General features: G+C 37.1%; 1 protein-coding gene across 1 annotated transcript; it reads right to left on the bottom strand.

Moving 5' to 3' along the window:
* Window positions 1-25,110: 25,110 nt before the first annotated feature.
* On the bottom strand, window positions 25,111-83,808 carry FLRT2 (fibronectin leucine rich transmembrane protein 2). The gene is made up of 2 exons (XM_062577835.1): window positions 83,669-83,808; window positions 25,111-31,362 (listed from the first exon to the last, which is right to left on the bottom strand). The coding sequence occupies exon 2, from the start codon at window positions 30,940-30,942 to the stop codon at window positions 28,954-28,956; it is 1,989 nt and encodes a 662-aa protein (XP_062433819.1). The 5' UTR covers window positions 30,943-31,362; window positions 83,669-83,808; the 3' UTR covers window positions 25,111-28,953.
* Between the last annotated feature and the right edge of the window lie 60,371 nt (window positions 83,809-144,179).

The following is a 144,179-nucleotide window of genomic DNA, read 5'->3' as shown; positions in this document are numbered from 1 at the left end:
ATGTTCTCATCTGGGATTAAATGTAAGCATCTTCCTTTGTATCTATGTGAGCCGTACTTCTAAGCTCCAGTGGAGTTGCAAAGCTCTTCAGAGGCAGGGATAACAACTCAGTGTGACATTTAAGCAAACTCTGTACTATGCTTGCTTGTACCCTGAGTGGCCAGAAACTAGCCTTTATACCATTTGTACATTCTAAGTCACTTTTGTCTGCCTTTGAAACTAGTGTCCATAAAATGAAAGATTAATGAGATCATCTGCAGCCATCCCTCGCGCAAATAACATTCATCTCCTCATCACGTTGCGTCTATAGCAGTGACATTTAGCCTGCTTCACACAATGCTATCTGATATTAGAAATTGTGCAGGGTCACTTCCCCCAGCCTGCCTCTCCTAAAACTCTTGTGCTTGCACAAAAGTAAAGTGGGATTCAGAGCCAGCAGGGATTTTTGAAAATTCATTCCACTGCATAAAGTACTCAGCCCAAATGCTTACTTGGGGGAAAAAATCAGAAAAAAATAATTCTGCTAAAGATTAGCTCTTACCTCTGAAAGATTTAATTTCTTCTTGGCTGGTAATGGAGCTATTAAAACACCAAACAAAATAATTATTCTAAGCAGATTAACTTTCCAAAATTATTTCCTAATTTTTTTTACTCCTTATTATTTTTTTTTCTGAAAACTGATACTAAATATTTTCTACACCTGGAGTAGATGGAGGTTTTGTAGAAGACAGAGAGAGAAAGAGAAAGAGAAAGAAAGAGAAAAAAGTAAGGAAGAAAGGGAGGGAAGAAGGGAGGGAGGGAGGGAGGGGAAGAGAAACTGCACCATCCTACTTACCCAGCAAACTCTTTTGTTAAGTGATTTATGTTAAAATTGCATCCAGTTAAATGTTCTCATGGAGTGACTATTTTGATTATGAAGGAAATTACAACTCTTCAACTCATAACTCATATAACTCCTTTTTTTCTTAATTAACTATTTACCTAAAAAAAAAAATCTAACAACCTGCCATACACAATCATCTCACTCTGTAGTTGTTCGTTGCACATATCTTGTCACTGTGATATACAAAAGGCCCTTGTTAAAGGAGGAAGGAAATTAATCCATGCCCCACTGTTCCTCCTTGCACAAGACTCAAAGTCCTTTGCTTCATCATCTCTCATCTGGGAATTTCTATGGTGCAAGACAGAGCATGCGTTTAAGCAGAGATTTTTTGTAATGGATCATTAGCTTTGTTACTGGAGATTTCAGCAAAGGAAATATTTTGCTATGAGTACAATATATATTAAGAGATATGACGTAGATGTTTTTACATCCAGGTTATTCTGTGCTCTTGTAAAATCCAATGCTTTAACTGAGAAGCTGAAAAGAGACTAATTTTAGGGCTCACTATTTAGAGAATTTGCCTTGGTTAAAGAACAGCTGGAAGTTCAAGTTCTAGCCTTAATTCATGCCATGAAAAGGAATTAGGGTTCCCATATGCTCTCTGGTTACCAGCAGTCATTCTATGGTAACTACCCTGTATTTTGGGGGAGCGTGCTCTTTCTCTCTCTCCCTCTCTCTCCATTTGAAAACAAAGCAAATAAAAAAGTGTTTGTCCCAAAGAAGAATAGGATGTATTCCAAAACAGTTATCATTGCACCACAGTAAAACCATATCTCATCCATCACTACTCATATTACCCACATCATCAGCAGGACTGAGGTAGGAAAATACCATTGGTATGCTATAGATGAGGATAAATGGTGCAACTTGTCTTTAAGTTCTTAGGAATTCTGTTATTCTAGTAGAAATCAAAAGAACCTTGAATCCATAGCTGGAGAACTAATCATCAGGGATGTTCCTGACCAGTGATCACTCTCATCAAAACATAGAGGACAGAAAAAATATTATTTTTTATGTCGAGGTGGAACTTTTACCTATTTTTGTACACTGAATGCATGGGTTAAACACTCTGCCACTCCTGATAGTCTGAAGAGCTCTGTTTTCCTTCCTCCACATTTCTGTTCCATTGCTCCATTTGAAGGAAGCAGTTTGACACACTAAATTAAATAAAAAGTCCATAGATAGCCATGATGGGCAAAATAGAGCAAGAAGAAAAAGGGGTGTGGAAAGGAGACCAAAACAGACAAAAAAAAACGACCTAAATCCAAGAGTAACTGGATTTGAAACCCTATTTCTCTTTCTGCTTGTGCATGTGGCAGACAGTAAAACAAATGTAAAGGAGAGCAGTAGCAAGAAAAACTGCAAATCTGAAAGTCAGCAGACTGGATGGCAGGGTAGATGGCAAGTAGTGATAAAGTTTTGGGTGGGGATAGTTTCATGATTACAGACTCTCCTTTCTCTTTCGTCTCAGCTCATGTTATAAAATCCAGTGAAGTGGATATTTGTAATTGTAAAGCTGATGGCTATATTGGTTTGGGGAAAATGAATACTGTTATTGCTGTTGCGCTCGCTCTCTCGTTCTCTCTCTCTCTCTAGCATACTTTACCTTGCTCACTCACTAAGTCCACGGTTGGAATGGAGGAAAAACATTTCTCAGCTAGCATGAGATTGTATTTTTTACTAGTTTTTGACATTTCCGTGGCCTGTGGTCACAGTGGAATTTTCTCCATAAAGTGATACTATTTCCACATGAAAAAAAAAAAAAAAAAAAAAAAAGTCTGGAACTGAAAAACAGGCTTAGCAAGAAAACATGCTAAACACTGCTGACCACAACCTTATGCAGGGAAGGAGGTGAACTGAGACAGCTAACCAAGGGAAAGAGGTGGAAGGGGAAGAGACTCCAAAATGAAATATAAATGATCTAGTTCATATTCTTTTAAATAGCTTGTGTGACCTCTAGTGGCATTTGCTCCCTTCTGGGCCCCTGTGTCATCGTCACCTGAACCTATAGATGCAGCATCATATTTATACGTATGTTAGCTTTCTGCTGAAGGACCGCAATTCAGTCAGAGGTTTGGGATAGATCTGACTACACTTCTTTTCTTAAAGCAAACACAGCAAAAAAAATATTGTAATAAGTGTAACAACCTCCCCTCTAAGACAGAATCACAGAATACCTGAGGTTGGCAAAGATCCCTGGAAACTGCCTAGTCCAGCCGCCTGCTTAGAGCAGGGTCAGCTAGAGCAGATTACTCAAGGCTGTATCTGGTCAGGTTTTGAATATTTCCGATGATGAAGATACCACAGCCTCCCTGGGCACCCTATGCCAATGTTTGACCACTTCATAGCATTTTTTTTATGTTTAAAATTTATTTTATTTTACTTTGTCCCTGTTGCCTCTTTTCCTTTCAGTGGCTGCCGCAGACTCTATCTAATGCAAGTTTTCTTTAGTTGATAGAAGTAATATGAATAGTAGCAGTAGATCCAAAAAAAAGTTTAAAAATTTAACTCCCCAACATATTTTTACAAGGTAAATCTTTCCTGCATTCTTTCTCTCAATCCAGCAGCTTTCAGGACCTCTTTGAGCTGTAACGAACTCGACACAGCCCTCTTTCTGTGCTTGTTTGACTTGGCTGTGTATTTGCTTCCTACTCCTCTCAAGAGTCTTCTTGTTTCTGCTTCTCTTGGATGCTCCCAGCTCGCCCCTTCTCTCGGTCTCCACTGACCCCTCACACACTCTGTAGCCTCCCTCATTTCCACATGTACAGTTCCTCTCACAGAGGCATAATCTTACCCTCTGTCTCCAAAGGGATCCAAAATTTAGCAGCTTGAAAGGTCAAACAGGTGGTCTTCTTCCTGCTGTTCAGCTACAATTTTTTTTAATGGAACATAGTATACAGAACATACTGCAGAAAATGGACAAACGAAACAGATACCATCCATTACTACTGTGTATGGCAAATGCTATGTAAGGTCGATGAACATTACTGCTAGCTTGTTAGCATACTGGTGTGCTTAGATTAGGCTGGGAAATTTTCCAAAACTCCCTGTGAAAAAGATGTATTAATCCAAACTAGAATGGTTTGTGTTATGAAGTTAGTATTGTATTACACTGCGAGGAGATAGTGGGTCTTGTACAGGAGATAGTGGGACTTGTACAGTGAAGTATACCCTGACAGCTGATCCATATAAGGTGTAACCCCTCTATTGCTTTTTATAGAATAATTGTATGTATTCAAATGGTCTATCAAAAAAATAGATATTAACAGACTTCGCTTTATAGCTCTTTTACAGTGGATATTGCACTACTGTGTAATAATAAAGATTATTATAGAGCTATCACATACTCTAATCCTAGAGTTTATGTTACAGTGAAAGCTTGACTGACTTGGCTAAAGCAACAAAGGAAATCTGTAAGAGAAACAGGATGATATTCCAGAAATATTTTGTTTTTTTTTTTTAACCACATCATCTCTATCTGCTAAATGAAATGAAAGATTTAATTCTGCTGGGTACATCTCGATGTTACCAACTTTGATTGGCTTTGAACAATGAGGTTGAGGGTGAAAGAAGGATCTAATTGAAATGCCATCAGAAAAGCTTAGGTTTTCCTATATGTATGAGCAGGAGCATTTCCTGTACACAAGTATTCCTGAAAGTAGAAGTCTTCTGTCATCGCAGAAAAGTTACATTAAAAGAACAAAACAAATGAAAAACCCACCCAACATTCATCCCAGTCATTAAAATATATTTCAAACCACCAGCTGTTCAGCTAACATGGATGGTTTTCAACCTCAAGGGATATTAGCTTTGACCCTTTAGGCCTTTTGATTTAATAATTTTGCAGTGATTGAATTCCAATATTCAGGTGTCTGGAAAGACATGTCTGGTGCTGAGCTGGTAGAGCTCAGGCTGAGCAGATGGCATGCGTTGTGTCTGGGGAAAATAAGCTGATTTTTCCTGTTAGTTATGTTTGCACTGTGTTGCAATTAAATAAATGCAGTAAAAATATACACTTAGTCTTTTGTTTTTGTTTGTTTTTTTTAAGAAAGAGCAAAATCCTCACCTGTTTGTGAGAGATAAGCTATAATGTGTTTTTAAAGTACAATTCTTATCTCTGCTGAGCAATAAAGATGGTTTATAAACGATATCCCTGCCATAAGGTAAGCAAAGATAATAGACCTGATTTGTAGGCAACATATGGGCCTTTGGATTCAATTTATTTCTTTTTTTTATTTCTTGTATTTGCCAAAGGCCTCTGTTCTGTTTGTTTGGACCAAAACTGAATCTTAAAGATCGCTCTTCAAAATATACATTGCTTCTATTATTAAGAAACTATGATTCAGACGTCAGTTAAATTGTCCCCAACATAGTCTTAAGAGAGACAAAATTAACATAGCTATAGCCAATTATTGTACTATTTCTACAATCAACAATGGAAATATCATACAGCCGAAAAATAGCTTCTGAAATTTAATCATGTATCTAGAGGAGAAGCAAGGTTGTTTTTTTGGCTGATGTATAAACATTAAGTATGCCTTTTGGATTATGTCTCTCTTTTCACACAGCGTTATTATTTAAGATAGAAGTAAATGCTAAATTAATATAGCAAAGAAATCTACAAAACAACTTTCTGAGTCTGCTTTCTGCCTAATTGCCGTGACTGATGCCAACATCCAAACCTGTGTTTCTAAAATCTTCATTAAGTTGTTTCTAGCCCTGGAAGAACCTAAATGCGCTCTTGGTAAGGACCACTGTGGTTTTGGAAGTTTTGTCTGCTTATCAGATAGCAATACTTTAAAGAAAAAAAAATTAACCCTTTCTTAGGTTTTGTAACAAAGACATTTGCCACTTAGATCAGCATTTGCTAATAAATTCAGTGGTCTCTCAGATTTAATTTAAGTCTTAATCCCAACACAGTCAGCAAAATCTCGGTCATATCTCTTAAATGCCACTGCATCCATCATCACCAGAACAATTTAAGAGGCCATTGTCACTGCCCTTGCATAGTTGCTTGACATTATGCCTCCAACAGAAGATAAAACTGAATCGCAGTAAAAGATGATGTGTCCACTTTAATCCATTCTCAGACTAAAATAGAAGATAAATTAGCTTATACTACCTTCATTATTATTTTGATTAAAGTAGCTTTTCTCTGAAATGGACAAAAAAAATCATCATATCTGCTATGATAGCAGCTCAGTTCCAGAGAGAATAACTGCATTTTTTCTCTCCTTTGAAATTTTAGTTCCACTAAAGTCCATTAGGACTTCATTCAAAAATTCTTTTTATGAATTTCTTTTTGATTTCTAAGGCACGAGGATTTCATCCCATCTTTTTACAATATGTCATATTTTACCAGACAAACAAAAAATTATATCATTTTCCTTTTTCTTCAGTGCAAAATAAACCAACAACTAGCTTTTACACTTCCTTTCTGGAATATTTCCAGTAACTGAAGCCTGAGTGCAGACCATGATTCATAGCACTTGCCACAAATAAGGCAAAAAATCTTCCAAACTATGTTTTTTCCCCTTTCAGATTAGAAGATTTTGAATATATAAATGCTTAACATCCTCAGCTAGCAGGCTTTTAGAATAACCAGACAGGCCTTACGTAATACATAAAGGAGGTCAGAGACTTCTTTTGGTACTTTGCCTACAGGAGAGGTCTTGCTTTTCTATGTGCTAGGTGACTGAATGAATTAAGAACAATCTTCAGCTAGATGCTGAAGAAAAAAAATCTATAGTCAGAGGCTTTTAAATTTTTATTGATACTACTTCAGGAGAGCAGTGAGCAAACAACACATCATCATCTCACAAGTCCATTGCTAATGAGTGTTATGATGAAGCTAAGTTCTTCTAGCCATTAGAAGATTTAAAAAGAGACAGCTCATGGGTGATTAAGTGCCATGACCCATCTTGGTCTCTTGAAAGTTTCCTTTGTGAGGAAGGATTCCCCTCTAAATGAAAATTGGTGTTGATAACTGTAAAGCAAGACATGAGGAAACAAAAAGTGAATTATATACAAAGAAAAATTCAACTAATAGTAGTCATGGCAGAGCTTTTTATTATGTTATTACGAATTTTCCTTTGAGGACTTCAGCCCAATATTCATTTATGGTCAAATGCAATTTTTTGAATTAACAAAAAGAGGACTGAGAAATCATCAGTGCACAATTTTTTGAAGCTACAGCACAAATTTTTGAAGCCCCAGCATCAAATGCCCCAGTTTCAAAAAGTATATGCTAAAAAACTTGAATCAAGAATGATGACAAATATGATCAGAGATTAGAAACATCCAAGGAGAGCCCTAACTGGATTAGTTCCCTTCAAAGTGAAAAGAGATGGTGGGAACAGCAGACAAGAATATGATAATGGCTTGTATTATCATGAGTAGCATACTTCAGTAGGAAATGATTATTTGCTCTTTTCCTAACATAATAAGAAAGGGACATCCAATTTACTTATGAGCCAGTAGGTTAAAAACAAACAAAAGAAAATATTTCTTCCACTGAATGAATAATTAACTTACATAACTTGTTATTACAAGCAGCTGCAGATGCCAAAAGAAGAAGTGGGTTCAAAAAAAGAACTGAACCAGTTTGTAGATAATAAGTCTATCAAAGGACAACTAAATACAGTAGTTTAGATGTAACCTCCAGTGCAGGAAGTTTCTGAGCTGTGGATTTCTGAAAGCTAGGCAGCATAGAAAGGAAGGAACATAATGTAATTTCCTTGTCTCTTATACCCTAAGCGTCTGCTATTAGATGCTATTTGAGAAAGGATATATGTCTTGGCATAGTGACAGCTATAAGAAATAGTATATAAATAAGAAATAGTATATAAAAGCAAAAAATAGATGCAGTTCCAAACAGGTAAGTACAAGCTTATCACCAACAAATCTTTGCTAAAATTTAGAGGAGAGAAGAAGGTTTCATGCTGCTCACAAGCTGAACATGAATCAACAGTGTAATGCTGCTGTGAAAAGCAAAATGCCAAACTGAAACAGCACCTGTAAAAGTGATATGATTTTCTGATTTCCTTAGCACTGCTAGTATCTCAGTAAATATTTTATGTCATTTTATGGTGATGCACTTGAAGAAAAATATGAACTACTGGGACAGAGCAATGAGGAAAGAAAAAATAATTAAAGATATTAGAAACATGAACTACAAGAAATGATTGAAAGATCTGGCATTGTTTAGTTATGACAGAGACTAGACATACTAACAGTTTTTAAAATGTAAGAGGTCTTACAGACCAAATAAAAGATTTTCTTTTATTCTCCAGTACCAGGATTAGTAGGAAAAGAAATAGTTTCAGCAAGAATTTAGACTGGATGTTGGGAAAGTTTAAGTGGAAGTAGATGTTTTTCCTTGGGACATTACATGTTGCACTAAGACTCAAACAGACATCTGTCTGGAATGTTTTGAAAGCAGGAGAGAAGGAAGAATTATTAGGCTTAAAAACACACTCCCCAGCCTTATTTTCAATAATTATGTTTGAATATATTTCAAGTTCTGTTTTAAGAATTTTAATCTCAGCAACTAATCTCAGTAGTTGTACAATAGTTCCGTTATGACTTTAATTATTAAATTTCCAACAAAATAGCTTTGTTTATTTTCTCACTGGAAAATGCCAGTTCAAGAATTGTTGTGAATTATTGCAGTATCCCTCAAAGACTAGTTTGGGGAACATTTATCCCAGGCCATTATCATTCCAAAGAGCTGATTAATGTCATGTCTGGTCTCAGTTAAGCGCTGGTAATGAATGGCTGGCACCTTTTTCCATCTATAAGCTTGAATTAAGTATGCTTGTCAGTTTGCAAGTTGATATCAAATATAAGGTTTCATACCTGGTGACACTTTACACTTGAATGTATACATTTAGTCATCAAATGAGAAGAAAGCACCTTATTCCTTTAAGAGTTCAAGAGATGTTAATAGGCAAATCAAGAGCAGGTAATTTTACATTTCCAAAGAATTGAAAGACTCATCTGTAATTTAATAGGAATAATGTCAAAACTGTATCCCAGATCATTACAGATGAAGCTTTAAGGAAGAAAAAAAAATTATACTGGAAGGGAAGCCCTAGAGCATTCCAAGAAACGGCTGGCTTGAAAAGCTCCTAGGAAATGATTCACTCTGACCAAGCAAAACAAACAAGAAAACTTCAGAATTCCTTAAAAAGGACTTTTGACTGTGCAGAGGGAAGCTCTCAGAAAGTAGTTATATAGAAAGACAGAGACCCATTTGGTGAGAGAGAGAGAGCCTCCACGTGAATATAGGAAATGTACAGAAAATCTGATGTTAATGTAGCTAAATTAGGTGTATTTTTCTTTTGTCACCCGTCTTTCATAAAAATCTATAGTATTGTTGTACGTTTTAGTGGTTTAAATGCCTTTTATTTACATTTTGCCATAATCTGGTTCAGATTGTGGTCATTAAAATATGTATGGTTAGCAGCAAGCCATTCTATATCAACAGATATAGTGATCCTTAAAACTGGGGTCCTAATAAGTTCAAAACTCCCTTAAATAATGATGCAAGAAATTTATAGGTTAAAAAAAATATTCCATGTAAGATACATAGATAAGAGACTATATCACAAGAACAAGAGAGGAAAAACATTTTTTTTTTCAGTAATAACTGTGTGGCAATGTATTAAGGAGGGATCCCAAGGGAATTGTGCAAGAGCACTATAGTCAAGGTAGTTTCTGTTCCTACTGCCCAGCTGCTTGAAGCACAGTCTATTAAACAAGCAATAAAAAGTGTTTTGAAGGAATAGTCAGGGAGAGGCATTCAATTTACTGAACACACAAAAAAGAAAGTTTTAGCAGAAGATTTCTCCTGGAGAATAAAAGATTAGATATCACAGGAATTTTTCAAAATAAAAAAAAAATTCTTTGCCTAACTAAGGACTTCTTCATCCAACAACAGTTAAAGCTCTTGCTGTAACTGCAAAGAGAGAAACAACCTATTGCTCTTCAAAACAGCCAAGTTTATAGTTCTGGAAAAGGCCTTGAAGAATGAGAGTGCTGTTAATATAATATACTTGGAGGGATCTGCTCAGGCAGAGCAGGAATTTATCCTTGAGTGGGAAGGTGCAGAGGGCCTCTCGTTAGTGAGAATTCTGCACTATTTACTTGCAAGCATACTGCCTGGAAATGATGACTCTTCTGCCATGATTAACATAGAATGGCTAAAATCAGACAAGTTGCAGATGCAGCTGCCACTGTCAACAGGCCCAGGGTAGCTAAGGACTAAGATCTGCTAATTGACACATACTGGGAAGCCTGAGGAGGTAGAGGAGGTATAGAATGAGGATCAGCTCTGCTGAATAAGACCATCCTCAACATAGAAATCACACAGTGACTTTATATGCCAGGAAATGAACTTTTCTGTGTAGAAAACTTTGTGCTAACGTGCCATTGCAGGTAGAAAATCACAGAGAAAATCCTCATGGAAAATTGTGTCCATGCAGAGAGGTACCACAATGATGTAAGGGATTGTCAGGAAGAGACCTAAAGACCTTTATCACAGTACTTAAGCAGCCACTGTATTACTGTTCTCATTTAAAAGCAAGAGAGCTTCTGAAATGATCAAGAAATGATTATTCTTCATTCTAGCAGGTCAGGTGAAATAGGTACTGCTGCAGTTGCTGGGACTACACCACAAAAGCTGATAAGGAAATTTGCTTCCTGGGAACTCCTACAAATTTCCTTTCTCAGATGGTCAAAACAACGCTTTAAATGGTCCTTGTGGTCATTATGAGCCAAATCATACCAGATGGAGAAAAATACCCTGCCTCTACTCCTAGCAAGAAATTCTGTTACCTAATGTCTAAAAGCAACTGATTTTTGTAATGTGGGACCTGAATTCTTAACACAAGCCTGATCAATCTCCCAAGAGAAATCTTTGTAGACAGAGTGACAGCTTTTATGATCCTTATTTTTAAAGAATTATAAAATAATGAATTTGGCTTCCTATTACCCAGAAATAAATCACTTCATAGACATTTTCTTCAAAATGCTTAAAGTTCAATTGGATATATATACATATATATATTTATATATACATATATATATATATATACAACCAGAAAGATTGTGATAGCAGCAGAGTGTTACCTTATTTATCATCTGTCTACCACAATTTACTTCAGGAGTCTACACTGTTTATCAGTTTAAACACCTTTACAAAAAGAAATACCAGAAGTCTTCAGACCTTAGATCTTAGTGGACACTTTTTTTTTTTTTTTTTTTTTTTTTTTTTTTGGAAAAAAATCATTAAACTGAAGGAAGAACTTTACATATGCAGAGGATTATGTGTTGATTTAAAATCCACACTAGAACTGTCTAGTCTAGTCTGAAGTCTGAAGGAGTGGTACAGCTGAAATAGTTGCAAGAATTCCTTTGAAGTGGAAGATCTACTGTTAGTCTTAATCCTTGCAAACTTCTTTAAGATGCAAAATTCTTGGGAGGGGAGCCTTTAAGGAAATGAGCAGGTTAATGAATCGACCTACAATGTCAGGAAATGGCACAGTCAGGCTATACCACTAACTGTGCACATTAATAGTTTGAAAACCTGTTACAGATGGAAACAGATTATAAACATGGCATGCAGGAAAGAGAAGGGGTCTCAAACTCCTCTTCTTCCAGATTTACTCACCAATAAAGGGAAACTCATTCAATAACATAAATCTGTTCTACAGACCAAAAATTCAATAGAAGGAAATATTTTTGATAAAATATCAGGCTTTGATGAAGATATCTTATTAGACAAAGATGCAGCCAGAAATAGGAGGTCATAGAGGTTTGAAAAGCAGCTCTTTGATCATTGCAATTAAGGACAAGGGCAATATTAAACAGCCTTGGTGATCTTGTAAGAACAATTTGGAAATTTAGTTTTCATATGATTTGCCAAAGGCTCAGCACAATAACGGGTTTTGATTTATTTCTTTTCTTCAGGGTAGATAATATACTAGAAACTTAGAAGAGCTTCAGCCATCTCATCCAAACTTCCATTGGATTTGATCAGCTTAAATTAGCAGATTCTGCTCAAAGTGTTCAAATCTGCATCCATCCTAGATAATCTGGGAGAACAAGATAGTGCCTCCTGGACTGATCCATGCAGAATTTACATTTCAGAAATCAATCAAACAAAAGTTGGGAGGACTGCATTATTTTACCTGTGATTATTTTGGTGACAATTGTTTACAGAAGCAGCTGCAAAGAACACACACAAGTTGGATTTATCTTTGAAAAGCTGTATTCTAGCTATTAGAAGAGCATCTGAAGCAGTCACAGTTAATCACTTTGGCCAACAGCCTGAGGAAAGGAAAAGGGGAGGGAATTACTCCCTTGTCCCAGAAGGAAAGATACTGCAGATTGAGTTACTGAAAGCCAAAAATCAATGACAAAGAAAGTTCTTTGGATAGTAGAACCATGGTGAGAAGCGTGAATCTTGGAGGTGTCAAACAGGAACCAATTTTTATTATTCAGTTTTTACAGGAAGTTATTTCGACAATATTTTCAGCATAAATAAATAAACATGGAATTTACCTCATATAACTGTATGAATGAATAAATCTGTGAAGGCAGGACACTGCAATAAGGTCAAAAATGGAAATGTGTTGTTGCTTTTGTTTTTGTTTTCCTTTCTTGGATATTTGTGGGAAATTGCTGGAAAATGTGAAGCTTGCAGCTTCCTACTTGATTTAAGATGCAGCAAAATTTTGAAATTTAACTATACATTTTGAGACTAGAGTTTCCTTTTTCTCCACAGTTCTAGGCTTGACTTCAGTGGAATGACTTCTGGTTCAACAATATAGCAATAAAATCAGTATTATATCCTTCTTTTTGAAATTATTTATTTTGATAACTTCTCAGATTTCTTTAGCAATGGCATAACAAATAGTTTTGGGAAATTTTCCATTTTTTAAAATAAAATCAAACAAAATTATGTAATTGAGATTTTATGTTTTTGCTTCACACTTTAAAAGTATCTGTGTAAAAAGGCTTGAAAATCATTTCTGATTGCCTCTCAAATGCTCAGTAGCAAAAGCAAAACAAAGATCTGACAAAATACTTTAAAAAATCATGACTTTGATACTTAATATGAATATTTGATGGCTTTAGTCATGACTTTTGTAACCCACAGACTTGATAATATTTTCACTGAATCAGTTCATTCTATCCCAGATGGAGACATTCCCTTCCCCAATTTTCTGATCCAGTAGGGCAGAGTTAAACTGTATTTTTGTTTCTTAGAAGATATGTGGAGTTTTAATAATTATTTAACATAATGGTTTATTTATGTTTCTCTAAAAGTGTTGTTATTAGTTCAAAGTTTAAATAAATTCAGAAACAGAAATATAAACATATTCTGAAGCACTGAAAATGGCCTTGCATTCAAGGCTGTGTTATACAAAATTGAGTATTACATAGCTTTCAGCAAAGCTCTGAGAGGCCCTTCAAACCATGGGTTAATTAAAAACTACATTTAAATCTTAACATCTTGGGCACATTGCTTTTCCCTTACTTATGCCAAAATACAGACTATAAGGTTTCTTTGTAAAGGAATCACTCTAAATGCTAAAAGGCTTTCATAGATACTATCAAACCTTTAATGTTTTAGCAAGAGATCCATGTGATGAACCATGGGGTGGACTACATGCCCTGTTACTATTTTCTCCTCTTTATTTCTCTTGTTCTCTTCTGATTTTACAGTTTTCAACTTTCATGCCTAGTGTGGCTTGTGCAATCATTCTGTTTTTATAATAAGCGGCACTGCTATTAACACAACTCTGAATGGAATTTGGTTTTCTTTCTGCTTTATCATTGCAATGCACTGTTGCTCCTTATTCAGCATGGTCTACAATTATTTCACAGATGTTTTTCTTGCAGCACAACTTATCGTTTTTGGATAGATTTTTTTAGAAAATGAATATTTTGTGTCCTGTGTCTGTCTGGCTGATGGTCACTTGCAATTTCTAAAAAATTCATTGGTCATTTTTAAACAGCTGTGAGAATATAAGTCTCAGAGACAACAAGATGTTCACAAGTTTGTGAAAATTGGTGACTAGGTAGAGAATAAAGACACTCTAAATGCTGCTTCATAAGGAAAGCTAGATGGAGCTCAGCCAGCTGGTCACTGTGCAGTCATGCACTGGCTGGCTAATCACATGTGTATCTTTGAATCACCTAAACTAGTTTTTTGCTTTCTGGCTGACAAACTCCTCATTTAAATGGTGATTGGTAACATAGGAGGAACTCAGAGTCCTCTGCAAACACAATAGAGGTATTGCAGAGGTGGGCTTTAAAGCAATAGAAAGGACATCTTGGAAACAGGAGGGAAAAAGAAAGGAAGAGAAGAACAGAAAACGTTATGTGTGTATGAAATAAATTTGTAGAATTTCCTGTTCATTAATTGTCCATAAAACACTTCTTTGTGGAGGGAGAATCCTGGGAGGGAACTTGTGTTTTACAAGAGCTTGGACTATCTTTGGGGGAAGAATTCTGTGATATCATAACTTAAAGATTCTACAAAATTTGAGTTAGATAAAAGAAGCAACAGGGAACTAGGAGGAAGGAGAAAGAATAGGAAGCATGGAGAGAAGCAGATACAGACTTGCAATACTTCTTTATGCTTGGAATATCACATCTTCAACGTACCAACTGTGTAAACACCAGGAAGAAGGGAAATTACTGAAGTACCAAAACTAAAAAGTTGCTAATAAACAGACTTTTTCTTTAACAAAAGCAAAACATTTAAAGTAGCTAACATATAGATCCAGTAGCATAAGTCAAACTGAGCATAGCTTTGGAAAATAAACTTTAAAGAATCCTTACCAGGTAAATTGACAAAATAATCTAATGCTGTTTATAGACATATGTACATGGATTCTAAGGTCATAGAAGCGTGTATAGAATATACTCTTCCACTAGTTAAAAACTTAATTATCCGAACTTAAAAAAAAAAAAAAAAAACAGTTTTGTATTATTTCTGAGATGGGAAAAAAAAGTTACATTCAAGAATAAAAGGAAGAGGAATATGGGGAACATCCAGTTGAGCGGTGATCAGAAGTAGAGCAACATGTTCTGGAATTTGTTTTTGCTGTATTAAAAGTCTTTTTTGAAAACAACTTCAAATCACTCATTTGATTATTGAACGAATGAAAGCAACACAGGTAGGCTTTCCTCTCAAATTCTATTGACATTTTCTTCAACTTTTTTAAACTCCAATTTCTGTAATTTTAGAGATTTCGGACAAATATGTATTCAGTTATGTTAGCTATTTGAAAATTCAACAGAATTCCAATGATTTAAAATATATTTTTTGAAGGCTTACTCATTTCAGGCTATCTGTTCAAGAATATGTTTTCTTTTAAAGTGGAAAGCCTGTAAACTGTTAAGTAGAAGTAATAATAATATAAAAAATGCTTTCTTTTTATCTACAGGTTTTTCTCCTTTAAAAGAAGAGGCATTTTCTTTGCTGTGAAGGCTGGTTGCTTTTAATCACCTAATGACAATTAATTAGACGAAAACAAAGCCCATTAACCCACTATAAATCTACAAATACATTAAGTGGGTATTCCTGATACTGTGAGACAAGATATATTTAGACATCCATGCACACATACACAAAAATATAAAAAGACAGAGACTGCCCTTCCAAAAAAAAAAAAAAAAAAGGAGAGAGAGAGAGAGAAGAGAGAGAGAGAGAGAGAGAGAAAAGGAGCAAACTTTTTGTCTTTGAGGATGTCCTTAATTTAAGTATTGAGCACAAGGCTGTAGCATTTAAGGAAACCCAATAAGGATTCTATTTAAGTAATAAAAATATGGAAGGTGCCCTATGGGACAGAGATGCATTAAAGCATCATATTTAAATATGATGTAACTTCCTTTAATATGTACTTTCTATTACATTTGTCCTTCAGCTGGATTTAAGATCCCTGAGCCTTTATGTGAGTGATGAATTGGCATATAAAATACACCTACATGAGACAACATGCTTCTTAGAGAAGTATTGAGTGATCTAGGGTATCTACTGTCTTAAAAATGAACAATGATTCACCAAATTTTTCACTTAGGGGGCAGTATCTCAATATAAGACTTAACTAATCAATTACTTTAAATGTTGGTAAAGGTAATGATTCAGAATCTGTTCAGAAAAAAAAAATAAGCCAGAGCATGAGAATAAGAATTAGCAAAGACTTATGAGAAATGCAATCTTGTTAGGGAAGCCAGCCATCACACCAACAAGGATAGTGTCTTCTAAAGTGGAACTGACAGGTTGTAAATATTTCTCAGAAACAGATTTTCCCTATCATCTGAGTTAAAGTTGCTGAATCACTGTAGACACTATTACCTACTTCGGCCTTGTTTTCCACCACAACCTTCTCTTCAGGAGGCTTTATTTAGACTGAATCATATATCTTCAATTGGAGAGGGATAATAGTAGGAAATTAAAATAATTAATCTTTAAATACACTTTTAATTCCATTTAGGGAGCATGTATCAGAAGCCTTTTAAAGCATTCTGAATACACCTATGCTATCTGTTCCATGCAATATTTTTTTTCTGGTTATCTTCCTATGGTATAACCATAGTTTAATATGTATCGTTACAACAAACAATTATTCAGAATAGAATGAGATATTTGTGACTCTAATGTAAAGAAACAATATAGAGAAATACACGCCTGGTATGACAGCAGAGGTCTTGAGAATCAGGCCACAGTATGCAGTGTAGAGGAGTCCAGGCATGGAGTGAGAAGAGATGAGGCACAGGCTGGCACTGGAGCCTCCATGGCTATAAACATCTCACTAGCAGTTGGTTAAAGAAACACAGACATGGTCAAAACTAGCTTTAGGGGTGACAGAGACACAAAAGAACAAGTAGACAAAGACAATAAAGAACATCTAACATACATATGTAGGCAATTTGGATGTAATGTAGGCATGCAAAACAATGAAGAAAAAAGAAGGTGTAAAACACATTGGCAAAGATATAAATGTGACCCTAGGAGATCCTAAAGTGAGGAAGAAGATGCCATCAATATCAACAGCATACTCTTGTCAGCAACGGATTCCAGATGCTGCTGATTTGCTGTAACTAATTCTGCCAAAGAGAAGGATCTTGGGAGACTGTGGAAGGAAGAGCTTACCAGAAAAAGGGGTAGAAACTAGAAAGTGTATGCACAACAGTTTTAACTGTATTACTATTGTTGAGGGGTTTTTTTTCTGTATGTTTAGCCTCCTCTTTATTTTCTTTATTTTCATCTTTTTCTGTAATAGATCTCAACTCTTTGATTAGACGGTTAAGATTTTGCTTATCCTAATAATGAATTATTGAATTTACATACAAACTTTATTTTCTTTTCATCTATAATGATTTTAAGTATAAATGTGGATATTGTGACAATATTCCACTGAAGTTTGCATATGATTATTGAAATCCTATGGAGTCCACATATGAGATCATAGAAATCTCTGTGCTAAAATGGTAAACTAGATTCATATCTTCTTCCAACATGCATATAGATGAATTTAATGTTTTTCAGTAGAATGATATAGTAAAGCTATTTCTTTTTTGGTGCTTATCCTACATAGGTCAGTAAAATACGTATCTTTTGTCCTATTATAAGTGAAAATCAGCAGGTTTGCGGACTCATTAGCATTCTCATTTCAGAATGTCTTTTTTTTTTTTTTTTTTTTTTTTCCTATCTACTAGATCACACTGAAGGCTAGAATCCAGCTAGAAGATTGTATATACATTTACAGAAGAAATCCTAACTGACCTAGATGGCCTTCCACAGAATCTGACAATGGGTTTAGCATGCTTTTGGCTAACAATGTGCTTCTGCACTCAGGATTCAGCCCAGACCTTGCTGAAGCTGTTAGAATAATTCTCTCTGAAGAAGGTTGTAACAGTATCTACAGACCATTCCAGCCCTTTTAAACTCCCATGCAAACTCCATGCAGTTTGATAATATCTTTATTAAAAAGAGATGCATTCACATGCTCTTAAAGGATAATAATTCAAAAATATAAATATAAATTATATAATACGTAAAAGCTAGAGCCTTTAACATTGACTCCAGATTTCCCCCAAAGCTCCAAAAACTTTTGTTTTTCTCAGTTTAACTCACCACCCTAATTATTTTTGAAGAACAGAAAGGATGTAGTAATTCACAACTTGAGTTTAAGTCTGCTCTGTGCCATTCATGTTCTTCAAAGGCATAAACACCCTGCAGCTCATCCAGCAGGGACCCATTTGCTGATTCATGTGTGCCAAACTGAGTCACAGAGGCATATGCGGCAAGTAGGATCCCTGAGGCCTGGAAACAGTCCATTGCACTGGTCTGATCCTGCCCCTTCACGGCACCCACTGAGACCCGGCTGGGGTTGCCATCAGAGAGGACTGAAAGGGTCCATCAGATTTTTTCTCTCCCCACCTCTCCAGCTCACCTGAGAAACACTGACACATGAAATAATATGCCATATATTCTGCGTGATCTGCTCCAGCCAGGGCATCCAAGCAAATCAAAGAGAGCAATACCAAAGACCTATCAGGACCGAAGCAGCTTATACACAAAAGGGCTGGAAATCAGCATGATGGATAGACTTTTCTAAAGTGGATGTTTCTGAAACACAATTTTTAAATAATTAGGAGAAATAACTATAAATAAAATTGTGAAGGCCATCATGTTCATTAGAAAAATACAACTGTATTTTACAGCAAGCAATAAATTCTAATATAAGGAAATTCTTATTTGAAACATTTAGTACTCTGTATTAACAGTAATGCTGTTAACATTCTTATTTGTAACTTCTCTATTTGCTACTGTTATTTCAATCTCGTTCTTCAGCAGCTATCAAAAGCTAAAAGGATGAGAGCATGTCATCCTTTACAATCAATGCAGTTAAGGCCATCATCTGACAGTGCTTTCTGCACAATTTCAAATTAAGATCAGCCTTGGAAACTCACAGGTCTACCTTATCTTCTGATCAAACTCTGTTTACTGGATTATAGGGGCAAAAATGCATCTCTAAACAATTTCTCTTTACCTTCTACAACAAGCCAGAGGAATGTTTACTGTGAAATTTTGTTTTGTTTTTAACTGACAGACATGCAATTTTCCAAAATTGCTGTAACTTAGTAGACACTAGTATTATTACCGAAAGAAATATGGCAGGAATCCTATCAAAAAACACAGTATGTAAATAAACAGTTAAAATTGCAGTAAAATGCATCTGAGTATAGAGGAAGAATCAAGGCTCTCCCACTGCCTGGCATTGTCTACTTTTGAAATAGCTGATTTCACTACTTTTACAGAATTTTAATTCAGACTTTGTTTTCTTGTTGCCTGTAGGAAGGCATAGGAATTGAGGGGAAGAGAAAAACACTATTTAAAAAAATCCTTTATACAAAAAACATATACTTTGTTATGTAGCATCTTTGTGTGTGATACAGAGCAGAACCTTAATCTTTGGAACTACAGTGGAAGCAGAAACAGGAGACATTTTAACCACAGAGTTAACATATTTGGCAGAAGGAGACCACTGCTATCCAACAGCTGGGAAGTACTGTAGGCCTGTACTGTAGTTAGCACAAGGCCACGATGTGTACCTGGTGAAGGAACTAGTTCTTAGAGCAGTCCATAGATGACTTACCTCTTCTTTTTTTTTTTTTTTTTTTTTTTTTTTTTTGGGGGGGTGGGGTGGGGGTGGGGGGAGTGAATGGGGAGAAATGGGTAGAGAGCATGACTATTGTCCTTATCTCCTCCTTTGCCTGAGAGGAAAAATTATTTTCTTTCAATTTATGGCCGCAGGAAGGGGTGGGATGGCTTTGTGGATCTCAGGGGAAATAATCTTGTTTCTACATCAAAGTTGTCACAGGAATGAAGAAGTATAGATCACTGGAGCCATGTACTGAACTTAGAGGACTTGACTTCTAGGCCATTGCATGAATAAACACATGTTAATTGACACTACACTGGCAGCTCCTGCTCCTAGTGATTGATAAGTGATTGTTTTTGTCTATTCATTATGGGCTCAGGACACTTAAATCATATATGAATGACAAAAGCAAGAGAAACACAGTGTGGGCTTTTCATTTTTCATTTCATCAGCTAAATGCAAGTGGCACATCAGGGAACAAAAGAAAAGGTGTGATTGCAGCACAGAGGGATATTCCCCATCATATTTGTTGCAAATATAGATCTTCTAAAATAGAACACTACAGGGATGTCTCCTAGCAAATGCTTGCAAATTATTAAACCTTCCTATAATAGCACAGCAGCTACATGGCTAATCTCAGCAAGATTGAGGATTGAGGAGGACATGTGGCAATACGAGCTGGGCAAGTAAGAAGGACACTGATTATTTCAGGTGGTTGCATACAAATAAGTCCCCTCACTTGTGAGATAGGCCCTCGTTTTGGGCATCCAACAACACTCATATAACATGTTCTTCATGAAGGAGAAGAGCGGGTTGGAAGACAGTCTATGTGAGAAGAAAAAATTAGCACATACAAGAAAAGAAAAATAGGTAGCAGAGAAAAAAATGGCATAGAAGAAGTTAGCCCTAATACTGATGTTGCAGAAACATTTGAATTTTTCCCTGTTCATAATCGATGGCAGTAACACACTGCCTTTTCCTACATCCTCTTCTGTAAATAGTTTAACAGCCACACATAGTGGTGGTATCACACACACAGTTGTTATAGTCCTGCTGTAAACTGATTCCTCAGCTATGCTTTGTGCATTGGAAAGTGTATTTCAGAATGGGTGTAGCATTCGCTTTCATGGGCTATATTGATCTTCTCTGTATTATTCAACTGCATGGGGTCTTATAGCACATACGTTTTTCTCCGTCATATATTCTTGTTAAGTCATAAGTGCTTTTTAGCAGCTAGGAGTAGTGTCCAATACTGATGAGAAAGGTTTTTTTGGAAATGGCTAATGTGCATGCATTGCTTCTAGAATCCTTACAAAGACAAGATACATCCTGCTTGAACAAATGAAGTTGCTTACGTTAACCTATACTGCCGTGCTTGACTTCACGCCAACTCACAAATTTTCTTAACATATCTCTTTAATAGGGAAGAATCTTATCATCAGCACTGTAAGGCAGAGAGCAATGAATTCCATATTGTTTCCTGAACTGTGAATGTACAAACCATCTTGTAAAGACACACAGGCTTACAACACTGTCATTCGGATTTTTTGACTTTCAGGTCAAACCATAGTTTGACATTCAATTAAGTGGGTTAGAAATCTGGAAGGAGCCATTAGGTAAATGTAAATAAAAAGCTATTTTAGTGTATGAGTCTTTTCTTCTTTTTTTTTTTTTTTATTTTATTTTTGTTAACCACTGCTAAAACTGTTTGAAAAAGTACTGTGCCTTTTCTGTAATAAACTGCCATTTTATCACATTTCTATGATTGTATTATGAAAGGCATTGCAGTCATTTCTATCTGATAAGAAAGAATTTCATTGTTCTGGAATATTGTATATGTATTAGAAGGGGATATCATTTGAATACTTTGAAAATTGTGATGTAGATTTAAAAACATCTCACAAACATATATGTGTGTGTCTTTTCTTGTGTGTGTACTCATTCAGTAAAGAGGAGTATCTGTATATTCTGTCCATGGTTATTATATTTCATTTTCACAGAATAAAATTTTCCTTTCCTTCATCACAAGTACATAATTTCAAAGAAGAAAAATATGCAACATTCCGTTCTTTAGAGATAATATTGTATTGCCATCATAAATAATTTTATTTGGCTCGTGTGATCACCCATTCAATGTCTATAGCAGTGGAAATACTGATTTTGTTCATTGGTCATTTTGATGATTTTAATGGAATAATTCTGGCAGTTGTGCTTTTCAAGATGAGTTGTGTCCACCTTAGCACCTAGTTGTTTGTCACTGAGACTTCTTGCTCTTGCACAGAGCATGATAAAGCTGCAAATGCAGAAGTAGATTTCAGTTGGATCTACCACACAGTTCATACACTTTCTTCATTCTTCAAGGCATTCTACACTTAGAAAAACACTTAGTCAATAAGACTTTTGTTCTCCAAAATCCTTGTGAGAATAAAATTGCTTCCTTGTGTATATGAATCCACGCTATACAGCAAAAGGTAAATAGTCAGCCCAGTGCACAAGATTGATTCTTCTTACCCTGAATATGTCCCAGCTATACTGTAACTATACCATAAATTCTTCATATTCATATATGCATCTTTGCAATCACTTAGGTTTTAGTCAAGCTATAAAAATATAAGATACAATGTGTGTGTTCTTGCTATGCTGAGTTGCCAGTTTGTGGCTTCAAATGCCCATGCTTTGTGTGGCTTGGAAAATGTTGCTCAGTATGTATTTTTCTTGTCCATTTTCTTTAGAGTGCTTGTGTTTCACTTCTGGCCTTTGGAAAAAAAAAAAAAAAAAAAAAAAAAAAAAGATTTCAAGCTTATAATGTGATATGTAGGCATACTACCTTACTTAATAATTTGGTTCATTTTATATAGAGATGCAGTGCTACATGTTGTACAGTGTATCATACTAGATGTTTTAATATCCTTCTGACATATATATATTATTCATATAAATATTCTGATTTATAGGTGAAATTAGTGGTATTAGGATTCATACTAAGAGTGTACTCATTTGTTTTAGGAATACAAATTATTAAAAAAGAAATCAAATGTATGCATGTCTCTACCTGTGTAATATAAGTTTTCTGGTGACTCTTAATTTGAGTTTCTCTGACAGTGGAGTGCTTTGACTAGAATTAAAATTTTTATTTCATGCTTTAATGACCAAATGTAGTGTCTCCGTATGGTGTCATAATTCTTCTTAGATAGAAGAACATTTTAAAAAGTGAAATACTGAAAAATTTTGACTGAAAAGATACTGAAAAAAATAACCTTATATATCCTTGCTTTCAGGGTTCTCTATATACAGTTCCAGGAATTTTTACACACATACACAAGTGCATGAACAGCTTATTTAACTGACAGCTGCACTAATCACCTTAGAATTATAAAAAGTAAATACATTTTGAAGTTTTCTTACTACTAAGATCAATCATTTTGGGCTATTCAAAGATTATCTGATGAAGCAGTCTGTTTGTCAACTTTATTTTGAGAGAGAGAACAAAATCATTGCTTATAAATTATGATGCAAAGATGGTTTGGCAACTATTTTTTATCAGAAATATCTAAATGCTCACCAACACTTATCATTTGTTTTACTTCTGTTCTCCACAGTCCCATTGTAACATGAGAAAGTAACTTAGTTAAAAGGGTCTGAACTGGCTCAGAGGAAATGGCAAGTTCAAAGAAGGGTAAGGGTAGTGCAGATGTGAATAAATTGTGCATTATTAGTTTTACTTCATATTCAGAGTTGGGATAGAGAAAGAGATTTTACAGAGGAACTGTGACACTCAATAATGTCACAGTTCTAATCTTTGAAACGACATAGCTTCTAAGAGTCAATATTTCAGGCCCTGCTAAGATCCAAAATTAGTTCTTGTATATTTTACTAGAAGGGGGAAATTTTCCTTCTAAGTACCTAAAGCATCTCTTTATCTGTATTGTATATATTACACCTGTATTAGGTGTAATTATACAAAAAAATTATTAAGGCTGATGTGTGGATGTTGTGTATTTTGAAGATTCAAGAATAATTTTGAAGGAAAAATTGGAAAAAAATTCTAATTCCTTTTCATGTAAATAGTGTAAATAGACAACAGTAGGCAAAAGGCAGGTTTAAGGCTGACAAAGATGAATGTAAATTGCATTTATCAAATGACTATGCAACTTCTTAATTATAATAATCACAACTTCAATATAGATATATTTAGTGTAAATGTAGGCAGAGTTCCTTATTTGTACCTATTAATTTCAAACACTTGGTTACAATCGTTTCTTCTCTTACAGTGCTTTCCTATATGCTTATCAAAATGAAATAATCTTATACATTAGATAAGATTAAATCTCAGAAACTGAAGTAACAAGTGAGTTAACTCTTTGAAAGATAGAAGATGAAAAAATTGTCTATTAGATTTTGAAGAGAGCGTGGACAGAACACATAGGACACGTAAACGTTTTTTACATAGAACATGTAAAAATATAGAAGTTTGATATTTTTATCTTTCTTTTTTCCCTTTCAGATATTCACCTCCTTATTTTAATTAATTTGTTCATATAAATACAGTAAGATTTTTGTATTTTTTAAATAACTCTTTACTGAGTATGTCAACAAGATAATATATAGTGTATAGTGAGGTTTTGAAGTTAACAATGCGTGCAACATGGCAGATTGCAGAAAACAGATAATGCAGACTTCAAACCATCTATTTTTTCCATATTAAAGATAGAAAATATACCAAACACAAAACAGAATCAAATGTGCATGTCTCAGTTAAAATCAATTTTATGAAAGATCATCTTGGTATATTTGGGACCCAGTGATCATAACAATTTGTTTAGTAACTTATCTGTTTCGGAGAGGATCAGAATTCAACTCTCATGAGGCACATTTCCACAGAGCTTGCCAAACCTCTTTTGTACTAGTTTTCCAAATGGACTACTAGCCAGTGTCCTTTTGAAAAGAAAGATATTCTATGCTGTACAAAAGTTTAATGCCAAATGGTTCAAAATTGCCTGTAATATTATGTGGGATGCAAAATGCCCTGTTCAGTAGAGTTCAGGGAAGGAGTGATCATCAGCTTCCTAGGATTATGTCTGTATTTAGAAGAGAGCATCAGGCAAGATTTGATGAGGTTCAACGCAAGTAACTTTTGGTTTTGGCACTCCTTTCTGTTTTGTTTTTCCACTGAGCTGGAAAGATAAGTCATAAGTAAAACCATTATTCTTATGTTCTAAAGAAAAACTTTAATATCTCCTTGTTAGAATTTAAGGTGAAGGAATACTATAAACGAAGAATTCAATGGGAATTAACCACTTCACTGTCAAAAGCTGAGACTGAACTTTCACTGCAATGTCATTAATAAAGTGTCTCATGCAGACCTTTGAAAATTATACCAATAATAAGATATACATAAAGTTCTTTTGTTTGCAAATTAAAATAAATACTTTTTCCAGATGGAGATTTGTTTTTCATGAAAAGAAAAAATGTTTGAGAAAAAAAAATAGTAGAGCTATTCTGGTATCAAATAGCATAAACTATTTCATTTTTCTCTGTTACATCACATTCATCTTATTTTTCTTATTGGCCAATAGGGAAAATGCCTAATATATTTTCAAAAATATATTTTCAAAAAACCCAACACCTCAATGCTCATGTGAAGAAATTCAATAACAATGTCTCCAGTGAAAACTTTTTAACATAAATCCTTGCATCCATCAGGTGTTTATTTCTGCTGATAGGCAAGGAACACCTGTTATCATCACAGAACCTGTGAAAATGGGGGCCTGCTTTTAAATAAGTCTTCAAATGGAACCAAAGTGCTGGACAATGCTGTAAAGCATTGTTGTGATACTGGTTTAACATAATTTCACTCAAACTCTCTCATCAACTCTTCCATGCGTTTATGTCAGCCATTAGTGGTATACAATGAAAGATGGGTCAAATTTTGTCTGTGAACCACTCATTTGCCCATACGTCCAACAAACCTCTGCAAATTAGGACCTGCAAGTGAACATTTTGGAATTTCTGATGGATTGTATATGCATACATTTAGGACTTCTGCTCCCATAGAGTTCCCTTTAGTTAGTATTTGTGTTTGCACTAATTAAAAATGATCCCATTTCTATAAAGCCCAAAGAAAAAGTTACTTATATAGCTTTAATTTTAAATTATCAAACTATTGTTATCCATAATTTTTCCAAACTTTGTCCAGACTTCTTATCTTTCTTAGTGCAAACAGTCCATTATCTACTTATTTAGATGTGTCATGAAATGAAGTCTCAGCTGTTTGTGCAACTCTGACACTTTGTTTGAAACTTCCCAAACTCTGCTGTAGGTTGAAGTCCATGAAATGTTTTGCAGTTAGATAGCAATTAGAATTAGAACAAATATTCTTCCAATGTAAAATATGACCTTTTGCTTGACTACAGTTATGAATTTCTTTAGACAGTGCTCCCAGTTTTCTCCATGAATTTTGGTATAAGTGGTTTAGCATGTTACTTTTTTTTTTTTAAGTATATTTATAGAAAAGGAACTTTGTCAATATCCCATACAAATCTATATATACATATATATAGATATATGTTCTTCATACTGAAAAGATGCATAAACTATGTTATCTTTAAAATCACTTTGATTTTTGATCTAGGTATGCTCCACATATATGTATATACACTTAATCATACAAGATCAAGTCAAATAGTTTGTGAATGCCTCCTGTTTTCACCTTATTAGGTCGCTAGCCACATTTGTTGTCATCAGTTTGAGCTTGTGGATCATTCATGTACTGTACTGCTGAATTTCCTGAATAAGTCATTTGCTACAGTTAGGGCACCTAGCTTATCTGTTGTATCCTGAGGCCTAGAACAGATGATGGTCATTGAGAAGGATAAGGATTCCTCCAGCATAAGTCATGGAAGTATCAAATGCTACACAATATACGTATGTGCAATCAAAGGATATATTTTGAAATCAAATGTACAGCTAGGTATTTTAATGAAATTAAATACCAGCTCCACACCCCATGGGAATCCCTGGCTCTGCTTAATCTCAAACTCTTATGTATCCAGTATGCAAAAGAAGAGAGCAGAAGCACAACTATTTGCTGTTTGTCTTACGGATTTTGGAAGTTAAAATATTATCAAACAAACAAAACCAAAGTATCAGCCTTCTCCTCATGCTCTTAAGTCAATAGGTCACAGAGAAAACACTTTGCATAGACATATCTACCTAGATTTACACCATGAAATCATATGGCAGCCTTTATTCAGCAAATTTCAGTGATGTTACCATTACAGTAGCCACACAGGTTGCCTAAAATACCTGTAATAGCTGGAGAAAAGAGCAAATATACAGAATATAGAGTGGAATTAAAAAATGTGATTATAAAAGGTGTTGGGGGAGAATGAAGTTCCTTACATAATGATTGGACTTTGCCATCTATCACCAAAAAATTGTATTCATTTTGCCATTGCAGAAAATAAGTGTTATCATGCAATTTGAGAAACTGCACACTCATAGACTGCTGGGGTTGAAGAATAGATAGAAATAAGCAAAGGAAAGGATTAAAACGCTCTCTCCCAATGTAAGCAGCCTCATAAAGTGAAAAATCTAAACATTCCATAGTGACAGTGCTTCAGCCCTTACTTCCAGTTTATTCTAATGACTTTTCCTTGTCCCTAGCTGATTACCATAAAAAGTTTCCTCTTTGGTTCCCTACTCCCGCAGGAAAGTTTTGTCTCTTTTTTCCTCCTTGTTGTGAATTTTTGCTTTGTTCCCAAACTCAGGAGAAAGTGAGACACATTAAAAAACAAACAAACTGGGGGGGGGGGGGGGGGGGAATTAATATTCACCACTGAACTGGCAAGAAATACAGGTCTTTTGCAGCCACAGATTTGTTGGAACTTTATATAATTTTGAGAGCAGCATCATGATTTTAATATAAGCATGATGTTTTGCATAGTGTATGTAAAGCTCAAGGACTCAGAAGTGATTCCAGCTGAAGAATTTGAGGGAATAAAAGAGCAAATTCTAAGCCCACCTACTGCTTTAAAAGTACAGATCACTGTGGAAAACTTCCAAAAAGCTTAAGATAAAAGAAGGGTAATTTGGAGATTTGGAGGGACAGCATGTACTTGTGTTCTCAAAATTCCTAAGCTGATCAGATGCTTAGTTAATGTCCATCTCAATACATTCCATGGGGGGAAAAAAAAGAAAAAAAAACAACAGAACTTATACATAATTTCCCCTGCTGAATATATTTCAGTTCATAATAGGTCTGGAAGCCTTTCCAGTATTTTTTTTTTTTAATCTCTTTCTTCTTTGTTTTCTGTTTATTGGTTTCTTTGTTTTCCTTATTTCTCTGTACTGAACATAACCCAGATCAAACAGGGCTTGAACCATAAAAGTAAATGGCATCCTTTCCATTGACATCATAATTTGTGTCATGTTTTCAGTAATTTGCACTTTTAGATTGCAAATTCTAAAAGGATTCTACAGAGCTGAGAATTTCCCTCATTCAGGCCTTACCTGAACATGCTGTGTTAACAAATGCTGCTCTATTAAAGAGAGGTGCAAGTTAATGACAGCTATCTGTTACATACTGATAACCTCCATCTCCCACTGGGAAGGGTCAGAGAATGCCTAAAGCTTCTTAATCGTAATGAAAAGCATAAATAGATTCTAACATAAAAGTATATACTTTGGGGGGACATTTTTAGAGTAGCTTTTGCAAATAGGAATCAAGGTCACTTTGATTTTGACACTGAGTTCTGCCTACCTTTCCTACTCCAAGTATATTACAGAAAAACTAATCAAACCAAAGACAGTCATTCTAGTACACTCAGAACTCCAGCTTTTACTTGGAGGTAGGAAACAGAGAACTGACAAAAGGGAACAGAATTATTTCAAATTCTTTGAAGCTCAACAGCAACTTATGTGTTTGAGTCAAGAGTTGTACCCATTTGATCTGAATTGCCTTTGTCTACTCCTAGTGACCCTGTTTTAATATGCACTTATTTTCCTGTACTACGGGATACCTAGGAACTTAGATCCCTCAGACAGCTTCGACAGCAAAGTGGTTAATGTTTGAAGAATGAGCCATTCTTTCCTTTACCATGACATTGGGTTCTTATTGTACAACCCTGTACAGTACTTAGCAATATTTTTTAAAGATTTAAAAAGCAAAGAGTTACAAAACCATTTGCATTTAACTTGAAATAGAAAAGATAGCACTTTTTTTAAATCCCATTATATAGTACACCGTATAAATTACAGAGTATTCAAATGCATAAATGCATCTGTGTAACATTTATCAAATGTAATTTTTTCATTGTTATTGGAGGGTTTACTTTTTCCAGAGTTTTTGCTCTTTGTCCTAGGTACCCCCATCTCCCCTCACTATCACGTATGACAGTGCTCCAGATCTGAGACATTGCTGTTGCAGTATCGCATGTTGTTGGGGATATGACAGTCTGGATAGTTAATGCCCCCGTTTGGGGTATAAATGGGCTGCAGTCTGAAATCTCCTTTAAGGAGCTGATCATTATTTAAGGAGACAATCTGGAAGCTGGTTTCCGTCATCTCCAGGATGGAGTTGTCCTTCTTGGTCCCTGCCTCACAGTAGTCATCTTTCCGACGGCCTCGGTTATATTTCCACTTCTGGGAGGTGTAACGCCCCTTTTTGTGCATATGCCAGCAAAAAATGCTGAGCAGGACCACGAGGACAAAAATGACTGCACCCCCAATCAACCCTGCCAGCAGAAATGGGGAGCCCAGGTTCTGAGAAGTCGTCTGCTCATGGCTGGAGGGGATGTTGCTGCCATTGTTTAAATAGGAAGCCTTGGTTGTGGCTTCCGAACAGACAGTGTCTTCTCCAGTTCGGTAATTGTTATAAGCATCCAGTGGAACCAAACAAATCCGATACGTGGACTTAGGCTCTAGATTTATCAAGCTTAAGTGTTGCTTCTCACCACTAACTATTCGCTCCTGAACAATTCCTCCTACCAGACTATGGCCCATTTTTACCCATGTGAGTTTATATGCCATCACGGTAAAAAGAGACATCCAGTTAACTTGGATGCAAGTGTCATTCACAAAATGGATGGAGAGTTGAATCCGTTCAGATATGGGAGGTGTCACCTTTTCTCTGTCCTCCCTGTCAGGCACAGTGGGGAGCGTGGTTATGGTGGGAGTGAGAGGATTATATTTGCTACTTGGGGGAGGAACTGATGAGGTGGGAACCAATGTTGTTGGCATGGTTGTAGCTGAGGCTGGGGTGATGACAAATGGCAGACCAGGGGTGGTGGTGGGGCATGACAACATATTCATATTGAGCTCCCTGACTGCCATACCTCGGACCTGTTCTGGTCCCTGGCACATAAAACCCCGTACATTAATGGAAGCAGGAATAAATTTGAGCCATTCAGTGACCCATTTAATACTGCAGTCACACAACCAGGGATTATTCCTCACAGTGAGTTGCCTCAGGTTGTGGAGGTTATCAAATACCCCTTTTACCAACATCCGAAGCTGATTGTTGGAAATATCAAGACGCTCCAGCTTGTGGAGATTTGAAAAGGCTGTAAGTGGTATATGGGTTATCTGGTTGTCCTGCAAGTACAGTCTTAGTAGATGTGTACCTGGAAGATCAGGAGGAGGGTAGGTCAGTGAATTTCGTACTATTGAGAATTCCTTGAGCTTGGAGAGGTGGCTGAAGGTGCCTTCAGCTATGCCTTTATTAGTAAGGAGATTGCCATCCACAATCAGACGCTCCAAACTGGTAAGATTCTGGAAAGCCAGGTCTGAAATGACAGCAATTCGGTTTTCATCTACTCGAAGTTCTTGTAAGTCCACTGGAAGGCCTACTGGTACGCTGCTTAGATGATTCTTGGACAAGAACAGAAGCTTGAGGCTGACAGCTTCCCGAAATGCGCCATCCTCAACACCAACAGTAGAGATGGAGTTGTCATCCAGGTGCAGCTCTTCCAGTTTCAAGAGCTGAGCTAGGGCAGCCCGAGAAATGGTCTGAATGTTATTTTCCTGCAGATGGAGAACCCTGACATTCTTGGGCAGGTTCATGGGGAATTCATCCAATTGGTTGCCATACAGGTAGACCGTGTGCACAGACTGGACATTGTGCAACTCTGCAGGAAATCCAGCATTATTAATTTGGTTATTATGGAGGTAGAGGACGGTTACACCCTCTGGTATCCCAAGAGGCACTGAGGTCAAGCTTCGCTCATTACAGTAGACAAAGTTTCGGTCACAACGGCACACTTTTGGGCAGGCCAAAGTTTTGGAGACCTGCATGTAGAGCCCCAGGGAAAAGATAAGCCATGATTTCATGAGAACAGCCCCATCTGTGGGCCACATTCTAGTCCACGATCCCATTTCTAATTTAAAGAAATAAAGTACCAAATTATTAAAGAATTGTTAACAGTAATAAAGCACAGGTAGCAAAATCTCAGGTCATTAGAATTGGCTTTAGTTTATGTCCAGTGTTCAGGCTAGAGATAAAGTCCTGAAGCCTAAGTATAAAATAATCTTTGCCTACCTCCTATTTCTTATAAGAAAGCCACAGTCTAATCAGCCAGGGTTACAAACTTTGTTGCCTTCCTCCATGTGTGCTGAAAGAAACAATAGTTGTGTCTTTGCAGGTGAGCAACAGGTAATTTAAAGCTACCAAAAGCCGTCTGTATGTGAATTGCGTGGTGGGACAATAATTCCTTTCACTGAAGTCTGTTGGTATTGCAATCAGCTTTCTTCGGACAGCAAAGTCCTCATACCAGCTATCTACTGGATGCAGCCAGCCTGTTAAAGAAGAGAAAAAGAAAAATCTGAATAACATCAAATGTTAAATAAGGAAGCGCTAGCCCATTAGAAGACTATTCTAAGGCTGTACTCTTTATGACATTCTGAAAAAAAAAAGGTATTAATATTAAACATTGGCTAGTATTACTATTAAGTAATCTTGAAATAGATAGATTCAAAAGCATGACTGAAGGACTTTTAGTGACATCACTGCAGGCTAGATTAATCACTCCAGTTTTTGTTTCAATCATAATCTGTTTCAAATTCTAAAACTTAAACATTTTAATGGAAATTTTTGATTAAGTATTTTTTTTCTTTTGCAGAACCACAGATTTCAATGAAAGCTATGTCACTGATGCCTAACAGAGTAGATCTATGTTGTTGCTATGTAATCACACTCTGTGTTTTTTTTCATTTCCTACCATACCCTGGAATGTTCTGCTTCTATTCTGCATGTCATTATGTATATTCTCCTCCAACTTAACATATAGTGCCAGATTATTGCACTTCACTACACTGAATTAGCAGCTTATGGGAGAAGTCTTATTAAGTATGATAACCTACAAGTACAAGATATCCTGCTGTAAGGCATATATTTGCTAAAACTATCATCTTGATATTGTTAATGGTGTGAACTGTGCTGTCAACAGACTTCAGAACTAGCATTCCACTAAATAAAAGTGGCTCACATCTGTTAAAGTATTGTTTTAGGATATCAGCACAGACTGAGGCAAAACTATAGCAGTTTTGCTGGAGAGCATTTTCTTTGCAACCATAAAGGTTAGGTACTTCTTTTAATTTTCCTATAGAGTTGTCTTTGAATGGCTTCTTAAACAAATTTGTTAGCTCTAATATGGATAAATTTTTAGTTGAGGATTTTCTGGTTTAAAAGTGTACTTTTAACTTTCATCTTCCCTGATACTATTCAGATTTATAACCAAACAATTCACTTTCTTAAGCATGCAGTGAAATACAATGAATACTGCAATGTATGATGTTGTCTTGCCTTGTTAAATGCTGTTCAAATGACTGTAAAAAGAGTTGCTGTATTTTATATACTTGAAGGTAAAATGAAGGTTGTAAACCTTGAGCAGTCCTCAGCATCTGTAGATTCTGGTGTCTTTGTCTGCAGTTACAAAAGCATGGTATTTTTCCACTTTGTTGGCCCAAATCAAAACTCCTTGGTTGGGGCTTCAGGAAAACAGAGTTTCAGTGAAGAGTAATTAGCTTTTAAAAAAATCTATTTCCCTTTATTTAAGCCACGTAAGTCCTGCCCATCCTTTCCAGAAGGGCAAGAAACATAATTAAGGAGTACATGTCATTTGAAAGCTTGTTCTTTTGCTATAGTCATGCAGTTTAAAAGTCCCAAATGCTGCTTACATGCAAGAAATGTAAGTTTGTAGTATACAGCATCTGAAAGCTCATTCTTCTGCTGCAGCTGTGCAGTTTATATGTTCCAAATGCTGCTTATAGGAACCCGAAAGATAAGGGTATAGAAACTCTCTTTAGGAGTCAAACTATTACAGTCTTTCAATAGGAATCTTTGCATTTGCAGATTACTATATTTATTTAGAAGCCTCATCAGGTATCAGCCCCAAGGCTGGAACAGTTGGTGATAAAAAGGGAAACTCAGTCCTGCAGTCTATTATTATGTATCCAAAATGGTAAATGTACCATATGCCTGCATTGTATGCTGTCCTCTTCCAAAAACAGTAAGATTAGCTGTTCTGCTGCTCAAGGCTTTCTCTCTTGCAGGCGTATTTCAGTCAAGAGTAGTTTTGTTTCAATTATGTGAGATGACGTGATACTGCAGAGAAACTCTAACAGGATTAAATCCTAACAAGAGCCTAAGTGTGACAGTTTATCTGCCTTTAATACGGCCTGTCTCCCATCTAGATCATACTGCTCTGATCTATTATGACATTGTCTTTTTAAAATAAGAGAGGACGTGCAGAGCCTCTTCTGAGATGCTTGGGACCATACAGAACATTAATGGTTCTCTCACTCCTTTTCTGCAATTGGAGAAAAGGCGTCTGTACCGCCTAATAGGCCAAATACCAGGGCACTGACTTCTATTTTGATTATAACTGCAGTTGCTGTTTGGATTTATTTTGACTTCTGAGTACAATAGAAAGCCCAGCTGAAGATGTGCAGCCACAGACCACAACTCCTGGTTCTCTCAGAATCTCCTAAGGAGGCAATGTCATATTAAAGGGGCTTGAAGAGGCACATTCACCTTACTCTAAGCCTTCGCCCAGAACACCTCTCGCCTATGTAACCCTGGCATCTGAATAAAAGATTTCATTCCTATCCAGTAAAATGTGTCAAAATACACTGTTCATTAGCTATTAGGACTCCTTTGACTGGGCAGTCATTAAGCATAGCAGCACTTTGGAAGCTGGCACTCTGGAGTTTGTCTCTTATCTTTTTATGGTTATATGAGTTTTCCCCTAGAAATCTTTTAAAACTTTCCTATGGCATATTTTCTCCCCTTTGGCTGCTGAGAAAATGAGTTCTTTTATTAATGTCAGTATCCTAAACTACAGCTAGCAGTGCTTAATAAACCAAGACTATAAAACTCATAGTACAGAAACTATTCATTGTCACTCAGGTAACTGCTTCTGATTGTTCAGAAGGAAGAGCACAAGGACAAATCCAATACGATATTTATCACTCAGTGTTGACTGTGGTGTGACAGGGGGAAGGAATAGGGAAGCAAAGATAGAAATTAATGTATTTAAATAAATTATTTAGGAAAGGATTTATCTCACTATTCTTTTACAAATGTTTAATAATAACTCATAGTAGTGGTAATAGTTGCAGCAGTAGTATTTTTCAGCAAGACTCAGAGACCCTAATGCAGAAGTTATGTCCCTGTGCTAGAAATCTTTACCCCAAAGACTTAAAAAAAGATTAGAGTCAAACAACCTGTTTGATTAAAAAAGTAACACTGTGAGGGAAAAAAAAAAGTCAGGCAAATTCCAGAAGGTTGAAAATTTGAAATAGTTTATTCTTTAACTAATTGACAAAACAGAAGGCACCTGTAGAGTGATTATGCTTTTTCACCGTCCCTGCCATGCTGGCTTCCTAAAGGGAAGCTCTCAGTTTCCTTATTCTGTATATTTAATTTATATTATTTCTCGATATATTCTCCTTGGAAAAAGCCATGCTTTCCAAGTATCTGGCACATTTCCTGCATTACTGAACTGGAATACTAAATCCTGGTAAGATTTAGGGAATGACACAATAAGGATAAGAGAAGTAATTGAAATAGATGAGAACATCTGCATATGTTTTAGGTGGCCATGGTTGAAAACTTGGCTTAGTGGTCGGAGTTTATGAAATCAGTGGAAATGCTCCCATTCATATCTTAGGAGGAGTTTCTGATCAATATTTTTTATCTCATAGTCTTTCTTCAAAACTTCCTTATTTAAATTCCCTTTTGGCATGATTAGTGCTAGCTACAGAGGAACAATTTTCATTTTGTGTTCTAGGTAAAGCTTTCAAATTTTTGTTTGACATTGGAGCTGAACAACTTCTTTCAATTTTTTTGATTAAAAGTACTTATACTGGAACATTAAGCAGCAATTTGTTACAAAAAGTCTTCTGTGCACTAGTCAGAGGTATCCATACAACTTCAAGTTTCAGTCACCCTGCTTTGCATAGACATGAAACAATTTAGCTTTAATAAACAAACATGTTCCAATCATAAATATATTACTGAAAATATTACTCATTCATAAATTTTTGGTATCTCTGTCCATGCTGCTTTAAGAAGAAGCGCTGAAGCTTTTCAGGGCCAGCTTCACCACCTTTCATACTGCAGACTTCCAAACATACAGTCCTAGGTGTATCAGTCAAGGTCCCTGAGCGTGCTTAAGAAGCCATTGATATTTAATGGAGAAAATGGAGAAATAGGAATCAAGGGAGGAAAATAGAGTATGGAGCATATCCTGCATATGTCTACCTATAACTTTGTATTACAGATGCAGGAGTTATTTTGCTGGGATCCTGAGTCAGGTGATAACCTGACTTCATTAGTCTTCTCATGTTTTACATTAGAGCTGTTAATTTTTTAGAGGCAATGAAATAACAATACTTGGCAATTCAGTCACTCAAGGAATCTTTAAAAAATGAGAATAGGACCTAGGAATTCTAGGTCCTATTCTATGATATTCTAACTGAGCACCATGCAACAAAAATGGAAAGGCAAACAAACACAAATGGTCATATCTACCATTTTCACTGCTACCAGTCAATGAATCCCATTTAGCACAAAGCTGTTCAGCATTAATTTACTTTGGTTTACTGCAAGCCAAGGTCATAATCAAGTCATAATCTTACTCCATATCATTAGCATATACGGTAAGCACAAGGCTATTATGTATGGAATTGAATGACAACCAGAAAACAAATCTAATTCCATTTCTTTGGAGCCTAGCACAGACAATGCTTAAGAAAAATGTCACTGTATTTCTATCAGCTGATAACAAAAATAATTACGGAATAACACCTGATATATCCCTCTTTTCTACACAAATAGAGTTTACATCTACACATGAATGAACATTATGGTTTTTTTGGGCACTGATTAGGTGCCCAAGGTGGTGATTTACTGTGTGTCTTTCTCTGTGAGCTATTTGGTTTTGAACTTAGCACTGAAAATTCTTAATGTGATGCTATAATCTTTACATCAAAGACAGAGAAAATGACACTATTTCTCAAGGAGCAAAGAAGCTTCATTGCATGCTTAGTGCTGTGGCTGTTTTGTGCTTATGGCTGTGTATTATGTAAGAATAAGAGGGAAGGAGGAAGAAGAGAGACTGATGCTAAGAGAAGTCCTGTCCATAGTCTACTATTCTCCTAAAGTGAATATTGTTGTTAGGATCATGATGAATAAATAGTACTAAAAGGAAACCTTAAAGTTCTTCTATACAGTGTTACAGACACTGAAGTCAATATGGATGTATTTTGGCAAGAAACGACATTATCGCCTTTGCAATATTGTTATCAAGACAACTCGGCAAATTTACACAGTAGGCTCTTCTTCTTTACATTCTTACATTTTTCTTTCTTCTCTATATTGCTCAGGACATTTCTGGGTTTTCACTTATAGTTTGCACTTATAGTTACCTTCAGAAGCTCAGATCAGGCAGCTTGCTGGAAGAAAGTAAAATGAGTTTGGCTTTGCCTTGGTACAGAAAGCAGGAAGTTCATCAAGGGGTACATCTCGCAACAATGTGAATGAAGACTGTTCTCCACCCTTCTCTCCCTTGTTGCTCCCTAATCTCCCTCTCCTCCAGTTCTTATATCTCTTTCCAACTACGTTTCTACAAATTATGAAACAGAGACATTTTCCAAAGTAGGCAAGCTTCAGGAAATCCCCTTTTTAAAAGACTATCAACCAAAGCTTTGTCTTTTGAAATCTGGATCACGTTCAGCTTCCCATCAGTCTAAAGGAATCTGACAGAGATGTATTCCTGACTGCCAGGAGGGGGAGCTAAGACAGCAGGAAACTTTCTTTTCTGTTAATAAACAAACAAATTAATAAATATGGAACCGATTTTCTTCCTACTGTGTCTTTCCCTGCATACACATGAATACAATTCTCTTTGCCAACAGCTGGGATCACCAGTGGTTGTTGTCTTGCTTGGCAGTGTTGCACACCTGACAAACCTTTAGAGCAGTATCACACTTTGTTTCCGGGAAATTAATTTTTTCTCTATTTAAGGATCATTGTTCCCCATTTGGATTTTATTTGCATCATGTTTCAAGACTGCTCTCTGCCTGTGGATTCATATACAGAGTGTAATTATCATATCGACACGAGGAGGCATGTAAGGGGTGGGGGGAGAAAAGAAAAAAATGGAAAAAGGGAGACAGAAGAAATTGGAAGGAATACAGATCAGTTGTAGCAGAGTGTTCTCCTTTTATAGATTAGCAGGAAACAGCTGCAGGTCAAAAAAGAGAACAAGCTAGATTATAGCTACCTGAGATGACTATTAGAGAGACAGCTGTATTTCAGGATGCGGCACTGAAGCAACTACAGGAAGATATAAACACTTGAGGTGAAGCCCGGAAACTGCCATTTATCCTGCTGGACAGTGTGCTGTGCCACACTTCCTACTCAGTTTTGCAGATTTGTCCACAACTGGGTGCAGAAACTCAGATGGAGAATACAGCCCCTCTGGACTAAAGTATTATTGTTTCTGTGTTCAGTTTAACAGTTATTTCTTAAAGATAGAAGGAAGTTATTCATAAAATGTGATGTTGCATAACTTCGTACAGATATATGACCTGTGGTAATTCGTAAAATAGCAGCTACAGCAACCTCAAAGCCCAAGAACACCAGTGTTCCCATTCTGTGACAAACGATTCGTTCCTGCTCATGCCCACAAATTCTCTGTATGTCAATACAATTTTTTTCGTAGTCAATGTATGTCAGGGGATACAACTATTTTAGCAATAAAAACAATTTATCTCTTGATTCCAGAAATAAAAGACTGTTAAACACTTAATGGCAAATATCAAAGAAATAGTATATTTCCTACTGCAAGCTGCATTAGCAGACATTCCTGTGTTATCTACCCAAACTTATCTGTTGTGTTTTCATATCATCCAGTTCAAGCTGAATGCCCATCTGCACAGAATAACGTGGCACAAGCCTTTGCTATGACCTTTTTAACTTCTGCTAGTACCAGGGAAGGATTTCTAGAAATGGAAGATCACCATTAAGAACTTCCTGCCTATGGAGTCCTGAATTCTAATGTAAGGATTGTCAAAAATAGCTATTTCAACTAATTGTAGTTACCAGAGTAAAAGGTAATGAGGATACAAATAGCAAATTACAAAACAAAATGTAATTTCTTTCATAAGCAGATAGGACTCCTTGGGAGAAGAAAACATGCAGAACTCCAGGTTTTTAACTAACTTGAGCTTCTGAGTTATCTAGGACTTCATGGCAGCCCCAAGTTTGTGATAGCCCAAGCATCTGCTTATGAGAAAATATTTGTGTTTTCATTATAAAATTGCTGATTGTTGCAAGTCTTAGTCCAGATGGTGACCATGATATTTTCGCTCCAGCAGGCAAAGAGGAACAGATGATCACCTCCAGGACTGATATTAAATGGAATTTTGCATCTAGCAAAGGACTATTGGTGTCTTTATTAACCTTCCCCCAAGGCCTAGTCTGATTTTTCACCAGTCTACTGCTGTACTGTTCAAAACTTAACAAATACATCAAAAAGCCAGAAAGATCAATTTAGAATGCTGTTGAATTAATTCCTTAGCCTTTCATGCCTGAAAAACTGATTTCATATCTTAGGTGAAATAGCTTTGATGGATCCCATCTAGGACTCCATAAACTCAGCAATGTAATATGTGATGATGTAAAGCTGGATTCAGAAAGCTGGAAATGGCAGATGAAAAGAATCTTGCATGAGGAGCTATCTGGAACATTTCAACAAAATGCATTTTCATTAAAATATATGGTTTTGTTGAAGCCAAAATGTTTCATGGAGATTTGTCAGTTTTGATTATATTTTCAATAAGAAATGTGCCTTAGGTCTAATGCTTTCTGATCATTTATGACCAGAGGGTGAGAGAGAAAAGGAGACAGGAAGAATAAAAACTTGAACAATTTATGCATAAAAGTAAGTTTTGACACAATTTCATTTCTTGAAAGTATTCATAAAATAATGTTTACATTCCATATTTTAAAACTTTGAAAGTTGTCATGAAATGGAATTATCTGCCTCTGGACAGTTCTACTTAACATGGCAAAAGGAAAAGAAAAAATCCTTTGTGTGCTTTCGTGACACTTTTCCAAAGGGCTTACAGCTTTCTATGGCAACAACTGGACATGTCTGTTTGAAAAAAAAAAAAAAAAAAAAAAAAAAAAAAAAAAAACCTAATCATACCAAACTAATTTAAAACAATTCGCCTTTCAGAACACAAGTGTTCTGTGCTGTGTTTAGCATAATGCATTTTGTACTACGAAGAAATGAAGGCAACCTGCTGTTTCTTAGCAAGAAATTGGACTCTACCTATAAATTATTCTGCACTGTGAAGCAAACAGTTTGCTTTTATCTAGCAATATGTGGGCAGCCTGGCAGAATGTCTGTGGATAATTTGAAAAAACCTGCTTTTAGTGACCTAAGTGACTAAACATTGCTTCTATGAAGACAATATCTTGACACATTTTCAGTGTGTTGCATGGTGCTACATCATTGCTGAGATTCTGCATGGTGTCACATTACCTTGTGGGATATCATTCATTTAGGGTCTTAGGAAAATGAGTATGGGCTGCCACTTCCTTATCTTACTTATTTGTGGCATAAGGCCCAGGGAGAAAATATGGCACTAGCTGCTCCACAGCCTTTGAGGTACCTTGATATAAATAAAGCTGTAAGTGTCCCCATATGTATATCCTTCCAATAAAGACAGATGGAGTTAACTCCTTTCCCTTTTAATATTACTTAACATGCTACTCCTTCACAGTGTTAAAAACTATTCCACAAACACTGCTAAGGTGCTTTTAAGAAAGACTAAGAAAGTTGCTTGCACCCTAATTGCCTCTCAATATTGAAAAGGACCCACCATCTATGCTATAGGCATTATGAGATCGCCCAACAGAAGATGTTTCCCAGCTAGAGACCAAATCTCACTCTTATGACACAGCATCTCTAATAGGCAAATGTAAGGTTATCAAAAGAATTTTTAAATCGTTGCCATCAGATAACCAGTTGTCAAGAAATGGGAAAGATATTAAAAGGATGCACGAAGAATGTATATCTACGCCTCAGAAATTCCTACTCAGCTGAATAGCTGAATTATTTATCAACTGTACGATATCTCAGCATCAGCAGTATCTGACAAAGGTCTGGATTTTTTATCTTTTTCCAGCAATGCAACAATTATTCTTTCTGTATGCATAGGTGGAGAAAAGCACAATATTCTCACTACTCCAAAAATGACAGTAGAACACCTTGTACAGGAAACAAGGTTGTGATCCCACATAACATCAGAATTGAAAGTAATAAAATAATAAGCTTCCCTCCTAGACTTATTTTATAGCAGTACAAAAACATCCAGCATGCTGTGGCATTCTCATAAAATCCACTGTTTATTTAGACACCAGTGAAAGCAGTGATTTCCATTAGAATCCAGCAAGAAAGAAATATCAAAGAGGCAGTTTACCAATGATACAAACCATTTACAGTTTATTCTTTTTTCAGTTAATTCTATTTAGGTTTGCCATTTATTTTTTGTTCATTTTCATTTCCCATTGCAGCCAAGTCCAAAATATATTATGAAAGTATTTCTGCAACTCTGTATGATAGTCCCTATTTTCAGTGAGAGGGTCCTACTGTCTTTTTTCAATATTGATGGCCAAGCATATGTCCTAAGTATGCACACGTGTCCTAAGCATGTACATATGAAAGGTACATTAAAGAATTTATTCAGTGATATGAGGAATATCAGTACAAGCCCTGATTCTGGCAGAGACAAAACACTCTTTGGAATATTGTTCTTCTTTGGTTTTCCTTTGGTGAAATGGAATAACCCTTCTTTTCCCCAGCAGTCATTCAGATTGTCTATTTAATTCTGAAGTTCTTTGAGAACGAGAGGCTGCATGGGACTGTACAGAATTTAACACAGGGAAGTTCCAGTTTCAGGTACAAGTGTAAATAAGCAGAAGCTAGAAATTGTAAAGAGACATTTTTAACCCAGTGATTCTCAGCCTTAGTGTTAAAACCACAAGAAGATCATGAAAGATCTTAAAAGGTCACAAAGTAATAAATAATGGCAGAGTCAGTCAACAAGAGTTCTGCTCCTGAAGAATGAAGGAGTACAGACCACATGTTTAAACATCAGCTTTAACAGTTTACACCAATCAAGGAATTAATAGCTACTTCTAATTTCTGGCAGCAGCTCAGTCACCCTGGGAAGAAAAGGCAGAGCAGAAGAAGAGCAAGTATTTACATCTGCAGCTATGGATGAAAGCCACTTCTCAGTCTTCCTCCTGCTCTATTCTTCCTCAAAGGAGTAGAGATGCTGCAGTTCAGGGGAGCACAAAGACAAAGCAGAGCTGAATGGATGTTGCATTTCCAAAAGCTGTAAATGTGCTGCTGTAGCCAGTTGTTTTGCTGCCTCACACTAGCTCACACGCTTCACAGTATGCTAAATGTTCTGACCAGGATCATAGGAAAGGATATAATAATGGCAACAAGTAAATATCTAATTTCCTTCACAAGTACTAGGTGAGAGGAAATACTCCACCATGTATGTGTGTTTATGCAGAAGCAGCTCAAAGCATACTAAATCCATGGTATTCTGACCTAAACTTTCCAAGTATCATTATATTTCCCAATAACTGCTCTAAAACTTTTTTAAAGATCTCTACTAGGTTTATTTCACTTTGAAATTTCAAAGCATTCACACTGAATGAATCCTGACAGAGACAGAAGAGAGCACAGAAGGCAATTCAGCTTTGTTTTTCCACTTCTCTCTTTTGCCTTTGAGGTCTGTGTGTGGCTTCATCAGTGAGATCAGAATTGCCAGCCCTCCCACAAACGACACCTAGCAGCAGTAGAGTGAGAAAAGGTGTCCTCTACTGCTAATGCTGCACAGTGGGTTATCTTTAGCCCTGTGCAGACAGCCAACAAGAGACTTGTGCACCACTTAAACTCTCTTAATAGATTTTAAGTGGGTCCTAAGAGGTATAGAAGCTTTGTTTTGGCCTTCAGCCCAAGAGCAAATTCCAGCCGACATGTGCCAAGGCATTTCAGGCAAACAAACTGTTTATCAGTACGTTGCCTTGTGCTACTTTTCAGCATAGTAGTTATTGCAAGGTATCACAGTCATATTCTTATCAGCATTTTGTGCTTATACAAAGCTAGACATCCAAATTAGTTCAGGAAGGCAGGGAGGCAGTGCACAATAAAACCTGAGAGAGGGCCAGAGGGACAAATATAAAAAATTGTGAGGTAGAGTTTTAAGCTATCCCATGGGCAGCAATATATGCCTGCTAAAAAAAAAATCCAATTATTGTTTTCTTCTGTCTGCAGAGCAGTATATCTATTCAGGTCACTGGATGAATCAAATACAGCACTCCTTTTCATTTGCTATGTAGACCTCTGGGTATCTTAAATGGACTTCATCCGAAAATCTGCTGAGGGATTTGGGGGTTTGCTGATGTGCTTGTTTTCTGACTGGACAAAAAAAAAATGAAGCAGGCCCCTGGTCTAAATGTCTTCCTAAGCATAAGAGAACTGGGATTCCGATCTATGTATACACCAAAATGTTATATACTGAAGGCATGAGGTCTTTATTTATACTTTATATATTATGTGCTAATAAGGCACACATTTCTTGTAACCCACTGATGTAGGGTATAAAATCAGTGTAAATTTTAAATCCAACTCATGGTATTTTCAGCTCTCTTACCTCTGTTAGTCTATTCTGACCTCTACACAATCCTTTTGTTTAAGAGACTATCAGATAAGGAGACTGAAAAGCAAATCAGCTGCAATGTCCAAGGAAATATTTCTACAGCATAGAGACATAACAGCAGGCCTAGGCACACTGGCAGAAGTGGAAGGATACCTGTGGAGCAGACGAGGAATAAACCATGCATTATGGATAGGTGAATGGCAATAGCCATATAAGCATCTGGGAAAAGATTTCTGTAAATTGGAGATGCAGATGTTGCTTAGGAAAGGAAATTTTCTTACAGTACACAAAGAAAGTTTTCATATACCACAAAGATATCTGTACTTCACTTCTCTCTTTGGGCTACTGTGCCTGTGTTGTGCTAATCAGGAGGTAGAGCCTGGAGAACAGAAGAGGTGCTGAAAATGAGAATAAATATTAAAGGGGTAAAGTCACCTGAATATTTTCAAACACAAACACACAACTTCAGTTTGTATTTGTCAGGAATTTGTCAGACGTTCTATTTCAGGTTTTTTATAGACTTCTCTGCTCCATTGTAGCAAATAGCTGTCTTGAATTCAAAGCTGGTGTGAAATAATATTGTGCAAAAAAATCAAACAATTCCAGCTACTCCAGAGGATAGCAGATTTATTCACTCCAAAGAACTTGAACCAGCTCGCTCCACAGCAGTGGAATCTGTTTACTGTATAATATTATTTTAGAAATCCTTTCCTTGCTAGCTCAATCAAAATGAACTGCATTTCCTAATACCATATCTCCTGAGAGAAACTGCCACATGCTCTATCCAAACACAGGCTTAAACTAACCCTACCCTGGCAGCAATTATCTTCAAGGCTTTTGAGTCTCTTGGGAGATATTGCCCTCCTCTCTTCCAGTGAAGCAGAAAACCATCTTGTATCCAAGAGGAATGAAAAATCTGTTTTCATATTCTATGCAAATATTTTAAGCACTATACCCCCCCCCCCCCCCCCCCCCGCCATGTATTTTACTCAAATCTTCTGCATAGGAATTACATGAAGGGAGAGACTGGCCAATGAAATAGAATTCATTAGCATTACTACTAATAACCAAATATTTTTGAAACATGGATAAGGACTGATTAAGCATCTAATGTTTAAACACATTCACTGTGGTTGTGCTGGTCACTTTTTGAATTCTCTTCCTGCGAATTACTATGAGCTATGGCAATACTGAAAGTAAATTTAAAATGACCTGTAGGAAATTAACCATAAATTCAAAGACACCAGTCTTCACTGGGGGAGTGCCTCATGTTGCCCAATAACAAGGACTGAATCAGGAAAATTCCTGTGGGTAAATCATACTCTTTCTATACCAGGAGCCACAAAGATTCATCAAAATTAGTAAGATAACAGTTTAAAACAGAAAAAAAAAAAAGTACTTCTTTACACAGAGGGTAGTGAACTGAAATATGCTGCCACAGGAATCCATGGAGGCAAACAGTACTAGCGGAATCAAGAAAGGACTCAATAATCTAACGGACAACAGGTCCTTAAACACATACCCTTAAAGAGAGGAGGCAGGGTGCATCATCTACCCTCCCTAGTTCCTCAGTTTGGCAGCACTATTGCGGACATGCAAGGGGAATGGAACCGCAAAATGCTTATTGTTGCTGTTGGAGACAATACATGAATGCTGAAGCAACTAGACCACTGGGCTATCTCAGTTGTGATTTTCTTATGTTTTTAATGAGTCACACTTTATGGTCAGAAATATAGACTGAGTACAACAGCAAAAATGTTGCACGCACTGACCTGTCCATTACACTTGCAGAGTATTCCAGTCAGAAATTAAATGCAGTGCCATCCTGTAATGTATCTGATAGCTTAAAAGTCACTGACACAGCTCAAATTCTGATTTTGAAACTTCAGATAACTGCTAATAACCATAAATAAAATATTAAACAAAAACTGATCAAATAATGTACATCTAAAGCAATTGTTATTTACTCCTGGGCATTCCAGATGAAGCAAAAAGGAAGAGGGGGAGCTCACTATGTTGTACTGCTTTTGAGGCCATGAGTTTTTAAAGTGAGAACAAAAATAAAATGGTAAAATGATGATGCAAAAATGTCACAGATGCTTCCAGTGCTACAGTAAGCTCTAGTTCCCGATATAGAAATGCCTTGCTTTAGCTTTAGAGGACTGGAAACCTTACAGAATGAAGTACTGACCACTGAAGGAACTGAAACGTATCATCATGGTTTGGACTCATGTCTTCAATGACCTTTGAACCTTTCCTGTAGAGAATAACCCAAGCCACAATGTCTGTATATAGAATTGTACTGCCTTGAAGCTCTGAATGTTTTGAATCTAGGGTTTCAGTTTGAACATATCTGTAATTTTTATTTCTCTAAGCTTTGCAGAAGCATCATTAAATTCTTTTTTAAATCCCATTTCTATTCTTGATATAGATGGCATCTTTTTTCTCAGTCTCCTGCCTAGACTTTGGAGAAAGAGGTCATTGGACCAGCAACTATCTAAAGTTTATATAAAGTCTGAACTTGCTAGGTTATGTCTTTTTCTTTTTGACTGCTGGGAAGATTGTCAAACAGAGCTCTTTGTAAAAACAGCCACTTGCTCACTTCGCCTTCTTTGAGATACAGTATCTTGAAAGAGCCTTATCTTTCACTAACCTAGGGAACTCATAACTTTTCTTGAGCTTCAATGTAAGGAAAGTTTAGCAAATATGTTATTTCTTTCTGCATTTGATACTTTTGACAAATAAAATTTCAGTGTAAATACAATGATAAGAAGAAATAAAACCAGAGGAAATTCACACCCTTGCTTCTTTTGATCCTGCACTGAATTTCATCCCATCACTATTAATATCTCAAGGACCACCCTAATAATTCCTTTCCCTTTTTGGTAGATAAACACTTCAGAAACTTCCTATCCTCCCTGCCATTGTAAACCTAAGTGATAGCAATTGCATTATTTAAAATTTATTTTCTAGTGGTCACTATTTACTGCTATTTGAAGGATCTAAGCTAACTAAAATAAATTCTAGGGATGGTCTCCTGGTACCTATAAGGGCAGCAGTCAGTAAATATTTGGAAACAGGAAATGTGGCCTGTTTATTTTCTCCTTTTCTAAAATGTACAGTTACAAATTTGTGCTCACAATTCTGTATTTCCACGCTGTATTTGCAATCTCTGCCTGTAATAGTCAGCTCAACTTTTGTTTCAACTACTTCAGGACACAGTGAGCATGATCTTATAGTCTGAGCATAGCCATGAAGGTTCAAATGCTGCTCTATTTCTAAGGGATATCCCGAGAAATCGTGGCCATGGTAATACTTGTCATTGAAAACATCATCATTTACCTCCTAATCATCCTTTATAATTCAGACTAGGTCAGCAGCATCCAGTCATTAGTCATTAAAATGGGTGATGTGTATAATGAAAAATGAAGTAGTAAATTAAGGTCATTTCTTAGGGGAAGTAGAGTCTGAAACAATACGAAGAGAAGGCAGTTGCATATAAGGCAGTCATGCTTCTCTTTCCCGCCTCTAGCGCTGAACCTATGACTGATACTGAGCCAGTAGCAGTGGGGTAGACCTCTAAAGGGGCTGCTTGGAGAGACCACTGTCTCAACGCTGATAGACAGTTCTACTCTTCAAGCTTTCTTATACTTAGAGATTGTCTTCTCCCTGCCAAGCTCTTGGGGTGAAAGTCACCTTACTGTCAGAAGTAGTAGAAGATGAGAGGAAGAACAAAAATGAGACCAGCCTTCTAACGAATGGCAAGTAGAATCCGCCTGCACGCAGAGAAATTCTAAATGGTGCTGTCTGCTAAATTCATTTGTGTTCTGAGAAATGCCATGGTTGCCTGGAAAATCTTTAACACATTTGCAAGTACTATTCATATACCTATAATCACAGAGTCTTGAATTTTGTGGGGAAAAAAAAAAAAAAAAAAAAAAACTCAAGTTCTTCTAGACTCACTAGATTCCAGGATGAGGAACCACAATAAAAATGCCAAGCATCTTTAGGTTCATAGTAAAATCAGAAGAACTGGCAAAATTGTAAGGCAGAATGTACAAACGATAAGGTGTAAAACCAGTAGATGTGTTTCTTAAGCTTAATGTAAGCATTAAGTAAATATGATTGATTAATCCAATTAATCCACTTGGCTTCCTACTTGAATATTTATGATAACTCTATCTCTCTTGAGCATAATAGAAGGTAAAATGAAGCCAAGCACGTAAAAACAGCATTCTCCATCAAGCTGCATGGATAGATTGTCCCAGATATCTCATCGCAAAGGTGATAAAAACAAACAAGGTAAAGTATCCTCTGCTGGCTTGCATTCAACAGGCAAGGAACCAGGTTTATGGCAGTACCACAAGCTTCATCAAGTCCGTGTCACAGTAGAAATGAAATTTGTTTTTAATTTCCCGTTTTTTTAATGTTCCAAGTTTTGCATTATGGTAATCAAAATAAGGACTCCAAAGTTCAGGCCTCGAATGTTCATGTGCTGGTTTTGTGAGGGTATTTTCTGGCAATACAATAGATAATTAATTATATTCATCCTGCTGCTCATTTGCATGTGTAAGTTTGGGATTTGAGAGCTCCACATTTGGAACTGCAACACTAACCGTGTTTCTGACCAGATGGCTGCCAGCAGGTGACTGGCTAATTCCCTGGTTCATTTGTGTGTTATGGGAACACAGGACTGCAAGTGACCTCCTAGGTCACTGAATCCAGACCCCTGCTATCTACAGGCAACAGTGTCACTAAAAGGTAATACATTAGCAAGGAGCTGATGTATATAGTTTGTTCTTCCTGCTGTGAATCCTTCAGTGGCCCTTCCCATTTTCTCCTGGAAGATAAGGCCTTGTGATTCAACTGCTTTTATTCTGAGGGTTAACTAACAATCCCTCACAAAATCACTGCATGACAAGCATTACGAGGCTCCTTCTGGAATTCGAAAAGTATTTTTATATCTCAATTTAGATTTAGAAACTGAGACTCTGTGGATGCGTATTCTGCGTTTGGCTGCAGACCACATACAGTATCATGGCAGCATACAGAACTACACAAAACTCTAAGTCTCCTTGGACAAAACTGCTCTGGCATAGACAATATCAGAAGCAGCTCAGACTTTTCTAAGAAATGTAGGATAAAACCTAATATATGGGATATAGGGAGTTAGACTTTAAGATCTTATGTAAGTGTGCTACACTGAGAAGTTATTCTAAGCTTCCTTCAGGAGGCCTTACTGCATCCTTGGAGCAGCCCAGAATGAGAACAACTCAAAGTGTGCCTTAGATCTCCCTTGGCCTTTGGGATTGGTGTTGTAAAAAAAAAAAAAAAAAAAAAAAAAAAAAAGCAGCACCAGATCTTCCTCGGAGAGTTAAATTAAGTTGCTTAAGGGTTGCAAAATGAGACAGGAGCAGAAGTAAAATTAAAAGTTACAAGTTCCTGTCTCCAAGTCTGCATTCAATCAATGAAACCACATGTTCTCTCTGCTTACACATCCACCTTTGAAGACGTGGCCCTTAATGGCCTGAGGTTTGACTGTTCCAGCTTTGTTATTTTGGTTTGGTTTTTTTTTCCCCCCTTCAGCCTTTACCGCCAACCTCAGACAGAGTCATTCAATGCAAGTATAGGGAAGAAGACTGTATCACAGTGGGGAATTCAATTTAATGAAAGCACTTGCAGAAATTCTTTTGTTTATTGAAAGCATGTAAATGGACAGTGTGATTTACAAGGTTACAAAGAAACAAGTACACCGCTTCCCCTGATGCTGTCGCTAAGATAGCTTGGAAAGTATTATGCTGTGTGACAGAACAGCACGAGCATACACTGCCAAAAGCCACAGTAGCTATTCAGATCCATCTTTGTTTTAAGTACTAAGTACTAAAACGACCATGCTGGTTTTACCTTGTTTTCTCTGACAGTGGATGACAAAAATCCTTTTAAACGCTTGAAAGTTGCAAGTCTGCATTTTCTGAATTCCAGAGGCATCTTTTCCTTGTGTGTTTTGAATGGCACCGTGAAGCCAAAGCCAAAAAGATACCTCTAGGTACTGCGTCACTATGCACTGTAGAAGGCAAATATTGACCTGGAATATTGAGGCCCACATGATTTCAAAGTGCCTAGGTTTACTGTAGCCAGATTTTAATGTAGCCTGAAATAAGAGGACTTTGAACTCATGGTAGTTACTTTACCTTACCAGCAAAAACTGTACTCATGTTGGTAATATTAGGATATCCCAGGTGGGCAAATACCTATATCTCCTGATCCAACAAATCATGCTGACAACTCTGTGCCAAGAATACGTAGTCTTTTTGTCTCTTAATAGTGCTTGAACTTCTATAGCCATAAATACCAAATGAGCCATCTTACTCTTCAAATTGAGATTAAAAAATGGGAATAGCTAACTGACAAATATCACCTCTTACTCTGCTTCTAGGGTGCTCTTGACTCAAATATTGTGATTTTCTAAAATATATTAATTCTTCAGAATTATACAAAAAATACTCTGGTAACTGCAGCAATGAGATGGCTTATTATTGACAATGTCCTTCACATTGCAACTGATCACATTAGTCATATGTTGGAGCTTCTGTTCTCAAGGCTCATCATTCTTATGACCACTTCAGTGGTGTACATGTTCACAAAAAAATATTTAAGATGAAACCCATACATCAGCTTACAATTCTCTTTTCAAAGCCCATTCAAGACTCAGTCACACAAATATGCCCAGTTTCAAGGAAAAATGAAATGTAAATGCATGTCCATTTTCCAGAATTTCTGCTTCCAGGGCCAAATTCTCTATTATTGAAAATAAGTCATTTAAGTCATTTTATTGTGCTTTGATTGACTCACAGAGATCATATGTAGCCTGACATTAACCTGGCAATATTTTGACATTTCCAGTCAAAGTCTGACCATGATATCAAACAGACATATAAAAAAATTAGAAAAGGGAAATGCATATTGTTTTTAGCACCTTCAGTTCAGTTCCATACTAAAATTATCTAACATTTATGGAAAAATATTTATTTTTTAAAACTTATGCCACAATCTATAGTAGTGAAATTCAAGAACGTGAATATTCTTCCTCTCTTAAAAAACAATTCTGATTTTCATTACAGTGTTGCATGCTGATATTTTAGAATATCATCTAGTCTTGTTTGCTTTTTCAACAAAATGAGAATTATAAGAACATAAAACAGACTTTGTTGTTATGCTAGTATGCTAGTTATGCTGTATGTTAGTTATATTATGGCTTAATTTTAAGTATTTCAGTTTGATATTTATTTCTAATATTTATTTTGTATTGGGAGGTGGATTTATTTGTACTAGTCTGTAAGAATAAGTGCTTCTTCACGAAAGAGCCCAGAAGTGATTGAAGTGATAAAAGAACGTGCTCTCGTACAAAATCATAGTCAAGGATTCCTTTCCCATGTATGAAGCTCCATTACACTGATTCTACTCTACTGCCTTTAAAGTCAAAGGAAAATTTCCCTTTAGTTTCAGCTGGTCCATTGTTTTATTTTCGAAAGTACTTTTTAAAGTTTTCCATTTCAAGTTCCCATTATTTAACCTTGGGTGTGATCTTGAAAGGATTTTTATGCATATGAGTAGGTAGGCTTACTGAAGCCAATAAGCCTGGAGGATTCAATACGACATCATATCTTATATTGTTATATTCTGTTAACTGCATGGAAGGCCAACCATATCACTTGATTTTTTCCATCCCACTTTTTAATTCAGAGTATACATCTTTGCAGTTTTTGCAACAGTTATGTTATTAACAAGGCAGCTCACAAAAACCACAGATAATACTTTGTGGAACAACAAGGAGATAAAACTGCAACAGAGTACTTTCAGCACATTAGGAAACAAGCAAAAAAAGCAATTTTCTCCAACTTTCTTGGGACTGTTCTGTGTGACATTAAGCGTAATAGGCTCGAGAACAATATTTTGAAGAAAGCATCTGAAACTGGTTTCCACAAAGTCGGTTGATTCTGGCAGGCAATTATTGCTACATCAAGGGATTTTTTAAAGACCTGAATAACAAACAAGATAATGGGTGCCATCAGTTTCATAGGATATTTAAGGGTTTAATTCACTTCTCAAAATGAAAATTTAGCCTGAAGTTTCATCTGATGATGAAATGCATCATTATGCACTGTGTAAAATCTAGCAGTCATGCTTTGATTTAATTTGAAGGAACAATAAAAATGCAGCTACATGTTACAGGTAGCTTTGTTAATGTTTGTCAGCCAAAACTTTAACTTATTCAAGGGATTTTTCTTTTTACTTTTATCCTCACATCTTTCCACAAATCAATGTAACTTTATTTGCTGCCAGTTAAATTTTCTAAATAAAGTGGTTTTTCCTCTTTTTTTTTTCTTTCCTAAGGAAGAGATCATTGTTATCAGTGAAATAGCCGGGGGGGGGGGGGGGGGGGGGGACGGAAAGAGGTTTTCCCCTAACAACACCTCTTTATATTTCCATTGTTCCTTTCCCTTTCTCTCTTCAGGGCATTCTACATTCCTCTTCTCTCTCTCTTCTCTCCCTCCCCCCCACCCCCGTCCCCCCCCCCCCCCCCCCGTCCCCGTCCCCGTCCCCGTCCCTAAGGTGAAGCAGAGTCTATTCCAGAAAAAGATTTTTGTGGGTTTCAGTGAGAAGTGGACTGGCTTTTGAATGTTGTTCTCTCTCTCCTGTGACTGATATGAATTAAACAGTATCCACATTTTTGAATGAACTGTATGTAGCTGGAAACAGAATACTTCTTGTATTCCTAATAGTTCAAAACAGAATTTCTAAGGTTTTTTTTTTCCTCTTGAATATCAAAGAAATTGAGTATCCAGCAGCTTAAGTTCTCCTTAGATTTGTGAACTGAACTTTTTGTTTCCTTTAGTGTGCCAATATTTTTCTAAAATGGCATCAATGAAAAACAGATAGAAAATAAATCCACTTTCCTTGCAAGAGATTCTCTGTGCTATATAGATGGATTTCAAGATGTCTGGGCGCTCCTTATAGAAGATAATAAGAACATTTAGCACTTACAGCAAATGTACTTTTCATCTCTCAAGTACAGTAGAAACATTGGGTAATGAAGCTCCAGCCCAACACAAAAACAGCAAAAGGATAATTAAGAAAACAGTGAACATTATAAAACTTGTAAAAACACAGACATGCGGCATGTGGCTAGGCTAGTTCATTAAGTTCAGTCTAACTTGATTTCTGCCGTAACTATTATAAAATCCAGCAGACACCCCCTGCTGGGAGCTGAATGTGTGAAGAATCTCTTGGCCTACTGATTTTAATAAAACACTTGTTTAAAATGCTTCTTTTTAATTAAATGTCTGGGCTTAGGGATGCTACATACCCAAGAAGTAATACTGGATAGCCAGGAAGCAGGCAGTACATACCTGAATATGTATGTGTATAATAAATTGAACAAAGAAATAATGAGATGGCATCAGTAAGTGATAATTTATTGGTAAAAAAATAGAGAAAAGGAGTTCAGGAATAAATAAAAAAATATATCAAGGACTCAAAAAGTATAGAAAGAGCACATCACAAAACAATTCTTACAATTAAGAGTAAAATGGCATCAAGTAGACTTCCCCACATGATCATGATTGAGACTACTGCAAAAATATGTAAAATAGGGAAAATGAATAAGGCCTCTAATCATAAAAGAAGTCTGGACATAAACAACCTAAGCCTATGATATGAGTCCTGGATTACCTAACATGTTGCTGTCTCCATAGATTTAATGAGATTAAATCAATGCTTGATTGCACTGTATTTGTTTCAGGGCTTTGATGGTCTCCTTTAGGAGTGGTAAAGATATTTGTCCCCCTCTTGATGAATAATTTAGTTTTTTTTTTTTTTTTTTTTTTTTTTTTTCCCCTCCATTTTCTGCTGAAGAATGCTCACAAATCGGGAGAAGAAGCACATGTACCTTACCCTATATTCCCTGGCATCGTCCCCACTGTTCTTAGCAGCATTAGAGTCTCTCAAGCACAGGCTTAGTATGTCTTAAACATAAGCTTTGAGTTAAATTGATTGTCAGGTTTGTGTTTAAATACAAATATTTTCCCACTCCCTATTGTTTTTGAAGATAGTGCATTATTTGTCCTCCTAGTGTGGGTAGTGTTTCACTTCCTAGGCTCAAATGGGAATTCTCTAAAATAAATTCACTGCATTTACAGAGGCTGCTCCTACTCTTGAATCCTATGTTCTTCCTACTGCAGAGACTGTTTTGATTCGTGATCTTAAACAGGGCTTTGGTAAGTATTTTCTGGCTTGTGACACATGATAATAGGCAAAGAAAATAATGAGAACCAAATACTTGCTATATGATTGCCAGACTCCTTCCAACATTTTCCTATCAATACTAAGGATACTGGTACAGAATCAGTATTCTCCTCACATCTCTAACGAACATATCAGGAGTATAACGCTGCCATAAAGGGTTTGCAAATCCCAGGTTCACAGCTCTGCTCTGTGTGTGATACTGCCTGCTCTGTTGCCTTAAGGTAGTTCTGGTACTTGCAAAACTTAGGGGTGCTTCAGACTGCTCTAAACACTTCTGGCTGGTAGCAGTCCCTGCACAGCCATTTACCATCTGAGAACAATTGTTAGCAGATGCCAAACGGTTGCCTTCGGTAAACGGTCGGCTCTGGCACATCTGACCCCCAGGGTAAACAATTTTCTGTGGCCAGGCTGGTGATGGAATTGTCAACTGGGATGCAGTAAGTTTCCTACTACTTTATTCCACCAAATTAAAGCTGGACAGCAAGACAACTTCTGAATATTTCTCTGTAGTATAACCAGTATATACAATAGACATTATTAAAGTATTTAGTGTTTTACATACAAAGAACCCCTTAAAGGATGCTCAGTAGGTAGCTAGAAATTAAGCTTGATGACTAGACAGGCTGCTCACCCATGGGCAAAGCACGGAGAGCTTTCTTCTTCCCCATTTCTTCCCATAACAACAAGTATGTTGGGGGCCAGGGGCGGGAGAGTGATGAGGGTACCTGGGCTCTGCTTCATGTGAGTCCCTTAGGAGAGAGGCTGTTTTACTGATAGCTTATGCTTAGCGCATGAAGCTTACCCAGTAAGGCTTACTCTAGCCTCTGGCTGCTGAGACTCGTCACCTGTTCAATTCTCAGAGCTGAGCAAGAGCTCTCGCACATCGTCACTGTCCGTGTTGGGAGGACAGGATGAGGCTATGTGTCAGATGCAGGTTTTTATGAGGAAGACTCAGGCACATCCCCAACCTCAGCGATGGAGCACTGAGCATGCATGCCTCACCTTGAGCTAAAGGGGGAGGAAAGGGTATTATCTACACATGCAAAGACTCTGGCCTTCATATCCACTCTATTACAGTCACTCTAAAAAATGAAGGATATCCTCAGAACATTACCATCAGTTTCTGATAGTTTGGAAAAAGTATAGTATACTGATTATATGCTCAGAAGTAAGAGAATAGAAATGATGAAGTTTAACAGTTTGCATTACAACCAAATCAGAACTTGAATTACATGGGACTCTGGAACTTTCAGTTGATATCCGATGCTTACTGTAAATAGCAGAGATGTGAAAGCTTGTGAAGGAAGAGGTCACAACAATCTTTTGTAAAGAAATTGCTAGCTAGCCTAAATACAGAATTTGTAATCAGCTCCCACTATACTTATTGAATCAAAACTCAGATGGGAATAATAGATATGAAAAAGAAATAAAGTTCCCTGTTTTCAGCCATATAATCATAACAGTACTAACGTCTGAGTGTTTTCTAAATGTCAAATTATTATTTGCACCACTTAAAGAATGTGATTTTATAAAAGAAAATAATATTCTGATCTCAGAAAAGACTGTCAAAAATTAATGAAAATTGGAGATATGGTAGTCAAGCTCTGAGCGAAATCACAATGTTTTTCAGACTAAGAGCTGTCATCAGTGTATGCAATGCAGCAGCACTTCATTTATTATCTTTTTACATCTAAAAGCACATTGTAAATATTAACAATTCACCAGAAAAATCTGCAAGGTGTGTAAATATTATAGCTCAACCAATTGAAGCAGAAAACTGATGATAGTGTTTTGGAGATTCTGAACAATCACAGCTAGATTGATTTCTAACGGGATTTTAGGTGCTCAGCACTAGAGTGGTATTTATTTTCCAGCAGTTCATATTTTCTATTGGAAAATCCTGAATCAACAACACTGAAAAGCTTTGAAGGAGTATACTGCCTTCATTAGATTTTTAATTGGAAATTGTATTTAACAGCATGAAGATATGGTTAATATATGCATTATTAATGCAAACCAGCATCTTCCCACTGCTGACATGGACCAGACCCAGTCTGAAGGTTGATTCCAACAAGTCTCACACTTTTTCTCAAAGGGAACAGATAATCAGCTAGTACACCTCCTCCTGGCCAGATGCTGTAGCTCTCCCATTGCTCCTTGTGGTCATGCAGGAAGAAATGGTGGATCTGGATACTTGCGGATCTAGATTCACACTTCCTTCCGGACATCTATTCTGACAACAAGGTGCCACAGTCATGTTAGCCTAGCCAGATCTAGGTTTCACAATTAGCAGTGATGAACAACCTAATTTGAACTAAAGAATGAAAAATATATATTTTAGTAAGCCTGAAATAAGATACCTTGGAAAATCCCAAGAGTTCTACTTTTCATCATCATTAAAGAACAAGATATATTTTCAATTATAAAATTAAACACAGCTATCATTTTCACAGATTTTTTTTCAAGCTACAAATAGAAAATAATCAGGATTTAGTGCTAGGACCATGAAGATTTTTTCCAAAGCATTAAGGGTCAAATGCAATTAGCCCTAGCTTTCACATTAAAGTTAGGCAGATCCATAATAGTTTCTGCATGACCTGCTCTTAGATTCAGTCTATAAATGTTTAGAATGTAAATACTGGGCTGAAAAGTGTACAGACGATAGATGTGGTATTAGAATAATAAAATTGTGAAGAATTATTTTATCAAAAAAATATTCTATTTTACTAGAAATAGTCTACAAGACCCCTCAACCTTTGACATATTATTTAATACGTCTCAGCTGGGTCCAGCTGTCATTGCCACCTGATAACAGTTCTGTATGAAATAACAAAGTAGATTTTAGCAGTTACCACTGGACAAGTGTGCTTAGCACAAAATCACAATTCCCATTTGCAATAACTGGCCCCTTTGGAGACCAAAATAGAAAATAAGCACAGAGGTGAAATTATTCACTATTCACAGAATGGTCCCTCTAGGCTAAATTGAGGGACATAGTGAGACAATATGTATGTGTGAAAGGTGGATAGAAGAATGGTTCATGCTTCCACAATGGTTGTGTTGTATTTCTTGTATAAATAATCAGAGAGCTGCATTATTCTAGGCTTTTAGTCTGATAAACCAACACTGCAATAATTAATCATTGAAAAAGATGAAAATAAATCTTTGCTAGTTAGTAAAATGACGAGATGGTTAAATAAAGATTAATGTATGATCATCACAGTATATTTTCTACTCTGTATCAAATGGGAAGCCATTTAAACATATTTATTCTTTTCCTTCTTAATACAATATGAAAGAAAAAAATAATTAAGTGCATATGCAAACAAAACATTGCAGAAAAAGTTTCATCATGCTGTACATATATTCATCTACAGTTGCTATTAATTTTAATATGAACATTGTGGCTAAATCCCCAAGCCCTGTAGCAAACCTCTACCCTTTATGATTTAGATAAGAATTGAAATAATGGTAGAATTAAAAAAAAGTGGAAATCAAATAGGAACTAGAATTGCAATAAAGGACAGCAAAAACTCTGCAGAAGTTTGTAAAGGAATGCCATTCTTGGATTCTAGCAGAGTTCTCAAAAGGTAAAAACAGAGCTGCTTTGAAAAGGCGTGACAGAAGTCCAACAGCTTAGGAAGGCTCGTAGCCTATCATCACTTCCAGGAATAGTGGCATACACCTCCATGATGGTGCATAATGGAAGATACAGTATTATTCTCCTGGGTTGAATCAAAGTAATATTTTCCGTCTGTATGCTCTGTTATGTTAGTGGATAATTGGCTTCTTGGAATGAAATTATCTGGCCTTGTTTGAGCAAAGGGAACATGAAAGAAGATATATTTGAACACCCTCCCAGTATCAAGGAGCTCAGCTCTGGAGTGTGCTTTCTCCAGCAAACAAAAATCAAAATAATGTTGTAAACCAGATGAGATCTAGTTATAATTGGCTGCATATTAAATATTTTTCTACAATGTAGAAGTTAAATCTTTTAATTTTCCTCTGTCCTTTCACACTGCATGTGCACTGAAAAAAAATGAGACACGTTCAAATATGAATATATCAGTTCATGCGATCTAAGCTAATATATCTTACATCAGCTTCCCACACCTTGGAAGTTAAATCCCATATCAAATCAGATTCCCTATATAAGACTAGAATTTGATGTAAGCAAAAAACAAGATTTAATAGAATTATGACAAGAATACATTTGGCTCAAACTATATGGAAGAGAATTTCTTTCAGTGAATGGGGAAACAGGAGCTGAAAATCTAATTGACTCTTATTAGTGTGTTATTGTCTTTGAATTTAACTATGGACAAATAAATTTAAGGTATCATTCCATGCTATGTGGCTGCAGAAATCAAGTTATTAAGTGAAATAACCATCGGAAAAGCAGAAAAGTATGTAAGTTTACAACAGTCTGATTTAGTGTGGCTGAGGACACCTTTATCTCCAATACGTGGAATTCAAAACTACTTTGTATACCTAGAAGAGCTGTAAAGGGTAGGGTGTTCATGCAAGGCAAAGAAGAAATGAATAAAAGATTGCATTTACCATGTGCTCCAGAAAATGGCCAGTTGCTTAAAGAGTTGAAAAAGAAGAATTAAATTCAAGGATTAAGTTTACAGGTAAAGGATTGTTCTCTGAATTAGAGTTGTAATTCCAAGTTAAGAAGTTCAGAAACAGTCAACATTGTGTTAACGTTTTAATGTTTATCTGCGTTATCTGTTGCCAGCAAGTGAACCCTTCTCTATTTATTCAAGTCACTAACCACACATGTTTTTTCACTCCCCTTTCAGCTGTAGTGAAGTTCATAAGTTGTAAATTGTAAATTGACAGTTTGATCCACTAACAAGCTTGGTTTACTTGGTTTAGTCTAGCTGTCATCTTACTTTGTACTTGGCCATTTCTAGAGTTAGACATATTTCTTTATGAATCAAGAGTCAGTAGAATCAAATGATTAGAAAGTGACAAATACTGTATTTCACAGTAACAGATGTACCATAAAGGGATTAGAAAAAGATTGAGATTTGGGATCCATACAGAAAAAGGAGTTACGGACATCAAAATAAGAGAGTAATCTCTCTCCTGAAACAAGTAAATAGTGATTCTTCCTCTTTCCCATTAAAATCTGCTATTATTAAAATAGAAATATTGATATAGAAAAACTTTATCAGGAAACTGTGAAAGATGACCTGCTCTTTAAAGACATGAGATCTAATTTTCCTTTCACTTAAAATGAAAAATAAAGAAAAATCATCATTAATACCATAATTTTGAAAAAGGGTCCTAATGAAAATCCAAATTTGTGTTTCTTGCTGTTAAGATACAGTAATAAATAAATTTGTGTATCTATACAATTTTTTCTTTAAAAGCTTTTCCTTTACTTCTAAATTGGATACAAGCTTATCCAGAGGAATGGTATAGAAGGAGTTAAAGACATAATATTAATGCTACACCACACTGATGTCAGCAATTTATGACGGGATGGTGGGTTCCAGTGCCAGAAGCTATGGCACAGGAGAGAGTGTTATTATAACAGCATGATTCTCTATGAAAGGCTGTCATCTTCTGTTCTTGAACCTTTGCTAATGTACTAAGGCGACGTGCCCAGATAGAAAAGGAATGCTTTTCAGCTGTTATGTGGTGGCTATTAATATAGTTACTATTACACAATAAATACGCTGCTACTGCTTGCCATCATTTCAAATTGACAAAGACACAGGAATCTCTTGGGAGACTATTGTTTCTAAAGAGCTGCATCCTTCATTTCTTATTCAGATGAAACTCTTAATAACTTAGCTCAGTAGAAGTTTTCTTTTTAAGAATTTTAAGCCCTGGAGACCATCAAGGTACAAATATCATACTATGTCAGACCACGTTCACTTTGACTGGCAGGCCCTAATGTAAGACACAAGTTCCAGTTTTTCTCCATTGCTGCTCTCATACTCCTTTTATGTTCTTGTAACATGCCTGACAATACCATAGTCAGATCCAGCACGTGTTCAGCAGAAGGAAGACAGAGGTGAAAATCTCAAAATTATCATTGGCTTACTATTATGTCTAATAGCCCTCACAATTCATAGTGGGTGAATATACAATTTAGCACTTGTCCTCAGAATTTCCTTTCTTTCTGCTAATGCTCATTTACCTTTACTCCAAATATTTCCGTATTTCTTTCAAAATCAAAATGAAAACAGGCAAACAGAACCTCTCTGTCTGTTAAAGGGGACTTGTATACAAGGTGTTTGACCAGTTGCACACAATGTTATTTTGGCTAAAGATTTCTTTAGCCAAACAAACTAAACATCATTTCCAAGGGTGATACAGCTAATTCTATGGACAGCTTCATATAGTTGTTCTTAGTTACATGTGTGTCCTGCTAGGCAAATTATCAGCAACATCAGTTCTTGAAAAGAGAATACTGTGTCTACTCCACTCATCAATAAATAGATTTGAGTCACCAAAAATATGTGTTGATGCACCTTGATCACCCCAGTCACCTGAGCCAGTCAGGTCACCTGAAGCATTGGGACACTCAACAGCATCAGGGTCACTCACACAATCAGTGCAGCAAGTTGGGAGAGCAAGAAAATTCTGTGGAATCAGTGCAACATATATATAAAACATGTACAGAGAAATATTTACATCACTGTATTTAAAATTCCTATATGTCTATAAAATAAAGTATTTTTAATGTTAAATCAAAGTAGCTGTTAATGTTTTTTATACTAAAATTAAAATGTATCATGCATGTATACGTTACTGCTCATATTTGAAGTACTGTTTCAGTAGCTGTAAAACTGGTTACTGTTTGTACTTGCTCCTACATAATTCCTGCTCAAAAAGTTTACCACCCACCTTTCATGTACCTTGTTGCTTTCACTCACCCTGATCTGTTTTTCTGCTAAGAACAAATGAAGTAAAACTTGAAAATGCACTAGAAAATGCAAAGTGTAGCTTTATTTTCCTTCTGCTTAAAAGAGAGAAAGAGAAAGAGTCTCTGTCTCTGTCTCTATGACTTCATCATAGCTGCAAACGAAAATAGAAGTGACTTTAGATGATGCTGAACAAGATCTCAGCAGAAGAAGCAACTAACCACTGGTCTGAACACAGAACTGCAACTTATATGAGCACATGCTGTAGAACCAGAAGAAACATCCTGGGTCAGTGAATCCAATTCCCTGCTATCGTAAGTAATCATGTCACATAATCTCCATTCATCTCATTTGAGCTCCATCTTAAAACCCTTTTTATGAATTTGCAGAATAAATATATTCATAACTACTTTGTATTCATTTGTTCTTTTGCAACCCTGTCCTTTAGTAAAAATAGCTTACCCCCCGCCATTTATTTATAGAAAGCAATCGTACTTTTTCTCAGCTTTTATTTTCCTAGGTTAAGTCAAGCTCTTTCAGCCCCTTCATGTAAGATAAGATTCTTCATTCTCCTAATCACCCAAGAAACTGGTCTTTATATTTGCTTCAAAACTCATCTGTTTTGAACACTCTCTGTGATCTTCCTTATAAAGTCTTAACCGTTCGCACTATGAAGCATCAAGGTTTCATTATCTACTGGAAATGATTTGTCTCATACAGTCTAAGACATTTTCCTTCTTTCATTCTCTCTGTTTTTCTTTCTTCCTCTTTCTTTCTCGCTTTCTCTCTCCCTCATGGCCAAGCCACACAAATAGTTCATAAGTGTTCTGGGCTTGACTTATACACTCAAGACTCTTCATTTTGTTAATCAACAATAGAAGTTTATTAGTACCTGATATCTCAATTTATATCACTGAATTTCATCACTTGTCTGTTACTCCTGTGTCTTATAACCGTCAAACACTTTTCATATATTATTATAGTCCTCTTCTGGAAGAGAATTTTTCTCAAATTTGTGTCATTGGTTGATTTTTTTCATAATAAACTAAATATACAAATGAAAATATTATACATGCTCAGTCATAGAAATAATTCTTGAAAAAATCTGCTAATAATATCCGTTGAGAAAAATGTCTCTCTCTCTCTCTCTCTCTCTCTCTCTCTTTTTTTTTTTTTTTTTTTTTTAGCTCTTTTGTTTCGGACTAAGAACTGTTAAGACTAAGAAACTGTGAACTAACTGTTTCTAAGTCTCCCAAGTCCCTAAGTCTCTTTCTCATGCTCATAAATAACTTCATCATATCAAATGTTCTCTTGAAGTCCATATAGCAAAGGTACACTACATTCTAGAAAACCATTTATGTTATTAAATGTATCTATACTAAATACACCTATCAGTATATTAAATATATTAAATATACCTAGCATCACTTCTCCATCTTAAGCTGATAGAAACTGCATTCCATTCATTTTTTCATGTATATCTATATTCTTAAATATTTATTTCAAAATGTCTTTAAAGACCTTGAGTATGACCGAGGCAAAGCACCAACAATCACCATAACAAACATCACTCCTTTTCTTCTTCTCCTTCCTTTTCATATGTTCTCTGTGCGCTATTCTCCAATCATGAAGAATGATTCAGAAGTTACTGTTTAAAATCTTCTAGACTTCTAGGGTGAACTTTATGTATCCTTAAGTCTTGCTCTCTTTTCACTTCAAATTTAAGAAATCTTCAAATTTAAAAAATACTTTCCCATTAGGTACTCTGCCTTTTCATTTTTCAGAGTCATCTTTACTGGAAACCCAGCAACTGAGTTTAATTCATGATATTGAGACTAATTTAAATTGCTTCACAGGAATCATAAAAACTTCTTTTCATTTGTTTCCAAACAGTAGGGATAACATTCAAAGCAGGGTCAGGAGGTTCAAATTGTTTGTACTTACATTGTGCTCTGGAAATGAAAAGCAGTATCTGTGGCATCATCATACTGTCAGTAAATGACATTGTAATCTCAAAACTTAAGTGTCAAAATGCTGACCCTGTTGGCTGTCTCACAGGTTCTACTGGATGAAAAGCTGTCATATATTTAGATATTTTCTAGGATACCACTAGCTGAAACCATTAGAGTATTCCTTTTTGGTATTCTGCTATGATAATAGACTATTATAGTATTACTCAGGTTGAAGGCTAATCCTCAATGGCAAAAACTGCTACCACTTTATTACTCAAAAGTAATTTAATTTAGTTATATTAATTTTATTTTTATTATTATTTATTTTTATTTATTTATAGAAAGCATTTTTATGTGTATATATATATATTTATATTTATTTATATTATTATAAAATTAATTGTATTAATTTTAATGTAATTTAGACATGAAAGCAAATGAGAAATTGAAACTGCTACATAGGATAAAAAAAAGAAATGTATGTGGCATAATAATATTTATATATGTGTATATACAGATATATGTATGTATATATATGCAAAATCTTTATAAAATATAACTCAGTTATATAGAATAGCAGCTCAGATAAAGGAGCTTTAATCAGTACTAAACCTGGTAAGTAGACACTGAAAAGGCTACAAGGTATTAGACAGAATGAGAGGATTAGTGCTAAAAATATATGAAAAAGAAGATAATATAAAGTTTTAAACAATTCAGTAAGTTGCAAGATACAGACTAGACAAATCAATTGCTTCATATTGAAAATGTATGCTAGACATGAGGGAAGGAGAATAAGGGCAATTAAGTTCAAAGACAGTGGCCACCAGAGACTTCAAGAAGTCTTAAGGACTGAAAGACTTAAGAAAACCTAAAGTCTATCTGTCCACCTGTTTGTACAGAGGTTTCTAAGTTTCTACTTAGCTCTGCCTAAATGATTAATGACTGTCTTAGTCATTCACTTACAAGGGCACATATCCTCGTAATTGTAAAATATTTTGTCTTTTGTGATGCCTCATTATCTGTACAGATATCTGATAGCTGTCCAAATCATAACTTTGAGGGTTTTATGGATATCTTATGGCACTGACTTCAGTAGGATAATTCTTAACTGCATAGAATACAAAATTTTTAGTAAATATTTGCTGATTTTTTGTAGTATTCTTTGTATAGATTGTTCCAATAATATGAAAAGAGTACTTTGAAATATTTAATTTCTCCCTATCTACATGATAGCCAGTGTATTTCAGTATTACCTCCTTTTAGTCATCTATCTTCTCAGCTAAATATTTGTAATTTGTCTCCTTATAATACTAACAATTTTTTTTGTGAACAAAAATACAGGTTTCCTTTAAAAAGCACTGGAAACTGTCTTTGTTGTTGTCTTAAATTTTGAAGAACTTGAGATGTCTAGATTTTTAAGTGACATTTCATACAAAGATCATTTTTCACTTAAGTATCTTTAAGTGTTTTATAGACAATAGATGATTCAAGAAAGAGGCATTTGGAGGAAATTTGTGGATAGGTCACATTTTTAACCAGAGAGGACCAAAGACAAAATGACAAGACCAAGTAAGCTCAGTGAGTCAGCAGCAGAGTCATAAGCTGTAAGACTCAGGAGTGAAATCTCAGCTGTTTGAAGCCAATATTTTTCTACAAAACCAGAATTTCAGTTCCGTTTCTGTAATATACTAATCCCTTCTCTAATCACTAAAGTGCTAAATGGCTCTCCAGTTACTAAACTTTAATGGTTGTTGTGCTGTTGGTGTTGGTGATAGTTTTTGCCCACTAATGTACCTCTATATGATTTGACAAATCATATCATCATGTATTCATCATGTATTATTATGCATTATTTCATGTATTATTTCGATAATATAAGCTTAGGCAAGTAGCATGATTTGATCCTTTTAAATAGTTCCAGCATAATATCAACTTATTACGGGGAATGAAAATGACAGTATAAAACCAAAAATTGAATCAAATAAACTATAAATAAAATTTGTGTAGAAAGCCAGAACTCATTTCCAGCTATTTGCATCAAAGAGCATGATGATAATATACAGTATTTGTGTATCTGCCCTAGAAATGCTTTAACAACTTTTGCTTATTTGTGGGGGATTATTAATAAGTAAAGATAACATTTTATTTCCTAAATCCTGAAAAACCGTAAAACAAAGCAAGTATGAAATGAAACTGTTTTTGTTCAGTCCAGAGAAATTCAAATCCCTCAGCAGACTTAAATCTTCTAGCTTTTGCCAGCAAAAAAGCTGCTCTGGTATTCCCTTAACAGAACTCTTTTCTTTCTTTCTTTTTTTTTTTTTCTTTTTTTTTTTTATTATTATTATTATTATTATACTTGACAAGCTTATCACAAAGATTTTCAGGTACCAAAACTCTTTAAACGTTTTTTTCAACAACACTTAAAAATCACTGAAATTTGTGCCTGGACATCCTCGATACCTTCTTGATAATCTTAATGTTTTCGGCTTTTTAGCAACTCTCCTGAATTTTGCTGAAAGTACTTGAGAAATATTTGAAATGGAAGGAGTGATGCTTTGATTTAATTCTTATATTTTTAACCAGGGCAGATGGGTGTATTTTCCAATGCAGTTTTACCACTGACATTCAATCTGGACAGCTACAGTTCTCACATTACTAAGATAATGTTATTGCTATTAATAATATTAAAGAACCCCTGAGTTTGAAGGCACTGCATAAAGCTGCAGATGGCTGCACAAAGGTCATTATTTTTATAGATATAACATTAAAAGTACTAGAAATTCTATACCTATGACTTTTTACTGCTGTATGTTTACCTGTAAAAAGTCAGAAACAAATTTGACAGGAAGTGCATTTGCAAGAAACATAAATAAATAAATGACACTCTAGTGCAAGCTTAAGCCTATGGCAATATAAATATTGATGCTATTAATGACACCTAAACTACTCAAGTACAAAACATACATCCCTGTTTTGTGTACAACATAGCAGTTTCTATCTGTGAGATATAAGATTTTGCAGTATGATCTATTTTAAAATGATTTAGGGCATTTAAGTCCACCAACAAGGAAAAGAAACTTGAGGAGGTGCACAAAGTAATTAGTCTGTAATGGGAAAAAGAGAGAAAACTGGACACATGCAGAATCCTGTAACATAAGTGATCATAGTATCTTCTCAAAGGTTTCTTCAGTACATGATTTTAACTGTTGGCTGCAACATGTGTGCATCTCTTGTGTGAACATGGCTTTCTGAACTGAATAGAAATTTGGGCATTTGTAAGAGTTTAGCTAATTGGGACTATGGATATTAGATCTGGAATAAATGCATAACAAATCTTATGAATAGGCATCTGGACAAAAGCTCTGTCAGCGGTCAACAGACTCCTGTTGCTATTTCACTGCCATGTGTCCCCATTATCTTTTCAATTACTCACCCACAGCTCCAACTGAAGACAACAATATTGCACTCCAAGCATTCTTCTCCAATGGATAAGATATGAATCCTATGGTAAGGTTCAGTCCTGGTCATTTCCTTTCTGCTATGCCAAATGATCAAACTCAGTCAATTAATTAATCTTCAGAGTCAGGAAAGTTCTCTTATGCCAGCTGCACCAGCCCCTATCACTGCAGGCATCTTTCCGACACTAATCTGTCAGTGCTTTGCCAAAGCTGCTTTTATTTGTGCCTAGAAATGAGACTGTGTAATAGATCTTCCTCTTAGGAAAATGCCCTGATGTTCCGCTTAGCTGACACAGTGAGTAAAGAGGAAAGATGCCATTCTAACAATAGAGACAAATATCATGATTTTCTGTTTCTCAGAGAATACTTATCATGTCTCCCTGATTTCTCTATGATTATCCAGAGGCAAACACTTTTAAAAATAAAAACTCTTACTAGATTGTGGAGAATTCAAGATTGAATTTTACATGAAGTCCATATGGCAAAGTACACAAAGTCTTAGCACCTAGTTCTACAAACTCTTTCTTTAGATTATCTGAGTTCAAGGTTATTTTTACATGATGTTTGCTAATAGATGCTAACATCCAATATTGACATTGAACTATACAAAAACCTGAATGTGCTAGCTGAGATTCCAAGTATCTTTGATAATATTTTCTGTCTGACTTTGAGGTGTATGCTTCCCTCAGTATGCAGGTTTCATCAGTGCACTGAGCAGGAAGAAAAGAATATACCCTTGCCAGGTGGCTTGTAGGACTGTGCAGTAGCCTTAATACTAATAAGCACATCATAAGTTTAGGGTTTATATTTGGTCTTCTGTTGGATGGATGCTCCTTTTCATGAGAAAAAAAAAGCATTAAGAACTCATAAACATGTTAAAAATTTAACACCTACCCAGTGATATGTTTGAGTGAAGTCCTAATAAGGAAAACAAGATAAAAGTCTCGGTCACATAGGTCCAAAAGGAAAATAGGAGAGGTACTTAGAAGATGTAGCCTTGCTCTTTTTATGTCAGTGGGATATAAATCCAGCGATTTTACTGAGGGTCAAAGCATCATCTAGGGATCTAGGAACTTCAGTTACTTATATCAAACAGAGAATTATATGATTGCTCTCAGCTATTTTGGTGCTATTAGCTATACAAGTGCCTAAAGGTGGAATATATTTAAATTAATTTATTGAATATGACAATGGGCTGGTATTAAATTTCTCTTTTCCATTCCAATTAAAATGTTTTGGAGAAGAAAATAATTAATTCTACATCATTTCAAATATTTTGTTTCACCATATGATATGTTTTGTTTTGATTTTTTTAATTTAAATTACTCCAGAATTTTTAATCAACCATGTGCATATTGTCAGAGAGAAAATTCATGACTTTGTGCTAAATCTAAGAGGAATGTTTTGTTATTAATATCCAACATTAATCATTGCTAATCTAGAAAGCTAATCTAGAAAACAGCTAGTGTAGATGATCATTCATTCCTTGGTTCAAATCTTAAACTGGTATAACTCATCATTACTTAACTGAAATCAAGAAAATTATCTCAGTACAGACCAAACGAGGAGCAAGCCTGTGTTCAAATTATAGAGAATACATTCTAGCATCAAACTGAATCACATCGGGCTCCTGGGTTACCCATCTCTCTTGTGTATACACAATACATTAATTATCAGATCATCTAGTTAGATGCCATAGTTTCAGGGCACTGGTATCACACGCACTATTATTTTCTCACCAGGAATTACTTTCTAAAGAAGGTATATAAGAGATATATAAATTGCTTAGAGGGGCCTCAGATTGCCAAAAATATTCCAATAAGCATTCTTCATTTGGGAAATTAATTTGGGAAGTTTTAGTACAGAAAGAGACAAGTTGTGTAATTCAAGGAAGACCGAGACACTGAAGACACATAAAAAGGCAATCCTTTGAAAATAAATTTTAATTCCTCACATCTCTAGAAGGAAAGTGCTTTTGACAGTCTGTATCTTGCTACTGTTACATTTAATAATTCATATGAACAGTTTCTGAGGGAGATTGGTCTTTGCTTCAATTCTCTGTACATGCTAGCCAACCTGCTGCCTGTTCTTGTGACTTTTATTACTTGTTGCTGTTATTTTGTAGACTGTGCAGGTAATACTGCTACAATTAGAAAGAAATTGGTATGAGAAAATTTGATCTTCAGAAAGGGCTTGTATTTCAGACTAGCTCAGATTTATGCTTTATAATATATTATATTTTTTAAAAAATTAAATCTTTCTTACTCAAAAAAAATCAGTGGATGTTGCTTCTTGATCCTTCCAATGGAGATAGCTACAAGTCATGTGTATCTGTTTAAACATATGTGGAGGATCTGCAAAATGGTTATTGTGTTCAATACCAATCACCTTTGACTGGAATCAAAAGTATGCAAAGTTCTGCAAAACTGAGCCCCATCTGTGGAAAGGAGATGGCTTCTCAAAATTATTTTTATTCAAACTGGAAATAGAAGAAACCAACATCATATACAGCATAAAATGGAGGCCTGCATTTCATAAGAATAGTAATCCAGTCACTAGTGATTGGGTAAGTGAAAAATCAAAGCAACTTCTAATGTTTTGGCAAGAAATGACTACAAAATGAGTATAGTTGCATCATTCCATATCAAGCTTTGGGGAAAAAAAATCAGTCTTACATACTGGTAAATTCAAGTCAATGGAGTAAATTCTGCTGAGAAGCAATAGTCTATACCCACCAAAATCATCATGAGAAAATACTCCTCATTAACATTGCTACTATAGAGAGCAAAACTCTGAGAAAACAATCATGGAACCCTCTAGTTAATTAAAGATTATATAAATTCTACTTATTATGTGTGTACAGCTCTTTCGGTGGAAAGTGATATATATATAGAGAGAGAGATAAAAAGTGTAATAGTAATAATAATCATAGAATCATAGAATGGTAAGGTTGGAAGGGACCTCTGTAGATCATCTAGTCCAACCCTCAGCATAGTCCATACGGGGAAAGAACCCGTGACCTTGGCATTAGCAGCACCACACTCTAATCAACTGAGCTAAATTGTTACAGTAATCTTTAAATTATTGCTGTGCTTTCTGAATACAATATCCTACTACTATGTACTCCAAATTTCCCTTTGGTTTATACGTGGAAAAATTCTGGACAGTGAAGTTCTACTTTCCCAGACATATATACTTTATTAGGAATTATCTGATTATTGTAACAGTTTTAATGCTTGCACTTGGGCTGGAAGTAGATAGTCATTCTTCTGAATTTATTTTTATTACTCTTCTGGGGCCCACATACTCAAGTGGCAGAGTGACCACATGTTGAGCACATGTAAGAGTTTCTCTACAGGATGGCATGCTAACTACCAAATTAGGTCAAGAAAAGTGGCCCAAATAATGTGATAGTTTTTGCTGCTTACGAGATACCAATTCTTTTTTACCTTCTATTTTAAAAAGTAGAGAGTACGCTTTAATTTCTCTATTATTTAGTATTTTAACAAAAATCTATTCCAGTTAAAAAATGAATTTTTTGGACATTCTTTTTGGATGAAATGTTCTAGCTTTTATTTTGTTTCCAAAACTGTTGTGGGTTTCTTCACTTGATTTTTAAGTTCAATTATGCATGTGGAAGGGTATGGAAATAGGCAGCACTTTATAGTTTGCAATTTGTTTTACCAGTGCATTGATATCCATACATTGATGCATAAACCATCAGCACCCCCCACTTCTGGCTTTTCACACAGTTCTACAAATGCACTGCATTTCTAATTTTTTATAGTTCTAACTATATTTTGTAGTGAGACTGATATAAAGACACTTATCTTCTTTTTGTTTTATCCCATAGATGAACATTTGAAATGAGGGGTAAGTCATTTAAGTTTTAGCTGGGTAGATAAAAATAATTCCACTTTTCAGAAAAATGAATCCTGATTTATATTAGAGAAAATCTGTGGTGGGATTGCAACCAGTCACACACTAGTTGTTTGCTGTTTGAGCTCATATTATTCCATTTCCCTTATTGGAAGTGGTACTTCATGAAAAGACTTAAATAGTACAAAATTGCCAGAAAAATCCTCTTCTGTTACAGAAAAGTAACGTGTGTTCACATTATTTTATTTCACAGAGAAAGAAATAAGGATCCCTTTGTGACTGTCAGCAATTATACAGCATGCATGCACACACACGTGCCACACACACACAGACACACACAGACGCAGACACATGCACACTTATAACAAGTGGAATCTTCCTACTGGAAACTGCAATTCATGCCAGGCTGATGAATTCAACTTTTATAATTACCTGGGAGAAAGGAACAAGAGTAAAGGGAAGAGGAGATTTGGTTCTTGTCAGCTCTAATCTCATTTTGACACAGTGCAAAAAGATAGCTTTGTACCTATATCTATTAGTGAACCTGTAGACTCCTTCCTGAAGTAGCTCTCTGAGATAAGAGATGTTGAAAAAGATAGAATCATAGGTTCATGAAAGTACAACCCTTTAATCTTGGTGGGAAGACCTAGGTTTCAACATATCTAGAGTTTTAAATGCTAGATGTTAAGATCTAGCACTAGTTAGAGAGAGAGCAAGGGATAGAGAGATACTGTATATTACGTTACAAAGATCCACTGGGAATTCCTTTTTCAACCTGTTATTTGCTTCTGGAATATGCAGAAAAATTGATGTCATTTTGCTAATTACATATCTAGATTGTTCATCGTTTGAAGTCAGTGGAGTTATAAATACAATCCATACAGTCACAAATAATCATGGGTACAAAATTCTGCCCTCTCTCACCTTCAGAGAGCAATTTTAAGCTTTGTAATTCTGACTGACCAGGTCTCCTGTTGCATATATTAATAATTCTCTGCATGAAATAAAGTCCTTTGATACTATCAAACACTACAGAATTCTATTGCAAAGATATCTTTCACTGAAGTTTTATAGATTGACATTAGGCAACTATAGTGATGAGCAGAATATAAGATCGAATAGAATATAATAGAACAGAAGATAAGAGAACAGAACAGAATGTGGCCCATTATTACTCAGATTGTTTTATGTCTGGCAAAACACCATACTAGTTTCTATAAAGGAAACAATGACTTCAGAATTGATACATTTATTCTTAGACTCTAACAGCTTCTAGGGTATTGCTGAATTTTGTGCTGGCCAAAGACAGTTAAATCACTTATTAAAACAGAGCACTAGTTACCTGTTTGCAATGCTATCTCTACTTTTCTTCTTATGTCTGTTTTGAGGCAATAGTGTAAAGTCTCACTGTATATTCAAGAATTAAATATTGACCAGCAAAGCAGCAATACTCAGTTATCTCCAGTAACATTAAAGCAATTTGCTCACACTGTTCGTATTTTACTTAGTCAACATCGGGATCAGAATATGGCTATTTATAGGCTTAACTGAACTAAGAAAGTGGCAAACTGATAGAAGCCATCTGTGATTATTCTCACAATTCCTGTAATAGAGAGTTCCTGTAGCAAGATAAAGTATTTAATTCACAAAAAAATTACCAGTTAACATTTAATGTAAGTGCCAAACATCTAGAGTTGCATCGATAAAAATGTAATGCCTGCAGTTTTCTAACACAAGCAGATGAAGGTTAGATTAGCAGATTTTTCAGAGCCTTATTACATGCCTATGCTGATCACAAGCACATGAAAAGCAAAATTCATTAGATAGAGCAGTGGTGGAAAGCCTGAAAAATGTCATGGAAAATATGTCAGTTGAAAGCAGTAATTGGTATGAGATGGATATAAAAAATATGAATTGAAATATAAATAGACACCTCAATAAATTATATAACCTCCGTTCCACAGACACACTTGAAACTCCAAACTAGCTAGTAACTAAAGCAATGCTATAAATTTGACCTTGACAGTCTTAGGCACAAGCATATGATTATGTGATTATACTCGTTAAATCAAGAAAAGAATATTTACTTCATGTAAGAGATTTGAAGAGCAGGATTCTCAATTCAGAGGGCACTACAGCACAGAAAGCTCAGTATCGGCTTACAGACTACAATCTCTTTCTCTTATTGAAGAAGGCCATAGCCTTTCAGCTATAGCACAAGCAAGAAACTTTTAACAGAGAAGTTTTCTGTCTTGTGTCATGTCAGACGCAGTAGGGTGGTCTAGCCCTGATTTGCACAGGCACTTCACATCTAATATCAAGCAGCTCTCCGAATCTGCTTGTGTGGTGGTGCTCTTGATCAAGTGCTGTTATTAACTCTTTGTTCTTCCTACCTTTCCTTTACTTTGTCTCTTTCTATGTCAAAAAAAAAAAATAGTGCAGAGGTTGTTTCTGACTGTTTTTTACAAGGGCTTGTACAGTGTAACTTAGGCTCCATTATGTTTCATAAGAAATAAAAACAGACGAAAAAGGGAACATGGAGGTGAAAGAGTAGTTCATCCTCCTTACCTAATATATCTGCTTCACTTCTGACAAGGACTGGAAAAATGAGGCCCAGTTAATAGTGGTGGGTTTACGTGAGTCCACCATTCATTTCATAAAGATCATAGTAGGCGATGCCTGGATTTCAAATAGAAACGGAAAAGTTTTGTATTCAGTGGGAGAAACCCTTTGTCATCCTGTCCCTCTAAACGCTTTAAAAATATTGCACTTTTTTTTTTTTACTTTTAATTTGTCTTAGACTGTGTTAGGGAAGAAGCTGTAATACCGTTCCTGAGAACAGAGAAGAAATGATGACAAGTAAGAAATAATTCAAGATATCCTTTTTGTTTCCCCTTGTACTTCATTTCTTTGGAATATCTAACAGAAGACTTGCAAATCTGACAAAATATGAGTTTCCTCCAAATCCATAAAAACGATTACTTAAAAGATGTGTTCAGGTGAAGTTTAGTGCTTGTGAAAATGGAAGACAGATAACAATGAGTGAAACATAGTACCCAAGTTCCCTGGGGCAGTTCTGTCAATACAATTCAGTCCCACACCTGTCCTGAAACTATTCACAGAGCTAATCTATGCGGTAGTTATTCCCATGTGGGCAACTGTCCATGAGAGGCTTGACTGAGACCAGCCGAATTCATTTGACTTGTGTTTTATTACTCACAGGAAGTTTGATCTGAAAGAACGAAGGGCTAACATGTTAACTCTTACAGAGCCATCTTCCCTGTTTTTTTTTTTCTTCTCTTCTGCAGTTATGATAACTTGATTTTAATCAGATACTTTGCCAGACTTTCTGCAAGATTACCTTGCAGCAAGTATATCAAGTAGAGTTACACAGCGTTCCAAGTGTTATCACCACCAGAACACTTGTGGGGAATGCAGAAATCATACAGAAGTCGCACACTCTCTGTCAAAACAAGGACATTTATCCCCAGTATAACCTTCCCCTTGAAGGATCAGTTTCCTTCATTTTCCATGCCTGTACTTGGAGCTGGTGATGATCATGGGCATTTAGCATGCCTGGGAGATAAACGCAGACCCTCCCACATGCGCACACACACAGAGTTTGTGTGACCTCGGCCAAATCAGTCCTTTGCTGTACTCTCCTTTTTGTCTCCTCCCTGTTTTCAGAACTCAGTGTTGAATTCTGTCCTGCCTTCAGCTGCAAGGGGAAAGGACACACTGCAAGCTCAGACCATAATGTAGAATTTGATCAACGTCTGACTTACCCAGTGATTTAATCAACAGGACTGCATGAATGTTCTAATGACACAGGAGCAACATCACAATTCTATACATTGCGGTGCACGATGATCATTTCCTGCAGCATATTACTTAAAAGTAGGAAAATACTGACACATTTCAGTGCCATTTGCCCTCATTGTATTGTCCCCTTGTTTTCCTCTAATTCAGTCTTTTGTTATATAGTGGAAGCTCTTCCAAATTAGAAGTCTAATGGCAATAGAAATACAAACAACATAAAAGCTTCTAGGAACTGTATTATATATATATTTTTAATAACAAATAATATTCATTATATCTCTTTGATTTATCTATGTAAAGTGGACTTTCTGTGTATAATACCTATGCCTGAGAGGAATGTTTGAGACTAGTTATCTCACTGATAGATATCTCCATCCCATCTTTAGTCTATATCGCAGGTTTTTCTTAAGGTTAACATGCACAGTTTCTAAGATCACAAAAATGAGGATGTGGAATAATATTATGGAGGAATGCAAATTCAGCAAATCTGTCTCACCAAACCACTAAGGGCTCTGTTCTGCAGTTAATACACTCTGAGATAGCATTAACTCTGCCTAATAATTCCTATATGCTTTTTCCACAGCAGAAAAAAATAGGTATTTCACAGATCTTTTTCTCCCCTCTCAGCTCTGCCTGGATTTTACATAGCCCTACTTTTCTTTCCTGTGGCAGTCAACAGTCTCCCTCTCTGATTAATAATAGTTTAGATGATTAAAACTGTGATCATTAGGAAATTCTGCTTTCCTGTTGCACTGTAAGTTAATTATTTACCTTTGCATTTAATTCAGTCTGGAGAATTTTGATTGCTCACTTTCATCCAGTGTTTTGTCCAGTTATTTTCCAGTTATTTTCTCTTTCCTGTTTTTATCCTACCCCTGTATAATGTTGCAATATTTGGTCTGAAAAAAAATAATGTAGGAAACATTTAAAAGGAAATAAAAGCTTCCATTACAATTATTACTTATCTTAGTTTTGATAATATCTTTCAGGTATTTGTTGTTCTAAACGCATCCGATGTTATAGTCATACCAAAATGAACTTCAACTTTAAAAGAGAAACCCTTCTCAGCTGAATATCTCACTAAAAATTCTAATTTAGCCTGTGCTGCTATGTTTATTGAAAAATATTTATATAGAGATATTTATATAGAATTTGTGTTATTGCCTGAACATAAATATATGTCAGTAAAAGTACCCTAGTTGGTTGAAGGAAGTATAAATCCTAAAGTAAGGCTTCTACTCCTTACATTTTTTTCACTTCTACTTGCAGGAGATATTCTTTTAGCACAACACTGAAGGAGTTAAAAAGAATGCCTTTCTGCCAAGTGTGGTTATCATTCAACACATGACAATATACAGGGTTATACTTCCCAGGATCCCCAAATAGTTCTTCACAAGATCTAAGAAGCCTGTGAACTGAGACTGATGTCATCTGAAATTTAAAGATGTTTATTCTTTCAGTGCTCAGAGAGGATCATCTTTCTGCAGTGAATTGCCTGGACTGTAGGATGGTCTCTTGGTCAGCGCATGTATAACCAGATAATCATTTGGCAGCTTGTAAAATATTATTGCATGTAAGATATTGATAGCCTGAGGGAAGTTCTGAATATCAGAGGCTCGTAATTAGAATACCAATGCATTTGATCCGAAGGAGTTTCCATCAATGTCACAGAGATGAGTGGTTATGAATTTCAGAGTCATCTTTGCCTGTACAGACTGATTTATGTACTTTCAACTCTGGACAAATGAAGGGCGAAGAACTACAGCCAAACTGTTCTACCTAGAGAGCTCCTTATCCTTAGAAGGGCTTCTGAAATTTATAATCTTCCCCCCTACCCCCACCCTGGGTTCAAGATCAAGCTCTTCAACTGGTAGTTCATTACTTATTTATGCTTATGCCATCCATCCACTTTCAGTCATTCTGTTCTCTTATCTGCAAATCCAGTCACAACTTGTAGATGTGTGTATCTGCTGATAAGAAATTTTTGCAGGAAAGAGAATCTGGATAGATCAACAGTTCTGTTGCCAAAGCTGCTGGCAGCAACTCTAACATCCCATTTATTCCAGATTCATAAAGGTCCACTGTGCTGATCTGAGGCTAGAGCTGAGTGTTTGAGTTGTGTGATAATATACTATCTAGTTGAAAACTGTATTACATACTAAATATTAAGTTAGACAGACACGAGTCAGATTACCCACTCTGGGGTAGAAACCAACCATCTTATTGGAACTGAGATCTCAATAGTTCCTGAGTTAGTGTGTGGTTGTGTGTTTTTTATATAACTAAAAATTAGTGCAACACCTTATAATCAGCACCAAAAGAGATATAAACCCAATTGCATCATTCTTTTCAAACTCTACTGAACACAGCACCACTCGTGGAAATAGTAATCTATTAATTGTGAGGGGAAAAGAAGTAGAGGAGAAAGGCAAATGTCTGAAAAAAAAGCTAATGTACTATTTCCATTTCAAAATTCTACAGTATCATTGTAGAATTGGCCTACCCACTAGTTAAATAAAAATAATAATGGAAGGTGCTAAATAATTAGTCTGAAAAATCAGAAGGGAATAGTTTGCTAAGTGATCCTTTGCCATTCAAATTCTCTCAGAAAGCTCTATTAGATTTTGCCTATGAGTTGTGTTCTTGCATGTGTGTATGTGTACATTTAGCATTCTGAATATGCAATACTAAATGCATATAAAAGAGATTTTGATAGGACACAACCTGGATAAAGCAATTAGAGTGACCTTACTGTCAGATGCTCTGCCACAGAGGCTTAGGAATCTCTAGGCAAAGAGGGGATTTGGCTCTATCTGTGCATTCAAAGTACACATTTTAAAAAGAGAGATGACCATTGTGCTGCTTTATTGCCTAGGCATTTTCAAAGCTGTAATAGTAGACACTTTTCTCTCTGAGTAAAGACTGTTATTCTGTTGCACAACACTGCAAAAGAAAAAGGTTGTGAAATTAATTTTGTCAAACAGTTAAAGTAATTTCTCAAAAAAAAAAAAAAAAAGAGAGAGAGAGAGAGAGAGAGACTTCTACTGGTAAGATGTATTTTACAATTTACTACTGAACTGCAGCAAGAAGCTCTTCACTGAGCAGTACGGCACAGGGCCAGAATGAGCTATTTCAGAAATCACTGCTAGGCATATACCAATCTGATACACAGGATTTAGCAATACAGTTGGGAATGCTGCTGTATGTATGTGTGTGTGTGTTCATGTTCTGTTAAATTTTAACTGTCTCTAACTGTATACTCCTATTCAGTATGAGGCAACATGTTTTTAGACAGCTAAATTTGGATTAAAGAGAGAGAAATGTATCAGGCTGGATAATAGAACTATTTATTTACTTATGATTTTCTGAGGGAAATTAATTTTCTATGGATTATTCAAAGGTCAAAATGTTTCAGATTAAAATTTGGAAAACACTTAAAGCAAGAACGAAAATTTTTTTGAGGAATATGCTAGAGATGTGATTGTGAACTGTTGATGAGCCTTGTATCTTTTCTACCTCCAGATTCTCTGGTTCACTTAATAACGTGGGGGCTAACAGTAATGGATCATACAGCATGATGTAATATGTATGTAGAACATTAATATTTTAAATTGGAGTCCTCCAACCATCTGATTCACAGTAAATGTTTCAGATATTGCAGTGATAAAACTTCAGATTTTTTTTAGATACCTATAATTTATTATGAAATAAGCAGCAAGCTTTCAACTGTTATGGCTTAAGAAAGAATGTTTAGTCTGAGAGAGCTTGCAACTAACTCCAAACCTAAATGCTTAAATATAACAGTAAACTAAATCTAGATCAGTCAGTGAGGTGGCCTGTGAAACAAGACAAACAAGCTTGCTTAATGGGGTACATTTAACCTGACGCAAATCTTTCAATGACACTGGAAGCATCACCTAGAAAAAAAGCTTTCTAGGTCACATACGAAATCATAAGGTAATACTTCTTCATTTAGAGACACTTCACACTGTTTCAACTAACATTTCAGGCACACAACAGCTTACTAAAACCATCTTACCAAAAATAGAATTCATACAGTGTTACGCTGATCTGATGTGTAGTCTACACACAGGTTTTGTAGCAATATAACTATGTAAATTGTGTCCATGAAAAACACCTATGCTGCTACAACCCTAATATGGATTTAGTTCTAACCATTTAAATATGATTTGTATCTATATAGCTTGTTTTTGCATGCACACATGAAGAAACTACTAATGTAAATATATATACATTAGTATAACCAGAGACACACTGATGGGGTTGTATCATCTTCAATTAGAGCTAAATGACATCACTTTGGGGTATTCAAATTATTACTCACATGAGTAATCCCTAAACATGAGAGGAGTTCCTGTGAAATTAACTTGCCAGTGAAAGAGAGAAGGACTGAGTCTGGAATCAAATAAATTAATTTTAAAAGCAGTCTTTCATCTGTGAAGTTCTGTTTAGTAAGCATAGGTAGATTTGCTACAGATTCTTTCCATCACTCTTGGGAATAATCCCTCTTGGAAGCACCTCAGTTTTTTACTCAGTTTAGAAACCTCTGACAGAATGAAGATAAATACATAGTTCGCTTCTGGTTTGATTTGATTTTTAATCCACCAGCAAAAAATATTATGATAATTCTTTAATGAAAAATAATGATGCAACAGCAGGGCATGCTTTGAAGGGTCTATGATTACATATAAATTCATAGTTACCTGTATATGTTTCACATACATATATTATATATACTATATATATGAAAAACATTTTTTCAGAACTGTGTATTAAATCTCTTGTTCAGTCAGTAAAGTTTCTGCTGATTTAAAGAAATTAATATTTTTTGTTGTACTCCTCAATGGTGGCATTGTGAACGCCATACACATTTCAGAACAGTTCTATTACTACTTTACTTTTTCTTTGTAGAAAAAGTATGTACAAAATCTCAAGAGAAAGAAATGTTTGTAATTCTGAACAAATAAGCCTATCATGGGTGATCTTATGACTGCAGTTTGACGATGGTTTAGTCCTCTATGACCTCTGTGGAGAGTGGGATGCCTACACTGCTGGTGGCTCCCAGAAGTGCTCGGTCACGCACGACGAGTGCTGTGTCCTTTCCTCTTTTCCCCCAGTACACCTTGCCTAGTTTTTACAAAACTGCTGAGTGTGGTGAAAGCTACTTACATGACTATGTAGTTTAGGACTGGACCTATTGTTAAGAAAAGTTTTTCTCTTTACTTTAACTTTCCTCATTGGTTCTGTATTAAGCAGGGGCGAGAGCTGCCAGTAGGAACTGGGAGGGATACTGCTGTAGAGCGCACACTGATTTCAGTCCTGAAAAGGAGCTGATGACACTTTCCTTTCACAGCTCTGACCTTTCCAGCTTTTAATGGGTCATGTAGTATTTCTGTACAGTTTATAATATTTACTATGACAGAAGAGTCTAGCATCAGCCTGCCTAGATGGTGTCAAGTGTAGAAGTCACTGTACGCAACGGTTAACGGCTAAAGAATCAGCAGGATTAAATTATAAAATCTTTTGCCCTAATCCTGTAATTATCCCTCAAGATCCTTGATGTTAAGCAAATTTTGTCCGAATAATATAGTTTGGCATGAACTCAGTCATAGTGAACATATTTTCAGGAAGGAGTTGATTTAATGTCTATATGATTTTGTATTTTGCAGATAATTAAATTACCCATGACAACTCAGCTATAATAAGAGACTTTGACCAAAGAGCAGAATTCCTTCCCCTCCATCCAAATGGTTTCAGTGATACTTTCATAAACAAATGACAATAAAAGGAATTAAATGCCCTCTTCCGTAATCTCTGGCTCAAGAGCTGTCCTCACCTGGCTGGGGTTTGTAAAATCAGGCTACAGAGAATGAAAAGAATCTCTATAGATTATTGTCCATGCTCCGTTTCAAACTGATTCTTTTTGTGACTGTAGTCATTAACCCATAAGTGTCACAGAAAATTGCAATGTTAATTGATCAGGTGAATAGATAGACAGTGATTAATAATTATGAAAGTGGCCTGCTGACTTGAAAGCCATACCAGAATATTTTTGGTGATCTTTACTAGCCTGCTTCATAACGGCCAGATCCTGCAAAACACTGATCAGGTCTTGTCAGAGGCAAGTCACATTTCACTTGAGGCCAAAATAAAATTATCACTTTTGCAAGATTCAGCCTACAAATGATCTGATCCTGTACATCAAAAGCTTATTAAGTGTTGCCAACAAAGACCAAAGAATCAGTTTCAGTGATGGTATTCCTTTGAATAAGCAACAATTCTAGAGGCTGCATGACTTTATAAATTCATCCTCACTTTAAATTATACTAGAGAAAGTTTCTTTTAAAATAATAAATTAATTAACAGAGCAGTCACAGATTGAGGTAAAATATACAGGCAAATGTTCCTAGGTAGAGCCAAGAGCCTAAGATTTCTTTTTAAAAGAGATATTTTACAGATCTCTTTATGCATCATTAAGTTTTCAGGAATACTGAGCAGAACATGATGGACTTGTTTTAAAATGTTGCTAGTATTTAGTTTTGATTCAGTTCAAAAGGGTATGCCAGAAGAAGAAATCAAAGAGGAAAAAAAGAATGTTAGCTATATAAAACAATCAGGTTCTAACAATTTACACCAGTGGCTGAAAATATCAGATTAAATTGCACTATTCCTGACATGTTGTTTGATGTGACCAGAATATAATCTATTATGCAGAGAATAGCTTTTTATTATTATTAATTTAAATACTTATTTCCTGGGTATTTCCTACGGATTAAGGTTTGGGTTTGTTTTGAATAAATGAATAAAACATCTCTGTCAAGAAACGTATTTTAATGACTATTTTTTGTGGTTATTTTTCTTTAAAAGAAGTCAATTACTTGAAAGGAGTAGGTTACTCATAGCTCTAGGGAACTAAAGTTTGTATCTTCAGTGAATGTTAAATTAGCCTTCTTCACAATAATAACCATATATAATATACTTTTTTATTTTTAAAGACAAATAAAATACAAATATTTGTTTTACTAGAAGAAAAGAAAATGCAATTTTTAAGCCTTTGGGGTAAGTTCCAGTTCTTGAGGAAATAAATAAATAATGTTGACAGAAAGGCTCCTGAAAAGACTGCCGAAGAGGGAGGGAAGAAAATACCTAAAAACATCATATTACCAAGAGCTAAGGTAATCAACTACAGTCTGGGAAATGTCAAACAATGGTATTCACCTACTCAAAAATTCTGCTGATCAAATCCTCAACTGCCATTTACAATCACTAACTAAAACATGGAATATAGCTGTGGATATAAACAAGAGACAAATTAGTATTGGGAAGCTGGGTTTAATAATCCCCTAAAAGAGACCATCTGTTTATAAAGACCCCCTTTTCCTTGATCTCTGACATGTATTCCTAATATAGACACAGCTGGATTTTTTTTCTACATTTTTTAAACACCCTGCTACTATAAAGTCTACTTATAGTATATCTGGTCTGAGTGTTTGTCTCAAGTTTCAGTTGTTATGTAAGCACTCAGGGGCAATAAAATTTCACATACAGTCAGCCAGCTTTAGAGTAAGTATTAAACCATCAGACAAACATAAATGCATTTTTTTATTACTGACGTTCAACAGCACTGGATACTTTTTATTTTTCTGGGTTTGTGTTTGTTTGTTTGTTTGTTTGTTTGTTTTTCCAAATGTTCATCATATGTTTCCTGGAATAGCTGACAGTGATGCACATTTGGAACTACAGTTCAATTTCCTTGTTTCCCTGTTTAAATTGCTAAGAAATCACAATGTTCATAATGGATATGACATTGACAACCTGGTGACCTGGTGAGCCAGGTGATTTTCCAGTATAAAAAAAGCAAAGCAATTCATAGCCTCTCTTCACTATGGAGAAGAAAAGGGAAGGAAAAAAGAAAAAAAAAGAAAAAAAAAAGACTATACACTTCTCACAGATAGAGGTCACTAATGGACTGGATTTGAATCAGTCTGGTAGAAGCCTCAAAGTTATATGAAAGTAATCTAGTGAAAAATGAACTCATTTTGAAATTAAAGAGGTAAGAGAAATGATTAAGAAATAAAGCTCTCACCTTCCTGGAAATATTATTATCTTAAGTATGCCTTCTTTCTAGTCCTTTAAATAGAAAGTGCAGTACAGGAAAAGCCTGATAATGATGCTTGTTTGAATTCCTTTTTTTTTTTTTTTTTTTCCTTGACTTGGTAAAACTATGACTACCCTTCATTTCTGTGGGAAGGGTAGAGAAGTCAGCCCTAATAACATCCTACACTTTGGAAACTGTTATTTTAAGCAGTTAAAGACAAGCACATTCTTGATTCTCAATGGAAACCATAGCCTGTGTAATGCAGATTCCAACTGAGAGAGTGTAGGGTTGCGCAAAGGAGATATGTCTACATCTTAAATCAAACTATCCAACAGGCCAGGATATAAATGTGACTTGCGACAGTGGCTCAAATTAGATCCAGATTCTCAAAGTCAAACATAGATAACATCACCTTATTCAAAATATAGGGTGCATGTGTGCATGAGGAGTGAATCTTGTAAGAATGCTGGGTGCATTCCAGCACCATTTTTTATTGTTACAGCCTTGGACTTTGGAAAACACTGATGACTGGTCTAGTCACAGGTAGTTTTACAGATATGGTATTTACACAATGATTTGATTTGCTTCATATACAGTATTCCAGGCCTGCACTCTCTTACTTTTAGCTGCCTACCATTTTAAATAGCAAATTACCCACAAATGATAAAGATATTTGAAGTTTCTCCTCTTGTACCATTTTCAGGAACAAAATCATCATTAACATTTTAACATCACTTTTTGCACTTAGAAATGGTGACTTTCAGATGACATCGGTTGTATCTTTTTGGTGATGCAAAGATTATGATAACATTGTATAGATTGACTCTTAAGGAAGAAAGGAAAGATAGGTAGGTAGGGATATAAGTGCAGTACCTTTAAAATGATCTGAAAAAAAAAATGCCAGGATGGATTTTTTCCCTTTCCAAATACAGGTGTTTTTGAATCACTTAATGAATTTCCTCTGAAAATGAAATTATAAAATGAAATTATACAAAGGTACTTTTGGAGAAAGACCACATCACCGAATGAAGCTCTGAATGGAGTCCTTTTTTTTTTTTTTTTTTTTTTTTTTAATCTGAATAGAGATCAATCTCAACCTCTAATCTAAATTGGTTTCATTTTCCCTGCAAGCACTGAGAAGTCAGATGCAGTAAATAAACCTCTCTTTTAACACACCCTATCTTTCTATGTGTGTGTGTGTCTGTGTGCATGTGTGTGTGTGAGAGAGAGAGAGAGAGCAGACTGACTTGCTCTAGTGTCTTTTCCTGCTTCTCATGCAAGGAACTTCTCCCTTTCTGTTTAGCTGAGTTCTGCATTGCAAAGAGCAGCATCTGAAGAAATCTAATCAGTACCTTCCACACACAGTACAGGAATTTACACGGATTTGTGCCTTGGATTTATTAGCTTATTGTAAGCCTTAAAACAGATTTCCTCCATTAAAATTAATTAAAAGCTCCTGTTGACTGATTCCCACTCCGAAAAGAAGGAAGGTGGAGAGCTTCTCCCCTACTTTGCTGCTGTTTTTTTTTTTTTTTTTTTCAATCTTTGGCCAAACCATGGGGTTTTATTTCTTGTTGTAGAGAGGTCTTTTCAGCTGTTTCACTTCTTTTTCGGGATGTGCTTTTTTTTTTTTTTTTTTTTTTTTTTTTTTTTTGTTAGATCTTCCCCTCCCCCCCTCCACCTTATTATTATTTTACCAGGGACCACTATCTAATTCAGCAGGTCTATGAGGGGCTGCTTTGTATTCAGAAGTCCTGATCCAATTCCCTTCACCTCTCTCCCACCCACACTCCGACCAGCCCCCGCTCCTGCGCCTGCCGATCAGATCTGATGAATTCTCCTGTCGTTCACACTTCCCTGCTCTCCCTTGCCTTTAGATTTCTTAACACTTGCCAGCGCGGAGCGAAACCTACTTTCCCTTTCGAGTAAGGCTCATCTTTTAAAGTTCCCGTTTCTCAAAACCACCGCTGCGAAAACAGTAATAATGCTGACGGTAATGCTAATGCGCGCACTCGGCCGAGGCTCCCGCTGCGGGAGCAGCGCCCGGTTCTCCCCGGCGAGCGCGGCGCCGAGCGCCCCGCCACGGGCTCGGGGCGCCCGCGGGGGGCCCGCGTCGGCACCCGCCTTTCGGCGCTGCCGTGCGCCCGAGCTCCAGGGGCCCCGTGTGCCTGCCCCGCTGCACCACTCAGGCTGGCTTAAAATAACCGGGAGACCCTCTTTAACACTTGCCAGGGACCATCAGTAAATCCGTGCGTGTATGTGCCCTGTGCCCCACACTCGCTGACACAGGTCTCTAATAAGGCGGGTGAGATATTTCTGATCCCAACTGGTCAACTCTACCTTCTCGGAGAAGGCAAAGGGCACCAGGGCTTTAAACCGCCCGGGGACTAGAATTACCAGGAAGGAGAAAAGAAAGAAATGAAATCCCGACTGTACCTGGTGGTGTCTGGGAATCCCTCGCCGGCACCGATCATAATCCCCCTCCGCGCCTCTTGCCCCCCACACCAAAACTTTTCCGCCGCCGCCGCTCCTCCGTGGTGGCCGCCGCTCGCCGCGCAGCGCGGGCGCCCAGCGCCGGTCCCGGCCGGCCCCGCGGGCCCGTTCCCCGCCGGCCGCCGCCGCTCCGGAGCGACCCCCGCGCCTCCCTCGCCTTCCTCCCTTACGAGGCAGCGGCATCGTCCTCCCCCCTGCTCAGCCACCTCCTCCTCCGGCGCGCAGCCCGCAGCTCTGGCATCCCCAACGCACTTTCTCTCCTCGATCCGCTCGCTCTCTTCCCCCCGCCGCTCCTCCTTCTCCGGTAAAAAATAAATGAGAAGGGACGGCGGGTATGTCTGGTCTTTTTTTTTTTTTCCCTCTTTCTTTCTTTCTTTTTCCTCTCTCTGTCCTCTGGAGGTGGTAAGAGGATCACGTAAGGAGCACGCACAGAGAACCAGGACCTTCAGAAGTCGGAGGAGGCATGCGGACACATATATGTGAGTATATGTGTGAGCGTGTGTCAGTCTCTCCAAGTCCTGCGCCTGCCTTCAGCCAGGATTGCAGGCTGATCTTAGCAGTAATGATGCCTCAGATCTGACTATTCCCTGCTAATGTAAGTCGTGCCTTTTTTTCCTCCCTGCCTGACACCCCAGGGAGATGTTTACAGTAATGAATTCAGTTGATAGCCATCTCTCTCTCTCTCTCTCTCTCTCTCTCTCCTGGAGTCCCTCCCACATTTCTAGTTTAAAGAATGCTTGGAAGGCAGGGCTGCAACCTAAAGCTTTCCAAGAGGCAAAGTCAGGCTAGGTTTTCTTTTTCTCTTTCTCTCCCCCCCACCCCCACTTAACCCATTCCTTGCTGAGGGAGCTTAGCGAGCTCCGTCTCCTGGGATCGGCCCCCGCTTCGTCGCTCGCGGTGAGGGGGCCGTGCAGGGCGGCGCCCGGGGCGGGGGTGCGCAGCTCGGGTCACTCGCCCGCGGCCGGGAAGCTCAGCCCGGGATAATGCCCCGCGGCGGGGGTGCACAGCCCAGAGTAACCCCCGCGGCGGGGGTGTGCAGTCCGGGTCACCTCCCTCCGCGGGCAGGGGTGCGCAGCCTGGGATATCCCCCCTCCCCTTGGCGGTAGGTGCGCAACCCGGGTCACCCTCCCCCCCTCCCCCCAGCAGGGGTTTGCAGCTAAGGCCACCCTCTCCTCCCCCCCCCCGCGGCGCCAGGGAGCCCCGCTGGCGGGGGCTGCACGAAGGGAGGGCGCGGGACTGCGCCCAGGGCGCGCTCTCGCCGTCCTTCAGAGCAGGGCTGCCTCGGCCCCACCGCCCCGGGGGCCCTCGGGGGTGTCGGAAGGGAAGGCAGGAAGCGAGCTGCAGTCCGAGTCGGGAGATGCCCCTGCTAGCAATAATTACAGCCGTGCTCTCCACCAACATGGCGTTATTTCATGCGCAGCCACCGGCGAGCCCGCCCCCTCCACTCCCCCCTTTTTCTCTCCCTCTCCTTTTCCCCTGCGAACTTTTAGGTAGGCAGTAGCAGCATGGAATAAATATAAGAGAATAAAGGAAAATCCAGCCTTCAAGGAAAGAGATGGACCTCCTTTAATATTCCGTCTGATTTCTATGATCAGTCAGATTTTAAAACTGCTGGAGAAGACACTTTTTGCCCCAAAGCGCTAATAACCCCCCCCACGCCGGCCCCACACCAATGTCTCCTTCAGCACCTTTATCGTGTGTGTCTCTGTGTGTGTGCGTGCGTGTGTGTATGCGTGCGTGCATGCATTCTGGGTTGTCTGTGCTTGTTTAGGGGTAACCCTTCCCCCGCCGCCCAGTTGCCTGGTAAGCTTCTGCCTTGTCCTGACAAGTCCAGGTAAAGACAGGACTATTTAATTCCGAGGAGCACTTGAGCGATAGGGTAGAGTCATTAAGGTAGGACGTGGGGTGTGCGAAGAGAAACTACCTGAAGTCCTGTACTAATAAAGAAAATGCACAATACGACTTTTGCTGCAAGTTACTTTAAGAGAGGGGATAGGGAAGGATGGAAGAGAGAAGAGGCGAGCTGATCAATGCCATGTGTCGAGGAACTAGAAAAGGCAACTGAAATGCCTCGGGGTTTGCTTCCCCCTCACCCTTGGCTGTACACTAGCTTGGATTTTCTGCTCAGCCGTACCTCAAAAGCTGAATCACTTGCCATTGTCCCGCACCTCCTTCGCCATTCACTTGGGGAGGGCTAAATTATTCACGACTTCAAAGGCTCCCTAAGCCGCGCCGAGGAACCTCGGCGCGGAGCCCGGTGCGAGGGGCAGCCCGGCGGGGTGCGCGTCCGCCGGGGCTCCCCGCGCTCCGGCACCCGCCCCTCGGGCCCCGGCCGCCCCCGACTCCGTGAGCCCTCCAACGGGGCTTAGGAGAGAGCCGAGTTGTTTATAGCGCACTCAAATACCGAGCCGAACCATGCCGAGCCGAGCCGTGCTGCCTGCCCGCTAGAAGAAGAGGTTGGCCCAGCGCGGTGCCGCGCAGCACCTTTCGCCTATGCGGATGCGCGGGGCAACGGCGGGGAAGCGCGGAAGGGGAGCGCAGGTAGCTTGGCATTTCTCGGGGGACTCGGCGAGGAGAAAGGAGATGACGGCGAGACCTCCCTGCTCTCCCCCGATACTGTTGCCTCGCGGGGCCGGGGTCTGCTCCAGCACCCTCGGGATGGAAGGGAGGCCGGTGCGCCTCGCAGGTCTCGGCGGGCTCGGGAAGGAGCGGGTCTGAACGGCGCCGGCCGCGGGGGCAGCCAACCTCCCCGGCAGAGATGGGGCAGCTCTGAAGTCGAGTCTCTGCCCGCAGATCCCAGCTGGACCAGAGGAATGAATGGAGCAGGAGCCCTGTAGGGTCCAAAGGCGAATGAACAATCTCTTTCAAAGGTTGCCTTAGGTTTTTTTTTTTTTTTCTTTTTTTTTTTTTTTTTGACCTGTCTTCTTTTGCTGTTTCTCCTTTTCTATTTTTTTCTCCTTGCATACTTTTTAAAGCACCTCCTTGCACATGTTTTATACCTCTTTCCTGAAGCTTACGGACAACTGGCGCATTTTCTGCTGACAAATTTCCCTTTCTAAACCTTCCTCATTCTCTCTCCACCCGTCCTGCGTTCCCAGTATTAGTAACCTGTAAACAACAAATAAAGCAGATGCGGCCGATCACAAATTTCTGCCTCTCCTCCCCCTCTCCCCGCCCGAGTCACAGACTGGGGGAACACTAAAGAACTTCTGCAAGGCTGTAGGCTGCTGTCATGTCCCATAGTCTTAGAGAGGTTAGGGCAAATTAGGACTGTTCCCCTCCCCGACTGCAGCTGCTTATTCAGCCCGCACATCGGATTAGGGAAAAATACCTAGGACGCACTTTGGTCAAATCAAGATCGTGCCAAAAGAAAAGTGACTTAACTAGCCATTACCTGTTTTGGCTGAGGTAGGTCCTCCTCGGTAGATCACCCAAAGCCCACTGGGTCAGGCAAGTTGAAAGGGGAGAAGGTAGCATAACAGCTGGGCTCCGGCATGGTATTGTTTTAAGGATCACCACCAAGGTCTCTTTTTTCCATAGCTGCCAATGGTAACCATCACTCAAGGTTTCTCTCAAGGAAAAGAGGAAAGAAATTTGCTTTCCAAGCCGCTGTCCAGCTGGTCATTTAGCCCTGACACCCCACTGATGACACTGAAGAACGCCCGGCTAAAAGTGGTTAAACACCTGGTAATTTCCTTTCTTCTCTTCTCCTGGCGACTCCGGCGCAACGCCACAGAGCGATCTTATCGATGTGTGATCATTATTCACTGGTGACAACCAGAGATGCAGAGCTCCTAAGTGAGGGTGACAGATTTCAAGCGTTTGGCTGCAGCATACTAAGCCTTAGACATATTCTTCCTCAAACTTTGCCTAGCAAGCAAGTCAGCGGCTTAACCCTTTACAATCCTTTATGTCCCATGGACACTGAGACCTCAGCCCGCGTGGGAGTGCTTGTTTGAGAGCAATCACAACACACACGGTTGCTTGGGCGAGGACTTTTTATTACGTGTCAGTTTCTATTCTTGGTTCTTTTCAACTGAAACAAATCAGAAGCATCAACACTGGGGGACAGTTGAGGACCTGAATATTTCTCCTCTGTGGTTAGGGGCTGGAAAAATCCCCACAGCGAGGGAGATCTCTTGGGGACCCACCTGTGGTCCCTACTTTGTCACAGAGTCCGGCATGCAAACTGTCATACACAGCGCTTGAATATCTCTCGCACACTCATATATAGAGTTTCTGCAGTTTCCTCAGCATGATGCAGCTGAAAGTACAGGTCTGAAAGTGCTATTTCATGCAGACCTTCGGATTCAACTCGTTTATGGGTTATTAATAACAACAGAGAAAGGAATAAGTCAGAAAGAAACGTATTGCCATGGGGAAAAAAATGAAAGTCTTTTTCACAGATGCACTTTGTAGTCAAAGGAAATATTTACCACCAGCAAACTCCAGCATGTCAGAACATGTTTCCTCCGAAGCAGAAAAGAGCTTTAAAATGAGAAAGCAAGCATGTGCAATTCAAAGATGAAATGAAGTGCAGGAAACCCTTCCAAACTCAATACCACCGGCTCGAAGTCTGACGGTGAGACAAGCTGTCAGCACTGGTAACACGAAGATGTAGACATTAGTGAACTCCATGGGTTTTATATTATTCATATATATATATACATATATATATACCTCAGTAAATTACAGTGTTTCTGTTCTTTTCTCTGCCTCCATAAAGGAGGGGAAACGTCTAACCGCAGCTGAACGACCGTCGGAGCCTGGATGTGAGATGGTCTGCAGGGGGTTCCTTACAGAGTCCCAGCCTTGCAATGGTCACACAGCAGGAAGGACGCAGAGGCAGGCTGGTGCGCATGAAGGGAGTCTGATTTCTCTCTTCATTAAAGGTGTAAGATAAGACTGGACAAAGAGAAGAATCACATAATAAGCAAATAGTCATCAAACATTACTTGTCTCCCTCCTTTAAGTTTCTGAATTTAAACAGAAAAGGCTGATAACCCCCCCCCCCCCCCCAAGAAAAGGGACCTTTTATACATCGCATATATTCTTGTCCTATTTATAATAACCGATTACATGAGTGGAGAAGGTGATTAGGCCTGATCGATTCAGGTCACACAGTCATGATTGCAGCTCCCACTGCCCCGCTCGTGTGCAAAGCGGAAACCTCGCAAACTGGAAGCCCCGGCAGGCGGGAGCCGGCGGAGCGCCCGGCGGGCGGCGGGGCGGCTGCCTGCACGTCCCCGCGCTCGGCCGAGGGGGCAGCAGAGCACAGCGCTCGGCCCCGCCGCCCGGCCGCCGCCGCAGCCGCGCCGCAGCCCGCCCGAGGGCCGCGAACGCCGCGGCGGCTGGAAGCTTCCCCCCTTTGCTCCCTCGACCGCTTCGTGTTTCAGTTCGTCAGCCTTCCCCGCCTTCCTTCAGTTGTTAGTCGTGGCTACAGTCTGATTACTTGGAGGGTAAACTTTTTTTTTTTTTTTTTTTTTTTTTTTTTTTTTCCCTACTATAAATGTGTGAAGCATTTTTTTTTTAAACAAACTGCTTTGCACGATTGAAAGATTGTAAACTGGATGGAGAATGTTATATTCTCTTTAAATTGCCTCTAATCATTCAAGGTGGCTAGCCTGGAGTGATGGTCCAGTGAGCTGTAATTCAAACTTAATTATTGTAAGAGAATGTGAAATAGTATAATATTAAAAAAATTTACAAAAATAAAAGCAGTTGTCTCAGATCATCACAAATGTCTCTTTTTCAGCTATATTGTTAAAATGATATTTGCAGCTTGCAAGAGACAGAGTAGAAAGAGCTAGAAGTACTTCTGCAAAGAGGAGGCTAGTCTAAAACACATGGAATAATTTCCATTTGTGTCAACAGACTTTGGATCAGGCCTTAAATTCACACAGTAGACAGAATGAAAAAATACAATATGAATTCTTCACCAAATTTTGGTAAAATCAGGGAAAGGCAAAGGCAAAGGCAAAGAGAAGGAAAGAGGAAGGGAAATGGAAGAGGAAAGGTAAAGGAAAGGGTAGGGGAGGGGGGAGGGGAGAAGGGAGAAGGGAGGACAGCGCTCTAGAAAACTATGACTTTAGAAAGATTTTGTCTAGCTTATTTCCTGGATGTAAAGGACACAAAAGTGTATCTGATGACAGACCAATAGCCTTTAAGTCATCATTATATTCTATTTTGAATTCTAGACAAGATGAAGGGATGAATGTGTTCCGTTGCAATTTAAAACAAATGAAGTACTTTGGCTAGAACAGCACTAGACTAGGGAAAAAACCCACACTCAACACGAACATATTTTCTCTGAGCTCTCATTTCTCTTGTGAGCTTAAAATGAAAACACCATATTGGTTCTGCAACCGAGACTTCAACACAATTTGTGATATGACTCTCAAATGGTAAATTTCTTCAAATCTGGAGCACAGGGATTGGATTGTATTTCTAAATAAAATTAAAACAAAAATATACCATTAGCCTGTCCTCATTTCTTGAGGCTCTCACCATCACCATTCCCTTCCCCCTACCCCTCAGCCCACAATTACCTTCTAATTTTTGACTTGTGTTGTTAGGTATCACTTTGTAATTGTACGCACAGTGCCTTGGGGTGCTATACTTTATAGCCTTGACCTAGTAGAGGCTCTCCCTTCTTTACCCCAAGGGATTTCTGCATTTAGCTTTTGGCATATCATGACAAACTTTTTCTAAGAGTTGCCTTTGGCCATCCTCCACAGATGTGTCCCAGGAGACAGGAATCCGGGATGTTTTTTTGTCTTTAAGCCTGAGGAGGATATTTCAAGGTTTTCTGTTTGCAACCTTTTTGCCAAGTTGATTTCTGATGAAAGTAGGAAATAAGCTGGTCAAAATTTGCTGGAAAATCTTGCTTTTCCTTTCCTTATGAACTCCTTAGAGACTCTTATTGAATATTGTTCAAATCACAATAAATCCATCTAGATGCTAGATCTGATGGCAGATAGTTTGGAAACAGACAAACAGGTAAGACAGGAAGTCTTGATTATAACATTTTGTTGTACTTTAAAAGTTAAAAAAATCTTTTTTCTGAACATGCTTTGTAACTAAACTATGACAAATCATGTTGCACGTTGTGCCTTCTCAGTCTTCAAATATGGAGATTTTAGAGAAGATAAAATTCTATAGATAAATTGTCAGTTGCTCATCTTAATTTTATGTTGAAAACAATTGCACAAATATAGAATAATCCAGCCAACAGTTAATTGCATCTGATCAAATTGAGGTAATTTAAATGGCTAAATCATAGGGACACGAGACAAGAATGTGGTAATAATTTAACATGGTTATCCATTTTCTTTGTTTTTTCATGTATGCAAAATATGAGGAAAAAACTGAAGGACAAGAAAAGCATCTGGCTAAAATCAATAGACTTGAGAAAAAAAGAAAGCTTATTTATTAACACCTAACTACTCACCATAGTGGGAGTGGAAAGCATAAGTAAAACTTTGTGAATAGCATAAAAATGATCCAGGCAGGTTGTTTCTTTAACCAACTCTAAACAAATTCATTAAGTTCCTTTTCACCATCACGGCTAGACTTTGAAATAAAGGAAAATTTTCCATCCCTGGCTCTGTGACTGAACCCTTATCCTTCTAGAAAACAAGCCACACACTTCAATCAGATGCATACTGTGACTGCACTATATAGAACTGAAAAACCACCTCAGTGAAAGTCACGCAGAATTCATTTATGCATTCATCCCTCTTCTTTCATTTTAAGGGGAGAAGGCTAGAAGGCTGGCTATCAATCTACTCCAGAAACAGCATCATTTGCTGATCACAAGGCCATCTGCCCTATCTCCCAAGGGACCTCAAGAGCTTACTCGTTCTAATTTTCTACCGATTAAAAACCAGATTCATTTGTACTTCTTATCCACAGATTCAGCAGGCTGAACTCATTCTTTCACTGCTGCCACTGCCAAGTTCTTTCCTGAAACTTTTTGTGTTTTCAAGGGGACTATTACAATTATGGAAAGGTCATTCTAAATGATCTAACAGGATCCAGTATTCTTTCAGCTCAATAAACATGAAAGGACATATTTTACAAGTATGAGGATTTATAGAAGTCAGAGAGGAGAAAATTAGTTTAAAATAATTAGCATGGTCAAAGTTTCTCTTGCAAAATGGTTTAAAGTGATAACATGAAAAAATGCTAAAATGCTATATTATTATAGACCTCAGGTCTCCTAGCATAGCTCTTAAAGCTAATTTTATTGACTTCTATGCAGAACCTCACATAAGACTAGCAAATTGTGTTCTAAAATGTTTTTTAAAAAACTCAAACTCTGTCTAGTAACAGTTGTTAACCTTCCTTCAATTGTAGTATAAGCTAATTATGTGCAACAGGATACAAAAAAGAATGTAGATTTTCTATTGAAACTTACTGATTTATGTTTTTTTTCTGGATTAATTCCTTAATTATGACAAAGAGATAATGTCATTTGAGAAGCCTTTTCTAACTCTTCCTGTTTATTTATTTTAGAATAGGTTGCTGCAAAAAGGATCAGCAAAAATGAAAATCAGATTCAATTTTCTTCACAAGAAGGTATAAAGACATTACCTTGACAATCAGAGATCGAGAATCATGGGCTCCATTACTATACTTCCAAATTCAGAAATAAATGAGCAAGAATCTCTGCATGCTGCTCTGCCAGAAGGTCCTGTTTCCAATGGCTACTACTTGAGGGCAGAAAAGCTTGTCACTATGGTACAAACTGATCGCCTGAAAGGAAAGCAAAAAAATCTGGGCAGAATGACTGAGCTGGTTCTGTTCTGCATCCTGATAAATTGGCACTAAGCTTTCAAGTCTTTAGAGAATTTTGAGGTAGTGAAAATATCTTGTAAAACCACTTGTCTTGCTCTTCAGCAGTACAAAGCACCCATGTCACAGATTTGTGGACTGAGAGGATAAAAAGGTTGTTAGAACAGTTAGCAACTCTTTGAGCAGTTTCAAAATATAGGGTACCAGCTTTATTTTGTTCAGTTCTAAACTTATTCTTAAGATTTAGTAACTAAATCTATAGATCATGCCACTTTAATAGGTTCTTTGTAAACAGGAAGATCTTGCCTTTTAGACTTGGAGGAACTGTTGGTAGAAGGAACAGGGATCTCTGACTAGATCTACCAAACCAGTGAAACATTCATTGCACACCCAGCTAAGTATGGCCTGCTAGCAAAGAAATTAGAAGGAATGTGCTTTAATGAGGTGTGTGTACTACTTGGAAGTAGAAATACCCTGCTGAAAGGTATGAGGCTACTCACTGCATTGAGGATATGAAGAGTATTTTATCACTAGTATCAGCCAAATTTGTCTTAATTTCTTTCCTGTACTGCAGAAGAAGTTGGAAAGGTTCTAAATTTTATTACACCAATGGAATCAGTATGGTGAGAAAACCCATTTGTAAAATTGCACCCGGATTGCAAATTCAGAGTTAGTTTAATTCAGGCAGGAACAGTTGTTATCAAATAATAATTCTGCTTCCTTTAGCTTTTAATTTTGCAGTCTCCACAATTTTCAAGACCTTGAACAATCTCTAGGGAATGACCTATATCACCTTTACATGTACTACCTGTATTCAGCCTGTGAAGTGCTGACCATTTTATATAAAAAAACTGCTGTACACATGTAGCACATAAAAAGATTTTTGTGGCTCCTACTCCATTTTTTCTTATTACTTTGCTGAATTAAAAGTAATGATTGGTTCAGTCTGCTTCTTTGTTTTTGACTCAAATGGAGTCTTCCTCAGGTCACAACAAGTTTTGTCTTCAGCTAACTCTGCCTACTCGGTGTTGATTCATTTCACCTGAAATCAATTATGGGTTTATGTGATTAAATACACTGCACACAGAATGTCCTCTGCAGAGCAGTTACTAAGAATAGTCAGGAATACACCCTCAGGATAAATTGAAACTTTTATTTACATCATAAAATGATCTTCCTTTCTGTGCTTCAGGCAAAAAAAAGAATACTAAGAAGTTATAACTCTTCTTTCTAGTAGAGTTAAAGAAGGCAGTGAAGCTCTCCCTAAAGAGAATCAAGAAGCTTTAGCAATGTAATAATTTATTGGTAATTTTTAGCAAGTCCAAACAAAATGAGTTTTCAGAAGAAAGAGAATTTTCAGGGATTGAGTCATCCATTTTATTTTTTTAGAGTACACATTGTTGTTGGCACTCACTCAGCAGAGGGATGGACTTCTACAAGCTCAGAGCCAAGTTGGGTTTTGACATAGGAAAGTCTTCGGAGTTTGTTTTATGCATTTGCTCATCACTGTTGAACTCAATCATGACTGAACAAATAGGCTAATTATACAGTTCAAAGTCATTATTCTTGGATTTCTTTGGTCCCTACTTGTTGGCTCTCAAATTTTGTTATGGTCAGTCTTGGCTTTTTCATGATTAGTAGGCTACTGTCCAACTTCTTGTCAAGGAGTAGCACAGCAAGGCTGCTCCGTGAAGGAAGACAGTCTGGGAGCCATGGGCAACCACAGACAGAGGTGGTGCCAGCATCAGAGTAGGGCAGGCAGGGCAAGGTGCTGGTGACAGGGTCCACTAACAGACTCAGGCACAGCAAAGCAGTCAGTTTGGCTCAGGAACCATCCAGGGAGTCTAGTTAGGAGCAACTGCAGACAGGGCTGGAAACAAGGCTGTCGCACATATCCACCTGGATCGGACATAAGCAGCAGGACTTCGGCTGTCCCTACAGCAGGACTGCCCTGCATGGGAGGAAGCAATGAACTGCCCTGGCCTGGTTCCAGCTGGTTCCCTGAGACAGTTCCTGAGAACCAAACTGGCAATCAAACAGAGAAGCACACAACGTAGTTGCTGAAGCCTATTTGGGAAGGGCAGTCCTCCCCTGGGAGGAGTGTAGGGGTGGTAAGAGCATTCATCTGAAGATACAGGCTGGAGGTGGCATCTGGATAGGGATGTTGTTGGGGATAGGGTGAGAGGTGCCTCATGGTGACAGAGGTGTACCTCTGAGGTGCTACAGCCCATGCGGATGCCCACTGGAGAAGGTATGGCCCTGAAGAGACTCTAGCCCATGAATGAGCCATCTCAGAGCAATTACATCCCAAAATTAGCAGAGCTGAAGGCACTGACTTGCCCAGACAGTAACTGTTGGGCTGGCCATGGTTGTGATAGTTGTAGTGGCTGAGGCTTTGGTAGGAGCTGATTGTGTCATGCTGTAAAGTATGGAGGGCTCATTGCCAACGGGGGGTAAACAGGTCCAAGTGGAGCTGAGAGAACTCTCCCCAGTGGGAAGGTTATTGGGAAGAACTGGGGCAGGCCCTATTTGGAGCCATTGCCCTGGTGGCCTGCAGTCAGGGCCACCTCTGTGTGTGGGATCAGAGAGTGCAAGCTTAGTGCTGCAGGAGCAGTGGTGGCTGCCATGCCACACAGGAAGAGAGCTACCACCTCTCGTGGGGTGCACCAGAGCTCACTGTGCATTCCCAGTGGGGTTCCAGAGAGGCCAGGATGGCTTAGCTGGAGATGTGAAATGCAGCTGACAGTCTCTGTCAGGCTGATGGCCTGCTGACGAAGGTGTTAGCTGACGCCCAGTGAGAAGGGCCAGCTCCAGATGGAAGTGCCAGCAGCAGCAGCGGCTGGGCACAGAGCTGCCATGGGAGCTGCCAGTGAGCTGGGAGTGACTGTCCAGGGAGGGCCCTGACACCTACTACAAGGCGGAGGATTTCCTAGGTTAAAAACAGAACCCTTTCAGGCTGGTAATTAAGCTGACCTATGGAAACTGGAGCAGGACACCCAAGAGTGCATGCACTCAACCATCCTTCACTCAAAGCAAACATAAATGCAGGATGCGCCCAGCTGCTGCTCCAGGAAGATGCCCCTACAGTAGCTATGGTGGTGTTGGGAAATCAGATCCAGAGGGATACAGCTAATGGTCCAGAGAGGAGAGTTTGGGGACTATGCAACTTGTCAACACCACTCTGCACAATGAAGCAGGGCTTAGGGAGCAGCTGATGGAAGGGTGTGTGGAGCAACAGACTGATCCTGTGGATCCCACAAAGGAGATATCCCTGAGGAGGGGCAGTGTTAAGTAAAATTTATAATGCATGTATATTAATTTTTTGATGAAGTTAAAAGTAGCATTTACAATGGATGTCTATCCAGACTGTCTCAAATGTGTTTCTCAGAGGCAAGAGGTTGCATGTTTTTGGCTTAAAAGCAGGGTTTTGATTGCAGGGTGAGCTCTGTGTGGAAGAAGGCCATGTGCGCATCAGCCATTGCCAGTGTGCTCTGCAATGGATGGAAACAACCTGCTGCATGCCAAAACTTACACTTGGAGGAGAATGTGTTGCTGCTGCTCATGCATTTAAGAAAGGGCAGTCCCTTCTAGAGATGAGAGATGCCGGAGGGGAGGCAGAAGAGTGCGTGTGAGAGGAGACACCCGAGAAGTCCATTTGGAAAAATACCATAGAGGAGGCAAGTAAAGGGGACATTGCTGGAGACATAATGAGAGGCGCACTCTTGGAAGGAGATTCTTCATGTTGGAGCCTGTACACCACCACAGGGGCTGCAGTTTATGGAGGAGTCCATGCTGAAGCAGGTACACCTCTGAAGGAACTCCTTAGCAGAGCTAAAAAGACTGTTTTGCTTGCAACACCAATGCCCATCCAGAAGACAGAGAACTGGAAATAGGTATGCCTGTACTGAAATGTGACTCCTGGCCTGGGGCAGAGGGTATATGTAGGGGTCACAGGGGAGGCTGGTCAGGGTAGTCAAGGCCTATGGGTGCTCTCAGGGCCCAGACACTTTAAGATATTAACCACCAGGAACTGCATACTTGACTTACTAAAAACAGGTAATGCTTTGAGGCTAATAGATGAATGACACATGCTACACCATTTATGAAGGCCCATTTTATAAGCACACCAAACACAAGCTTTCACTGTGATCTCAGACAGCAGATGACTTTACCAATCCGTACTAGCTAGTTTATTATAGTTAATATTTGACATGATTATTTGTCTATGCCTGAGAATGTTTTTAAGCTTATTAAAGATAGTATCAGTGCTTCACTTTCTTAGTTTCTCATTGTTATTCATGAGATTGAAAGAATCTCAGAGGAGATGCAGTATTACCATTGTGAATGACTGATTGTGTGCGTTTCCACCCCCCTCTCATTATTGATGATAATCTGACATAGTTACCTTCTAGAGTAAGGAAATTACTTAAGACTTTGAAATGATTGCAGTCACCTAAACTGTGGTGGTTGAAGTGGTTATTGCTCAAAGTTTCTGTTGTGCTCTTGCAGGTGCTTCTAGCCCAGCAGATGTTACTGGGATGTATTCTTGAACTTCTGCAGGTAACAACAAAAGACATATTAATATTGACCAGGGTCTATTTCTCAGCTTCCCGTTCTCGATTAGGCTGTTAACTTGTGACTGTGAGCTACCCCACATCCCAGAAAGCACTTCCTGATAAGGAAAAATGAGAAGAGATGGGTGAACAGCTGGGGGAGACAGCAACTTTAGCCAGCCCTCTTCTGATCCACCACTGAAAATAAGTCAACAGTCACAGTTTTAAGAAAAAAAAATCTAACTTTCAAAAATGCAAATCCTTGAATTGGAAAACAACAACCAATCAACCAGCTAACCAACCAATACAAAGTAAGTGAATAAGGTAATTATTGAAAAAAACAAATTCTAAATCATTATTACTTTAGACACTTCATCCTATTTTCCACTGGAAATGTAGTTTTGATTCTCATAATTTTCAAGTGTGTGACTTGCAAATGATCAAAGCTCCCAGATCCATTTTTGCCTCTGTTCTTGTTACTACAAAGGTTATGTTCACATGCATTTTTTTTCCATTCTAACTGTCCAGAAATGTTCCATCATGTTTGTACGATGCTCTGCTTGAGGGTTGCAGTGCCTGAGTACTTTCCACTGTTCACATCCTCAGGGCCCAGTTTTGCTTTCATTTACCTTTTACTCTGATAGGATTGATTTGACTTAATTAAGCTTGTTTTAGATTAATCAGGTTGTAATATTAAGAAATTTATGAGATCATAGGAAATCTATCCTCAGAGACGTAGGGATAGATTGGGAATATCTCTCCTTTAATTGCTGTGAAGGAGGGAGCATGATGTTGCTGGCTGTGAACTTGGTTGCTAGTGCAGATCTGGACTTCTATATGTGTGAGAGAAAAATAAAAGAGAAAAGGTCTCCTGCCTTTAGCAGGGAAAACTCCACCAAATCAGCTGAGTCAGATCACATTGCTTTTGTTGCAATGAAGTTAAGAATTGGCATTACTATGCTAACACGCTGTTACTTCTGGCTATACCATTGTATAACAGTTTCCAGAAATATGGAAAAAAAAAAAAAAAAGAAAAAAAAGAAAGAAAGAAAATCCATAGATCACCTAACCAATTGTTCAAGTTGCATATCTTGATTAAAGATTGTGGGTGAAGATGCAGAAGTCAAGGAAATTGATATTTCTCAAGCCAAGTGCTCAGTAAGACACTTTGTATTTAACAGCACATGAAGTCAAAACTTTTATTTCTCATTATTTTTCTTAGTACTCATATTTATGAAGCTTGTGCATACTAATCCAGACATACACAATTGAACTATTAAGACTCATTAAATGCATTGATTTTTCTCTCTTCTTTGTTTCTTATCAGTCATTAATGATGCACAGTGACTTATCTCTCAATTTTTCATCTCTTTTCATCTCTATTCCTCATATTTTATCATGAACAAAGAGTAGTCTTGTGCCATGAAGGCTTATCAAAGTCATAATTACATTTCATTCATCTGCATTGAACTGTCTATCATCTGTTATCATTTTGAATGTTCCATATGTCTGTCTGCATTTGTCTGCATTCTTCTTCATTATTTACAGTTCCTCAACTATCCATTACTGATTGCTAATTGCTTTCTGCACTTTCTACTTTTATTTTTTTTAATTATTAGCTGTGTTTGTAATCTAGCGGGTCCAACCCAGAAATATTGGTAATGTTCTTTTTTTTTTCTTTTATATTTAGTGAGTGTTTTAAACACCAGCGTGTGAACTCTTAACACTGATATGTTTATCTATGTGACCAATCTGCCAAAACAAGGGAAGATAAATCTCAGGACCAGGGATCTGTTTTCCCACATCTCTTTACACACTTTCTTATTCTGTCTCTTATGCTTTGTACATTGTCCTTGAACTAACCTAAAATTCAAAAGCACTCCATATTCCTATAAGTGATTTCTTGTGTGATGTTGTCAGCTGATAATGACTAGACTCATGGCCAGTAGCAAGTAGTGACTTCCTGAAATTCTTCATACTTGATTGTTTTTATTTATATATCATGACTTTTAGTTTTATTTAATTAAAATATTTTTCTTTTTTTTTCTTGTGCTAAATGCTTGTCTTCAGAAACCTTTGTCTTCCTAAGTACCTGCTACATTTGTTGCATTGAATTTTGAAAAGTATTATCAGCAAAGCTGTCTTTTTGTGTATGCATGCAATATATGGCACAGATTGGTCCAAAAAAGGTGATTTATGCTCAGGTGAAGAAGCCAAAGATTAAAGACCTGCTTTGAAAGAAGTAGATGTCAAAAACATTAAATATGGGCTATGCAGATACTTTAATATGGGACAAATGAACATATGTTCCTTCACAGGGGTGTCCTTCTCATGAGTAGGTGGAGGTTATCAGGCAGAAGACTATTGTAGAAGAATAAAATAGTATATGCTTTATGGTTCAGTTGTGCACTATTGTACACAATAGTACAAACTGGCAATGAAGCTATGAGGGCACAAAAGGAAAACATGACTATGCATGAGTCTGTTTTTACTTTTAATACAAATTGAGGCAGATCTGACTGGTATTATTATATCATACAGGATAGTTTCAGAGGTGTAGGAATTTCATCTAATTTAGTTCAGATGAACAAAACACTTCTAGTAATTCTCTTAACTAGAAATGGTGATAGGCAGCAAGAAATCTTCTGTAGCTCAGTATGCTTTCATATCTGCTTGTAATTCTGTTTTCTACTTTCATTAAAATAGAAGTTTCTGATAGTGCGTGCAAAACCACAAGAGCAGAAGCAGTCACAAAAGTGAGAATAATGTATTAGTTTAATTTCAATACATTTTGTAAGTGCTAGAAATATTTTATTTTTATATACCCTGATACCCTGAATATATATCCCTTTATATATCATGAAATTAATCTTTAACACATTTTACATTTTAAAACAGGTTGCGTAACCATCTAAGGTATCTGTCTCACATAGTCAGAAAATGCTCAATCTCCTTTAAAATTATTTGTGTTAAGCCTAGTAACTTGTAGCTGAGAGAGAACATAAGAAAGATAACCAAACTCTTGCTAGTCCATGGTAGTAGTTAACTGTCTTCAATGATAATTACATATTTGAGTTTGTCTATCTTGAATTTTCAACCATTGGATTACTTATTACTTTGAATAAAGGCCACTTTCTTCATGCACCTCTATACAAATGATGATCAAATGGCCTCTTAACCTACATTTCACAAGCAAAATGGATTGAGCTCATTAAGTTTCTTAAATTTCCTCTCTTCTACTCTTTGTTAAATTTTGTTGGCTACCAGTCCTTGTCAAATAGAGCGTCACTCACCCACCCACACTTCCCAACTGCCTCTGTCTTGATTTCCATCCAAAACAGTAGAATGCATCACCTGTTATCAATACTGCCATTCATTCTCAAGAAAGGATGGAGAAAGGTACTTATCCAAAACTACTGGCAACTATCCATGTTTGAAAGATGAAGAAATTCTTTCTGCAGTTAGCCTGATCTTCATTAGCATATAGTATGATTAGAGTCTGGAGAAATCTCTGAACTTCAAGTAGAAATTACTAGTCACACAACCGGGGTAGAACAAATTTATGGGTGCTGCCTAGGCAGACTATGACAAGTCAATTTCCAGCTGCAGCAGTCAGAAGGACCTCCTTTCTTCTGGCCCTCAGGGCTGCAGGTGGCACTGAGCTCTAACCGCTTGCGCACTCCACTGCTCTGTCTCAAATTGTCAGCTCTTCATCCAACCATTGCACAGCCTGCTTGTTTCTACTATTTAATTAGCCTATCCAGTGCTGTGAGACCTTTGAGCTTTTTGACTGACCTTTCTTTGCTGCTATTTAATTACCTTTTCCAGCTTTTACCACTTTTCTGCCAATGGATCAGCTACTTCACTGATGCCACTTGGGTAATTGAGCCTATCTGATTCATCTGTGCTGCAGATTAATTCTTTTTTACTATTAGCTCTTATTGTTGTTATTATTTATTTCTTCAGAGGAATACTTGTCTACTTTTCTCCTCTTGACACACTGCTTTTCTTTCCAATCTTTTTGTTTCTTAATTTCCCTTTATCTTACCCCTGAATCTCCACCCTAACTAAATCACTGACTGCAATGTAATAAGCACAAGTGACTGTGCTGCTATATAACTTGCAGAAGAAAATGAAAAAAGGTTAGGGAAAAATACTCCACTTAATCTTTGTTCCTCTGTTACATACAGCCCTTTTCATCTCTGCAGAACAGCTAGCAAATTTTAAGCAACTTTTAACTTTATCCTTCCTTGTTTATAGGCAAAAATAGTGTGAAGTGAAAGAGAGGGAATGGTCAAGCCCCATAAATATGCATATCTTTCAGAAATGGCATATTCTCTTTCTCTCTCTTCCCCCCCTCACCCCAAAACTTCATCTTCCCTTAAAGTTTGCTCCACTTGTGTTACTGCTAATGCTTGTTTGTATCTAGAAATAGAACATCAGGTAGAAGGGACCACCTTTGTTTTAATTCATGGTTCTGCTTAGTGATGGCAGGTGAAAGTGAAAGCTCTGTTCCAGTCTGTATAGCTGACAGTATAGTTTGGAACAACTGTTTGCTTGACTGGTTATTGCTACAGCTGTCTAGCTAACAGTAATTACTCAAAATTCTGTGTGTTTTGGCCTCTCCTATTCATGGCACATTCCTGCCAAAAAAGTTCATGAGAGGAAGTGGCTATAGCTGTATATTAAAGGGATATTGAATTGGAGGCAGAATCTGACTATGTTTTGGATCCCTGTGACACAATTCCTGTGCGGAGGGACTGCAAAGAAGCAGGGGAAGATGGTGTCTCACTCTCTGTGGAGGGACACAGAGAAGTCTGTTTGTAAATTGTGTCAGGGGAAGAAGTCTGGAATTTTGTCTGGAGTGGATCCAACAGTCTCTTAGGAGGTCAGTGAAGGGCCACATGTTTCAAATCCTGCCTCATTTTCTGATAACAATAAGACTATGCTGTGATTAGAATATAATAGATACCCTCTGGTCATTCACTAAAACACAACAGCATTTTAGAATGACCTGTTACACATTTAGAAATGCAGCAGACATATTTTGGTCGTGTGTTTAGGGAGGATTGTGAGGGTCTTCTTGAAGAAGGCAGCATTCAATGTTCTCATCAAAAAAAGTTTGTCTGACTCTTATTATGTTTCCTTCATGTGCCTATGGCCCTTCTCTCCTCATCAGTTCCTCCCTCCAGTGTGCAAGAGTAGCAAGAAGGCTGATGGCTTCACATGTGCTTATAAGGGCGTTAACAAATTAAGTCTCTTAAAGGAAAACATACAGGGAGCAGTGTAAATTAAACTATGTGCACAAAATTTAGTGGAAATATTAGAAGGTTGAAAGGAAATTTGAAGACATGAAACCTAGAAATTGAGAGGGAGAGAGGGAAGAAGGAGAGTTTGGGAGCATTGGATGGCCTAGTGTGTAGTACAGGCAGATAGAGGAATGATATATGATACACAGTCAGTGTAGAATACATAAAATATTGTGTTCTAGACGGTGTAAAATAATGTCTCAAGAGAAACTGTTCTGGCCTATTGGGCAAATAAGATGTATTTGCTAAAGCATTCAAGTAATATTTTCACAGCATTATAGGGAAAATGGGCTAATTACTACTAAGGTTGCTTAAATGAGTTTCCTGTGTATATTTACCTGGGACACTCACACTGCTTGATATGAATTCTAAGCCATTATTATCTAACCTTCTAAACAGTGCTCCTTTAATTCTGATGAAGCAGAAATAGGCTGGAAAGTCGTAAGCAAGACTTTAATTTAATTTGCTTGCTTAATTGCATAGAAAATGTTAAGACAGTTAACACTCACAAAACTAGCAGAAGAAAAACAAAGAGAAAAATATACATTAAAAGTCTTTTCACTGAGCCAGAGCTCTAAACATTTATGAAACATGGGTCTGATGGGCAAGGTTATTAAGAGGTGAAATATATGATCAGTGTGTGTGTGTATATATATATATATATGTGTGTGTGTGTGTGTATGACTTGGCTGGCACAATTCCCCTGGTCATTCCGAAATATGCTGTGGCTGAAATAACTTACTGTCTTTGGTAAGAATTTAGAATGAGTCAGGAGATGAAAAGTATAGTTTGTGTGGAATGACCTGGAATATCTGTAGCAGCAGCTTGCCTACAGCACTGGAGAGGTATTCAGAACAAAATCCTTACAGAGAAAATTTAACACCCGGGATGATTCTGCTTTCCAGGGACCTCCTTCCAGCTATTCCTACTGCAGTGCAGCTTCATACCGACTTGTAGATCTACAGCCCATTCTTCCATTAGATAAGAACAGCATCATCAGCTAATAATGCTCTAGGACATTTGTACCTATTTGTGTCAAATGGTGGCCTTCCTCCTCTGCCTTTGCTGTAATGTGGACTCTGACATGTTATTATCTTGGCTTACAAAGACTATGTAATATAAACATGACTTCTAGGAGAGCAAAGTTTTATACCCAGAGTAACAGAATGATGAAACTGTTTCTATCCCTGTCCTTGACACCGTTTTTGATGAAAATCCTTGCACGTTTTTTCTTTCTTTTTCACTCTGTACAAGTAGAGGTCTTGAGGAGAGGAGAGGGAGAGATTTTTTTGTAAGTTGTTTTTATACTCTGTAACATAGGCCCAATTATTTTTTTTTCTGAACTACCTTGAAAGGGGAGACTTGCAGCCCCAGAGGCATTGTTTCTATTTCCTATGGGTTCATTACACATTATAAATAGTGTGAATTCCCACTGAATGAGATTCTCTGTCAAGTCCCTTTTCAGGAATATGAGTAGAGAAGTTCCTCCCCCCACCCTAGAATCACAGAATGGTTGAAATTGAAAGGGACCTCTGGAGATCATCTAGTTCAAGCCCCTGCTCAAGTAGGGTCACCCAGAGCATGTTAGACAGGGTTGCATCCATTGTGTAGGTGTTAGGTCCCTCTGAACCCATCTCTTCCTCAGGCTCAACAAGCCCTAGTCCTGCAGCCTGTCTTCACAGGGCAAGTACTGCAGCCCCTTACCATCTTCAACTGGCTTTAGTATATCAACATCTTTCTTGTACTGGGGGGTGGGACAGGAGACAACACTGGGTACAAAAGTCTTGATTTCATCTAATGAGTGCCAAGTACAGGGGAATAATCACTTCTCTCAGTCTGCTGTCTGTAACACAGTTCATATAGCCCAGGATGCTGGCCCTCGTTACTGCCAGGGCACACTGCTGGCTTGTGCTCAGCTTTCCACCCGCCAGGGCCCCAGGGTCTTTCCTGCAGAGCTACTCCCCAGCCTGTTAGTCCTTAGCTGGTAAACACTGCAAGCGTCTCTACCCTCACAGGTGCGGGAATATGCAATTATCTTTGTTGAATTTCATTACATTCTTCTTGAATCTGTTCCTTTAGCCTGTCTAGGTCCCTCTGGATGGCAGTCCTGCACTTGACTGTGTCAACTGGTCCCTCCAATTTAGTGTCATCTGCAAAATTGATGAGTGTTTCATCATCTCCTCCGGTTTATTGTTAGAAATGTTAAACAGGACAAATGCATATGCAACATTTATGTTTCATATCTGATAAGCTCTGACCAGTTAAACATATTTGATCTAAGGCAATTTCACAGGTTGATTTCACTCAAAATGTTGCCTGACTGAAAGCTAGAAGAGTCTGTCCAATATGTGGTTTATAATATCAAGCAGGATTTCAACAAAGGGACTTCAAGAAAAGCTTTGGTTCAGCAAATGCACAAAAGCAAGGCTTTTGATTTTCCTAGCTTTACAGTGTGGTGCTGGCAGGGTGAACTTGGTGTGTAATTATCATTTCTAAGAATGAATTCTGTTAAAATTGAAAAAAAATCTCTGTGATGGAATATGAGCTCTAAAATGTGAATGTTACACTCCAAGGATTGTCATTATTTTGAAGTCTTAAAATAAATAAATATTTCTAGAGGGAAACACAGGCTATTCAGATGCCAAACTCTTTTGTTTTCTTAAGTGTCTCTTTGAATTCATTGAATCCAGTATTTAGCACTTGGCATCTAATTAATTTGTTATCAGGGAGGAAGTCACAGAGCAGTACAATTCCCCTTTCTCATAAGTACCAGACTGTTTTTAAAACTGTTGGATAGAACACTAATAATAACAGGTTTCTGAGCTTAAATAGTATTTCCCTTCTAGTTCCACATCATCTTTTAAAGAAACCCCCCCCCCGAGCCTAGAAAACAAGAAAAATAGTTTTAAAAAAAACCCTCCTAAGCAAAATATTAGCCTCATTTTTTTTTCTAGTATTAAAGTAAATCATATTGTTCTTTTGTTCTGGTTTGAGAAACCTTTCTTAGAATATTTTTTAAGTTAATGGAGATGATAATATTCTATGGAAGAAGAACCAGAGAGTTTGCATATTTTCTAAAACTAGGCTTCCAAGAGACCAATTAATTTTAACTAGAAGGATGGAAAGACAATTCTGTTATTCACCTTTTCAAAGTGTAGAACAGGGCTTGCTTTTACTGAGTAGGCTCATCAAATTTACATCACCATTTAATTAATAGCAATTGTTTGTAGCAATAATTGACCTTATGAGTAAGTCATCTGGCAATAAATACATTTCATTGTTTCTAAATAGATGTTTACTGGCTGTGAAAAGCTATTTATAGCCTAGTAGCTTTGCCACAGACCTCATGAACAATTTACTTACATTTATATTCCATTGTAAAACTGACAGCAAAACAGAATGAAATTAAACAATAGAGATTTCAACATATGGCCCAAACTAGAAAATGACATAGGATTCCTTGAAGGTCCTTTCTTTTCAGTGACAGATCAAAATTGAGATGGGGAAAAAATGATTTATTTAATCTCATTACATTTTCTGGCTTTTTAACCTGCTTAAATAATTTTTTGCATATCTCAATCTGAGTTAAATTATGTTTTGAGTAAGAGGCAGGAGGATTTTATTGGTTTTGATGAAATATAGTGATAACCCTGAGAAACCAAAATGGACGTACATTTCATATCCTCCCTCTCTAAACCATCGATTTATTACTCTGCTTTTGTTTAAAACCTATGGGCTAAGTTCAGAGGTGATGTATAAAGTGTGTAATTTATGCTCAGTTAGACACCTTAAAACCTACTTACACTCACTTACTAGAGTATAAGTCAATGAAATGGAGTGTAAATTGATGTGATTTACATGTGGAGGAGTCGGAAGATTGAGAAGGTATTACTTATAGGAGGGAGCAGACCTTTTATGAGAACTTTCTAATATTCAGCTGCTTTTCTTGCTACATCCCCATCTCTCTGAATAAATATGTTAACATTCATCTATATTCTGTCTTCAGTGGGATTCCCTGGGCCAAAGTCACTGATGAGATGTAAGAAGCATGATAGAGCTTGTATGCTGAGGATTTAGAATGAAGTTAATAAATAAGTAAATATCTGGTTCACATTGTCCTTTGTAGTTAACTGCAAAACCAGCAGTTTTGTAGTTACCTGCATGATTGTAAATTTTGTCACCTGAGATGCCTGTTCTGCCTTTTAGCTGGATTTTTTCCAACTAGTGCACATTGCGTGTTCTGCCCTGGTGCCGTGTTTCACAAGCTGGCAGGTAAGAGGTAAGCTCCTTCACGTTTTTTGTGGGATAAGAACGTGCACCTGGCAGCTACCACATTGCTGTAATTTCACACTCTAACTTACCCTGTGGTAAGTTGTTCTTTTGCCAAGGAAGCAAGGTAAAGCCTTGTCAGCTCCCAGAACTGTACCACGTGAAACATCTATTATAGCAGTATTGGTACAAAAGAAATTTCTTTGAGGATAAAGGATCATAAATCTCCAGGTTTAAATTTCCATCTCTTTAATAAGCTGTACTGATAGTATACAAATTCAGTCTTTTTGTTAAAAAGTTAAATTCTCAACCAAAACATTTACACCGGTATCATGATTATACCTAAGCAAGATTCAACTTTGATATGAGTCTGAAGCAGAGTGAACATATATGGGATGAGAAGAGAAGGAACAGGGGTTTTAAACTATCTTATTTGAAACTCTGTGAAGACTTTGGCCTGGACTGCTCTGAAAAGTTTTGCAGCATATGTCGGCCAAAGTGTGAAAAACAAAACAATCTATCCAACTTTTGCCATGCTGGAAAAATTAGACACACTTTGTTCTGGCCAAAAATGTTCTAGCTAGTGTAGTTCATTTTCCTCAGAAAACTAGCATTGACCTCCCCCCCCCTCCACCCCCAACGCTTTATTTTTATAGGAAGTGATGTAATTACCTATGTTAGTAAAATGATATATACAAGATGATACAGACACTCATATAGGTATGATTTGGATGTGAAACTTGCACTATATTGGTGCAATATAGAAGTACAGTTAAATTTTGTAGACAGGAAGAGGTAAACCTTCTTATGAACTCTTTTTAGATATAGATTGGGTTTTTTTTTTTTTTTTTTTTTTTTTTTTTTTTTTTTTTTTTTTTTTTCAGTTTCCCCATAAACCTACTCTGGGAGCTGGATTGGTATTTCAGTTTGCTTTCAAATTTTAGTTTATACCAGGAAAATTTTCCAGTGTAACCAAAAGCTTTTTATGAGTAGGACTTTTAATCCAGCCAGTGCTTTCTGAAATGGTAGTCAAGACAAGGTTAGTGGTTCTTTTTCACATATTAAAGTGATTCTATCCTAGATTTTAACTCAACCCACCTACTATACAACTTGCTTTGTCTTGATTTTGGTTTTTGAATGAGTTAATAAGTTCCTACTAGCAAATATAATCTAACATTTTTCATGTTTTTCTCTTCTTTTTGTTCTTTCCTGAACAAAATCATATCTGAATTTAAGTCTGTGTTTTTCCTGGGTACTTATTTTGTTTTTGAAATAATATACATTAGTATCACCTGTTTCATCTGCTAAGTTCCTCTTTCAGTAATGTGAAAGACATGAAGCCAACAACAAATTTTACCAAATTGGTGGTTACAGTTAGAGTCCATTCTCAACTCATTGTCAGCACTATATTGAGCTTCACAGATAAGCAAATACTTCATCCTATATCTGATTCTGTACCAAAATAACAAACATTATATTTTGAAAGAAATGTTTAAAAAGGAAAATAAATTTATAGCACTGATTCCAGGATGAGAAATAGGAGAGTTTGGTAAACCTTATATTTTAACTGACAATGGATATTTTTTGTGTTACTTGTTGTTAAAAAAGAAAAAAAAAAAAGATAAAATGAAACTAAATTTGGAAGAAAGAGGAAATGTGCCTGCTGGTTTACACAGAACATCCTCAGAGAAGATAACTAATGTGAGGTTAGTAGGAGAAACTGCTGATGTTCATGTGACCAAATCTTTATTTTAAAGGAAACTGATTCAGCAAAACTGTAAGTTACAGTGAATGTCAGCAAGACAATGGTCTATGAACCAGCAGGGCATTAGAAAGAGTTTAGATATTTAAACCCCTACAGGAGCTTTGTGATCACCTGTGGTCAGAAAGACCTCTATTGGGACGTGGGTGAGATCAGTCACCTCAGGGTGGCCCTTGCTAATGTGATAGCACAGAACTTTGTCACGCGTGGAAATGCTGATCTGCCAGCATCACTTTGACATTTGAAAAGCCTGGCTATGTCTCATGCGTAGATATATTGGAATTAACTAAGTGGAATATAATTATCTATGATATTTATGTGACTCCAGTTACTGTACAGCTGTCCAGTTACTGCTGGTGTCAGCTGTAAAGTAAGTGTAGCAGCTTTGGCCCAAGGATCTACTACTTCTCTTGCCATAGTTCTACTGACTGTTCCAAGAGAAACTTTTTTTGCCCCATGACTTTTTGTATCTTTGCTTTTTAGAATACTTAGGGCACCAAGTTGTTAAGACTCAGAATTAATATGAGAAAAAACAGAAAATAAATCAGAATGTAGAGGATAGATTTTCTGAATACATTCAATGAAGATAGAAATCCACCTTGGCACAGACTAAGGTAGGAGTAAAGGAAGTGGATTTAGGCTGTGAATACTTGTGAGATGAAGCCCAAATAAATCCTTAGTATAGTACATCTCGTTTACTACCTAGATTCAGTCATTCTGTTTTGCCTTTCACCTTTAGCACTTGATAATTTTCTTGGGAGATTTTGGGCTGAAATAAAAAATTAGATTATTAATTTACTTGCGGCTGACCTTGGATAACTGAGTAGTTAAATTTGAGGACCCCAGAATTCATCAAACAAAATTAAAAGGTGTTTGCTAGCCCCTTCATATGCCCACATTCTTAGTCAGTACCTTCAACATATTTCAAAAAATTCACTTCTATTGGTGTCAGGCATGGGAAGAAAGGTAAACTTGTATAACTGACTATAAATAGAGCTATGTAATTTAAAGACAACATGATTCTGAGTGTATGAATCTGTTTTCTGCTTCGTAGGAGCCTTAATATCCTTTGCATGAGTAAATGAGGCATTTTCTTCAAGTATTACCCTAATATCTAAGCGGTTCCTATACACTATTGACTATCTCAAGTATATTGTGTAAAATGCTTGTTCAAGTCTTTTTTTGTGTGTGTGAGGGAATACGTATGTTATGTTATTCTAACATGTATATGTATGTTAAAATTATTTTGTTCCTTACTGCATATGATCCTAGCTTACTTGGGGATAGTTTTTCTAAGACTATTGTCTTTAAAAGCAGCCAAGTATCTAGCAGGATTTTCAAAGGTACCTCATCTTTTTAGATAGTTTTGCGCATTCAGGAATCAAAATATTTTACAAAATCTGGCCCCTGAGGTTTATACAGTAATGTAATCTCAATCTTTTTTCTATGCTCATCTGTTGTGATGGGCAAATTGATGTACAAAAATTTTGTTCATAGGACTAATGTTTGGGGTGAAGAAAAGTATACTTTCAGTAGTTCACATAGCTGTGCTAAAGTCAAGGATCCACATTCTGCTATGATTTAACAATTATATCTTCACTGAAGTAGAAGGAGTTGCTTCAGATTGTCAAAAGTGTGAAACGAGAACAGAATATTTCCCTAACATGCATCACTGTGAATTTTAACACTATGTATGTGTCTAAAATCTAAAGCAATTCATATCTATATTTGGTTTTGGAAGAAATATGACATTTGAGTGAGCAGTTTTCTCAACGAGAATTAAAAATAGAGCATAAAAGTGTCAAATGCAGAGTAAAATCAGATGTAAATGGTGTATGAGTGAATCAGTGAAAAACTCAGGCTACGACCTCTTTGATTGATTCATGAGTAGCTTACGTCCTTCTGATCTTTTTATTAAGCTTATTATTCCTGATTTTATGATCCTACCTGCATTGAAAACAGCACAGTCTCTGATCACTGACAGGTCTCTGATGGGTCAAGTTTATGCTACTGTGCTCTTCAAACAAATTCTCATTTGATGTTGCAGAATGAGGAAAAGTAATCCTCAGCAGTAATATTAATATAACACCTCACCACCTTCAGCTGTAAAGATATCTGTTGGTGTTATTGTAGAGAGAAGTATGTTAAAGTAATGACATGGTGAATGTCTAGATCAAAGTCACAGCAAGCCAGGAAGAGAAGACTTTCCAAGGTCTGATCTAATCACTTAGGCGTGATCACTTCTTCCCACACAAAAGAGAGTTCATGAACATTTCTTGAGCTGGAAATCCTCATTAAAATCTTTAATGGATGACAGGAAGAGTTGTTTTGATGGAAATGAAGCAGTCAATGGATGTGTCATATTCTGAGTCTCATCTTCCCCGTTTTCTTCTTCTGTAAGGTTTTGACATATTTGGTACTTGGCCACATTCCACTCATTGAAAATTCCTTTTCATATCGCTCATATGTCAAACAACAAAAGAAGACCAGGTTTGATTATGGAGGAGAGCATAGTTCCCAGATATTTTCCCAGTGTTCTCCAGTTCCTTTTCCTCTTTCACCTGTAATATCGGCTTGAAAGATGTGACATGGTACTTAGGAAAGACGCATTCTATATGCATTAACAAAACCCATTAAATTCTCTGTGGAGTACTTTTCACTTTGCCGTGCATGAGAGCAATTTTTCATTGTTTAGAGTGCTTCATCTGCATTGTTTTATTAAAAAAAAATGAAGCAATGAAGCTCCATCAAAGCACTTTTGGCAAATGATCACAGGCATAAATGGAATCATGGACAAATCACTCCGTTCAAGTCAGTCACCTGCTTCCTGCCAGGGCATTGATTTTACAGCAAGCAGAGAATGCTGATGTTTGACCTTTTCTCCGTGAGGAGTTGCTGCTCTTTAGCTAAGTTCTCTACTACATATGACTGGATAAGACCCTGAACAATCCAACCTCATTTTAGAGCTGAATCTAACTTGGACACTGTGTGTGCTTTGAGTGGGGATTGGACTAAATACCTCTGGTATCATTTTTATCCTAAATAACTCCATGATTCTAAAACAGTATTTTGATTTTATTAGGTCCAGGTTGTGGGGCTTAGGATTGACGTATGGACCTCTCTATTTCCACAAGAAAAAATTAATTGCAGTCTTCAGAATAGTTCCCTAATATAATCCAATAAGCAGCATCCTCTGGAAAGACTGAGTTGGCCAGTAAAAAAGAGGTGCTGCCAATTTGTAAAATGCACAGAGACTGCATTATATTTCTCCATCACAACTTATCCCCTTATCTTTGAGACTGGCAGATAAGCCAAGTAAATCAGATCTCAAGCCACAGTTCAGGGCCCTAAATATCAGCAGAAAGGAAAGGACAGTCTGCTTGCTGGCATAGCCTTGTGTCTCAGAGGTTCCGTATTGTCCACAGGGCAGGCTCTGCCCTGATACAGTGTTGTGTGGAAATGCAACTAACCATCCATTTGGTATGCTATCACTGTGTTTTGAAAGTGTGTCTTAGATGTCCTGGTCAAGAAGTGGCAAGTTGCTCTCTTTGCCTCCTTAACTGCTTGGATAAGCAGACTTAAACAGGGTAAAGTGAAAGACAGTGGTTGACATCTTTCTTTTTCTGCTTTGGAATTAAACTGATTATTGCCTCTTGGTGTTTTATGATCTGCCTGAAAAAGGTGAAAGGACAGTATAAAGCTCTCCTTCTAAGGACTATGCTAGCAGAAGGCATACAATGTGGCAGGAACAGCTGCACTGGAAGCCCTCTCTGTGGGGAGAAGTAACTCTGAGATGGAGGAATGGAAAGCTGGGGACAATTGAAGCAATGACTTTTCAAATTATATTTTAAAGGCCAAAATGCACTAATCATTTTGCCAATACTTGCATCTGGGAAAAACTGAGAAATAATGCACAAGTTCTTGGAATAAGTTAGAAATATATTTGTAAATGTATTCACTAGTATCATTCTACAAAGGACTTCTAAGAGGATGTTTAAGGCTAACACATTTGTAATACTCCTAAAAGGATCATCTTATTTTATTTCAGATGTAATTTTTATCTTCTGAGTAAGTTTACCTTTATTTACCTGATAAATAAACTGTGACTGTGAATTCAAATTTCTCTTTCGGCAAGGTGTCTTTGAGCAACACTTAGCATGTTGTAATTATGAGCAGAGCACTATCAATACTTGATTTGGAAACAATTAAAACTGGGATCACAGTTGTAAGATACATGAACTATAGGTAGATGGAAATAGTTATAAGGAATATCCAGTCATCTTTGTAGTGTCTTCTTCTCAGGAGCAAACTTTCTATTTTGTGCCTACATGGAAACAGATAGGATCTGAACATTACTTTTAAACAAAGCTTGGGAATCAATCACTCTGCTTATCTGCATGCCCCTAGCTAAACCCTGAAGGGTGGAACAGAGGAGAATTGCTTAAATACCTTACAGGATATTGTTGTAAGACACTAATGATGCTCCTTCTGGCACAAATCATAGACAAAAGGAAACACAGAGGCAGACAGCAAATATCAATCTATTAGGGACCTCAACAGAGAGAAATATCTGTATAGAACACATTTATATAAATTATTTCACCTTCTTGTTTCAATTTTACTGTCTTTTAAATAGTTCTTATTAGTCTTATCTATTTGACAGGGTCTTCTAAGGATCATCCTTGTGCATTATACTAATATGCATTCAAAATTAGCTATTCAAAAGTAGATATTTAGTGGCTAATGCCACAGTAATTTCACAACCATGATTATAAAAATGTGTTGAATTACATTTCAAAAAATTCCAGTGGAGATAATTTTTACACTTATTCAAAAGTACAACTTCTGAAAGTTATCTGTTTCTTTACTGTTGTTCACTCATTACTGTGACATGTGGACTTCATAGGAAAATCTTTGTTGCTCAGAGGAAAGATGATGCAATCTCATAGTACAGATCTCCTCTAAGCCAAGAAATTTTGAGACACTCACAACTCAAGAAACTTGATTCAATGGAGAGCTGTTAGTATGTAGTTGTCGCAAGTGAGTTTACTCCTTACTTTTGCCTTAAGGTTCTCTTCCTTGGGATAACTCATAAGGTTCTCTTCCTTGGGATGACTCATTAATGGAGCAGTGGGCAAAATTGTCATGTTTCAACACTGATGGCCTTATTCTTAAGTGAATATATTTGAAAGTCAGGATTGATCTGTTTGAAATAAGAAATAATATAAAATTAGTGGGACAGCAAGATAAGATTCTGAGCATTTTACAGCATAATTCTATTGGGTTATTGACTTTAATGACAACAAGAGCAAGATGAGGCCTTTTGTGTCTTATTAAGAGAAATTCTGCATGATCTTAATGTATCTTTAAGGGAATGTGTGTTCATTCATCTTAATTTTGGCCTTTCTACTTTAAATCTGTTGCAAGACTGAAAAAAAATGTTTGATAGTATCAGAATTTGCTAAACTAAGGTCAGGGGAGGAAAATTTGTGCAAAGTTTCTAACAGCTATACCACTGGTAGAAGGCATTTAATATATTGGTATGCTGGGCCTGTGAGATTGAAACAAGAAGTTCCATTGGCTATTAATGAGAATTCATGACTGATTTTTAGCCTGAATATCGAGACTATAAGTACAGTCTTAGGCCCTTAGTGACTTAGTAAATTAAGGCACCTTAGCTACCCCTTCATATTTTTTTTGCATAGCCTTTCTAACAATTTACAGGCATGGAATCTTCTGGGTGCTGCATATCATTGTGTAAGCAATGTAAAATATGCCCAGTTAAACAGAAAGTGTGAAACATTCCACTGCTGTGTTTCAGTTACCCTTGCTTCATGTTTCCAACATCCAGATTTACAGCCTTCCTTGACAGAGCTATCTAGATTCTTTTCTCCTAAGAAAATGAAATTATACATATCACATTTCCTTTAAGGGTGAGGTTTCTAAATAACATCACAATTCTTCTTATATAGCTAGTACTCTGGGAGTGACTTTCTTCTGTGTTCTTTGATACTGCATACTGGCTTCACTAGATTACCTTCTAATTTGCGCTGATTTCAATGAGAAGAGTTTCAGGTCTGTTGTGCTGATGATTTACATGAACAAGACTTTGTTCTATAGGCAGTATTGTGGTTTAACTTTTGATGGGAAAATAGAATCACTATTTGATCTATTTATTGCTTTTTTGTTCCACTTCCCTACAGAAGAATCACAGACAGCAGAGTATGTGTGTTTGCTTACTGTGTCACTTGGTAAATCAAATAGAAAGATCTTCTGTAATCAGTTAACCTTTAACTTAATACTTTTGATAAATTGCTTCTATATAGTAAATTATCAAACCCAAACATTAAAGAGTTCAATTTGACACTGCATGAATGAATCATGCAGACACAAAAGACCAGATTTACAATTCTTTATCTAAAGTAAGGAAAAAAATAATAATTTCAAAATCTGCATTAATGACTGAATAAAGAATTTTAGATCTGGCCTAAGGAAATTAAAGAAATAGCTGTTCTGTTACTTATTGTATAGTACCCTTAGGAAAGTCTTCTTATATTTATTCTATTTTTTTTTTCTTTTCTTAATTTAATCTCATTTCTTATACCTCTTTGACTTTCTGCTATGTTTCCCCCTTCCTTTTGCTGGAATCACATAACTTCAAGTACATGAATGACAACATATTTGACAGCCTTTGGGGTTGTGAAGTATCCAGTGGGAGCAAACCTTCCTAGCATGCTCATAAGGTTAGTACGGATACTGTTGTGGAAAACAGTGTCACATATTCTTGTGAGCCAAAAGTGACTAAGTGTAAAGTGATTGCAGCCAAACCTTTCCTCATAACACAAAGAGGAAAGGCTGAAGAAACCTTCACTAGATAGTCAGTTAAAAGATTATAATGCTTTCTAATTTATAAAACAAGGCTTCTTTCAAAGTACTTTGCAAACATTAGGTCTGCTTCTCATTTCTGTCACTTCCACAGCGTAAAGAGGCCTTATAGAGGCTGTAAATATATTTTATTTGAACTTTATGATTCTTTGTGTTGCTAAAACATTGTACTGAGGCTTTAGTGTAATTAGGAATTAAGAGCCAGCTTGTGCCGTTAAGTCCTTCATTGGCCTAATTTAGAGGAGGAGGCAAAACAACTTTACAGTGCAGCCCTGACTGCAGAAGGGAAATGCCTCCTTCAGTCTGCCCCAGGAATCAAGCCGGCCTTCTCTTCACCACATGTGTGTGCGTGTGTGTATGTGCATGCCCACGTGTGCAAGCCTAACTACTTTCTGTCCATTTTTAGGTGGCCAGCAGCTACAGAGGCACAAGTATAGAAAAACTTATCTCAAGGAGATGATAATAAAGCAAGTATACCTGGCACATGTTTTGGAAAAAAAAAAAAAAAGGAGGGATGCAGGCTGTAATTTCATGGCAAGCTTAGTGAGGACGGCTGAAATAGCTATTGATCTCAAAGGCTGCACTGCTGTAGCAGAAATCTAACAATGATTTCAGCTTAAGCTAATGTGTTAAAACAAATAGGCACAGTAGCCCATTTAGTTTGCCTAAAATGTGCTCCATTTTCCCTGCTGCAGTAGTAATAATCAAAATAATTATTGGCAGATGAGTAGGATAGTCAGTATAGTGAGCTTTTGCCATGGTTGCCATCCCTATTATACCACACCACCAAATACGAGTAAAGATCCTGAGATTGTGAGAAAAAGATAGTGCATCTCCTCTCTCACACCCTCATAATAGTCATGTAAAACATGGTTTGCCCAAGCTCCTTTTGATACTGGTAAAGATAATTGTAGACTATTTACAATTGGTAAGTGCAAAACTCAAGGTGAAATGACATTTTCTTGGTCAGAAACAGAGCTACTGTCCATAATTGAAGTGGAGTGCAGGAGCCCTGACTTGTATCCTGTACTTGCACTGTTAAATTGTGTCTCATATTGCTGAACAGTGGTGATGAATGTGCTGTGGAATTTGCTTTGCAAAACAAATATTTAACTTTCTACAGATTTTGAAGACCTGATAAAATTCTCCAGTGTCGCCTAACCATTTTCCCTTTCTTTTTAATCAAATGGTCTTTTTTTCTTTCATCCAAATGTATGGTTCAAATAAAATTGGGAGGGCTATTTATAATTATCTTCAACTATCATTCATGTGAATAGCCTTAGAGATTTGTGGAGTTCAAAACAAGACTTCGAAAGAAGAATTCCTGTAAAAATATTGCTTATTTCTAAAATACAAATTGCATTTTCTATTAATCAAAAGGGCTGATGCTTCCTTCTTGCATTCAGGTTTGAGAAGTGAACAAACACCAAATGTGAATGCCCAGAAAGAATATATGACATGAGCAGCCTTGGCTCTGCTCCAGAGCATACAGGTTTGTGGTAGAAATTCCATAGCAGGGAAGGGCAGACCTGGAGCCAAACAGGTACTCAAGGAAGCAAGATAAGGAGAGACAGCTTCTTCCCTAGCATGGGAATGCCTGCATGAGCTAATAATTCACCTGGCTCCAGTCTCCAAAACAGGAGACTGAAAATCACAAAAGACATTCAGCATGTGATAGGGCTTTTTTTCTTATTTAACCCCACTTCCTTTGAGAATTGAAGGCTTTCCTGTGGTTGGATAGAAAAACAAAGACATCAGAGATACGGAAAGATGTATATTAACTTTAACTTATTAAAATATTAAGTTGGTAGGAAAAGCTGATCTGAAAATGCAGTTTGAAGGAGAGCTTGAAATGTCTCATTTTAATAAGCTTTGAGATAAAAAAAATGCTTAAAAAAGAAGAAATTAGAAAAAAATAGAAATTATTTGGAAAAGGGTTGAATATGAAATGGAAAATCCCCTTACGTTACAGTATACATTGGTGAAATGCCTACAGTTTCAATATTATAGATAATTCTAGTCTTCCTATTCTAAAACAGGATGTAGTAAAACAAAACAAAAAAAAAAAAAAAAAAAAAAAGGTACAGAGAAGAGAGAGGAGACTGATTAAAGAACAGATGGCTTTTTTATAGAATGTACAAATAGATTAGGATTATATGTTACAGAAAAGGCACAATACAAGCAAAAATTATAAAGAACTAAAAAAGCATTATTTTCCTGGAGAAAGCATAATTACATGCAATGACTATTTGCTGGTTCTCTGAACACAGAAAGTAATGGGAATCAAATTAATTTTTCATATAGTAGATTTGAACCAAACATAATGATTTTTTTCCACAAAACAAAGTATTAATCTCTGCAGCTTGTTCCTACAGTATGTTGTAGATACCAAAAATTTATATAAATTAAAAAACTTACTAAGCAAACTCAGAGTAATCTATCAAAGTCTAATAAACATAAGACATAAACTGTTACTCAGAATGATCTTGAACTTCACATTATGGGTTTATACAAGGAGAGCACCCTTTTAATAAAATCCACTGTGTTTCTATATGCTTCCCTAGCATCTCCCTTGGATAGCACTGAAGACAAGAAAGAGGACTTTGTGGATCTTTCATTCTACCTACCTAAATTACTCTTTTTTGGGTGAAAAAAAATCCAAAGTTTAGCAAAACAAAATATTTTGATTGTCAGTAAAATGTTTTCCAGGAGTTTTTCCTTAAGTTTTAGCTCCCTATCTTGGCTCAAAGTAAAAAAGTAATACAAAAAGACAAATGCTACCTATTTACAAGACAGAAAATCTATCTTCCTCCCACTTCTATTCATATGTACTTACAGTCATTACAGGTACAAACATCTGCTAGGAAGGATACTTAAACATATAATTACATTAAAGATACAGCTAGTAAAGCTGTAAAACAGGCAGAATCACATAACACAAAAGTAAAGCTTATTTTACATTGGACTACATTTTCAATGACATTTTATTATTATTTTTAGAGCAGATCTGTTGAGGAGGTTAAAGAATCCCTTCCTATCTTTTTGTGATGGTTTATCTTAGGACTAGTTTACTTTGCTGTTTTCCTAAGTTAATTTGCCTATCACCATCTAGTCTTCTAAAAAGCAAAGGAGCTATATTTTAACAAAGCAAAGCAAGTGCATTTTTTATTATGCTTTGCCCTGCAATTAAATTAATTCTATTACTTTTTCTTTGCAGCTAATTATACAACCTCTTTCACATTCTTACTAGAGCATAGATCTGCCTCTTCTGGTAATCATTAGAGAACTCCCCTGATCTTTTTGAATAGGGGACACTTAACCCTGAAAGAATGTACCAAAAAGAACTGAATAAGACAAAAGGAAAAAGAAGAAACTCTCAAAAAGTTAGGTGCAAATCTAGTGTTTCTAGGTGTACGAATTAGCTTTCACATCATGACATTATGAAGATCTTAGTATTTATCAGAGTTATGCTATATTACTACTTTTAATTCAAGCAGTCCTGATGTTAGGGATGTAAGGGAAGAAGTAGATTTACAGGGAGAGGTAATACTTTTTTGTTAAACTAACTGATGGAGCTGGAAAAACTAGCCAAGCTTTTACTCACACAGATCTTTCTTAGGCATGAAAAAGAAGCCTTTTTCTTTCAGTGCCAGAAAATCAGCCTGATTTTCTCAGCCATATCTCTTGTTTTAATGAAAAATATTTCCTCTTCCTACAAAACTTCCTTTTCTCATAGCCTTAAGCAATCATATCTATGACAACACTACTGAAGTAAAGCGATCTTGAAAGATTGGCAAACTGAAAGGTGACTTAAGAAGAGGTCAGAGCAACGACTATTTATTTAGGAATAGATATCCTTCTGTAACTGGTATGGACAGGAAGTGATGATCTAGCAAGGTCAGAACTGGATCTGCTTGCTCCGAGCGACTGAGAGAGCAAAGGTTAAACGTGTGCAATCTAGTGCAATTCTGTGTGTTAGAGAAATCCAGAGCATCATGGGAGTGATGCATAACTGTGGTTAGTCAAACTGGTACAGATTGTGTCTGAGTATGTTTGAGTTTACTCAGCGTTTGAGATAAGGAAGGACTTTGAGTCTTTCTAAAATCCCTTAAGAAACTAGATAGCTGGGCTGCAAAGAGGTGACATAAGCAACAGTAGTCAATAATTAAGAAGTTTATCTCTCTTTTGTAAAATCCAGTGAGTGTTTAAACATTGATTTTCTTGAAATCATGATCAGACTCTTTGCTTCTAAATTAGTTAATTAATGTACAAAAAGAAATATTTCATTAAATTGTTGCTATTGTATCTTATGTCATAAACTCAGCATCACTTTTTCCTGTTGCAGAGGCCTCAGTTCAGCATCTCCTCATCCTCCAAGCTCCTGATCCGTACCACCGTCCTCAGTCCCATCAAAGAAGCAGGAAAACTGTCAACCGAAATGCCACATACAAACAAACGATACCAAAGGTCGTGTGACCATTACTGGTCCATTTTGCAAAAGCAAAACAAAGGTTGAGAAATACTGATTTAAAGCTTAAGTATTATATTTTGTTGGTTACTTAGAGCTTTGTGTGAGAAGATTAGTTTGTTTCATGGGGTCTTTGTGGACTCCCAAATGTGTAAGAAATCCTATAGAGTAGACTAAGGTTGATGTCTGAACATCCTCTTTCTGAAGTTTTCAATTTTGCATAGAGTTGTTGGATTTTTCATTGAAAAGTAAAACAATATATACATTCTATTGCATGTTCTTGCAGATGAAAACATAGTTTGCTATGCATGTGGATGCAAACATAGTTCCACATCAACCCATAGCCGTAAGCCTGTGTTACCAGGCTTATGGCTGATATCACCATAAGGTAATTTCAGCAGGTTTTCAGTTAGATTCTGGACATATATACTTATGTCACTGAAGTGTGTACTTCAACTGCAATAGCAGATATAAGTATTTATAGCAATATGCGTCATTCTTAATGCATGACTATATTGTTTTCACATGCAAACCTAAACTGGCTTGGTTTTGTTCACAAAGATTCATTCCCATTGTACAAAAAATTTACTAAAACTTATTTAAGCCTTCTTTTACCTCCCTGCATAAATTTATCAAAGAGCTTGGTAATTCATAAATGGTTTCAATTCAGTATAAAATACTGTTTTAAGATTGGATAAGTCAATAATTTGGCATAATAATGTTCATAAGTTGAAATGAACAGAATAAATAGAGGAAAAATATCTCACTTTTAATACTGAGATTGTTTTAGGTTGAACATATTTCATTGTTGACATTGGATTTTTTTTATTGGTTGAAGTCCAAATTATGACTAGGGAGGCATATTTTGTTTCAGGTTTAAATTTTTTTTGTTGTTGTTGTTTTAATGTAACTGTCAAGTCATGAAAAAATAAGGTCATATGAATGATAATTTTAAAAAGAATAATATTTTATAATGGCAGTAAATCTCATTTGTCTTTGTTTCAAAGAAGAATGGCTTATTTTAGATTTGCAAAGCCACTAGCAACCAATTTTGTATCTGATTTGCTTCATTTGTAAGGGCAAGATGAAGCAAGCAATTTGCTAGTGTTGCAAAAGCTAGTGTTCACAGTAAACGTATCTCCATATTTCACAAATGGTCAGAGATACTAAATTCTAAAAAGTAATTTGAAGTAACTGATGAAGAAAGTTTTTCTTCTATTTGTCAGTTTCATCCCTTAATTTTTCTAAATGATCTACGAACAAACAGGCTTAAATCTGAATTTTATGTATATTCAGAATGAATCTCTTAAAAGAGTAAAGAAATAGTCCTGGACAAAGAAATCCTGAGATAATTCTATTCTGTTGAAATGTATGATTCTGTCAAAACTAAGTTTCTCATATTGGGTACAGTTTGCAAAGTTCTATTTAAAAAAAAAACAAAAAAAAACAAACAAAAAAAACAGTTGCAACAGTTTTAAAATAGCTCATCATTTTCAGAATGAGGAGGTCTTTCTTTTAATTTTAAACCACTTTTTATTTTATCTTTTGTTTCTGTTGTATTTTATATCATTTCATAAATTTAAAATACTTTAACATTTCCATCTGCCACAGTCATTTTCCCTCTCTTGCCTTGAGTCCTCCCTGCTGAAACTTTCCTTCACGGGTTGTTTGGAGTTTGAGTGGTTTATTCTGATAGGGAGTAGTGGTGAATCTCAAAAAAGTTGGAAATTCTTCACAAAACAGAATCTGTAGGTCTTGCCCAGCTCTAAAATCCGCCTTCAGCATAAAGAAATTCCCTAAAGGCTCTTTCCTGTCCTTTGCAGATTTCCTGTAGCAGATGCAAAAGCCCACTTGCAAAGTGGGCAACTTGCTTGGTGCAACTGAGTTTAGCCGAGTAGACCAAATGAAGAGATTATAGACACGCATCTTGGGCAATTCAAGAAGGACTTGCCTGTCTAAATGACCTATTTCCTTGGGTTATTTTAAAAGGAAAACATGAAGTCTACTCACTCCAATGTAAGAAAAGGAACAAAGAGTGGTTCTCCATCCAGGAGAACATTCAGGGCTAGAGACCGAGAACAGCAAGTGCTCAAGTGCCACTGGGACTAAGCACCTGACGAGGGTGGGGTGACATTTCAGATGCACTCCTGACCATAGTGTCCCTGTTGGCTAATTCCACGCTTGTGACTGCTGAGCTGTGGCAGGCTGTGTGGCTTTCAGCTCGCCTGGCTGCCTGTTCAGAAGGCTGCTCTGAAAGGCCTGACTCCCTTAATGCATGCTGTGGAACGCCTGTGCACTTAACACAGAAGTTAAGTCCTTTCTGCATTCTGGCTTTTAGTGTAAATAAAGCTGTAGCTTAAGCTGGAGATATTTGGGCAAGGGCTATCAAGAACGAAAGTTGTTTAGCATCTCTTGTTCAGATACCACCGGTATTCTGTTTTGCAGTAAACCTAGTTGGCAAATTTGAAAATAACAGCTTGTTTTGCAAAGTTTTGTACCTCTGGAGTTTCTATTAGCTTCAGTGCTTAAATAGCTGCTCATGCTATGTATTCTTTATCATTATAACATTTATGCTATTCACATAGTCCTACTGTGTTTTTTGTTTTGTTCAATTTTATTTCCCATAGAGGTATAGATTTTCTTTCGTTAAGGAAAGAACGTATGTTTCATGGATGCACACAGCTCGCTGTTTTGACTGCTGTTGTTTATTTTTGTCAACATATTCAGGCTTTTTTGAACGTTTGTATGTAACTGGTTGCTAGCATCAGAAAAAATATTTCAGGACTAGTTGTTCAAATGTATTTACTTTTTCTAGGCCAGTTGAATAATGAAAACAAGCTTAATTATTTCCAGCTTCTTGAATGATATACAATGTAATTAACAATGATGTGTATTTCCCAGGTAATTAGGGAAAACTATAGCACCAAGCTAATTGGACACAAAAATACCTCTGAAGAGCAATAAAACAAGTTTATCACCTCCTGTGATTGGCATAAATGTAGTATGAATACCACCTGTAGAATAAAATTAGGAAAGTTATAAAGATGATCTTCACAGAAAGATTAATTCCTAACTGTCAGTTCACTTCAAAATCAACTGTGTCTTTGCTGTATTTCTTCCAAGTTTCTTTTCTTTTAAGCATATCTGTCTACCAGCATACTAGACCTCATATCTCAGAACTCCCTGTGCCTTTTCCACGCAGGTAGTAACAATCTTTCTCTATAACTACTTGGAGTCTCATGAATCTACTGTTGCCAAGTTTCAAGATTTTGTGATACAGTATGCTGATATTTGCTATTTTTCTTAGAGCCTTAGCTTCTGGAGTTATTTTAATATTTTTGGTTTTCAGCTTTATTGTAGAGAAAAAAGTATCTACAGAAGTCTGAAAATGGATCCTGTCATATGCTAAAAGATAAAAAAGAAACTAGGCAAACAAAAAATACAAAGTACATCAATCATCATTACGATCATCTGAAGGATTTAGCGCTCATTTCATCATCTTGCTGAAATCAGCTGCCAGCTCCTGAGTTTTGACTGTCTTGAGTTTAGAAGACCCCAACAAACACAAGTGTTTCTATTATGCTACTTTTTTTACATTATTCTTTATTAATTCAAGCTTTAAATAATCATGCTCCTCACTTTAAATAGAAAGGTAATTTTGCCTGAATCCATCTCTTGAAGGATTGTACTTATATTTCTTTCAAAGTATGGTCTTTCTTTTTCTCTCTGGTTCTATGAAGTATTTCAATGGCTGATTTCTGTAAAAAATATTGTACATAGCAAAGTCAGGAAGAAATAAAATGAGTGTAATGCTGGAGAAAAGGTGCTCTTTTAACTGTAGAAGTGAGCAAATGGTAGAAATCCTCTTATCCAGAGAATGACTATAACATAGGTAAAGGAATTGCTTCTTTAGTGTTTTCCTGTTAATATGTCAAAATCCTCAAAGTAGTTCAACATGACAAATACAATTTTACCTTTTCCCTCTTCAAACCCAGCTGAAAGTGAATTGTTACACCTTATGCAAGGCGTGCACCTCTGCCAGTTCTCTATGGCCCAGGGAGCTCCAGTTAGCTACATCTCTCGTATAGTTCCATCACCAGGGATCTGATATCATGAAACTGCCTTACATGAAGAGGGGAATACGAGACCGTGTCATACTCCCCCGTTCCTCAAAAACAAAATGATCATTTTATTTGTATCTTTTATTGCAAATGCGTGTGGTGGCCAGTACTGTCTCATCTGATCTTGTATATAAATGGAGCATTAGGAGTGGAAAGTACATCAAAATCCAAATACGGCTGAGTTCTTCAAAATCTTAGCATCCTCGATAAGATTTATGATTTTTACAGTATAATCATGGGAAACTGTCTCAATATTCTAAACCTAACTGTTTCAAGGCAGCCCTATGCAATCAGACATGTGACAGTGATGGCTTTGAGATAAATTAGCAGTGGCCTGATCTGTGGTGGGATTTGTTCTTGTTTAAGAAAGTGCAGCTCTGTAAGCCATAACGACAGTTAAATTGTAGCTGAGAATGCTCAGATGTTCTCAAACATGAGATGAAACTGTAAGTTCCTGAAGTCTTGGCAACAATATTCTATTGATGTTATTGCCAGTAAAACTGTACCTGCTGGAAATTAATTGTTCAAAAAAAAAAAAAAAAGAAAAAAGAAAAAAATATAGAAAAAGCTACTGTGAGTGCCATTGTTCACTGTAGATGGAGAAAGACTAAACGTATTACAAAAGAGGTATTTTGCCCACACATCCCATTTCATCTGCACTTGTGTAGATTACATACGAAATGTTATGACATTTTTGGACTTTTCTTTAAAATGGCTCACAGCTAACAAAGGAGACACTTTATTCCGCTGACTTCAATTCACAGCTGTCTAAATAAATTAGGCTTTAGGGAGATGACCTGCAGGAGTATTTGCACTCAAGCTTTTCTTTCTTAAAGGAATAAATCTATATTTCCTTTTAATTTCTCTAGGAAAGGTTGTAGGCTTTGTGTCCTCCCCAAAGAGAAGATGGAACAGCACAGAAAGGTAAGTATAAGAGGTGACAGACAGGACTGAGCTTTCTCAGTGGTTTCCATGCTCACTGCACTAAAAGAACGGTGATGGTACTATATACCATATATCTGGGCTCAGAGTGCACTAACAGGCTCTAATGGCCCTGAACAGGCTCACTTAGGCCAGGGCCTTTAGTCCTTTCTTAAGCTAACTTGTCTCCAGTCCTGTTTCTGGTCCTGCATCCTGGACAGACTGCTCATGTATATGTTGTGGCCTTGTCTCCTGACTCCATCTTTTACTCCTGACTGGGCTTCCTTCTTGGAGCTTGGCCCAGGTTCGTTCCTTGTGGTCTCTGAGACTGTTGATGGACACTTTCAGCAGCCTCGCTCTGCCTGCTCTGTTCAGCCCTGGGGAACTATGCCCATCAGGGAGGGCACAGTGTGTGTTGAGCTTGCTCTCAGCTCACCGTTCCTTAGGGAGCAGCTGGCCCTCACTGTGCCCTGACTTATAACACATATGGGCCCATTTTCAGGTGAATGATTGTTCCCCACTCAGTGCTTCAGAAGGCAGGGATTATTCTGAGGTTTTTGGTATAAGTTCTTTCTGACCTGTGTTTAGTACATCAATTTTGTCTTGAGCATAAGAATAGTTTCTCTTAGGTAATTAATGATCCCATGGATAACTTAAAACACAGTTGTCTAATTTTCTAAGACAGTGAGCACCTGCTGTTTCTATTGATTTCAGAGGCAGATGTGATGTTTGGCACTTCTACAAATCAACTGCTACATGTTAAGAGCCTGGTGCAAGCCTTAGGGTAAGCTCAAATAACTCTAGCTTTTTCGATTGGTAATGGCATACAGGGTGTTCTGCGCCTTTCTTTGAGAACTAAAGTGCAGTGTAATCAGACTCTTTTAACTTATTCCTATCTTGGGGACAAGAAACAAATGATTAAGAGGTACCTGTATTGTCTCTATGCTGTCTAGGGAAGGAACATTTTTACTTGATGTGCAGGACAGACTGTTCTCTATCCTATTTATGCCTTCATAGTGGTGAAAAGGGACAGAATAAGTATGTAGCTCTCAGAACTGGTTAAACTTTCTGACAGGTATCATAGCGTCTGAATTTCTACTAACACTGAAAGAGAATTTGAACCAACCACTGGTATATTGCATGCTAACGCCTATAGAGCTAGCAAATGAATTAAGTCCTTTACATGTTTTCTGTGGTGGCATATAAAGGAGATTAACCGTTTTTATCCACTTGACATACATTTGTTTGAAGTGAAACATGTTACACTAGCCCCATATAGATGCGACAAGCGTTTGATGGATACATATTAGGCCCAGATTAAAAGGTCACCAGCAGATCTTCTTCCTGAAGACAAAAAGAAAATAAGTATTTTTTTAAAAATTTATGTGAAGTGCATAGTATAAAAACACCACCATATACTATTTTTCATATCATAAAGCATACTACATATGTGGAAGAAGGAATGACTCAGGTTTTGATAATTCACAGTGAAACATTTGTTCAGATTGGAAGCAGACTTGAAGAAATAGTCTTTTTTTCTCTGGGTTGCCAGCTCTCACTCAGTCCCTACTAGCAATGCTTACAAGACACCATCCTTTGATAGCAATACAGCAGTGTTTGTGCATTGCACTGTTCTTCAGTGCAGATTTTTACTAGGCTTGTTTCTGTAAAAACACAATTTCTTCCTGTGACTAGGAGCTTTCCTTATAACAATTTCTTAAAAATAAGCCAGGATTTCTCTTCATACAAAGCATTAATCATTTTTTTCCCCTTATCTAGTACATTAAGAGTGATTCACATGTCAAGGAACCTTAATAAGAACATGTAGATGTGACATTGTGCTACTGCAGTGCTTTTCACTGAAATATAAATAAACATAAAATAGCCTTATGGCCTTTTTTTTTTTTTTTTCTCCTCTAAAATGTACCTGTAAAAATGTTGGGGCAGATTCCAGTAACTCTGCACCACACTGAGACACAGAAGAATACCAGTATGCAGCGTATTTTATTAGAAACAGAGTAGCTTATACTACCATCTTCTTAGCTAATCTTTACCTCTTTTTTAATTGGTTATAGGTATGGAAAAGAGGACCTTAAGATACATCATTAATTGACATCATATCTCTCTGGGATTTTATGGACATATAAATAGAGACAGCTCACAGCTGCTTGAATTTAGCAAATTATGGCTGACATGCATATGGCTGAGCACTAAAGCAGTACAAGCAGCTTTAATTCCTTTTCACCTTTCACCCCTACATTTACTTTGTACATCACTCTCTCTATCTTAGTAAGCTTAGTAAGCTGTCATTAATTCTGTTTATTCTTTCTTTTTTTACAAATGACTTTCTGTTTCAGAGACAAAGGTTGATTAAACTGATGTTAGCACTTATAATGCAATGCTGTTACATAGAGTAAGATAAAATTCTTATAAAATCTGTTGGAGAAATATGGAATTAGAAGAAAAAGCTGTATGAACACTGAAATGAACAGGATATTTAAGAGTTAAGCAGCTTCCTGAAAATTTACACTTCTGAATGTTCTTGTCTGAGTTTCAGGAAGTATTTAAGTGAACAAAGACTTGATTTGATAAGTTAACGATGTGTGTATAATGGTATTGTCTGGAAATATCTGCCATATACTGTTGTTAACAAAGTCATGTTCATTAACAGAGGATTTTCAAATGGTGGTATGTATTGAGTAATGACAGGGTGAGATAGATCACCAGCCACTGTGACATGCATAGTGACAGACACTTTTCTGCCCTCTGCAAAGGCATAAACTAAGTAAAAATGCGTAGATATAGTTGAAGATCCACAAAGAGGAATGAAAGTCCTCCTCTTTGCATAACAATCTTCTTAACTAGAATTTAAAACCTTTAGCTGTTCAGGTGTCTTGCATAATGTGTAGTGGGAGGTAGGCACTGAGACTGAGCTTCACAACAAGACACTAAATCATGGGTGAGGGGGTGGGAGGGAGGAGAGAAGATAAGTTAAATACTTAAGCTGGCTGGTAAAAAAAAATGAAAGAAGGCTTTTGATTTTGAACTCTCCCTTCAGCTTCTAGGCTGAAGTTTCAAACTGCAGGCATTAGCTTGTGTGAATCTTCAGATCTATATAATCTGGAGCCCTCTTTCATATTAACTCAGTCTTTCTTCTTGTAGTGGTGCTGGAGTTGTGGGACAGTGATGACCTTCTGTATATGTAAACAGTATACCAAGCTGGTGTGGTTGAAACTCTGAGACATGGTTGACTCAAACTTTAAGTTCTTGCCAGTCTTATGGACATTCATATCAGCATTGTCTCATCTCCCGTGTTTAGGAGAGTGATAGATTCTCCATGTCCCGCTGCTTTCAAATCAAACAAGCATTTTTATGAAATCATACTTTACTTGACATACAGTATTTGGCTCTCTGCTAGTGCTAGCTGACTGAAAATCCTTAGCCTATAACATTCAGACAATCTAATACTCACCTCTGGCCTTAAAATCTGTTGCTGAGAACTTCTGATTTGCAGGTCAGGTGCTAATTCTCACCAGAGTGCTCAGTAGATGACAATTTCACCTTCATTGCTTTCTTCTCTCATTGTGCATGTTGCATTGCTACATGCTGAAATTATTTTCTTAGTTATGGAATTCATCATTTCACAGAACCGATAGAACTGTTTCCGGGATTTACTTTTGGGCTTAGAGTCCTTTTCACATATTGGTAACTTGTCTGGCATAATTGTGATGGAGTAAGATTGTTTTTTCAACCTTTGTTTTCTTTTCAGTGTTTATTGATTTTTTTTTTAATAATAATAATAGCTACAAACTAGTAAATAGTGAGTATAGTTCCATGAATTTATGGGTTGTTAATTGTTGACTTACCAGACGACTCACTGTTTTTTATGTATGTATTATTAGCATTCTGTGTCTTTCCCTATATTATGGAGCAAGTTTAAGAAAACTAGCCTGACTGACTGCCTAATTTTATTGTTCTGTGTATACTGAAGTTACAAAAGGATGCACATAGGGCCTTGAGATAAAACCTGTCTGATCATATGAAATCAGTTACAAGATCAGGACCATATTAGAAAGTTGAGATGCTTCTTCTAGCGGTGGTTTTACAATGCTGAGTAAAGATGAGTCCAGGTTCACTGGCATTTGATCCTTGTTGGGAAGGAATGCAAGCACTGCAGAGATATCCACAAAAACTAACAGTATATCTGGTGCAGGCTTGAGGACAGGGTAGGAATGATAGGTTGGAGATAGGGCTGCAGCAGACAGTATATTGGAGATTCTGGGAATGTTACAAACTACACCACACCTTGCATGATTGGTTGTTCAGACTTCCAGCTTTCTGTTGACTGCTATTATAAACATGCCAGACAACAGAGCCGTCTAGAATAAAGATGGCACCTACGGCCTCTGTGACCTCATTCCTTTCACTCATCATGCTTTACAACCAGAATGTAGTATACCATTTCTCTAGCAACAAAAGAAATCTTTTTCCTTTTTTTTTTTTTTTTTTTAAAAAAAAAACACTTTATAAAAATTCTGTGATCCTCTCTCTATATTTATATCTTAAAGATTTCACTTCCATACAAAATCTCAAACTAGCTGTCCTCCCACTCTGCTGGGGAGTGATATGTGTCAAGTGAAGCATCTCCACGCCCCAGAAGGAAATGCTATCTTTGAAAGCTTCTCTGCAAGACATGCTTCTGATAGGATAGTTCCCTTTCACCCCCTCACTAGTCTGCACCAGTTTTCCCACCCAGTCTGCTCTGTTTCATGTTTTATTTTCTCAAGGTTTTCCCATCTTCTATCCTTAACCTATGCACACTTTTTCCAGATGTGTGACAAACATTGCCTTTTCAGAACACAGTTCTGAAAACAAAAACATTCCAGAGGCTAATTTATCTCAGAACATTGATGTCTTTGTTCATGCAGATACCAGATGAGTTCAGAAGCTCAGGGGAGGCCCTTCCTTACAACCTTCCTGGTAACACAAGTCAAAACTCTGTGTACACAGCACACAGCATGAATAGGAAACTTGCTTCCTTTGGCACTGAATGGGACAGAAAGATATCTGTAGCTGAACATATCTGTAGTCCTTAAGAGGTTTCAGTAATTTTACAATTTGGGAGAGACATTCCATAATAATTACAAGGTAGGCATCCTTTTGAATCCCTCTTTTCAAAATGCTTGAAGCTGATTGCAGCGACAGATTGCAAATTTGAAGTCAGAACAGGATCCTGTGATCTGGTCTCTGTTCTCTGATGGGGAGACTTGACCCATTTTTTTTTTTAAGAGTGGTAGTAGCCATAGAGGCTGTAGGAGTTCATGGTACAGGCTTACGAAGGTACAAGAGTTTCTAACAAGCTGTTATTTTACCTGCTAACGGAGAAGGTTATGGGGAAATGAAGGCACTGAAATGAAAATTTGAGCTAGATTTAGGCAATAGCATGAAGCTGTTCATGAGAACATGTGTACCTAAACACCAAGATCAGAGACTGGAAGGCCATGGAGGCCTTAGGAGAAGGAAGCTTCTAAGAAAAACTCTTGTATGTTATAAGTTTCTCTGAAACTGCAAGTATTCTAAAGAAATTGTAGTTTCCTAACAAACCTGATAATCCTAAATTATATGTAATATATAATTTTATTCTAATTAGAGTCTCTTCTAAAAGGCATTTTAATTTGCTTTCAGTTTCAGGCTGTTGATTTTCTATGGAAGCTAATCTGAAAACTTTTTAAAATTCAGACAACTCATATGCTTTCAAGTTATTTCCTGAAGTTTTATAGAAAAAGCCTGAAATGGCTTTTGGTTTTGGTTTTGGTAACCAGTACTTACACATTCCAGGAAATACCTGATGGCATTAACCAAGCACAGCGCAGCTGCAGTAGAAAAGATGTTCACCATCTTGAACATGTTGAAAAGATACGTGTTGTGGTATTGGATCATGACAGTCAAAAACAAAACAGTCTCTGTCATTATTCAGTAAAATAGACACTTAGAACTACTTGAATAATGTCAAAAAATATTGGGGTAATTTAGTTCAGAAATAACACCAACATTTACTGAATACACTCATTCTACATGTGATCTGTCTTAATAAAGCCACAGTTTGAAGGTAAACATGATATAGAACATTTGCTTTTGTTTCAGATGGGCTTTTCTAAATGGCTCAGATCTCAAAGTAGCATTAGTATTTTTATACTTTTTGATCCAAAAATGTTGTTGTGTTGTTGTTGTATCGTGACAAAAGGGAATTTGCTCCCCCTGCGCATTCATTCCCTGATCACGTCTCTGAGACTGCAAAGGCAGTGAATCCTGAGGTGTAGGTGCATAGGATGAAATCTAGGCAAAATTCACAGAACAGTTTTCCTATTGAATGTTTTCATGTAGATTACTAGCTATTCCTAATACAATAATAATCTATAATCATTATAAACTTGGATCAGTGATCTGTTGGGAGGAACAATAATTATTCATCACATCTTTCTGTAGATCACACACAAAATAGTATGGTTATTTGTTCATTTTATTATTTTTTATTAAGGTATTTTCATATAGTTTCATTCTATTTCATATGCACATTTCTTGCTCAAACATAAATGCATTTCTTTTATTGCCCCTAATTTGGAGACTAGAATTTGATTCTTATACCTTCCTTCAAAAGTTTTTGGGTAACTGTTTGTAATGTTCATGCATTAAATGCCATGGGAGCTTCAACAGTTTGAAAGAAAGTATGAGTGACGTTTGATTAGATAGATTAGGTTAAACTACTTGGATTTCTGTCTGGTCACTTATAAACACTGTTTCATTACCTGTCTGCAGATGATAGATAGATTTATATACTGTATGCCATCAGATCAATATGCATTAAAGGCAGTCAGTTAAAGAAAACAGTGACAAAGATTTCATTTAATCAGTTCACTAAGGACCACAAATGAAATTATGGCAGCTTGTGGTTTCAGTGTTGTAAATTATCTACTCTGTTATTGATTATTAAACATAAAGGATATCCAAAAAAGGATAATCTAATGTCATTAGGAGATTCCTGACAGGATTAAAAATTCCTTCTCTAGAAGCCTGATTTTTTTTTTGTCTTTTTTTCCTTTGAGAGATTTTCAGTAGTGATTGTTCTTTAAAAAACACTAGAATTACTCAGAGATAGAAGGCCTCACTTAGGGATGTTTTCATTCCTCACCATGTTTATCATGTCCTGTCTTCGTAATTCAAGCTAAATTCTTTTTCATTTAATTGTCCTATTCACTGTCTTTCATAAGACTATAGTTTAATTTCTTGGTTTAATATTTTTTTAGCTACATTTCTCAGATTAGGTTTGCTTTTTTTTACCAGTGTTTTCAAAAACAAAAGAAATTCTTTGTGCGGTACCATGATCCCTCAAGGCCAGCATCAAACTAAGCATCACTCTCACATTACCTACTTTTATAGAGGTGTGATTGATCTTTCTTATTAGTTTTTGGGAAGAATGATCAGTAAAGCTCTAGAATGCCATGCAGACTAAGTAACAGAGAGAGCAAAATGACGTGATGAAAACGTCACCTAGATGTCCCTTAGATCTCCTCCGCAAATGAACTTGCATCTGAGAAGTGAATAGGATGCTGATTCCCAAAAACTACCTGTCAGAAAGCTTTATATTCTTCTAAAAGTTTGTAGCCATTAGGGATCCTCCTTTCAGTTTGCATTCCTCTGGAGGCTGAGAAGGAGGGGATTGGACCGTGATTCAGACTGAATGGGTGGACCACCACAGCATTACTTCTGACTAACTTATTTGCTGAAAAGCTACTGTCCTTATGTAGGATCTTTGTATATTGCAACTGCAAAGCTGACTCTGGTCTTTCAGTATTAAAACCACAAACCAATCAATTTAAAATAGCTGTTAATTTGTTAGGCTGTTCCCTCCTTATGCATAGTTTTGTATTTTTCTATCTTTAATGTCTTCAGAGTGTAGACCCTCTGGGATCCAGGACCATCAGACTCTGTGTTTGCACAGTTTGCCACCGATGCTTTCTGTGTCTTTGCTTGCTATAATTTCATTCATTATAAGCAGAATTGGACTCATTTATTAATTGAATAGGGTATCTCCAAGGATATAAAAAGGTTGTAGTCTTTCCTCTGGGAAATAAGTCAATAGAGTTATCTTCTGACAGCTTTTCAACCAGCCTGGCAGGTTTATTGCAGTGCATCCTTGGCTTTAGAGATACCACATCTTACATCCTTAACTAGCCTGGTGTACAGATGTCTAGAAGTTGGTGTCACTGTGCTGATTCAGCCAGCTGAGGATGAGGGAGTGTCTGTGTGGTTGTACAAACCTTGAATCTGACTCCCACAGCTGCTGAGATTAGATCAGCCTGAAGGACAAAATTAGGAAAGTAGAGTCTGTGCATGTGCCTCAAACACCCTGTCAAAGCTGATTGGATTATTTTTAATTTTCTGACGTAGTGAGCGTAGAAGTTCTAGGGAAAAGTATATTCCTGTGAAAGCATATTCTTTTCTACTACACCTACCATTGAGTCCAGTGTCCTCTAAGATTTGCTATATTTATCTAATATGCTTATTGAACTTTAATTTTAAAATGACTGAATGAGAAATTAAAGGTGATGATGTGTTTTCTTACTTTAGCTGTACTAATGAATACATTTTGACAGTGAGGATGATTGATTTTAAACCTTGTCTGTGCCATTAACCTGTGATCTCACATAGCATTTGTCCCAAACCTAGAAAGTCAGGCTTCTTCAGTACTTCATTAGAATGAGAAGATAAAAGCCCATGTCCTATAAAAAAATATTGTTGGTGAGTTAACAAATATTTCAGATCCTGAGTGAAAACTCCAGCTGGAAGCATCTGAGAAGCATCACTAAATTCTGTGATTTCTAAAAATTTTGTGGCATTTTTTTGGCAAGAACAGAAGTGATAATGGAATTGAGAGATCCATAGCCAGATTGCTCCTAGTGGAAGGGAGAAATGATTTGTTTTTTATTTTGCTGCTGCTGTTGTGAATCTGCTGACATCCCTAAAGTCCTGGGGGTTGTTTTGAATTTTAGAGGGCTACAATTAAGATTAGAATCTGGTTCATCATCACAATGTAGTCCTGAGGGCAGTCTCTGGGCCAGAAAAGGGCTGAGGGATGTTTTGTCCAAATTATGTTTTTATGCCAGGTGAGGCAGAGAATAACTGGTTGGGCAATGAACACCTCTGTAACAACTAACACTGTTTCTCACTCCTGAAAATGTCTTGGCATAAAGACAGGTGGAAGTTGCTATCATCATGATATTTCAGCTGATGAAAAGAATGCACAGGTCAATAGGACTCTAAGGTGATACGCATCTCCCATGGAGATAAATTGTGGGTCCTGAATAAGAACCTGGAACCCAGATTAGACTTTTCTTTGTTCAGTTTTGTTGGAAAAGCCATGTCATTACTATGCCTTCTGTCTTTAGTATTTTGTTGCCTTTTTTTTTTTTTTTTTTTTTTTTTTTCCCAGTCAGTAAGTCAAATCAAGCAATTCTCACTTGTCAGTCTCAGGAGAACTGTTAGATTTAATTTTAGAACTCATCAGAAAAATAGCAATTGTCCAGTTTTTCACTGGAAAATACTGATTTTTCATGGAAAATAGAACTTTCTCTGAGAGTGCCTGATATATATATTTTTAATAAAGTTTTAATAGGTAAGAGTAATCTAGATAGGAATAATCAATTTATAAATATGGAATCTGAAAACATTTGGGCATGTACAAGATCTGCAGGAAAAAAAATCTAATTAATATGAATCACAAACTAGCTCAACAGCATGCATGCTGTTGCTAGAAGAAGCAAACACCACATCCAGGCATATGAACAAAACTATAATTTGGAAGGAACAATGCTGTTGTTTGGAAGGATAAGGTGTAAAGATTAGGCTTTCAGATACAAGTATGTTTGAGCACATTGCTTGAGCAACCTGGCTAAATTAAAGACAGTAGAAGAAAAAGACTAGTTTAGGAGATGACCAACAAAACATGAATGAAATAATAGTGTTATACTACTACAGAAAATCAAAACAAATATGCTCACATTTTTTCAACAAAAAGTTACTGAGAAAGAGGGTGGTAAACATGGTAGATACAGTAGCGAGTAATGGCTTAAACTGCTGCAAAGAAATTCTTCCTGAGGTCTCTTTCAGCCCTATTTGTCTGTGATCGTATAGCAGTATAAATATTACATACTAGATCAAATGCAGTTACAAATAGAGTCTTTTTTAAGATTAATTATGAGAAATTGAGGGAGTCTCAACCAAAAAAAAAAAAAAAAAAAAATCAACACAGGACTACTAAAACACCAGCACGAACCAGCATGAGAATATGAGAATCTCCTGGGTGATTGAAACTAGGTGGTCAGGGAGTTTTGAAAAGTAATATTTTGAGTAGGGAAGTGAATATGTTTCTGGAATAAAGTAGAGGATTCAAAACAGAAATAGATTCAGAAGAGCAAAAATGCAGAACTGTCTGGAGCTGTACTGATAGAAAGAGCGTAAAGGTTTTTGAGTTAGGTTCCAGCCCAATTAAATTTGGAGTCATAATGAAGCTTCTATGACTTTACTCCATTCTGTTCTCACAAAAAAATAGTCCCTTTCATTTAAGAAAGGAAATCAACAGTAGAAATGTAGCTCTTTCGACACGATCTTGTTTTATTATATATTATCTATATCTTGCACATTTTTGGTATTTTATAAAGCATTCTGGTCAATAAGGGAGTATAATTTGATTATTAAAATTATTAAAATAGCCAGAAATTATTTTAGTTCTGATTTGGGACTAGAAAAATATTTCCTGTTGAAGAGCTCTTCTGGATAATTGTTTTCATTTATTATGTTTTTATTTTATTGACATACTCTAATTAACTAATGATGACACAGAGCTACTGAGTGTGCTAGGTATTTTTATGTGTCAACTGTAGATGTAGGAATGATGATATCTGGTTCAGGAAGTCTTTCTGGAGACTCTTACTTCATGCAAATATCATGGACTTGCAGCGCTTGATACGAATTTTAGGTCACTTCAAGAGAAAAAGATTTTTTTCAAATAAGAGGCAGAAACTTAGAAAATGCAGATCATAACTGAAATTCTACCAAACAAACATGCCTAATCTTTTTTATTCAAGGATAGGTCTGACTAACATCTCAGCTAAGATTTCAGATCTCTCAAAAAATCAAATCCAGAATTTTTATTTTTGCTTTGGAGAAGTGCCGGTGATCAAACTGATCTTAAATATGTTTTGTACTTTCTTGGCTTCTATTTATATTTCAGGAATATATATAATGCATAACATAGATAGTTTACTGTACAAATTATATTAGATAAGTTATTCCACATGTTTTGAGAATAACATTCATAAATGTTCATAAACATAAGAAATCAAATCTCATGCATCAGCATGAAACATTAAAGCAATGTTTCAGGGCATTGTTTGATTATTTTATCAGAAAGAAAGCCTTTGTGCCTTAGTTTCCTGGAAAACATTGTATAACTATGTTTTTTTTTTTTTTTTGTTGTTTCTTCTTTATGTGATGGTTGCTTCGTTTAGTAGAATAATGGATTAGAAAGCCTATGTTTGTAAACAGGTGAACTTTATTTAATATAAATGGAAAAAAAAATATCACCATCAGCAAATAACTTCCAGGTCACTGGCCATCTTAGACACAGACAGACAAAGCTATCAAAATTGTTTGGGGTGTTCTTAAAGAGATCAGTCAAATTAAAGTTAAGGAAAGATCTAATAGTGTTATTTCCAGTCAAAGCTAGTACTAATACTCTGTAGTACTAATACCCATTTCACAGGGGATATAACCACACTAACATAATCCAACCCCCAAAACAACCAAAAATCCTTAGGAAATATGTAAACACCACATGAACAGCAAAATGTTTCCTACTTGGAATTTATAACTGAGAGCAGAATGTTGACCTACAGGATATAGGCTAAGGAGTTATATGTGAGAAAATCACAAACGGTTAAGTTATCACTCTGCAGAATATCCCATTTGTCAGTGAAAGTGTGTCACACATGTTTAGAATTATAACATCCTTTTTTATGATGACTATAAAATGATTTTGGTTATGATGCCAAATTAATATTTCATGTAATATTAATAACTTCTCTTTGTGTAAAATTAGCACTAAACTAGCAAGTCTGCAAAAGGCCCCATAACACTGAATTATTATTATTAGGACTTTTTATAACCATTCACTTCACACTGCATTTTTTTGTAGCACACGTTAGGAATGATCATGACCTATCTCTTTGCCTCTGTTGCCAGAATGAGTTCCATAAATTTTTTGAGGGATATAAGAATTGCCTTAGTGGGACTATCAATCCTAGAACTATGTCTTCTGCTAAGGATAATGGTGGAAATTGGAAGCTTAATGTGCTCACTCCCACAATCCACCTGACTCCGATAACTTTATTAGGGCAAGAAATTTCCTCCTGACCCCTCTTTGTGCTGTGGAGCACACTTATTGACAAGCCTTATAGTTTTATCCTTGTAGGTATCTGTAGAAGGGTTTATATATAATATTTTTCAAAAGTGCACTTGAAAATATGTCCCAGTAATACTGTATGACAGTGAATTCCACAGCTTAGTTATATATTGCACTCATTATGTTGTCTGTGTTGAGGTTTATTTATTTATTTTTTTTAACTGATTTAAATTTGTTCACAAAGGGCTTTGCGTGGAGCAAATACATTTTGTGGTATATCACTAATAAGGAAAAGTAAAATAGAAATAATTACAAACAAATGCAGCACCAGTTATTCTTCAAATATTCTGCTGTGTAAAGATCTCAGGACTGAGTGAAGGTGGGGGAAGAGATCTTTTTAATGCTAGACGCAGATAACTGATAAAAATAAGGCCAGTTCTAGTACTGGTAAGAAAGTTTCTGGTACTTAAGGCTCTGTCTTGCTGAACTGGATAGAGAAATTTGTGTCTCACACTCATGTGAGAAATCATATACTTTAGATGTTTTTCTCCAGATTCTTAGTCTCCTCTCTCATTCAAACAAACAAACAAACAAACAAACAAACAAACGACAAAAACTTTGGTGCAGGTTCTTATCCAGAGCAGCTCTGCTGGCTGTATGCCGCTCTGACACTGCAGTTTGGTGTGTGTGGTCAGTGGATTCTTCCAGCTGGTTAATTCCCACCTATCAGTGGGACTTTGTAATTGGTTGTCACTCTTGATGTCAATAGACAAATATTCTAGAGCAAATCAAAACCTTACTGGTGGTCCAGTGAGTTGGGACTTCTTCCTCAAGACTGTAGTTGTATTTAGTTGTGCAAAACCAACTTTATATTTTGATGCCTCCTGAAGAACTAGCTTGACTGGGTTCTTGTTTCACTGCCCAGGAAATTCTTACTCCATCTTTGTGGACTTGCTAAATGAGTCACTCTCACCTAGTACAGACAAATAGGGTCTCCCTCTCTCCATCATTTCTGTGTCTCATGTTGCCAAGTCACATGGATGTGGATAAGTCATTTACCACTAGTGATGCAATGAGGATGCAAATCAGATATGAAATCTGTTTGTGTTGTTATGTGCCTTGCATATATAGAAGGATTTAGATGATTAGTTTCCTGATTGCTGGCAAAGCATCCCCTCTACCCAGAAAAAAATGAAATTTCAATGAGTTGAGTTCAGTTCGTGTGTTCTGCACTTGTAGCAAAACCAGATTATCTTTGGCTGTACCTTTTCTTACCTCATTATACAGCTTCAAATCAAGGGCTAACAAAGGGCTATGCTACTTCATTTACATCGCCCAATAAAAGTGACTGAAGTGTGAGCGAAACAAGTTGTTGAAATTATTTTACTCCTTTTCTTGTTAAATCAACTCAATATTTTTGGAAAGGGACATGAGGATAGGGAGGAAAGAATTGCCGTGGATGATATGGCAAAATATATGACAAAACTAAATAATTCAAGCCACACATTTGGAAGCTTTGGTTTATCTTGATAACTGTTCAGTAGAAGCTCCATCCTGGTTTTACAGAATTAGTGATTCACCCCTAAAATCTTTATTTAATCTTTCTTTAGAAGAATTTGTTTAGCTTTAGTCCTCTTGCAATCTCTTCAAAAGACTGATTTTAATATCTGCATATTTTGCTGAGATTTTTCTCTTTAACTTACTGTAAGAAATTCATTCCTATGGCTAATATTTTAAAGTATTAGGAGAGATTCATAGATTTTAAGGCTAACAGCTAACCTACAAGTCAAGGAAATATGATCAGTAATTAATTTTTTATTAGAATTTATCTTGCAGAACAGTTAGCCTCCTGACAAGCTATAATAAGTAAATAAAACTATATTTTATTTTTATTTTTAATGACTGTCTCTTACTTTCAGCCAGTAACTTCTGCCTTCCTCTGAAAGTAATCCTTTCATCTTTTCTTTTTGTGGAAGGCCTTACGCACAGTAATGAAGACACCTCTTCATTTTGGTAAACAAAGGAGATGAACCTCTCTATACTTCCTCTCAGGCATTTTCTCTGGTCCTTGAATTATTTTCTAGTGCCTTCTATGCATTTTTTTCAGAATTCTTTATAAACCATAGACCTAGTTGTAGTATTCTAGTATCAGTCTTACCAGTTCCTTTATCAGGAAAAAAAAAAAAAAAAAAAAAAAAAAAATTTTACTTCCCTCTTCCTTACCACTCCTCTACCTATACTTTCCAGTATTCCATTAGCTCTTTTTCCTGCAGCTTTATGTTGATTTTTAAGTAGCTTGTACACATCCTTTACATGTCTAGACAGCTAGGTGAAAAGCAGAAGAAATGTGCTGTAATGAAGCCAGTTGAGCACGGTGCTTGAGCAGTTTGGGACCCAGAATTTCACTGGGGATTTTTTGAATGCTGCTTTAAATGCTTAGTAAGTCTTAGCTGGCTCCCAAATCTGCAATCTTGCAAAAAAACTAACATATTTTTGACTGGTTGTTTCCCATTTGGAGAGTCCTTTCTGTATTTTTTAATGTTTTTTATAGATGTATAGTCATAATTTCTCTGGCTTTATCTTTCTCTAAACAACAACCATTTTGCCTTTGTTTCAAGTCCCCGTTTAGTATTATGTATTGAAGTTACAGCCCACTTTTCTTGGATCTTTTTCTTATTAATCTTTTTTGACAGGGAGAAAAGGGAGAAAATTAAGCATTGCAATTATGCTCATTACTATTAAACAATTGATAAGCACAAATTATATTACAGACATTTTCCTGGAGCTAAAAGTATTTCAGCAGGCATGTACAAGTGTTTAAGACTCAGATGTCTGTCTGTATCCTTCAAAGAGATTAAAAGAAACAGACTGACTAACCGGTAGGTGTAGCTTAGTCACAAAATCCTACATGTAGTAATCATAACTTTAGACTATTATTCCCCTGTCTATTTTCATTAGTGCTACAAACTCCCCTGCACAGTAGGATTTAAAGGCTTACTATATCTGGTACAGAATTTTCAAAAGAAATTTTATATTCACTGAAATATACTGAAGAGTCAAACTTGGAGAGGTGGCAATACAGTGATGTTTTTTAAAGGCATAATGTAAAATAATCCCGAAAAGTGCCTTATTTTTTGCATTTGGAGCTCACCACCTCAGTTAGGATTAAGCATCTTATTTGATTTCCCTCCCTTCCCCTGAAAAAATTCTTAGAGATTTTATACAAGAATGGTCTAAGTGAAATTTCTATTTCCTGATGGAATTAGTGTGAAAAAATTTATTTTGTCTTTTTAGTGGAGTAATGTCATAGTGGTAATTATATACTCTGTTAGAATATTTTTGAGCTGTCCGTTTTGTTTTTGTACAAAGAATATTTTTGAGCCATCCATTTTGTTTTTGTACAATTAACGAAAGTGTTGCTGTGCTCATAAAGAACACAGCTGCTATACATAGACGTTCAGTCCCAGACAAGGAGTTGTGTGCCCCAGAACATACCTGATTTTCCCAGCTAAGCTGTAATAATGAAGTATATAACATAATGACTCTCACATAAATTTATAGACTCATCAATAATAATAGCTCCATAGAGGTATCTGACAAAATGTAGTGCTAAAAAACATTTTACAAGAAATTCTAGAGAAATCACAGAACCATAGAATCTGTAAGGTTGGAAGGGACCTCTGGAGATCATCTAGTCCAACCTCCCTGCTCAGCAGGGTCACCTAGAGCATGTTAGACAGGGTTGCGTCCAGGCGGGCAATCTTGAAGAGCTCCAGACAAGGAGACTCCACAACCTCTCTGGGCAACCAGTTCCAGTCACTCTCACAGGGAAGAAATTCCCCCTCACCTTCAGGCAGAACTTCCTGTGCTTCAATTTTTGCCTGTTGCTTCTTGTCCTGTCATATGGGGCAACTGAAAAGAGTTTGTCCCCGTCCCCTTGACACCCTCCCTTCAGGTACTTGCACACATTGATAAGATCCCCCCTCAGTCTTCTCTTCCCCAGGCTAAACAGGCCCAGCTCTTGCAGCCGTTCCTCATAGGGCAGATGCTCCAGCCCTCTGATCATCTTCGTAGCCCTACGCTGGACTCTCTCCAGTAGCTCCATGTCTTTCTTGTACTGGGGATCTCAGAACCGGACACAGTACTCAAGATGAGGCCTCAGCAGGGCTGAGTAGAGGGGCAGGATCACCTCCCTCGACCTGCTGGCAACACTCTTCCTAATGCACCCAAGCATACCATTGGCCTTCCTGGCCACGAGGGCACGTTGCTGGCTCAGAGTCAATTTGTCATCCACCAGCACTCCCAGGTCCTTCTCTGCAGAGCTGCTCTCCAGAAGGTCAGCCCCCAGCTTGTACTGGTGCCTAGGGTTAGTTTTCCCTCGGTGCAGGACCCTGCACTTGCCCTTGTTGAACCTCAGGAGGTTCCTCTCCACCCAGCTCTCCAGCCTGTCCAGGTCTCTCTGAATGGCAGCACAGTCCTCAGATGTGTCAGCCACTCCTCCCAGCTTGGTAGAATCAGCAAATTTGCTGAGGAGGCACTCGGTCCCCTCATGCAGGCCATTCATGAAAAAGGTGAACAGGATGGGACCCAGTAAGGAGCCCCAGGGGATGCCACAGGCCTCCAACTGGACTCCATGCCACTGGTCACGACCCTCTGAGCTCTGCCTTTCAGCTAGTTCTCAACCCACCTCACTGTCTAACCCACACTTTATGAGCTTATCTAGAAGGATGTTATGGGAGACAGTGTCAAAAGCCTTGGGTCAAGGCACCCAAAGTCCACTGCTTTCCCCTCATCTCCCCAGCCAGTCATTCCATCATAGAAGGCTATCAGATTGGTTAAGCAGGATTTCCCCTTGATCAGTCCATGCTGACTACTCCTGACCACCTTTTTTTCCTCCATATGTCTGGATATGACCTCCAGAAGGAGCTGTCCCATCACCTTTCCAGGGATGGAGGTGAGGCTGATCGGCCTATAGTTGCCTGGGTCCTCCTTCTTGCCCTTCTTGAAGACTGGAGTGACATTGGCTTTCCTCCAGACCTCAGGCACCTCTCCAGTTCTCCAAGATCTTTCAAAGATGATGGAGATCGGCCTGGCAACAACATCCGCCAGCTCCCTCAGTAGCCGTGGGTGCATCCCATCTGGGATATTTTACATATTTTACATTTATATTACACCTCTAACTGATAAATTCAAAATGGCTGAAACTCATATGATCTTACAATTTCTGTGAATCTTGAGGTTACAACTCAGTTTGCAGGTGGAGGTAAATCAAATACAAAAATTTTAGGTATGTGATTCTGGAAATTATTGAGTTTACTGAATTCCCATTGAATCATGTCTGAATTAGGTCTTGTCAGAATGTTGGTGTACGTGCTCAGTATTGTTACAAATTGTTCAGGCTTATGGAAAAAGTTCTGTGCCACAGCCACGGATAAAATAAAGAATCACTCTTGAAGAGGAACCAAAACCACTTCATTCTCCTCACATGTATATGTTTCTGGACTTTATTCCAGTATTCATTGGATATTTTATTTTGTTGTCTGTATGAGATGTCTAATGTCAGGCTTGGCAAGTGAGCTAACACAATGGATCTGACAGTGCAAATCTGAAAAAAAATAAGATAACATTAAATAGAATAAGTTCATTAGGCTTCAGATATAACTGTCAAAACCAGAATCAAATAGGCCTTGACTCTCAACAAATATGAAATAGCCTAAAACTGTTATGCCAGTCCTAATGAGCACATGCTTGGTTGAAGTACAGATTGAAGTACAGAAAAGGCTGGGAAGCACAAATAAATCCCCATAACTGTGCCAGTTTTGAAACAATTTTATATATGCCTCAGTTCAATGGATACTAGAGAATTTGCAATTTTTAACAGATGTAGCCAATGTGAACGACAAATATCTTGAAGACATTTAAAGCTTTGACTTAAAAAAGACAAATGTAATTTAGCCAAAAAAATACAATGCTGAGTTGCTAGTCACCCCACATACATAATGATGTGCAGCTTTTGAAGCTTAAGAAGTTCCCAGTCGGGAATAGAAAGCTAATAATAGGCTACAGAACAGCCCATGGGATTTTTGTTGGATATAGGATACTTTGCTTGCAATTGCTTGAAGTCCACCCTGTATCCCTTGTAATGGACTATCATATCTTGCAGTAGCAGTTAAGTGCTACTGTCTATGAAATTAATTGCTGCCTTTCAATTAAGTTCCTAGTGAATGGACAAGGGTTGTCACAACAAATGATTTTTTTTTTTTTTTTAGACCCAGCAATTTAGGAAAGTGAGAATGAATAGAGCCCCCAGGCTCATTAAACCCAATCTCATACTTTTGTAAACCTTTTATATCTTAATAGTGATTTCATAATCAATTAAATTCAATATTAAAACTACTTTTTTGTTTTCTATTTTAGAGAATATGTTCCAGAAGAGACAACTGGCCAGTGCAAATCAGATGAGGATGGTTTCTGACTGTTAGAAATCTTCCTGTCACATTTTACAAGCATTTGTGACATTTATATCAATTTCTCTACCAACATAATCTTTTTTTTACTTGAATAACTCTTAATTCTCTATGTTAGTTATATCTTTGGTGTGTTTATATATATAAATTTCCTTTGAGCCCCTTGTTTTCACAGACTAGGAAAGTTAAGATCTGTCAATTATCTTTTTTGAGGTAGAATTTCCATTCCTCTGATCATCTCAATAGATTTTTTTTTTATTTGAATGAGACTTTTTGAATACTGATGATCAGAAAACATGTATTGTATTGTAGATGAAATCTTATAGGGCTGCTTCTTTCTTTATTGAAAACATATTGCTTGATATCCACCTTTTTTAAGGTTTCATCACAAAGCTGGTTTACAGTCAGTCTTTGACTAATTTACCCATTTTTTTTTACAACTT

The sequence above is a fragment of the Rhea pennata genome, chromosome 5 (assembly GCF_028389875.1).
Source record: "Rhea pennata isolate bPtePen1 chromosome 5, bPtePen1.pri, whole genome shotgun sequence".
Taxonomy (NCBI): domain Eukaryota; kingdom Metazoa; phylum Chordata; class Aves; order Rheiformes; family Rheidae; genus Rhea; species Rhea pennata.
Note: the sequence above shows the minus strand (reverse complement) of the source record. Positions and strands in the feature narration are given on the sequence as shown.

Bases quoted from the DNA above. Each gene is read 5' to 3' on its own strand.
- FLRT2 (XM_062577835.1), bottom strand. From the start codon at position 30,942: ATGGGATCGTGGACTAGAATGTGGCCCACAGATGGGGCTGTTCTCATG.